The sequence below is a fragment of the Dunckerocampus dactyliophorus genome, chromosome 7 (assembly GCF_027744805.1).
Source record: "Dunckerocampus dactyliophorus isolate RoL2022-P2 chromosome 7, RoL_Ddac_1.1, whole genome shotgun sequence".
NCBI lineage: Eukaryota > Metazoa > Chordata > Actinopteri > Syngnathiformes > Syngnathidae > Dunckerocampus > Dunckerocampus dactyliophorus.
In genome coordinates, this window is record NC_072825.1 from 13150253 (window position 1) to 13261351 (window position 111099).

At 40.0% G+C, this 111099-nt stretch overlaps 1 protein-coding gene across 1 annotated transcript; it reads left to right on the forward strand.

Moving 5' to 3' along the window:
* The first annotated feature begins 41826 nt into the window (after window positions 1–41826).
* On the forward strand, window positions 41827–110421 carry rspo2 (R-spondin 2). The gene is made up of 6 exons (XM_054781863.1): window positions 41827–42158; window positions 42382–42687; window positions 73797–73985; window positions 85958–86101; window positions 86339–86527; window positions 108893–110421. The coding sequence occupies exons 2-6, from the start codon at window positions 42588–42590 to the stop codon at window positions 109006–109008; spliced, it is 738 nt and encodes a 245-aa protein (XP_054637838.1). The 5' UTR covers window positions 41827–42158; window positions 42382–42587; the 3' UTR covers window positions 109009–110421.
* Window positions 110422–111099: the final 678 nt, after the last annotated feature.

The following is a 111099-nucleotide window of genomic DNA, read 5'->3' on the forward strand; positions in this document are numbered from 1 at the left end:
TGGTTGTTTGTCTATATGTGCCCTGCGATTGGCTGGCGTCCAGTTGAGGGTGTGCCCCTCCTCTAGCCCGCAGTCAGCTGGGATAGGCTCCAGCATACCCGCGACCCTAGTGAGGATAAGCGGCATAGAAGATGGATGGATATTTTAAATACATATCTTCCTACATTTGGGGTGGAATAGTCAAGCATGCAAGCATGATGAACATTTGATTTTGAAACCGCATCCATTACTTACAGTCATGTGAAAAAATTAGGACACCCCACGGTGAAACTTTTCTCCTTCTGAACTGCTGCACACAAAAGGGTGAAAGTTTGGCAAACCATGCACCTCCACTGTGCTGCCTGTGCTCATATTTTTTTTCTCTGACAAATACCGCACATAGTGACGCTGTTATTAAACCACAAGGTTTGATCTCATCAAGAATCACCACAATATTTGGTACACACTTCTAGGGGAACAACAACTACGTCTGTAAAATTTAAGCAAAATTGTTTGTAAAACACATTGCCATCATGCAAAACATATTTGCAGGGGCACAAGTTTGGGCTTTTTGAGTAATTGCACATTTCCAATGTGTCTAATGAAAATACAACTTTGAGGATATCTGTATTATATGTATAGTAGCATGTGTTCCAAAGCATTTTGAGCACGGGGAGCTACAGAAAACAGTCCATACTCACAATATAATAATATAGTCATCAGAAAATGTACACATCACTAATGATCAAGTGCAAGTACAAAAGATTAGATTTGAATATCCTCTTCTTTAGCAGACTCACAGCTTTGGCAATTTGTGCCCTTGTCATTTGAAGTTTGTATATGGCAGTCAGCTGATGTGGTTTAATTTTTGGTGGAATTCCAAATTCTACAGTAATCACATGAAAGCATCAGTGGCCTTTGAGTTAAAAGGTTTCCCTTTTCATTGCCAAGGTGCCACTAAAGGTCAAGGGCCCAATCTGTAATAAACACTACAAAGCAGACCTCATGGTTTCAAGAGGATGTTAAAGTGCTCTGTTAACAAGTTGTCCATTATTTTAAAAATACAGCTGGATGTGGTGGAGGCGTTATAACAGAGCACCATTATATAAGACGCCTGTTTACACTGGAGCTGCAGAAATGTCACAATATGGAAGCTCAGGAGCAGCCATTTGAAAACCAAAATTGCGCTGCTTGACTGGTGCTTACGTAGGCTTCCACACTCTGGGGGCCACACAATATCACACACAGGACATGGGTATAGTATATTTACAGTATATTTTCCTTTGCAGTCTGTATGTATGAAAAGAAATATTCCAACAGAATCACTTCACAGACACAGTATTTTGATTTCTGACAAAAGCAATCAGAGTTGGCAATCTCTAAAGTGAACAGTTATAGACTAAAACTGCAGTACAGTTGAGGTGCTCTCAGTGGTTTTGAAATAGTTCCTTTTCCATCTAGATTTCGTTTTCATTGGTAATGTACAGTGAGTTGCAGAAAATGAAGACAGATGCAATTAGCAACCATGTTTGGGTGAAGCCCTCTGGAGCCAGCAGCATGGTGTTTACTTTGGAATCTGATTGGTCCCCTGTCTGACTGAGTAGCTTTCACTTCACCGCGAATAACTCTGTACAGATGACTTCAACACGCTTATGGACTCTCTCTATCGCACCTTTGACCTCTCCCATATCCTGAGTGAGAGGTCCCCGAGCAGGAATTAATGGCACATCACTGTTGGACTTCTTCACATTATTGCTTTTCTTGCTGCTACTTTGGTGCCAAGAACAATATTCAGATGTATGTCATCGTAGCTCCACATTGGTAATTACCACATGTTATGCATTGCTGCATAGGTTGCAGTGCCTCTTCCTCATTCATCATGAAAAGGTGTGGCCATTTAGAATTACAAAAGCTCCGTCTTATCATTTTCTTGTAGAGCATTGAACAAATCACATAATGCATTTCAGCCAAATGTTACATTGCTGTCATGCAGTCGCATTCAGTTTTTCTTGTGAGAGAGGCTCTTACAGCAATGTGACATTTTTGCAGAGCCAAATATTGATAATATTAAGTTGTATCTAAGACTCGCATTTTCTATGGGGTCAACTTGACAATGAAAAACTGTTGGCTTGTCGACATAATTTTCTTTTCTTCATTCATGGTGTGATTTTATTGTTAAACTCTACACATAGCTAAATAAATATTATAGCCCCGATCACAACTACAGCGGGACCTCGGTTTTCATTGGGGGAAACTGATCTTTGGCTGTAAAAATAAATAATAGGTTTAAATATGAAGACTAAATACATCCCTGTTGATTGAGAGCCTGTACCAAATCAACATGCAGTTTCTTTTCTATTCTGGCAAGACAATTCATGACCTCAGATTTGGAGATCATACTATTCTATCCAGACCGTCATTTGTCTTAGAAAATTACAGAAGACAAGTGAAAAGACGCAAACTTTGGATGAAAGTGAAGAATGCAAGCGGTCACATATCGATCAACTCTTCATTGCCTTTGAGTAGGCGGGATGTGTTTTGCACTGTCAAACTTTCTGCCAGTGGGTATTGAACCACCTCTTGGGCCAAAGGCAAGGTCTGTCATCTCCACCCCACTGACACTGAGTGGGACAGTGATGAATTCAGCACTGGGCTCTAAACCAGGAGTGTGGGCCACTGATTTATATCACGACACACACCAGGCGCAAGATGATGCATATTAAAAAGTTTACAAAATAACTTTGAAATCCATATGAGATTTTGATATTCAGATTAAAAGCAGAAATGTCTGGCTTTGCAAAATCCAGCACAAAGTCATTAGTCTTCAGAGCTTATTGATTTATATCTTTACAGATATTATAATGAAGCCAGTGGTGAGTGCATTTGGCTGTGTCATCCCCTCTTGCTCCGTTTGGATGCATTTGTTGACCAAGAAAGCTTTCAGGAAACTGGAGAAGTGTAGCCTTTGCATGAAAAGTAAGGTTGAGGTTTGGTTTCATGGAATATTGTCACTCCAGTGCCTTCTATATATATCTTATTAAGGCTCAGGAGTATTTTCAACAAGATAACATTTTCAAGACAACCTCCGAAACACAAACAATCGGTGTGAAGGGAGGAAATGTTTTCAGCTGTGTTCCTGTTGGTATTTCTGGTAAAATCTCTTTTCTCCCATTCCCACTTTTTTTTATTATTATTGACCAATCAAAGAAAGAAACCAATGATATCTGAATGATATCCAGCCAAAAGTGCAAAAGAGGGAATTGGAGTCATTTATTAAAACTTCAGGACAGTTTTGAATCGTGTTTTGGTAGGGATGACAGTCCACAGCAGGGGCCTGTTACACGAAAGTAGGATTCAGACATCCAGGATAAATGACTGAGCTGAGCTCAACCAACCCAAACCAAGAATGTCTATGCTTCATTGGTTGCACATAGCCCAAACCGGGATGAGTAGACACGGATTAATCAAGGTGAAACCAATCCCGGATCAGTGCGCGTATGCGGCTTCCTTAAATAGACCCCACTATTTATCACAGAGTCACCGATTCTCCAATGACAGCGGCGTACCTTCCCCCGACGGAAGCGGACATCCTCATAGAGGCTTACGAGGAGGCAAACGAGCAAATACAACAGAAAGGCAACACCGCCACAGTCATAAGACAAAGACAGAAAGCATGGCAGAGACGATCAATACTTTGTGCACAAGTTGTGCAAAAATACACACTCAATGCTCCACTGAAACCATCGTAATTAAAATCCAAATAGTTAATTAATGTTATATCGGTTGCTGGTTTAACAAATCAGGAACAGTACAGTAATATCTATGAAGTCTTTGTGTAGTGGGCAGAGGATCAATAAGATTAAAATAAGATAAGGTGTCACGCTTCGCAGGACAGGAGCGTGTACTTCCTGTCCTGCGCCATTATTCTGGCAAGCGATGCTTCCGGGGTGGCGGAAGGAACTGCCGCTCCACGCCTGGTGGCCGCACAGCTGCGGTCAATACTAATCAGTGACAGACCAGCGCCGTCGTATGCGCGGCGCTGGTTCATTGTTGTCATTTTCATCGTAGACTTTCCAGTGCTGTCATCTACCTGTTTATATTTTGTATTATTTTTTCCACAGAGTTTTTCCTCTGTCACTTTTACTTTTTTCTTGTCCTGTTACTTTTATTTTTGCACTTTGCCGCCTTCTCTCTGCACCCTGGGGGTCAACGTCCCGACAGCTTCAATGAATCGTGACATAAGGGATGAGATTAAATAGATCCTGGACCTTAGCCTGGTCTGGAGCTGGCTAACTACAGAGAATAAATCTCCATGGTAACTTATGTCAGAACATATCCCACTTTCCACTATCCCACTTTTGTGAAACCGGATTGAGGATAAGTTGAGCCAAGATATCCCAACTTAACCCTTATCCCAGGTTTGTGCAATGGACCCATAGATTCCCCTTGATTCACAAGTACCTTTATAAAAATGAGCTGGCTGAAATAGGAGAACACAAAGTGATTTGGCCTTCAAAATGCATGATTCATTCTTGATTTATTTTGTGTTATTGGCTCTATCTGAGAATACTTGCTGACTCTGCTTGTGCCAATGAAGTTTTCCTGTTGCATTCTAATACAAGATTCAAGATTCAAGAGAGTTTTATTGTCATGTGCATGGTAAAACAGCAGTAATACCATGCAATGAAAATCTTATTCTGTTCATTCTCCCAAATTCACTATGGAGTAATATCAACTATTATTGCCTTGACATTAATTTCAAGCAAGTAAATCAAGTTTAAAATTGCCAATTGGGCAAATGTTTATATGTACTGAACATGGAGGAATTACTGGGCTATGATCTGTATGCACTAGACCAGTAGATCTCAAACTTATCCCAGTGAAGTTCCCCCTGTGGAATATTCTTTTTAGCCAAGTAGCCCCTAACCAGAGAAAAGCCTGTTTCTTTGAACTAAAGATGTAAAACACAGCACTGTAGCATTAGTATTGTATTTATTATTGTCCAAAATAGTGGTCATCTGTAGCGCTGTTGTTGGAAACATTTGGAAAATACATATAAAAGAAATTACATTTTAAAATAAAAATACATATAAAAGAAATTACATTTTAAACAAGGAAATAACTAACTTAATTCCAAATAAGGCTTTATAGTTGTTGTAATTGTTGTCCTTAAATATGTAATTTTAACATTCTGTCTTCCTCTTCCTTGCCTAGAGTTTATAGTTCTGTGTATGACTTCCCAAATACACCTTCCAGTGTCAAAACCTTTTAGTAAAAGGCCATCTTTCTGAATAATAACAATAATAGTTTGTTTATGACTCATTTCTTCCTACTCTCCTGCAGCAGGGTAATAGCAGGTGAATGAGAAATCTGCAGCAATGTATAATAATTGTTTGAGGGTATATTTCATCTGATTTAATTTGATATATGACATACAAATAGGGTCGCTCAGTGGACCTCACGTTAGTCGGGATGTGAACGACAAATCGGTGCAACTGGATATCCGCTTTGAGGAGAGAACGATTCCGATTTGCCGGTAAAAGACTCCTGTATCGATAATACTCAGCCATAAATCTTTAGATTATGAGATTGTGGAGACATGCACCTGGTATCGTGAGAGAAGCAATTGGTTGACAGTGTCTCATAAACAACGCGAGAGCCTGGGCTGCCAGCAAAACGCACCGGCTAGCTACCTAGCTAGGGCCAGCGCGCCGGCCCTAGCTAGCTAGCCGTTGTGTGAACACCAAAGTTTGGAACGACTTTGAATTCATTTCAAGAAGGGTGCACAACTTGACCAGTCAGAACAAGACAGGCGAGTATGCTAGCTAGCTAGCCAGCGTTTGAACTCCGACGTTTGGAACATCTTTGGGTTAATTCCATGAAAGGTGCAAAACTTGACCAGCCAGAACAACAGAGGCGAGTATAGTAACTTACCTGCTTTGTAACTGGATTACTTTGAAATGTTACGCTTGGAGTGTTGAAAAACACTATGCTCAGTCTGTAATGTTGTATGATTACCATTGTTATGACTGAGTATGGGGTTGTTTACTTTTCTAAGCTAAAACAGTATTTTCATTGCACTCATGTAACAAATACTTCTATTTACTTATCTGTGCTTGGAAGAAATTAGTCATTATTTAAGGGGCTTTGCACTATTTATTTATTTTGTATTATTAATTGGACTGAAGGTTAACTGTTTTTTCATTATTATATTTTATATAGATAGATTGATGTTTATTGTCATTGCACACAGTATACAATGTAACTTAGTTTGGTGGTTCCACTTCCATTTCTAGCAACAGTAAGACATTTTAAAACACCAAATCCAACTTTAAAAGGTATAAAAATATAGATCTAAAATATAAAACGTAAAATATTGATTCCATCAAAGAAAACGATTTTTGCAAGTCTATTTTTTGTTTTTTGTCTCAACAATATAAACATTTGACATGATATTCTGTTGCCTTTATTTTTGCCGGTGCCTTACAGCATGCTTGGGGATACGATGTGCTCTTTTATACATTACAAAATACTGTAAGAACGCCACTTTCATATAATTGGCATCTTTATTTTATAATGTAAAATTAATATCTACATCAACAAACATTAACCGTAGAGTTGAATCGAATCGAATAGATTCGAATTGTATTGTATCGTTTGCACACTGCATCGAATCGAATCGAATCGTTCTGTTTTTAGAATATAGAGTTTTTGAATCGTTGTAACCTGTGTATCTGGTTCCAAATCGAATCGTCTATCACAAAGAGATTTACATCCCTAGTTGTTAGCATGTTGCCCTCACAGTGAGGAGATTGAGAGTTCAAATCTCTGTGTGGAGTTTGCATGCTCTCCCCGTGCGTGCATACAGCAGCTTCCTCCCACTTTTCCAAAAATAAGCATGTTCGTTTAACTGGAGGCTCTAAATTGTCCATACTGTAGGTGCAAGTGTGAATGGTTGTTTTTCTACATGAGCTCTGTGATTGGCTGGTGACGAGTCCAGGGTGTTCCCCACCTCTTGCCAGAAGTGAGCTGGGATAGGCTCCAGCTCACATGTGACCCTAATGAGAACAAGTGGTATAGAAAATGACATACTAATAATGAAACCTACTACTCAGGTGACCAGGGGAAAATACTGCTGACATGTATGTGTACATAATAACATTTCCAACACTATGACAAGTCAGATGGATAGCAAAAAAACATCAGGCTTGTTAGTGGGCGCTTGTAATTATATTTTCCCTTAACAGGTTCTACCTTCACAAAGAAGTTGTGCGTGCGTATATTAGAATTACTGTAGGTGTGTGGAGGAATGTTTGGAAATCCTCCTGGAACAAGTGAAGCAAAATAATAAAAATGGGCAAGAATACTGTGAAACACTGTTTTGCAACAGAGGGATGGATAATGGATCATTCTGTCATTAGCTATACTTATCCTAATACAACACATTCCCATTGTGGACAATGAAACCTGAAACAGTGAAAAACGTCTACAAATCTCCAAACCTCTAGCACACAATACATATTTGATTTAGTCATTATGCCTTGCCTTATATTATTGCATCATATTAGGACTTTCATTCATTCATTCCAAATGCCATTCAACTCTACAATACCTCACCTATCTGTAAAAGATAATCTTGTATTATTTATCATTCATTCACAACATTATTACTCTGTACTGGCTGTCATCCCTTGTATACAGTATATTGTCAATTTACTTGTATTTACTTATATCTTGACTCACTATTTGTAAATATGCAAACCTTGTTTCTTCTGCCGTTATGATGGCGTAGGAGATGGCGATGTACCGTCTGCACTGATTACCTGCCAATCACAGGGCTGATGTACAGTATAGAGACAGACAGCCATTCATATTTACGCTTACGGGCAATTTAAAACTATTTAAATCAATTTAACGTAGATGTACTCTAGAAGGAAGCCACAGGGAGCACCCACACAAGCACAAGGGGAACATGCAAACTCCACAGAAAGGCAATAGCTGACTCGAACCCAGAACGCTCTTGCTGTGAGGCAACAGTGCTAACCACCATGCTGCCGCCACCACCACATCTATCCACATTATGATGTTTCCATACCCCAATGACATAGCTGAGGCAAAGACAGTAAGTTATCACATCACAATGACTACCCGCAGTCTCAAGAAAAATGTGAAGAATTCCACCCGCATTGTAGACAAGTATAAGGAAGTACGGGAACAAAAAGATCTGACGAGAGTAAAGTGGATCACTGCAGTGCCTGCAAAAAGTGGTAAAATCAATCATGGGGTGAGGAAAACCCACTAATTGATTGTTAAAATATACCAGTGTGGTGATACGGTTGCCAAAAGTTCAAAACCCAAATGTAAAAAGGAATACATTAAAACATTATTTTAAAAATGAAAATAATACACATTAAGGGCTATATGGTTGTAGCATGTCAGCCTCCTAGTCACGAGATTGAGGGTTTGAATCTTTGTTGGATCATCCCTGTGTAGAGTTTGTATGTTCTCTCCATGTAGTGCATGGGTTTTGTCCGAGTATGCCGACATCCTCCCACATCCCATGCACATTTAGCACATTTGGAGACTCTAAATTGGCCGTAGGTGTGAATGTGAGTATAAATGGTAGGTAGAGAAGACACCTAGATCACAAACACTGTTTCAGTGAATGAAGGACAAGTGAGTGGGTTGCTCACATGTGTTGTACTGTATTACAGTACAGTACACACTTCCCCTTTGGGGAATGTCATGGACGATGAATTGCTCACGAATAGCGCTATCTGACGAACAACGAATGGAAACTAGAAAAGTATCGGCGCATTCAATACATTTTGAACACAAGGTTCGAAAGTGTCATGTATCAACTATAAAGGGAAAAACATTACCCAAACAAAAAAAAAAAACAAAACAGAATTGCTATGAGCTGGCCAACTTCAAACTTTGCCTGTCAAGCCAAGTCAATCACTTGAAGTTGTGGTCCCATAATGTTTGACTCATGCCAGCAACGACAGACATGTTTGCCATTAACTTTGGCTTGTTGTCACAGTCATGAAACACAGACAGCATGGCATTCGGACCGGTTTGAAAATATTGTTAGCAATTTATTCAATAAACTTGAAAGATGGAGAAATTATCTCAGCGGTCTTAAATGTCAAGACACTGCAATAACAATGCAAAAAACTAATGAATACTGAGAGGCTTGTAATTATTACATAATTAAAACACAAAGGATGAGTCTTTGCAGCAAAGTTTGATCTCAGTCTTGGAATACTGTCCAAAAACCTCTTATGTTTCCTATTAGGTGCTACATAAATGTAAAATGTTCAGGACTTCAGTGACACAAACTTTACCATGGATGTTTTTCAGGGGCACCTTGTGCCACAATGTGCCACAAAGCATTGCATTAGCCAGTGTGCATGTGATGATTCCATACACATGATTTGTCCCCAAGAATTAGAGGGGGCGGGCCAGCTGACAAAGACCAACACAGACACATGCTCATATGCAAGTGCAGAGTGGCTGAGTTATAGCACGGCTGTAATGCAATCAGTCTTTCCCAGTTATGATAGCCGCCACTTTTATAAAAGAAATTAATAGAAAGAGGCCAAAATAATCCTCACACCATGCTCGCTTACTCATGGCATGCCATCACGTAAATAAAATAACCAACATTAAGTTATTTATTTTGTTTAACAAAAGGCAGGGACCCCCGCCCCCACCAATATAACGGTAGAGGACATACTGACAAATATACAATAAAACAAAGGCAGATTTGGACATTGGCTTAATATACCAATGACATTGAATCGCTTGGGCTATAAACTTTATTTTACTGCATGTTTAGAGTTTACGGCTTTGTTACAGCTAATGGAAATCTATCTTTTTGCTGCAGTGGTGTCCAAACTTTTTTCACTGTGGGCCACATGCCGAAAAATTAAAGAATGCAAGGGCCACTTTGATATTTTGTAAATCAACACATGTAGATATGCTAACGAGTTACATATATTTCAAGAAGCACGTGCACCTCAGCGCTGTGATATAGGTGAAAAAAAACAATTATTAGTAGGAACTTTGGTCTTTGCTTTTTTTTCTCACATTTTTGCTGTTGTTTTTTTTTTTTATTTTCCAAATATTTCAACTTTCTTCTTAAATAAGTCTTGTAAATTTTATTTTTGTATTACAGTATTATGACTTTATTCCAGTAATATTTTGACTTTAGTCCCATAATATAAAACATTTTCCCCAACCTAATTTTCCAACAATTGCAACTTTATTTTGTTTTGTTTGTTTCTAATAATATTGTGACCTTTAAAAAAAATTATTTTATATGTCAACTTTATGCTACTAAAATTACATTATTTTTCCTCATAATATTCCAAGTTTATTCTCAGAAAGCTGTAACTTAGAATATGATTAGAATATGATTTTTTTGCTCTTAATATTTTGACTTTATTCTCGTAAAAATTGAGCATTTTTTTCCATTTCTGCTGTTTTTTCCAACTACTTTTTGTAAATTTTCTTCTTGTAGTTATGACTTTATGCTCCTAATATTTTTACTTTATTCTTGTAACATTATACTTTTCTGCAACCTAATGTTCCAAAAATTACAGCTTTATTGGTTGTTTTGTTTCTAATCATATTGCTACAAAAATATATTTTTTTCTTTTATAGTTTAACTTCATAAAAAAAAAAATCAGAATAATTACATTGGTTTTCCCCATTTCACAACGTTATTGTCGGAAAATTACAACTTTTTTGTCACTGAATTTTTCTCTTCATATTTTGACTTTATTCTTGTAAAATTAAGTTTTATTCTCGTAAAATTAAATTTTTGCTGCTGCTGGGTTTTCTTGTTAAATTATATTTTTAGAATGTACAGCCACGGGCCGCAACTTAACCGTATCTATCCATAAATGTCATCAAAAAAGACAAGAGGAACTAGAAGAGGAAATAGGTTGTAGTCCAGCAAAACCATCTGCAGTCTGACACAAGCCATCAAACAAATGTCTTAATAACCATAGACAACAAGGAGATGGAGTTTACCTTTTGATGATATGTTTTCCCTATTTGAATTACAAGCTCAACACAGTGTCCCTCTGTGATCTTATGAAGTCAATTTTTGATTGTAGAACTAACAAAACAATAATTTGAAACAGTAGACAGAAAAGCTGCATGACTGTGGCATTTCATAACTGAATAATAGAGTACAAATGTGCACTTTGTATGAAAATTTAATTTGTCTTTGGCCAGCTGCAAAATGCTCAACGACACTCATAAAAAGACACAGACACACAAAGTTGTGGCAAGACATTTATCTTGTCTGTATTAATTAATACTGTTTGAGTTGTTGATTGGGGTGAGAAACAGAGGCAGGAACATTCCTCTGCCAAATCGTATCTAGGTAAGGCTGTAGGTATAGTTTAGTTTTATGCTTTTATTTTGTTACCACCTGTTCTTGTGTTGTGTTTAGTTTCCACCCCTTGACTTCAGTAGGCCTAGCAGTGGAGCACAGCTGTGCGTAATCATTAATTTCTGGTACTTTAAAACACGGAGGTGGCAGCATGGGGTCGCCACTTCATTAGTTTACGTTTGGCTATTGCCAACTATGTTGATGGATCCTGTTGCAGCGCATCTAGTTGTTTCCTGGGTGTTTTCTCTTTTTCATGTGAGTTCTTGTTTCCACATCCCACGGGAAGTTTTTTTTAGTCATAGCTAGTCTTCCTTTCACTCTTCATTATTTTTGTACTTTCTGTTGTTGTGCATTGTCAGTTTAATTGCTTCTCATAGAGGCCTTTCCCAGCCAAAGAACCGGGAAGAAAGGCTAAAGAAAATACATGTCATTTCGCTCTGTCTGAGCTGCTCTTGTGTCAAATAAAGATTTTATTGAGCCTACCTGCCACCCAAGCTCTGCATCCGAGGGTCCAGTCCAAAACTGATTGTGACATATTGTCCCAAAAGAGTCAACATGTTTCCACAAAGCCCAAATGTGCCAAAAACTGTACACTCCCATATTGAAATAATAACATTTCAGATTACCTTAGTGGAGTGTTGTATCCATGTGTAGTTCATAGGCAGTGTTGAAATCAAGTTAAGGTACAACTGTGAGAAAACAGAACAATTTTCATTCTACTGTAATATCAATTGCGGAGCTAAGAAATTGGTATTCCCTCTGTTCCCGCTTCCTCATGGAAACTCAAATGTCATAAGCACCCCATCAAAGGAAATGTGATTCATTTACTGTATGTAAAGCTCTCAGCTCAGCAGAAGTGGGAAAATGTATCTGCATCATATAGAGGCAACAAACTGACTTATTTTACATGTAACACTTTTTTTTTCTCCACTGTTAAATGGTTGCTGTATGAATATTTGGCAGAAAAACCCGATGTAAGTTGGCCTGCTTTGCTGACTTCTCACTTCTTTACTGCTTTTCCCATGGCTCTTGTTTGACCTCATGGCTGTTTTATGGCCATGCACAGAAATGTCAGAATTACTTCCCAAAACCCTCAACTCATTTTCAGGATTTGTATGGCTTGCACAAATTCTGTGGACATTTACATTCTGTGGTGGATTGTTAAGAATAAACGCAGTAGTTGGGGACTCGTGAACAGAGCCGCAAGAATGCTGCTTGAGGTTCTACATTTATCTTGATATTTGACTTCTCACCCTTCCCTCTAATGGTTTCCTTTTACTCTAGTGTCTTGTAAACCTGTGCACTGTCCCCAATTTACTTTAAACCATGGGATGACTGGGCCAACTAAAAACCGTATGTTTAACTTTTTTTTTTATCATTTATTATTGCTTATTTCCAGGTTGACATTTGTGTAGTTGTTTACCTGCATTGGGTGCGTTTAAGCATGCCGATTGTTTCCCATGTTTACTGAATGTAAACACTAATAGTGTTGTCCCGATGAAAGACCCAGCCATCATCACACAGATTGTGTCTTCATGGACAAGCCTGTTGGATCCGCCGGCGTAGCACAGGCGACATTTTTTGCGTCTGCCATGTGACTGTTTTTGTCCCATAATCCTCAGAATCACATCCATCCATTATCTATGCAGCTTATCCTAATTAGGGTCACGGGGCTATGCTGAGTCTATCCCAGTTAACTTTCCTCAGAATCTTTTAAGAAATTTTCAATCACTGTCTTACTGCGTCCAACCAGCAATGGTGTGTTGCAAGAGGCCTTGCTTGTGTAGTTAAACTATCCTACCACGTTCAAAGACCCAAACCATTTTTGCATGTGCCATTGGGGGTCATGACTGTGTAAGGCCCTGTCCACACGGGAACGCTCCTGAGACTTTTTTTTTTGGCGGGTTGAAAAAAATGTGCGTCCACACTGCCGGATTAGTAAATAGTTGCATCCAGACGGGAATAGATCACTAAGTGAAAACGATGTAATACACAAGGCACACCTACATATGGCGTTGTGAACAAACACGCAGACGGAACTACGTGACACACCAAACCGTAGAAGAAGAAAAACTGCAAACGCTTAAGTCCGTCGTCTTCTGCATCCAGTGCTCAGCTAGACTTACGAGAAGTGGAATTACTTCTTCAAGTCATTATGGAGTATAAGACAACAAAATATCAGGAGGATGTCGATAGGGGTGAGTCATGTCGAAATATTCAGATATTATGTTGGCTTGTCGTCTGGTTACGTGACGCCGAAGGTGGCGGTGGGTCGGTGATGTCATCATTTTGTGTCGGCTGTCTACACAAAAACGACAAGCCGGCGATTCATATTTTCCCACTCTGGAAGCCATTTTCAAAAAATGCCGTTTCAGGGCACCCAGAATGCCGTTTCCGTGTGGATGTGAGGCTGAAAATATGAAAACTTTTTGACCTGAAAATGTTGTTTAAGTGGATAGTCCCCTAAATGACATGACAGAAAATGACATGAGCAGATTTTGTTACGCTCTGCGTGACATCCTGCCTGTTATCGTCTCTGTATATTCCTTATTTCCGTGCTCTTATTTTGTCATACTTTCAGTCTTGGTGTTTGTTTTGTATTGCACTTTTGCTTTCTGCCCATACGCACCTGGCTCTGATTTGTATTTGACCTTATTTAGTTCAGCTGGTTTTGTTTGCGGGTGTTGGTTCATTGTCCTTTCAAGCCTGTCATTTGTTGGTTCCTGGTTTCTGCTTTAAAGCCATCATTAAAAATATACTTTTACCTGCACTTGGGTCCTGTTCTCTGCATCTTGGAGTCGTCGCCACAACACCGCCATGCCAAGACATAATAGATTTAGACGTTTTAAGGCACTGGTCTTAAACTAGTAGTTTTTAGCTGTAGTGTAATTTTGATTTCAAACTCACAAATGCATTGTATCGTCATTGCTTTTATTTAATTAATTGATCTTGAGTAAATTAACATGTGAGTTGTAAATACGTCTTCGGTATTGAATGAGTCAAGCATAAAAATGGCTAAATGAACTACAATACAAATACAAGGTATTAAGAAGATGCATTCAAATAGTGAATGTAGTATTCTACATTGATCACTAGGTGTCAGTAATGTTACTTTGTTTGTTGAGACAAGAACAACAGGCTTTAATTTCAGGTTTGAATTATCTCACAACAGCTACAATAATAGCATAATAATTGTATAATCATAATAATAAAACAGCGTAATCCATACCAAGCTAAAACTCCACTCTGAACGCCTGACATCACTTCTTGTCCTTCACACATCTGGAACACATTTACTGCGACACACATGAGCACTTATTTGCTGTATGTCTTAAATGGTTTATTCTCTGTGATTATATCCACTTTTATGGGTAAAACAAGTGTAAAAGTGACTATATGGGTGTTATTTCATGTCTGGAGGGCTCTAATAATGTTAAAATATGTATTTAAAAGGTTGTACACAGGTTTTCTATACTCTAACTATGAAAATATTCCATTTATAAATAAGGCATCCTACTTCATGGAAATTCACTTATTACGCTCGGGGCTGGAAGCAATTAACCACAACAAACAAGGAATTACTGTACTCAGTACTTCACAGATTACCTCAAATTTGAAATATCATTAATATATGATGCCCATCTTCACAGGATGAAGGTGATGAAGACACAGGGATCATGAAGAAGGGATCCTGAAAGACCTGCAGAGGTAACATCTTAATGTAGCTGTCCTTCAATGAAAAATTTAAATGTAGACATCTAAGAATTCTGGTTGGATTCTGGTACAGACCTTTTAAGGACTGCATCAAAAGATGTTTGTTTGCTCCTAGACTATAGCCCCTGAGCAAGGTAACGAATCCATCCAGTCTCAGCTCTGTCACCATTTTGATTAAGTTAAGGGGGTCCAAGTCAATGGAAGTGGTGGAATATAATCACCTTATACATGCCTATGTTTCAGGTTTAGTTCACATTGTTATTTCCTGGCAATTTTATTACAAAAATTAAACATTCTTGTCGGAATACCACCAATAGTTGTGGTATACCACAGCAGGCAAATTCTATCACTTTTGTGTTGCTCTATTTGGCTAGCAACACCCTAAACCTGAGACCCCTTTAGAAACAAAACTGGAATTGGCTTGCTCTGTATTTTTCTTGCAGTCCAAACATTTCCAAGCATTGTTTATCTGAACTAAGTCACATCACAATAGTGATACTGCTGCTGTAATATTTCACATTTTTGTCAAGACTTGGATACATTCTAAATACATGGCAAGTTCCAGTATGAATGTAAGCAGCACTACCTCTACTTTGTCTGTGTGTCTTTTGTTTGCCAGTTTAATTCTTCAAAAGGCCAATGCTTGAGTAGGGAGGGAAAAGCACACTTAATTGTAATTGAATGTGAATGAAATGATCTTGCATCATTGCTTATTCACTTTCCTGCATGTTTGATACATTATAAGGAGAATGCTGCTCTTGGACATGAGGACCATTCACTGTGCCAAGTGATCTCTTAGGGACTGCATAATCCGTCTGTTTCTTTCACGGACCTCAGTGGGCAGATTATTGATTTGAATGCTGTGGCCCTAGAGAGTGCCTCATCATAACATCCGATGATGATGGTTCATCACAGACAGTCTCACTTCACTCTTTTACATTTAAGACATTTTGTTTTTATTTTTTGTATTAGTATTGCTCAATTAAATTGATATTGTGTTTTAGAAAATTTTTGTCTCTTTCTTTGTGAAGCCAAGGACTGTGGAGAGAAAGCACATAGCAGGCGCATTAGAATTGCGTGCAAAATGTATTCGATTGCAGGGATTCAAATCTTAAATGCTCGGGAAGTTTTTGATTAGAGCTTGAACCGGTAGTTTACAATACTGAACCTTTTGACAAATTCAGAAAAATTATGTCACTGAAATTGAGGTTTTTATTAGCTGTAAACTATGATGATCAAATAATTAAGAAATACATTCTTACAATAGATCACTCTTTGTATGGTGAATCTATTGAATATAAGTACAAATATAGTTTCACTTTTTCAAATGAGTTATTGAAATAAATTAGCTTTCAAAAATGTTGTTATTCATCTCAGATGAGAAAGTATATTTCCATCCATCCATCTATTTTCTATGCTTCATATTCTCATTAGGGTTGTGGAGGTATGCTGGAGCCTATCCCAGCTGACTTCGGGCGAGAGGCGGAGTAAACCCTGGGCTGGTCGCCAGCCAATCGCAGGGCACATACAGTATAGACAAACAACCATTCACACTCACATTCATATCTATGGACAATTTCGAATCGCCAATTAACCTAACATGCATGTTTTTGGAATGTGGGAGGAAACCGGAAAACTGAGAAAAGCCACGCACGCACGGGGAGAACATGCAAACTCCAAACAGAGATGCCCAACGGTAGTAGAGCTTCAAAATGCAAAATGGGAGTGAGACAAAAAAAAACTGAGTATGCAATTTATTGCAATGAAGCATTAAAATGAAATAAGATCCAACAGTGCAAAATGTAAATTCTTTCAATTTTTCAACTGGTCCTAAGATTTTGATCAGGAGTGTATATCAGCTTTATCCAAAAAGACATGTGATTTTAGGACATCACAAACTGAAAAGGTCCAAATATCAGCATTTTAAGTTTATAGATAATATCCCAGATATGTTTTATTTAACCCTGAAATTAGTAGACTTAAAATTTGAAGTTGGAGCCAGATCAGGCAGTCCAACAAGATAGGTTTTTATCTCAACATATCAAGATATGGTTCTATCTGAGACAATGCAAGAAGCTTTTAAAGAGGGAGTAAGAATGGTGGAAAAGGATTTCATTCGTGAGAGTTTCTACACTTCTCTCCCCCACCCCTCTGTTTGGTGTTTGGTGGACCTCCCATCCTCACAGTCCTCTTGTCTGTGTGTCACCCTCCCACATGGGAGAGGTGGGGCTCCATGAAGTCATTTAACGTGGGAAACCCAGTCAATTAAACAGAGGAAGGAAAATCCATGCCTCAGGTCTTGTTACGTGTGACCAAGGCCGAAAAGAGCATCTTAGTCATATCGTCACCTAATGCAAGGATTGGATGTTAAGAATAAAGATTAAGTATCTCAACGGATCCCCAGCACAGTAAATTTATTGTTGCTGGTCAGTCAGTGAAAATGTGCCCATTTCACAAACCAATGGAAGCTTAAGGTAACTGCTTGAAAAGCCAAGGTATTGAAACTTTTCTAGCGTGGCCACTAGTGAAAGCCACACTGTCTACGTGTAGAAAGCTGCCATGATGGCCTGGATGTATGCCAAATGTAGCAGGCAAGAACTTGGAACAAGTGGAAAAACAAAACATTGGAATAGATTAGAAAATACTCAACTTGTAAGAATGAGATGCTGGCGGTGGACTTGAGCATGACTAAGTCATTTTCTGTTCTTTCTTCAAATAATTCTGCCATTTTGTGTGGTTCCAGTGGAAAGCCGTTCTTTTTTGCATTTCCTCCACTTCCACATCTGTCATGTCTCACAGTGAACTACGGCGGCTGACTGATGGTCTATGGGGGTGTGTGGTCAGCATCTATGGTTCTCTGGTCGCTCAGCAGACACCCGCCTTTACTTCCTGCTAGACTCATGTCAGTGTGCCTGGAATTTAGTGTTATCATCAACTCCGATGGCAGCTTTCCCATGGGACCTTGGGGTGTAGTCCAATGTCCACTATAGTGATTGCCCTGCTGAACTTCAGAGACTTTCTCAACCTGTGTTTCATTACCTGACTCATTTTGTTTGTTTTGTCTGGCGTAGAAATAAGAAACAGTAGCCATCTAAAATGATTATCCTCAGTGGTGTGTATCTTGTTAGCAGAAGATCATATTTCAGCCTCATTACACTGGAACCACAACACAATGGCACAGATTATTGGATGGATATGAATGCAATTATCACCCCAATGAAAAGTGGATGAATTTGTCATCCTTGAAAACCAAATAATATACTATTATAATTGATCAAAGGGCACAACTGGCTAATTCAAAGTATTGGTCAATAGATTAAAGTATTTTCCCAGTCAAATAAACAGTCCCCAAAAGGGCATTAAGAAGCACATTCCAACATCATCAAAGTCGTAGATCATAAATGGAGTGGAAAATGTTTATTTGAGTTTAACAACATGTTTAACAATCTGGACTCCGTATCCTTCCTTATAGTATGGGTCATGAAAGGATTTCAGTAAATAAAAATGAATGGTGCCACTGAGCATTCATGATGTAAGATGCACACAAGTATGCTAACCCAAACCTTTTTCTAAAATACAGTCAAATCAGGGATTTCAAACGTCCCTGTTTTCATATGATTCTGTTTTCAATGCAAATTTTCACAACAATTTTGCCTTGGTTCTTGTACACTGTTATCACTGGTTATCGTACAATATTGCACATAACAAACTGTTGCATTTTACCCTTGGGTTCATTGAATCTTGTGGTATTGATAAAGGTACGGACGGACAATATTCCCAGTGTTGCTTGTTTATTTGTATATTTTGCTTGTTTATTTGTCCATATTGGACCATACACGCAACGATACTTAGTTTTTACTGTGCCTTACAGGACAGTCATTTGGCAAAGTCAAATGAGACTGTTACACAAACTAGTCTGTTTGCAGCATCAACAATAACTTCTATCCCGGCAAAGAAAGAAGAAACCAAGGAAGCCTTTGATACAATTAATCACAATATTTTAACAACAAAAGTAGAAAGGTACGAAATCAGAGGATTAGTCTTGAATTGGGTTAAAAGCTACCTAGCAAACAGGAAGCAATTTGTTAAGCTAGGCGAATATACATCTGGGAGTTTAAATACTACGTGTGGCGTACCGCAGGGGTCCATATTGGGACCAAAACTGTTTAATTTGTATATTAATTTGTAAAGTAACAAAGGACTAAAAGTTGGTATTATTTGCGGATGATACCACTGCCTTTTGTTCTGGGGAAACCGCACAAGAACTAATTAAAAAGGTCAAGGATGAAATGGTCATATTAAAGTCATGGTTTGACAGAAACAGATTATCCTTGAACTTAAGTAAAACTAAAATAACGCTATTTAGAAATGGCAAAGAAGATACGTACGATCAAATACAAATTCAAAAAACAACACAAGCAGTTGATGTTTGCTTAATACAAGGCAGAAGAGTCTTGATTATTACAATGATTGTACTGCTTGTACATGCTTCTTTTTTAATGTTATCATTTCTTATTACACTGATTATTATATAAAAATATGATATGGAAAGCAGGAAGTGAATAATATGTACTGTACAAGATGTAGAATAGATGGGGGGTAGGATTAAATAAGCTTTGCTTTTTCCTACTCCTTTTGGACATGTGGAACTGTGAAAGGATGATTCATGAGATGTATTCCATTGAAACCTTCATGTTCAAATAAACTAAACTAAACCAAGCCAAACCAAACCAATGTTGCCAAAAGGGTAAAGGCGTTCACAAAACAGATCACAAACAATAGAAGATGTTGAGAAGTTGTTTTTGGTGTGAAGTTGTTTTTGGCGTGGATTCCCTCCTTGCTGTCTTTGCCAAAAGAGTCTTTAGTAAAGGTAAAAGTGATGTTAAATGATAATATATCAATTTATTTGTACCCTTTTTTGTTTGAATATTTTTTTTCTTTCACTCAAATATTTGGCTAATTGGTTTTGCTGGTGTTTCTAAAATGGCTTCCGAAGTGTGTTTTTGAGTGGTATGTTTGTTTGCCAAGTTGAGGATGGGGCCATGTGTATCTTCCGTGGGAAATTTTATACACTGTGTTAAAATTTGCACACCACCGATATTTTTGATTCTTGGTGTTTTTACCCACTCCCCCATCTCTGACTGCAGGCTTGGATTATAGTACAGATGATTGGGCCCCAAAGACAGTATGACATGGGACCACATCACACTCAAATGTCTGGTGCTCAGAATTTAGTGAGTTTTTAAATGTATTGTGGATGATTAAAGATTTCCACAATAATTACTCATGAAATGCTCACTCAAACATCTGCGTATGGGTCGGTTACACATGATTGTGCGGTAGGATTGTGCGCTTTGCAGTTTCATAATCCGGAAACCTTGTGTTTTCTCCACTGAGTCTTGGCTTGGCTTGTGTTTCCCATCTATTGACCAATACTTCCTTTGGCTCCAGTCAGTGACCAGTGTTCGGCCCTGAAGCCAACTATTGACCTCCCTTATCCATGAAGTCAAATGCTGGCTAAGACCTTGTTTGTGTTGTAGATACGGCATACTGTAGTGCACGGCTGTGATTTAATGATTGTTTCATGCCATACTTCTGTGGTTTCCCCATTGCAACTTTAGGTAAAATAAATTTGAGCTCAATCACAATTTCTTAGCTGCATGTCTACATAGCATCTTCAGCCAATGACTGCATACACTAAATATAAGGTCCCACTGAGTGGAAAAGCATGTATATGCCACCCGGATATTTCACAGTGACTCATGCAATATTTCTGGGTTTTGGAGGTGTAAGCACAGAACTCTGTGGTCCAAGGGAGTGTGGCCACTACAAAGAGAGGGAAGCAAAGTATGCTTCTAAAACCAAGCTGATGATAGTTTGGCAGCCCACCGCTGTTTTTAGTTTTAGCATCAGAAGTGGCTCAGGTCTTCTGATCCCTTTAATTGTTTCAACTTATTAAAATGTTGTCAGTGCTACAAGTATTTCTTTGAGCACATGTTCTGCAAGACTACACTACAGAATGGCCTACTACACTTAGTCGATGTCAAATTTGCAGATTAGAGACTAATTCTGCAATGACCTTTTCTGATCTTGTTAAAGTTGGCTGATTGGCTCAGGAAATCAACTGGGTTTTTTCTTGCAAAATGCTGTCTCCAGAGCAGGCGTTGGTCCATATTCAGTCTATAACAGCGTCTTGTCACTTGTGTTCAGCTCTTAGCCAGTTGACCTGTGGTTGAAAAATCAGTCCCTGAAGTATTAGGTTTCAGCTACTGGGCAGGTCCCTGCTTACTGATCTATATCTTGTTGCCAGGTTTCCTTTTCTTCCATCTCATAAGACAATAATGAAAGAGACTTCTACATCCACCATATCCATCAGCGAGGCTCCTGACAGTGCATTTATCTAAGGCTTTCCTTCTAAATGTCAATAGCCCAATAATAGGCCACTGTTATGTTAAGTAACTGTTATATTATGTACTTAAAAAGATGGTATATTTTCTTACATCAGTCAAATAGACAACTTTCGTATCTGTCATGTTTGACATACAGACACTGTGCCTTGCAATAATTAACACGGCGGTTACCACAAATTAGAATCAGTGTATGTGTGGCAAAGTTCTGAGGGATGTGCTCAAGGTTATCCAGCAGGTATTTGGCCTTTCTTTTTAATAGTCTTAACAATGTGCACATAATTGTTTGGACTCTGCTTTTGACCAAAGAATGGAAGAATGGTCACAAATTGTCACAATTAAATAGGATTAGTCTGCTTCCTTAAAACAACTAGTGTCCCCATGTGGGAGACACTGACCCTTGCTGTTGTCTGCAGCTTGCTACACCTTTCTTTAGTGTGTGTCCAACTACATGAGTTTTTAAATGTGTAAATGTTTATATCAGAACTGTGTGTACAAAAGAATTGTCAAAAAATGTCATTCTTCTTCTAAGCATGGTGAAAGTAGTTTTAAAGTCTGCACTGTGAAGCGCCGTCCGTTCAGTTTTGTCACATTTGGCTGAATGTAAGCACATAATGTCACCCATTACACCTCATAATTAATTATCTGTCAGCAATCACAATCATTTGTTGAACATTGGTGAGTGCATTTCATAAGCAGCCATGCAGTGCATGCCGGTTCCATAACAATGCCTCCACCGTATGTGTGTTGAATCATGAACATTTCCTTTCCTCAACATTCTTTCATCATCATCATTATCACTTATACACGTTACCTTGGTTACATCTCTTAAAAAAATGTAATTCACGAACGTTAGAGGTTTTGTATGTTTCTTACAAGGGCTAATGTCCCTTTCCCTTTACTTGAATGTTAAAAGTAGTTTGCTCTTTCTTGTAAAACATCTGGATTTCCATCCAACTGGTATCTTCATTGTAGGTTTTGGTAATACAATGACATTCTCGAGAGAACCACAAAGGACACGCTGATCATCCTTAGTTGTCTTATTATGAGCTGCTGTGAAAAGACATTGAAGACATAAGGATAACAAATTGAATATTTTTTCAATGACCAAGTCAATGTAAAAGTATCTTTCAAAGATACAGTATTTAAAAAAAAAAACAAAATCATGACATATACCCACAACCTTTCATATACCTTTTAACTAAGACAAGAGAAACAGCTTCAAACACCAAGCTCGTTAACTACATTTTCGGGACCCTCTCTATAGCCTTGACCTTTCCGCATAGCATTTTGTTCCAACAGAGACATCCACCACGAGTACATCTCAGGTCATCCTCAAGTGCGTTTAATGTTTGTTTTATCGGAGCATATCCAGTAGGCACAAAAGCCCTTTTATTGCCCTTATTAACTTAACAAGGACATCTTGCAAGGTGGGTGGTTCCAAAAATATTTAACAGCACCTCTAATACATTACCTGTAATGGTCTGTAAAGATTTTCCCAAATTGTCCTATTTGAAGTAGAGGCATTTCTTTTCCTTTTCAAAATTCACGCACAAGCCTTTAAAAACATTGTGCAATCAGATGTAAAAGGATGTTTCACAGACCCTGGGACAGGCTCCTGCCTTGATGAACCATTGAGAAGAGTGGCACCCATCTATTTACTGATTACTGTAAGAGCAAGAATAATGTATTGTTTTCAAGTCTGCTGTCTTCAGTTCATGAAACCCTCCAAACATTTTTTTAACCAAATGCTTTTAAATGGGCAGTTTAAATGATAATGTTCCAGTGATATTCGTTCTCCCACCAAATCTAGAATTATTGTCAGATGTAAGAGGGCCACATGTCATTTGATGAAAAGTATAGGTCATATCAAGAGTAGATATTTCTGATTATGCATGAAAGGGTTTTTCCATCTCTTCTTGAATTGGTTTAAGTTTTGTGGTCTGAGTCCCAGCCAGATGACAGTAATTAGAGTAGCTGCTCAGAGTTTATCAGTCTTAGATAATCATTGTCATTGCTTGTATATGTGGTGCCTAATAGTGTCATGTAGTTGGGATTTATTCAAGCAGATAGCAGATTTTCCTACCTAAGCAAACACAGAACTGTTTATCTACAAACTTTTCAAGGTGTTCGTCTCTGATGTGAGAGGGCATTTACTGTAAGTTAAAAAGTGCACCAAGGACTCGGAATGGAAAAGCATCTAGCCCTGTGGTAATTCTGGGGCTGTTTTTTTTGTCAATTTTAGTGCTCAGTCTTTGTTTCATCAAACCAGACAATGTTGTTGCACACTTGAAGTTCTGTAGTCTGGTCTGGACTGAGGTAAAAAAAAAACATGGACACATTTAGGAATCTTCAAATTAAAGCCAGATCATAACTTCTGCACCAGCGCAAATTTATTGATGATGTCCATTTGGACATCTGTCCAGAATAAATTTCAAACTGTGACGAGTAGGACTATTTAAAAAAAACTCCATGAAGAGATGGCCACAACAGACTTCTAATGGACATTCGAGCAAATAAATGAATCAGTTCATCACAGGCGTCATACTGATGTCCCTTTTGACGGTTCCTGATTGGAGGCATAACACTTGTGACGTAATAATGTTGCTCCCGAAGAACATGGAAAATGAGTCAGTTTGCGGCCAGAGCCGTCTTTGAACTGTCTCGACTCCGCCTCAGACCGAACCCGTCACCAGCACTTAGTTCGCTATACTGGAAAAGCGATATTAAAACAGGTACCGTATGTTCTCGATCACCTCCCAGAACTACTCAGTTTAGCTTGGTAGCCACTTTTCGAACGGGTCTTGTTCTTTCAGGACAGCACAATTAGCCTTCAAGTCATTGTCAACTTCATTCTGTTAAGCAAAGTCACGAGTGTCCAACCAGAAGGTGTTTACAGTCACAGGTCTACTCATCACTAGTGTGCCAATACTTCATCACTACTACGTCTTTCTGCTTCACAATAATCTCGAATAAAAATCCCTAATAAAACCACAGGCTGCTGTTGCGGCGATAACCCACACCAAGATAAAACTCAACTCTGAACTTCCGACATCACTTCCTGTCTGCCCACCACTCCCTCCCTTAGGGAACCCATATATACAACACACGAGCTTGAGTCTCATGTGTGTCTTGAATAGCTTAGTCTTATCATGGTTACTATATTGGGTTATACGAGTGTGAAGGTGACTATAGAGGTGTTAGTTAATGTCTAGAGTGCTCTAATAATGTTACAAGCCATATTTACAAGGTCACAAACAGGTTTTCTATGCTCTAACTATACAAATATTAAATTTATAAATAAGTCGAAATGTAGAAATTTATTTATCATGGTTGGTTCTGGAACTAATTTTATTTGGATTTTATCAAATTTATACAGGGTAAAAACTATACATATGGGCTCCAATACTGTATATACTGTACTAGGGATGCTCCGATTAGGTTTTTATGCTGCCGATACCAATACTGATGCAAGAACAGCTTGATGGCGCTCTAGCAAGACCCCAAGCAGTCGCCAAACCTTGTTTCCTCCACCGCCGTCGACGGCCACCCATACAGTTTGATGAATCCAACCACTGTTCGGGCTACCATGGGCGCGTGTCCCGCGTTTTGGCTAATTAGCCGCTGCCCGACCGACCATCACGTGGCAAGCTGCGAAAACTCACCACACCCTGCCGAGTGCCCGCACCCCCAAATGCTGCACCAAACTAAAGAGTTTTAAGGCTTGTTTTGCAGTATGCAAAACTTATATCACTTTCACAACGACAGGAAGTCCCACACGACAGAGATGCTTGTTTTGGCTTTGTGAAGGGAAAGTGAGCAGGAGACGGTCACTACAGGCTGGCTGCTGCAATGGAGGCGGAGCAAGTATTAGGATATGCCGATACCGTACTTTTTCCACGGAAATCGGCTGATACTGATTGGTTGCCGATCAATCGGCGCGCCGCTTGTATATACATCAGCTACATTTTTCAGTCAGTTGGGTTTAATGTTCCAGAATCTCTTAACATGACAATACCAAAACCCATTACCTTCTCACTAGTGGTATGATTGCAGCTGGTAGTTTCGACAACACTCAATGGATCGACTAATACGCATAAAAATGGGGAAGTTCAAGGAATTCGGTGAAGATTTAAGAAAGTATTTTGTAGCTATTTCAACTACAGTATTTCAACAACTACAGATTCCAAGATCTGGTAAAAGAATTGTAAATCTGTACAAGAAGAAGACCCATATTATCACCCACATAAGAAAAGAAATTGGTTAGAATTTTCAGTAACAAAACAGGAAACCTCGTGGCTCATCTTGCTATGAGCTGGAAACTGTTGGAAAACCAGTGTCATTATCAAACTTGTACACCCATTGAAGATCCACAATTCAAATAAATACTTAATGGCCTTAAATTAATGCGGCATTTATTCGAATGATGAGTGTATGTAAGCTTCTGACTGTTCGACAAGCCAAGTTATGCGCATAATGGCTGAGTGTAGAAGAGAAATTTACATACTGTATCTTTTGAGTCGGTGTATTTTATTTAAAATGTTGTATATTTTTGTCATGTTACTAGTCAAATATTGATTCTGAACTGCTCCAGGTGATGTAGTGTACATGTTTGGAGTTGTCTTCACCTTTAATCACTAAGCTATTCCATATACGCTTGTTACATTTGGCCGTGCATCAATCACCTGTAGTAGTTACGAGCAGTCGTTATCTTATTATTGTCAATACAGTTTTGGTATCGCAGAAACCCAGACGTTGCTCAGTGTGTCAGAGTTCCCCCAATTCTAAGTGCCAGTGGCGCAGTGGTACTGTCACCTGCAGTTAACACGAGTGTCTGTGGTTTAAAATCTCGTCAAGGACAATTGTTACATTTTTAACATATTTTTTTTCAGTGATACTGGCCCTCACAGTATCTGCGGAAGACAATTCTGTCTGGTCCCCACTGAAGTACCAAATGCACTGCCCGCGACTGGCTATCCTCAGATCCAAGAACATATCCCAGAAGCCGATACGAGAACTTAAGGTTACGTTTTCTTTTTTTTGTTTTTTTTAAAGAATGCTTAGAATTTTACACAACAAAATTACTTTAAAGGTGGAGAGGATACATACTGTATAGATGCATGATTTTTGTTTTTACTTTTTTACAATTTTACACAGGTAAATACGACAGCTTCCTGAACAACTCAGATCAAGTAATGTACAACTCTAGACATCTCACTCCAGACACTGAGTAAGCAGTAAGTTTGTAAAGGTTTTGCCATTAGGGGCATTTTCTCCACAGATAAGGGTTTATTGGTCTTTTCACGTACAGCGCAATCCTGACCCTACACATCCCAAGGATTAGATATTAAGTTTAACTGCTTCCAGGTCCCGTCAGGTTGTGTTCCTCACTAAACTTTAAAGACGGGTTTTAGATGGCTTTAGATGTTACCAGCTGCTCAGCAGATAAGAACTTTTTAGCTCCTACAAGACAGGATTCTGCAGGTCTTCTATCTATCTATTCTACTGTATGGAACATACCTGAATATTTAATATAATAACATACATATAGGGGCCTAGTGGTTAGCATGTTGGCACACAGTCAAAAGATCTAGGAGATCTGGGTTCGTATCTCCGTTTGGACATCTCTGTGTAGAGTTTGCATGTTATCCCCATGTGTGAGTGGGTTTTCTCCGGGTACTCCGGCTTCCTCCCACATTCCAAAAATATGCATGCTTCTAAATTGTCCATAGGTATGAATTTAAGTGTGAATGGTTGTTTGTCTATATGTGCCCTGCGATGAGCAGGGTGTACCTGTAACTGGCGACCCTAGTGAGGACAAGCAGCATAGAAAATGAATGAATGAATAACTGAACATAAATATAGGTATTAGTACTTGCTGTTAAAATCCTTTTTTAGAAGTGTAAAGTTTATACACAGTATTTGACTTTGTCAGTGACAATATTGATATTTTATTAATTGACTGCTTGAATGCAAATATCAGTTTATATTAGACTGATCAAATTACTGATAATTTTTCCAAAATATCACAAGGAGTTTATGTTGGCATGCACAGGAATGAGTGAGCAATGTGTGAAGATTGTGAGGTTTGAGAGTCTGCAAAGTCCAGGTAGTGAGGGCTGCAAATATTAGCTGGTAATGATAGCTGCTATCTAGTTATCAAAAGTAAGGTTTTATTGATTATGTGTTTTATGTTACATAATTAGTATGAATTCTTAATAATAATTAATTTACAATATTAGCATTGCAGTGGTTTAGTTGTTTTTACACTTGGTATGGCCGTTGAAAATGTTTTTTTCCTGTACCGCTAATATGTGGACTGTGACAGAGTAATTCAATATCCTGTGGGTAAATGACTTTTTAAATTCAAACAGTGTGACTGATGTTTTTTTGAAGTTCCACTGTATGTAGTGTAAGTACAAAGATGTTTAAATTTGAAGCTTTTCAATTAGTCTTCGAAGCACTAACAAAATGATGTCTTTGACATGCACCATAATCCTTGTTTTTTGTTTTTTTTTTTAAATCATCTTCTTACTGGAAAGACATACTGTATTGCTTCTCTTGACCTAACCATGATTGTATTCACTGTTAATATCAAGTCATGGAGGACTACAGTCAAGGTTGAACTATGGAACATGATCAGGGACAGTCAAAATCTTCATCTGCAGATTGTATGGAATTGATTATTTGACTGGTTCTTTCTGGCACACTTACTGCAATTTGATCCATTTACTTGTTGAGGAACTCAAATGCTCATGGTAAACACTGTAAGAGGAAGTAAAGATACAGAAAAAAAAAGCATAGTAGAAATAATGAGATCACTGTTTTTTTGTATGTGTTATTACAATAGACAAATAGTTTTCGTTACACTGGTCCCTAACCAGAGTCCCCTATTTCCAAGAATGTACACTGATACATTTGATTGTTTTAATTAGGATATTTTTAACAGCTGCCAGCTTTTTTGCCTGCAGCTTGAGATACTGTAGACCAAAGGTTCACATGTAGTAATGAAGTTATTTTGTCCAGTAAAATACTACATCCACAAAGACTTTTGGTCTAGACGTTTCAGTTGCCACCATGTGTTTCAAATTTAACTTTGCATCCATATTTGATTTGTATCATTTACTCCTCCCATTATATACTGTATCTATATATCTATAAGTCCTTACATTGACCTCACTGCACACTTGTTGCCCATTTGACATTTAAAAAAGATGCTGACGATGTGATTTTTTTACCCAATTTACTTCCTTAGTTACTTGTATAAAAGAACTCACAGGCAGTTGAGAGGTTGTCTTTTGTATTTGGATGTAACTCTGAAGATCTTTCCACCTCTCAACCGAGTCATTAAAATGACCACATGATCATTTCAGTTTCCCCGAAAAATCAATTTTAACCCAAGCTGAAAGTGAGGTTGCTCCAAATGGCTTGGAGTACTCCGAACGATATCATATGTTAGTGTTTATCAATGCATTAATTTTAAGCCAGGCGTGTTGAGGGGGGATATTTTTTTGGGATATAGATGCTTCAAGTACCACTCTCCTTAAACAGAATTAGATCCCAATGCCTGGCCCGTTTTTCTTAGTGTGAGGTTGGTATGGCGACGCACTGGAGCTCAGGAGCCACATTGTTTAAGGGGTCGAAATGAAAATGATCTTCTCTCCCCTAAGGAAGAAGATCATGGTTTTGTAAAATAAAACCAGTCATGGAGGCTGTCTGCTTGGCTTAAGGGCAAATATGTCAATAGTGTAGTTTGTTTAATTCTTAACCATTCCGGACCTCCTCTGAGAAGTTGTTCCTTTTCATTCTTTATTTTTTTCTCCCCTTGTCTTAGTTTTCTTTTCAAGGTCTAAGTGTAAATATGGGCAGTTGCTATAGCCTTCTCGGAGACAATGCAATAAATTAACCCTGCTCTGATACGCAAATTCTCTTCCGGGGGTTTAAACATTGCCAGCCTTCTTTTATAAATTCGATTAGAGGAATTTGGTTTGTACAGGCTGACGCCCTGGGCACTTTTGGGCATTCTGTGTTCCTGTGTTATGATGGAGAGCTCATGTTTAGAGGGGTTAGGGGTTGCCTTGGACTCCCCAGTGAGGAAACCGGATCATGTTTGTTTTGATCATCAGGTTTGACCTGGACTTGACTGACATGTTCCCCCACTTTACTGAATTGCTAAACAAAACACCCAGTATCACTGCACAGCAATCACCCAATCACATGGCTTAAACTAGACCCAATAATAAATATTGTTCATATTTACCATAAATTACTTGATAGCAGTGCGTTTTTAAAAACTCATTGGGCCCGGTTTTTGATTTATTCTGTAGTTTTACACACTTGGAAAAATAATATAATCTCTCCATCATCTGACTATAATCAATATTGCTGTATTATAATAATTTAATAAATATTCAAAAATGAAAAAGAAATCAGTATTTGTATGCATTGTCTGTGATTTTATGTTGTAGCGTGAGGAGAAGGTACAACTTTGTACAGATGTATCTGTATCTGTATCTGTATCTGTATCTGTATCTGTATCTCTATCTGTATCTGTTCACCCATCTAAATGATCTGTAGCCGTAAAAGTGGCTAAGTGGGCATAAACCGGAAGTGGGAGTGGTCACAGAGTGAAACGTGAATACATAAGTAGTTAACCAATGAGGATTTTCCTTCATCACGATTACGGATAACGACGAGCTGTACTTGTTTCATGCTCGTACTCGGCAAAAATGCATTATCCGTAACGGATAGTCTTCTACAAAAGGAGTATCCGGCTCATGCCTTGAAGGATTCCTTATTTATAAATGGAATATTTTTATGCTAAGAACATAGAAAATCTATTTTTGACCTTCAAAATAGGGGTCTTAACACTATTAAAACCCTCTAGACATGAAATAAGACCCTTATAGCCCCCTTTACACTTGCATTACCCAATATAGTGGACATATTCAGAGAAAAAAGGACTCACAAACGTGAGCATTGGGAGCTCCTTGTTGTTGTTTCTTTTTTTTTTTACTTCCGGGACTTCTTGCGGTGGCTAATGTAATGTAGCATTCTTAGAGTCACACAAGTCTGACGTTCTTTTAAAGTTTTATTGCCCACCTTATTGCCAATAAGAGTGCTCAATTCCCACACAGTTCAGCTCACAAATTTGTTTCCTCCTCACTTTCTCTCCCACAACAACACTTCCTCCTTATCCACCAATAACGCTGACAGCGAGGTGCTATATGCTAGATGTCATATAATTGTATTTTACAGTCGTCCCTCACAATATCGCGGTTCAATTATCGCTTCCTTACTATATCGCGTTTTTTCAGAAATTAATTAATTAATAAATGATTGTTGTTTCTTGGTAAAATATGGTCTATTATTAGTCAACACATATTGAAATACATGTGATATGTAGTATTCTGGTCACAAGGCAGCAGTAATGACACAAAACATTGAGACATTACCTTACATTACAATACTTAGGGCGTGTCCGACATGATAAAGTGAAAAAAAGTTTTCCCATTCCGTGTGGAAGTGGTTGTTTTTTGGCTTCTTATGTTTAGAAGAAATAAATTTGAGCTTGTTAGTCAGCAGATGCCTCGAGTCCCGACGCCATAAGAGTTAACAACACATTGAACATTCAGTTAAATGACATTCAATCCTATATCGCAGGCAGGTCTGGAACCAATTGACTGCACTAAATGAGGTACGACTGCAGTTACAGTATTTAGTAATTTTTACGTTTGAAAATGCTTAAAAATACGTAAAATTTGCTTAAATATGTTGCCTAATTGCCTAATAATAGGCCGTAGTCAACCACAAAACAGGGATGATTTATCAATTAATATATTTTGTAAAACGGTGATAGAGTTAAGCTGCAAAATTTGAAGCGCGGTGTGGTGAGGGACGACTGTATATTAGAAAGTTAGACTTTTGCTTCTAACTATCCAAAGATTGACTGCTGTTTAACATGTGACCTCTGTGTGATGAGCATCAACTAGTCATCATTGAACAATTTAGAGTGGCAGCATCCCAAGACTGTCGAAAAACGTTGGCTAAAACATTCCCTAGTCTCCTTGGTGTTAATAGTGTCACTTTGCAATCATCTAACATGTGTTATCCATCACAACCTAAATTTTAATCACTTAACAGCCAACACGTTTTCCGTTCTTGTTAAGTCCCCAAAAATGAGCCGATGTAGCTATTTTCTTGTCATACATCAGTTTGCACATGTTTTGATGACCTGACATATAACCAGGTGTCGGGCAGCTGAGTGACATGTTTATCGGTCTCTAAGTGACTTATTGCCTTTGGGCTGCTTAGATACAAATGATTGTCATCATCATCCCACACGGTACAACCGCCCACAATAAATTATTTTTATTTACAAAGCTTATTAATTTGCTGTAGTTTGCAATAAACCAACATTTAATAGCTGAACACAACCAATATAATTAATAATTTGTAATAATTTTGAGTGCAACTCTATACAGTACAATTGGTTCCAGACTCAACCATGATCAGTGAATTTCTACGATGTAGGATTCCTTCTTTATAAATGGAATATTTCAGTCATATAAAACCTTCCAAAATACGGTTGTTAACATTATTAGAGCCCTATGCTAATCGAGGTGTACGTGAGCTGGCAGGTTGTTGACGCTATCGTCCTACAGAGAGGCAAGTTGCTGAGAAGTTGCTGAGAAACTTTTAAAACTAAAACAAATAAGGACTTTTACAACAAAGTAGAGTTTTTCAAGGAGAAGGATAGGCGCATGGGCTTTGTTCAGAAATTTGAAAATTAAAAAAATAATAATAAAATGTATCTGAAAACAATATCTATACCTAGAGTGAATTATTCACTTGTTTTTCTGTTCTGCCACCTGTATTAACATGGATTAGAAAACAAGAATTTAAAGTGTAAAAAAACCCCTCACTGCATGTCACTGGTTTGTAGTAGTAGTGTAGTCCAGCTCACTGACTAGCCTGCTTCATTAGAACGTAGTTTCGCCAGATGTGAACCAGGAAGAGATCATTAGCAGGGTGAATTGTTTTATTACAGGATATGTAACCCCTATTATTTTGTACAAACACAGGTAGGTAATGCACAATGACATGTTTGTACCTGTTGTATTTGTGATTTTTTTTTTCAGCGGTCCTGGAGTTGAGGTCTTGGTTTTGAGATGAGAGATAGGATTGCTGCAGTAATTGTGGGCAGTGCACAGTCTGGTCTGGGATATTTATTGGGGCCCTTATATGAAATGTGGTAGGCATGTAGGGTGGTGGGGGTCAGGGAGGAGGAAAGGGGGCAGGAAATGTGAGGGGAAAGGGGGGGGGGGGGTCTAGATGGGAATATTGAAGGCGTCTAGTTATTTTGAAAGCCACAAGGGAAGCCATCTGCATTAAAGAAAGCTTTAGATCAAAGTATTCCTGCTACCCTTACGCAGAACCTTCTTTCCCTGCGATCTGAGACATGAATATCCTTTCTTAACATTTGTCGTAAAATCCAACCTAAATACATTTTAGGTATTTGTGTTAACAGTGCGTGAAAACGATAGAAAGCAAAATGCTTGAGGTGTAATCTTAGACATAATGTATTTTTAATGCTAGCAGATGGACTGTAAGTAACTGCTGGTTGTGAGAATTAGGTAAATATGCTCAGCCAAAATATATACTTTATGAAATAAAAATATATTGAACATGTCTTTAACAGGCATATGTACACATACAATATCTCACAAAAGTGACACCCTTCACACGTTAGCAAGCATTTCATGACAGTGTATATTTGCAAGGGACAATACTACTGTATAGAAATGAGAAGCAGAAGGACCGTAACAATGCATAACAAGTAAGGCATTCTGCCCTGCCTTCAACAAGAAAATGTTTCATTTTCAGTTTTCAACGTTGTAGTCTTCCTGTTACCTGAAATTAGCTGGCTTACACTCCAGCATCCCCACGGCCCTGAACAGGATAATCGAATGGATGGATGGATTTCCTCTTTTAGATATCATCTGCTCACTCAGAAATAATATCACTACAACATACTGTATTTGCAGCTATAGACCATGAACTTCGATCTACAGATGTGTTAAATTCATCAAAACTCTTTCAACGTCTCTTTACTTTGCAATTTTTAAAAGAGACTGTGTGACGTTTATAATTTAAGGACATTTTTACAATTCTGTGTTGCCATGGTTGGTCCTTATGTCTTCATGTGGAATCTGCATTGTTTAGGATACACATCACAGTGGTTCTCTGTAATCAGCAAAACACAGTTAAGTCCTTTCACAATAACATAGAATTATCTAGATATGCCAGCAGTTGATGTGAATGGGACCTGTGCGGAAGACTGAGTCTACCAATGACAACAAAGGTATCAATCTGCAATTTGTTTATGTTCATAGGTTTTCATGTTAAAGATTGTACTATAGCAGGGGTCTCAAACCCGTGGGAGCACTATATTTTCTGTCCCCCTACTTGACATCATAGTTTAGTGTTAGTGTGTACCGTTCGTCCTGGGCATTTTATATACGACTACACTGTATACAGTAGTACACTGTGTTGAACTTGAGTACCACAAGAGATGGTCAGAGGCACTTGAGCATGTAGAATGTAATTGGGCAAGCAATAGTCAACACTAAACTTGCAGTAAGCTTGTCACACAGTGAAATAAACAGACAGGTCATTAGGCAGAATACTAGCTACAATCACATAGGGAACACATAAATGTCACGCAACATGTGACAGGTAAACACATACACAACACACAGGGCAACTACTACTACTATGGTGAATAACAACAACTACAAAACATAACTTTTGTAACTATTTATAAAACAGGTGCCGCAAGTGATGCTGTTGTGGAAGAGGAAGCCCTGCCAGGTCTCTGGCAGCAAGGAGTAGGCAAGATAAGCCTATGTTCTGAACAACCCTTTATGTTCTGAAGAGCCCGTTCATCTTCTGAAGAACCATCATGCTCTGATTGTGTTAATTAATTAAAGATTGAGAATGGGTCACTAGTACTTTTTTTTCATACTTGAAACCTTTTTTGTTGTGGAATACTTAATGCGGTCCTACCTCAGCCAGGTTTGAGTTTGAGATCCCTTATCTGTACCCTTACTAACAGGTGGTTAAGAAGAAGAGCTTCATGGCAACATGTTGGCCATGGACATGGAGAAACGCCTAAAGCAAAAACAACCAGCGACACACGTACACATGCATTCTACGCTCCTGGATTCCCATTTCTCAATGAAGGTAACCATTTATTCCCTAACCATTCAGATGGCTATGTCAACATGAACTCAGTTCAAAGACTCTTAAATGATGAGCTCAAAAGAACAAGGTTGAAGAAAGCTGATGAACCATCTCCAAAAGCTCTCTTTACGTCAAATAAGCTAGTAAGAGCTAGTTTAACAGAGCTCCCGCTTTCATCCCTCTGTTGCTCTTCAAAGACCTAATGACAAGGTAGACAAGTAACCATAAAACGAGGCCGAAGCACAGTGACTCAGCTCAGAAACGTAAATAAGGTGGACCCTCACGCTGGCTTTTGGTGAACATTACTCAAAGCCCACAGTTCCCTGCACTTAGGACTTGTTGCAGATGTGTGGCTCAGGGTGCAGTCATCCTGTTCAAGTGTGTTTTTGATGTTGACCTTGTGATTTCTCGTGGTATGTAGACTGTTCCAAGTACTACAACTATCCAGAATGTCATAATCATACACATACTCTGACCTGGAGATGTGAGTTGTTGCTTCACACAACTCCAACACTCCTTTAAAACAGTCATGTCTGTCAAGGTGGATTGATGGGTTGTTGCTTTAGCAGACAGCATCAAGGTCATGTAGTCTCAACAGACATCTTAAATGTTCAACTTTTAACTGTTCAGCTCTTAAGTGTCTTTCTTTTGATGTGCTCAATTACCCTCCTCCCTATTGTTTGAGTATTGCCGCACCCATAACCCTGCCCTGCATACAAAAACTAAGAACTGAAAAAAAAATATACCCCATTAGAGAGATTTTGTAATTAGGCAAAAGAGGATACAAACAACATCTAGTACATCATTATATCTTTCTATCCTCAAGGCAACAAATCACTTAAACACTGTATAGAAAGCATTTACTGCCTGCCATCTGGGGCAGCTACTCAAGGTCCCAGTCTGCTGACAGCCACCCAGCGTTTACCAGTAGAACACACACATGCACGCGCGAGCACACACACACACACATTACACACACAAGGAAAATGTCAGAACTAACTACTTGCACATTTGTTACTTCTTCACATTTCCCACGATCAACAACACAAACATTGTTTTGATCTCCAAATGGTCTAATTTGATGATTTGTTTTCTTCCAGACACTAAGTTAGGCAGGTCTGGAAACCAGAGTTTAGTTGCGTAAAGACAAATGCTTCCTAATCACTGTGCTGCAACTTCACATCAAAACTTGTCTTAAGTCACTTTTTCAGTTGAAGTGACCAACAAAGCCATTTTCACCAGTGATCGACTTATTACTGCACTTGTCAAGTCTGTGGTTGAGGTTTGAGTGGCCAGACAGTGCATCAGTAATACCTGATGAGATTTTAATGCACACAGGTTCATTCTGTCTTCTTATTGAATGAATGTTCAATTTCTTATAATCAAACTTGTTAAAAGGTATGTTGAGCGGATGCCTCGGAAGCACAGCTGATAAGCGCCACGTCACAGCGGGCAGCTGACCCTTCTGAAGAAGAGCGCAGATGACAGTCGAAACATGTTAAGGTAAAAATTTCCAAGTGTGGAAAACAGTAGTGAGTGAAATGAATCAGTATAAGGTACAGGGTTTTAAAGTAAACATTTTAAGGTATGTTACCTTAAACACACATATTGAGTCATTGAGTGGGCCCGTTCAGACTGACGGATAATTGATACAGTTTGTGAACATTGCAATGTCGAATAGCTGTTTGTTCTGTTGTTTTTATCGTATTTAAGCGGTCCCCTTCAGTGTGATGCCGGCTGAAGGGGGCACACAGAGGTGATGTGCAGTTAACAGCGGTCACACTCTCTGCCAGTCATTCTGCTCATCTGAGGGCATGAGGGAGCCATAAAGAACCATTAGCCAGACGGACACAATCTTTTTAATGTCCCACCCCAACACCCCTGCTTTCCCCTGCTTTCGACCTTCTCATAACTCAGTCTTGTGCTTTTCACTCCCTCTATCGTTATCACAATTGTCCTCAACTGGGCAATTGCTTCACATGCCTCCCTTTAATTTCCCTCCCCTTGCATGCAGTTTAAGCACTATACGAGGATTTTCAGTGAATTACACCTGCTTTACAACTCTAAATCAAAAGTCTGGAAATTGTAAATGGTTTGGTTGTTGAACTAAAAACAGACACAAATGTTAACCAAAGCCTGACAGGGTTCTTGCTTTTTATTGAAAAGACAGAACAGCCTAAGGTGTTCCGCTTCTGATCACATCCAAAGCAGCAAAGACCAGCTAGTCTGGAAAAAAAAAAAAAAAAAAAACATGAGCGCTGAATATAGCAGAGGTGAGCTATAACAAAACACTTTTCCGCTGGAAGTAAATTGCGCAATTTGTTTTCTCTTAAGACATTTGCAATAAACAAAGCCTGACAGCCACAGGAGAAATCACGACATTCTAACCACTGAAACTGAACAAAGCTTCCCGAAAGAGGGAAGTTCTACTGCACTGCTTCATTTCACTCACTACTGTTTTCCACACATGTGGCTATACACATCTAGTCAGGACTCACAGAGCATGAAGCTCCGGCCCTACATCACTCTTCAGCTTTCGTTACCATTTGTTGTGTTATCGCCTATAGTAAGTCATTTCTCCCTGCCAACTCCTGACTTTTATTGTGGTAAAGGCAGTTTGTCTGAATAGTGGCGTTCACTCATGCGTGTTTGAGAACTTTTACATTTGTGAATGGGAGCTGCTGGCTTTATTGAGGCGAAAAAAGTTATAATAATACCTCCAGTTGATTGCATGCAAAACCCTTTTTTTTTTCCCACATTGACTACTTTCTTGTTTTATACATCAAACTGTCTATAACATCCCAACATTACTATTGCAAATGATTATGATTAATGACTAATAATTAATTAACATATAGATTCATGACAATGGCATATTCATCCATCCATCCATCTTCTACCGCTTATCCGAGATCGGGTCGCGGGGGCAACAGCCTAAGCAGGGAGGCCCAGATTTTCCTCTCCCCGGCCACTTCGTCCAGCTCCTCCCGGCGGATCCCGAGGCGTTCCCAGGCCAGTTGGGAAACATAGTCTCTCCAACGTGTCCTGGGTCTTCCCCGAGGCCTTTTACCGGTCGGACTTGCCCTGAACACCTCCCCAGGGAGGCGTCCGGGAGGCATCCTGACCAGATGCCCAAGCCACCTCATCTGGCTCCTCTCAATGCGGAGGAGCAGCGGGTCTACTCCGAGTCTCTCCCGGATGACAGTGCTTCTCACCCTATCTCTAAGGGAGAGCCCAGCCACCCTACGGAGAAAACTCATTTCGGCCGCTTGTACCCGCGATCTTGTCCTTTCGGTCATTACCCAAAGCTCATGACCATGGTCATGGCATATTCATGATCTTCAAAACAGCAGAGAAAGCAAAAGCTCAACATAGCTCACACGTAGCACAGTGACCCATCCATTCATTTTCTATACCGTTTGTCCTAATTAGCGCCAGCTGACCTCAGGTGAGATGTTTGGGTACCCCCTGGGTCCATATGCATGTGGAGAACATGCAAACTCCGCACAGAGATACACCAATGGATGAGTCCAACCCTTGATCTCCTGCCTTTGACCACGAGGCCAGCACGCGGCTTCCTCATTAAAAAATTGTGTTTTGCCACTACAGTGGAACCTTGGTTTTCGTACGTCCGATTCGGATTCATAGGATAAAATTTCTGATGAAAATGATTGCCAAGAATATGTCTCGTTTTTCACACACTGTCTCGGTTATTGTACAGCCAACCAGTGACCGAACAAAGCATCCATGTGTTGGTGACTCGGTCTCTGTAGAATTGATAGTGGTTCTTTTAGAGTTGGGACAATACAGACAGATTGCAGCTAGGGACAACTTTAATCATCTTTATTATGTAAGTGGGTGGTTTATTTGTTCATTGAACGCACACAGAATGATGAACCACTCAGTTTCTGTCTCCTAATTGTTACGAACGGCCAAGGCCGTGATACAGGAATCCAAAATGCAGAGTCGAATATGTGAAACAGAAAAGGTCTTTAATACAAAAAGGGATAACAAAAAGGTACAAAAACAACACAAGAAACAAAGTACAACAAAAATACATCCGGACCTAGTCGCGGGAATTAGTAACAAAAAACACTGCTAGCAGGGAGAGCTGAGCAGGGAAAAATACAGACAAGTAACTAAAAGAGCTGCTAACAAAAAACTAGCAGGAGTACCAAAAATACAACTACTGCTGAGAACGTCAAGCAGGTAGATAGGTACTTACAAGTGAGCCGAGCGTGGGTCAGAAAGCCAAAACACAATGCACAAGAACAAGCTGGAAGGAGCTGAACAGGGTGTAGCAAAGGGACAATCTGGCACTGAACCTAGTATTGCACACAGCTTAAATAGCACTCCTTAATAAGGCACAGGTGAGGATGATCAGCTCATCAAGGTGCTCAGGAGTGTGCTGCAACAGAGAAACAGTAGAAGGCAGTACTGCAGCACACAATCCTGACACTAATAAGCAGGGCGCACACAGCGCGGATGTGGGGCTCAAGCATACTGCGTATTTCTGAGTGTTTTGGGCTTTTATTTATTTATTTTTTTATTACGGGTGCAAAGGAAGCCGCTATGACAGCAAAGAAAATTCGAAGTGCCAGAACTTTGATAAAGAAGCTAAGAAGCACTATTGAATTGAGAAAATCCAAAACGGAAGTTTCACTGTATTGTTTCTTTCAAACGTTTCCAATATCAGACGAAACTACGTTAATGGCAAATTTGAACTATATTTTCCACACATGTGACAACTTGTGCTAAAAAAAACAAACAAACAAAAAAAACCGTCCTGAATCATCTGACTCTGATCAAAAGTATACAGCAGCTCACCTCATTGCTGTTATGGCACTGAGGGCTCAGAGCCAGATTTTCCAAATGCTGACGTCACCTCCACTTCTCTGTGCACTGCAACGAGTGGGAGGGAGGTTGCAAAGCAAAGAAGAAGGGATGGGGAGAATAAAGTAATTGGTTTGCGGTCCTGCTTCTCAGTGACACATCATGAAAATAAAAAGTGCCCAAGGTTTAAATTATCACATTCACCTTAACAAAACACTCACAGATGTTATTTTAGTGAGGATTCCAAGCCACAATGTCCGTCACTGCTCTGGATAAATAAATAAAGTGAGGACAAAGGTCACTATAGGTTTTGGCAAGGAAACATCTACGAGTTGTATTTTTTCAGATATATTGTTTGAGGGTTTCACCTATGTTCTTTTTTATTACTCCCAATGATGAAATAGAAACCTGCACTTGTGTTTTATTGCCCAAAATATATGAATTGAGATCTTGATTCCCTGGTTTCCATGTTGTTTTACTTGCAGAACAATTTGAAGGTAACCTGAAAGGGATGTTGATGCTTTCTTATATAAATAATTTCTTGATGAATGATGTTTATGTGTCATGAAAGGCTGTGTAATAGCTTGACTGATGGTGTGGGGAGTACTGATAAAGTTTTTAATTCCTGAAACGCATTAAAGATTAAGTGCCACACCTAGTGGCTGAATTGGGTAGAGCATTCTCAACCTGTGTCCCCTTCAGTGTTGCAGGGTAAATGCGGGGCTAGATAAAACAGGATTACACGTTTGTGTCATCTGACTATTTCACCCATGTCAAGTGAAAAGCTTGGTCATTATGTCCCATTACACTCGTGTCACTGCAAGACTCTAAGATTCATAATTATTCCTTGAATGAGTTGCAAAGTTGACAAGCAGCCAGAGTTTGAATGTCACTGAGAAGTGGATGAGTGCCAGCCCTCGTGTCTTTCCCCTGCAAGGTGGCTCTAACTGAAGGAGAAGCTGACCAGCCCAGATTGTATCCATTGATGAGGTCACACGGGTCAACCTTAAAGGCTTGAACCTAAGAAAACCTTTAAATTACTGAATGATTTATCCACGGGCCCCAACTACAGCCTCTCTAACGATTAACATTAATTTCGGGGACCGGTGGCGGATTTAGTCCTTGGCGCGCAATAAAACGTCGTGGCGAGACCGGCAGGCTCATCTTATTACGCACATTAGGCACATCCTTTTTTTTTTTTTTTACCCCCAACTTCTAATTATTCAACTGGTCGCTCTTCAGTGGAGGAAAGCTTAGTCTGAAACATTGCATGTCATTATTTCACTTTTGATCCGGCTGAAGTTGGGAGTTTAGTGGAAAGCATTGGCTTGAAATACGGAGTGAGGAAGTGGGTTCTTCTTTGGGATATGGGTGATTATACAGGAGGAACTTAAATTACTCCTGTAGTCGTTATGCCAAATGCTCACCCAGAACTGTTTTTTGCCCTTACAACAGAGGTGTCCAAAGTGCAGCCGGGGGCACAAGGTAAAGAGAAAAAGCTGAAATGTTGACACTAAAAATTAAGTTAAGCGGGTTCTTTATTACAGGCAGGGCATGCTAATAACCCAAAGCTTTGTCTTTAAATAGGCTAATATAGAGATTTTTTTCTCCTCTACTTAAAAAAATTGATATTTGGACGCCCCTGCCTTATGCTGTTTTATATCAATGCACTCAACAAGCTATTTCATGTCCAGAGGCAACCTTGCGCCCACTAGCGCAGGGCTGTCTAAACGTTTTCTAGCGAGGGCCGCACACTGAAAAATCGAATGACGTGGGGGACATTATGGTATTTTTTTCATTTTGGAAACATCGTAAAACTAATCCAATATCCTAAAAAGGAAAGAAGAACAAGAAAAGGAGAAAAAAAAAAACACCCTGTATGTCAGCTTTGTGTTATTGGCATTCCAACTTATGCAGATGGTCTTGAGCAAAGTCAAATTGCGCATGTATGATATTTTTTCTAAAAAATATAATCATTTTGAGGTTCTGGTATGATAATTTGCCATTTCCCATCAGGCAACACTACTGCGTACCCCAAATGGCACCCCCGGCCGTACTTTGGTCACCATCGCACGTGCAAGACAAAGGATATGGGGGGAGGATGAAGGCGAACACACGACATGTCATCTCCAACATCATAAACAAGAAGAAATAGAAAAGTAGAAGTGTGCACATGTGACATCAGCAAGCTCTATATGAGGAAGGAAGCAGGAAGCATCAGGACCAATCTGGAGGCAGTCATCGCTCAACCTCAGCAGCGCGCAAAACGCACACGCAATGAGCGGCGCTCACCCAGTCTAAATATAACCAGACATGAGAGGTAGTGTCTTCTACTCAACAGGACAAACTTATTCGAGGAAACCAAAGTGAACGGATTGTAAGCTTGGGGGGATTTCAAACATTTGTTCACTCCTGCGCTGCCACGCTTTCCCTCCTTATCGGACCTCTGCTCTCTTGTTGGAACAGAAGTTTGTCACACAAGGAGTGATGCTGCGAGTTCCCAAGCTGCACTTGCACTCAAGGGAAACCTAAAAAGCCGAACCGGGGCGGAATAACATTTCATCCGATGCAAGGTACTTATCTCATCACGTTTATTTCACTTTTACGCACGTTTGCGCTCAAATCTGGAAGGGCGCTCTTTTCCTTTTTGTGTATTCAGGGTTGTCTCAACACGTTGACACACAAGCGAGCGGCTCTGTTGCTGTCTTTTAATCCACATGCTCATTGTTTAGGCTAGGTGTTGATTTTGTTACGCTTTAATCACACTAACCTCTTCTCTTGTCATTCTTCCCGCAGCGCACCGAGGAGAGAACTCAGTGGAGGGTCATCTCGCTCCATAAAATGATCCCAACTGGCGACCTGATACTATGTCGCATCTCATCTGATGTTTGACAAATTTGCCGCACGACTAAAAGGAAGTCCAGGAGAACATTTACAGACTGAGATATTTCATCCTAAGCACCTTTTTTTAACCGGAGTCCGGACAACTAATCGCCGTCCAGATGCAGTTTCGACTCTTCTCATTTGCGCTGATAGTGTTGAACTGTATGGAGTACAGCAACTGTCAGGCGCCGTCACAACGCTGGAGAAGAAGCAAAAGAGGTACAACCCTTAAATTCTACCACAGCATCTGCATCGCGGTGTTTAAATATCATTTTAATAGCGTTTCACATAATCGGTCACAGGAAATCAACCCAAAACTGACTTTATTATTGTTTCTGACAGCGCTCAGGTGCGATTATCCACAGACTTTAAGCCAGGAACATTCCAGAAATGTATGCCAAACGGCAAGTAAAATGAAGTCAAACCTCAAGTTTTCCAACATCTTGATATAACCTTGCAAAAGAAGGGTTTACGGGCTGTGTAACTTTTTTTCACTGCCAACAGATAATGCTTAAAACGTGCGTGTGCAGATCCAAAAAAATCTAATGAAAGTATTGTAATTGTGCTGGGGCTCAAAAAGCCAAACAAAATGCATCCTAATGCAGCCTGCTTTATTCAGGACTTTAAGTGAAACTATTTAAAAAGCTGCTGATGCGCATCGCTCCTATTGTGGGCGCTGTTTCATGAATGGCTGATTTATGAATTGCACATCTTCCCTTAAGCTACCTAAGCTGTTTTTAATTGATCTCATAACCACTTTGAACAGTTGGTAGGAAACCAGAATAACAATCGCTCAGCCAGGCGCATTTGAGGAGGGGGGGATCAGCCTCTTTGTAAACACTGCTCTCTCCTCTCAATGGCGGAGGAGACAGTGGGATTAGGAGAGGTCCTCTTTAGGCTTGTGACATAACTCGTTTCATTCAAAGCGTGTAGGTTGGACCTTGTTTTTGCACCATTTTAAGCCAAGCAGCCAACTTTGGGACAACCGTTCCCTGCTGTGTGTTGGTACACAGCAGAACCTATTCAGAATTGGGGAGGGGGTTGGGTCCTTGTAAATTGTATGGCAATCACAGATTTAATCATATGCACTGCGTGCCAGGGGGAACCTCCACACTCTGAAAGCCCTCCACTGCCCATCTGCAAATAATCAGTCAAGCACTGCGGGGTACTGGCACATACACGTTTTTTTAGCCGTTCTGTGTGTGTTTCTTTTTCGAGTAATTGTGTTAGTGTCTAGGAGTTATACACTGCCTGGGCAAAAAAAGGTCACACACTCTTACTGTTTTGTCGGTCCACCTTTACCTTTAATAATGGCACACATTCCCTCTTTCCACAAGTTTCTGTCCAGAGTTGCATTCATTTTTTGCCAAAGTCTTCTCCGGGCACATCCCAAACAATTTTTAGTGGTGTTCAAGTCTGGACTCTGTGTTAGCCAGTCCATTTTGGTTGATGAAGCTGACCTTATTCTTTTGGCACATACCATTGCTGAACCTAGACCTGACCAACTGCAGCAACCCCAACCCTGTTTGCTTAGTTAAATCCAGCTGGTGACCTTTTTTTGGCCGGGCAGTGTATTGGTCAAAAGTGGGAAGCAACAAACGCTTCACGTTTAGAATTGGTTTTATATAACTCGTGTGTGTTAGCGAGAGAAAGATGAAATCCATTGGCGATGAGCTCAAGAAAGTTTATCTTAAAAAAAACGTCTTTGAAACTATCATTGTTTTAAGAACTATTGTATATTACCATGAAGTACCCCATGCAAATACCCGGCAGAACAAGTTTGGTATTTTCCTCCTGTCTTTATTTACCACAGCAACACCAAGAAATGCATGTGTGAGAGATCACTGACCAATGGGTCTAAAAAGTCTTCATACTTTTCTCGCCCTCAAGGTTCTTTTGACAGCTTTATACACAGTCTGTCTGGCATGTACCAGGAGCTATCCAAATCGTTCAGCAGTGTTGAGTCCCAGACATGCTTGAAACTCAATTTGGCCACACTGTACTTGCCGAGCATAACTGTTTTATGTGTAACAATAACAACACTCATGCATTTTGGAACATGCATGGAAATGGTTTGCCGTTGATGTGATACATGCATGCATGCGCAGCATTACCAAGTGAGGCGTAAGAGGTGTGTTAAGCAATCGCGGGAGGATTTCGAGGAGAACAATTGGATGTGTACGACTGCTGAGGTCATTTAAATATTCAATATTGTGATTTTTATGGATTTGAATGAATCTAGTTCACATGCTGCATGACCCATTTCATCTGACTATGGCAGTGCTTCTCAAATAATGGGGCACGCTCTCTCTGGGGGGGCGTGGCGAAGTGTCAGGAGGGGCACAAGGGGCACGGGGGGACTTTTACTATCAGTGTTGTCCTGCTTTCGCTAACATTTGGTCTGTACTTGGTCGGTCATCAGACAGATAACAGGTTCTCAATAAAAACTCCAGTTCCATTTCAGAGCCGCCTTTACTTTGAAAACTGAATATACAGCAATAAAGCGTGTCAATTGTGGCTTATGGAAGATACAAATATTTTGGGCTGTCACGATACACTTTGCTTACAAGGTGAGAAGATACACGATATTGGGTTCACAAGAGAAAAATGAGACAATATTTTAACATTACATTTTAGAAAACTATGACAAAATATAGGACTGGACAAACAGACTTTTTAATGTAACTGAGTGCAATACAGTGCTGGTACATTTTGAAATGTTGTATCACTTTGCATACATGACATAAGCATAATGCTGTTAAGTGTTGAAATTCTCTCCACAAATTGACACAAAAATGAGAAATTGTAAAAGGTAAAATAATGACAACAGTTGTAGTTGCTACTACTAATGATTTATGTTGATGTGTAGTTTTGTAAAGAAACATATAAAATAGATTACCGTAGATTAGCTTGATGTTTACGCTAAACAACTACAGTTCTCCATGATGCGTAGAGTATGGTACCTGGAAGCAGGTCCGAAGTAGACACTACTATCACGTGTTTTTATAGAAGTCATATGCAGCATTTGTGTTTTGAGCTGACAAATCTTAAGTAACTTTGATCAAATGTAGAATAACTTGAGCTTCTGCTTGGACATTAATACGCGTGTATTATCATGCACAGTAGGGATGTCATGATTCACAGTCTAATAGACTTCTGGCTGTCCTCTCCCTCTTCTGTAAACAAGAAATATCATCATGTTTTAATCTTGTGACACCAGATACCGTGACACTCCTACAAAGTTAACTATAAAAGGGGGGTGGGGACTCTTAGCTTTTAATGCATCATGCTTGTGTAGGTGTCATCATGTCAATGTTTGTCTTGTAAAGTAGATGAATGTGTAAATGGTACTACTGCACAATAATTGTCCTGTTATCATATTGTTACTTTTTCTGTCTATTCTCTTGCTAACGATGCCACCTGCTGACTACATAAACTCACACTCACACTGCCACAAGCAACATAGATACCCGGATGTTTAAACAGGTAATGAATATGTACTAGCAGCCAGGGTGGTGAAAAGTCGCCATGTGATACTGTTAACCCCTTCACACCTCCAGCCCGAAATTTGAATTCCAAAATGTCTGCAGCTATCATTTTCTGGTCAGTCGAGAGTGATGTGTTAGTGAACTGCATGTCCAGATGTCTTAAAGGATGAACGTGTTTAGATGAAACAAGCGTGGCCTAGCAGGGTGGAGGGAGTGAAGTCAGAGACGCATGACATTTTGTACCGCTGATGACAGTCGGGAACAAGGTTTGCGGGATGTGTTTTAGGCCAAAATCCACAGAAAATAGTCATGACGTGTAGCTGATTATGTCCTTATTTCAACAAAGAATCAGAGCGGCAGACATTAGACAAACAATGTGTTCCATTTTGTGGTCCTTCCCAAATAAGAGCTGATAAGGAGAAGTTGTAGACATTGACAATTCAAATATAAATACTAACACAGACAGTTCCATCACCATCCAGGCCCTGAAAACCAGGCCTCTGTGTGCTGAAAGCTTACACAGTCCCCAGTTTGTGGTTGTGAGTGTTAATGTTGGAACCCGGCACTTGAGTGCAATATAATATGTTGATGAGAGTGAGAACGCTCCAAGTGGCTGCTTTAAAACCCGCCTTGCCTCTCTAGCCTTTGGAAAAAGAGATGACAACCCTGCAGATGGCATGTCTGTTGACATGACTCTCTCATATGATGCGCCTCTAATCCAGGTGATGTGAGCTCCGCGTCTGACCCTGTTGGGCCTGTCATCGTTTGTTGACTTTAAACTTGTGTGGCACCAGATCACTGACACATGGATGGCTTTGCCGAAAGGCTGAAAAGTGATCTGAGGTTTTGATGGGCTTTTCATCGTCCTTAGCGGTTGTACTGGCAAGAAGGGGTTGGGGCTTTTTCGGGGACGAGGAAGGCATATTTAAGCAGATCAGCTGGAACCAACTGAATGTGAACAGCATCACCTGAGAGGGATTACAGCGAGCCGAGTCTTGACCTGAGCCCGAGCTCCAACAACACAACTCTCTGTATTTTTTTCTCAGGCCCCGTCAGCCAAGCCTCAATAAGTACAAGTGTGTGTGTGCGTGTGCGTATGTGTGTGCGTGTGTGAGTGCAAGGGAAGACAGCACTAGCGGAAGAGCTGACAAATACAGGGTCATCGTGCAAGTGCATGTTCTTGGTGCTCTCATCAATGCATCAATCCCAGAACAATAACGCACACTCTTTCTGACAAGCACCCTATTGACCTGTCACCTCCTCACTCATTGGACAATTTACCACGGCCTGTCTCGTGGATTATCACAGCACCTGTAACAGACAATGAATCTCTTTAGTGCTGTATTGATAAATCACATTAGTCTGACCCTGCCTCCGAACTCAAAAGACTAGCTCCTTGTTTGACCTACTAACCCGCGCCTGTAACGTCAGCTTCTGCTCCGAGTCACAGCGTATCCGATGAACCTGCTGAAAGGCTCTTTAGTGTGCTCCTGCCATGCTACACTGCTGAAAGCCCCAACACAGGCCAATGCATGCAGTTGCATCAACTAGTTATTCTTTTAGGTCTTAAGTTTTTCTTTTCTTTCACATTTTGACAAACTATTTCCCTAGTGTCTCCTTGTCTCATGAATATGCTTATGTCTAATTCAATTAAATTAGACATACGGTAACACATGTGCACAGAGAAGGAACTGAAGTGGAGAATTTACCATATGTACGCATAGAAAGCAATATTATTTTTCTAAAGGTGTTGCTTCAGCTCTTATTTTGGATCTCATTGGTTTGCACAGGTACACCTCATGCTGTGTGCAGTGAGCGTATATGGAAAGCATATATAGTAGCTTCTTTTCTTTCCTTTTTGGACGGTGGACGAGGTACACAACGGGATCTTCTCTTCCACTCTCAATCATTGTCATGACAGGATCCCATATGCTGGCAAGGCTGAATGCCAAACAGATGTTTTTGTTTTAAGCGACATTTTACCACAGTGTAAAACCAAATTTTTCGGAAATCTGAAATGAAATGAACATATTATGCAAAAGCTCAGGCAGCCCACATTTCCATGGGGCCTTAGGAAACTCTTTAACTATGGACAAAAAGTGCAGTGTCTCTCAGAATACAAGCGAGATTAATTTGTTTCAAGCCTCACCTCCTGTATACTTGCTCCCCCGAGTGCACGCTCCCCAGAGGCAATTACACCTCACTATTGTTTCCTCATAAAGCTACTAAATATGAACAGCCAATTTGGTCCCAATGTCTCAAGTTTATTGGGCTGTAAAATTTGTAATGCGTGGATCATTATTAAGTGCACACATAAAACAACAACACAAAAGACTTTTTTTTAATGTTTTTATTACTTATGCAAGTGTGTCACAGGTAGGAGAGCTGCCTAGAACCCTCGGGCGTGGAGTGAAAGGCACTTCCAGATTACTTTTCCTCTCACATTACTAATGCAGACATCGAAAAGAATTTAGGGAAGAGGTGTGCAGAGGTAATGATGTGGATACAATAGGCAGCCATTGTGTTTTCCCTCATTTAATCTGATCATGGGATTTGCTTAAATAGTCCAATTTCCCAATGTTTACTGCATATACACCTGGATCAAACTAATAGCCAAAATACACTTGTTTTCTTGCCAAGACAATGGTGTGAGAAGCAGCTGTAGTCTGGCTTTAGTGCAAGGAAGGAACTACCATATATGGGCAATATTTCTATCAACAGTAATTGCAATCCATATTTTTAAGAGCTTGTATTGTGAGTAAAGCTTCTTTTCTGCTACTGATTTGTGTCTTTCCCCACATGTTCAATTGTTACCCTCTCTCTTGAAGAAGCCATCTGCTGAATGTTATCTGAAAGAGTGTGTCACTGTGGCTGAACTGTTCTGTTCAGTTCAGTTGATTTTCAAAAGACTGCTGTCTGAGTCTTGACTGACTGGCCTAGGAGCAGTGTATACACCGAATATACACCAAATGCATGTATTTTAATGAAATGCATATCATCATGTCCTTTTGATACATTCTGTGGGCAAGGCATGGCAATCCTTGAGAAAACCTCTTGAGAAGATCAACCAAGGTGTGCAGAAACAAGCACACACACACGCAGGCCTCACTTTGGCACTAGCATCAATAAAAAAGTGAGGAATAGCACGTGGGTTGCTCAACACTGTGACCACCCCCTCTAACAATTGACAGATGGACATGAGTCCATGACTCCCCCCCATCTCCCTACATTTATGGGACCTCTAATTATGCTTACACACCACATCAAAATACGGCTCAGCATGCAACGCTTTTGTTATTGACAGGAAGTAAGTTGGTTAGATGCAATAAAACATCTCTCTGCAGCGCAGTGCGCCTGTAATTTTACGCCCCAAATATGGCCATTAAGGTAAGGTAAGGGCGCTGTAGCCCCTGCTGCTGCCCACTCACTTCTCATGTAGTGGGGTTCTCTTGTGGAGCTGTGACAAATCTGTAGAATCATGATACAGTAGGAAGCACTTCAATCCAGAGTGACTTATAGTGATAATTAATTCAATATATCAAATAGATGAGAAATAGAGTAAGATGTTTTCCTGTTTCCTGGAGTAGGGGGTAGGGGGTGTGCAGGAGTAGGGGGTACATGGCTTCAGGTCAAATAGCTGACGGGGTGAACCAAGAACTACCAATATGAACCAAGAACTACAAGTGGCCTAGGTTTGAGCTGTAGTTGAGTTTAATATTGGTAACTGGGCACCTTTAGTAGTAAATAAAAGTTATCTGTGGAATTAGTGTTGGAATAGTTGGGACAGGCGCAATTAATGCAATTCATAGTTGTAGTGGGCATGCTCAAGGCTGACTCGTGCTCGTTTCTCCAAGCTATCAAGCCTTGTGGTATGGGAAGGCCTCATGGCAGCCTGCGGAGTGCAGAAGCGCCCGGCGTGTTTCTAATCAGGAACAAGGCTGGGAGTCATTACTGGGCCTTGATGCTGAGCTCATTGTCTCTGAGAGTAAGTGGCGTACGGGGTAACAGAAAGGGGAAATGTTGGGTGCATGTCAGATGTAAAGAGGTCTTGGAAGGTCGTCTGCTGCAGTTTTAAGTGGTCAGAATGAAAGGTGCACTGGGAAGGTAAGTGATAGGAAAAGGATGCAAACACTGCATCCGTGGATGTCATTTTATGAGATATGCGTCTGTCTGTTTAAGAGTAAAGCAGTAATACTGTTGGATCAATCATGTAATGGAAGCAAACAGTGTATTGTCACGCCAAAGCACTTCAAACTCGCACCTCGCTGTTTCACCCATCATGAAACGACATATGTGATTATTTGGAACAAGAAAGCTTTGTCTTTACACATCTGCTTGCTAACTGGCTGTCACTGTAAGCCTGTTACTCATGTCTTGCCTCTCATCTCTCCTCTGGCTTTCAATGTGGTGAATAAATTATGTGGTGCATATTAAACTGTCCTTTTTTTCTTTTACTGGATTTCCTCATCGTCACAGCTATGATTTCAGCTACACCTTGCAAGCCAAAACCAGCTGACTGCTTGTCAGAAAAGGGCCTTCCGTTAGCAGGAGATCAGATGACTGACTACATGTCATGAGAGTTGTCCCTCAAACTGACAGGATTGTCACCTAGCTCTGGCCCACTGTTTTGGCTCTGTCTGTTCTGCTTGTTATTAGCAGACGAAGTGGCAATTAACTCTCTGTCAGTTGGAAACCAAACAGCAACCAAAGATTACAGACATCTGGTGAACATAAAACAGGTGAGTGGAGTTGGGTCAGTATATTGGACCTAATATGCTTTGGTAGCCGAGGCAAAATAATGTCATATTTTTCCAAGGCTGTATATATCGCCTGGGAAAAACGGACCCCCACAAATCTGAGCTCAGGCTATTCTGCTATGTGTAGTAGGTGAAAGTAGTGGTCATTCAAATGCCAACATTTGCATGGTGGTGACAATTTAACAGAGTGATAAATCATCTCCTTGGGTCTTCTCATTGAGCACCTCACCTGGGTTTGGGAGTGTTCAGCATTGGCTTTCATCAAAAAAGCCACAGGCTCTCCAATAAGAACAGTGTTAATCCCCCCAGATGAGATGCACACATGGAGAAATGCTTTGATGTCGTTATTGAGGCTCATGTTGACTCAACCCGACAAAGACACTAAATGCTTGTTTCTCTTGAGGTTTGCGCATCTCTTCTCACTAATATACTCCATGATTGGCTCAGTTGATGCATGCTGTAGGCCTGTCACTATAATCAATAAATCAATTCAAATCCAACAAAAAAAAAAACGAACTTGATAATTTTGCTGGCCTCAATAAATTGACATGTGCATGAAAAAAAAATGTCGTTTGAGGTGCAGCGGAGCCTTCGTCCCGACAGTCGACGCTTACTGAGGCGTTTGGTCAGCAAAGTAAATACAGTATAAACAAAACAAAAAGTACGCGCCCACAGACAGTGTCGTTCGCTACATGTTAAGCCTTCCTGTTAAGTAAGAATACCCAATGTTCAGTATTTATTGAAGTGCAATTTTGTTTACAGAGACTTGATTATGGCGTGTGGTCTTTATTGGCCTGCTTTTTTTTCTTAGCAGAGACCGTCTATTTTTGATTGTGTTTGGTTATGATTTTTAGTGCAATTTTTGCTCAGAGACTGAGAGTCCATTTTATTTTCATTGTTTTTTTTATGCATTATGTTGTTTGTTTAATTTATTTTATTTAAAAGCTCTTGACATTCCAATTGTAATGTTAAATACTCGGAGGAAATTAAAATGTATTGCTTTTTATACAGTGTACTCGCATTATTATGCTATATAAAAACATTACATGAATGAAAAAAATGGTCTCAAAATAATGTTGACAATAATATCGGCAATATATTTAGCGGCAATAATTTGTAGGACAATTATCATCCAGCAAAATTTGTTGTCGTGACAGGCCTACATGCATGTGGCAGCGATGTCGTCCTTGTGACTTAATCCGATGTGTGCTTTTTGTAGGCCTGTGGAATATAAGCGCGAGGAAGACTGACTGAAAGGGAAATTTATATGGTGTAATGTAGGCAGTTCAAGGGGGCATGTCGATGATGTTTCTGTGTAGTGCTATAGACAAATGTTGGATAGGAAAATAAAACCATCAACATTTCTTAAATTCCTCTACTCTTCTCCCCACTATTTACACTTGTATTACATCTTGGCTGACTTCTCCTTAACTGGATATTGTTTTATTTGGATTGAGGCCAGCTTGCACAAGCGGCAGCCCTGGCTGTGTAAACAGCTGTCACCAGCAGGAGTCATAAGGTTTGGCTATCTGCAGAGAGACGTCACATTTTTTTCATAGTTTACATGTTTACTGCCCAATTGCTTTAAAGATGGGTACTGCTTTGTTGTGATAATGCGCAGTGGTGAAGTGCAGCTAACAATGTGGGGCTGGTTACCATCAGCAAGCACGAGTGCGTGCATACATATTCATGAGTAGCAAGCACTGTCTACTCTTTAGAATGATGATGTGAGAATAATCAACTGTGGTTTGTAGGCACAAGAGGGGCACGGTTCAGCATCCAGTGCTGTTAGATTTATGCATGTAAAATACACTGAGTCATCTCATGCAAGACATATTTCAATACAAAGTCTCGTCTCGTCCTTCCATCCATTATGTAGTCGGATATTTATACGTTGACTGTTTTAATTCATTGCTTCATCGTACATTTTAAATAAACTCAAATAAACAGCAAAGCAGTTCTTATGATTTAGGTAAACCGGGGCTACATTGTATCCGCAGTAACTAAGCACTGTATGAAACTCAGCCAGAAATGCAAACAATGTGCAGTCCTTTTTGTGTTGAAAGAATGACATTAATTGATTTAAATTTACAAAACAGTGTGTCTATGAGTGAAACCCCGCTCCATTCAACAGATTCACAGATTTAAAAAACAAAAAAAACAAATTTTCATTAATTTTTTAATATTTTTTCTTTGAAAATAGGCATTTTCTCATTCACCATAAGTCAGTAATAATTTATAAATAGTCTGTCAGTCAGTAAAATGTGGAGTCAATTGATGACACCTTGTCACAGGCTAAGCCTATCTATGCCAGCATGTGTGATCGCTCACGTTTCAACCTTATTCGACTTTCTGGCATTTTTGTTTACACATTTTGCCTGGCTCTCACTGCCTCTCTGGCGGCAGCTAGCTAGCTCATTTTTGTCCCACCGGCGAGCTACAAGTGGCTATCATGTTCATGTGGTACATGCTAACTTACGTTTTGAAGTGTCACTTAACAATCTTGCTCTCTTGTTGTCAATATGATGCTTAATTACTTACAATATATACTTATACTTCTAATGCTTGTTTTCAAAACACTAGTTGTGTGTCGAAGTTGTTCAACATAAACACACAGTGTGTCCAGCTTTAAGATAGTGACGCTATCACAGGGGTCTCCAACAGGTAGCTCGTCAGCTGATGTTGGCTAATTCACCAAAGAGTTTGCTCTCAGTTTGCTCTCAGCAACTTAACAGTTTTTCACTGTTCTCGGTTCATGTTCTGCTGGTTGTTGAAAAAAGGTAAATAAACAAGTTAATAAATAAATAAGTCCTAAAAATTGTTATTTTTCCTAATTAAAAAAAAAAAAATCACGGATGCAGCAGCAGCACGACACAGTGGCAGCAGTCCGCCGTCCCATGCAGCCCACAACCACAGCTTCAAAAAATGCTAGGGGAAACCCTGCCATGTTTGTGTATTATATTGCAGCATCTTGACAAAAATAGACCAATTTGCACTTAGTATAGTTCTTAACTTTCCAATAATTTGCTATTACATTCTCATGAGAACACATCGTCTCTACATGAATATGTAGTATAATGTCCGTCCATTATATTTTACAATAATTGCCGCTCAAATTGCATTCTATATTGTGGCAGCACTTAACATTTCCACACCCTGGATCACATGCAGTACTTTCCCTGAGAAGAAAATGTATTTTTGCACAGACATCATTGTTTTCATTTTGCTTGATGTGATCCATTTGGACTTTTTTGGACACTCTTACCTCATGGCATTCATCCCGAGATTTTATTTCCACATGGCACTGATGAAAAAAATAATAACACAGTCCTGAGGGCTGAGTGTAGGGGCGCCAACACAATTCGGTTACTGGTACAAAGGTGGTGCCAGCCATTCAGGAGTAGTTTTGTGGGGAAAGAACAGTGAGGCCAGATGCCTGAGGACCAGGCACCTGCTAGATGTCTGGATACAATTTATCTGTTTTTCAGAAGTGTGAAACACAGATGAACATCTCGCTTCAACATTTGTTTCTGTTGGTACAACTTAGAATGTGGCTGTAGTTGAGATTGGGTGTACTGCTCTACGATATATTGGGAATACATTTTTCGAAGGTTGACAAGAAGACAGTGCAGGGGTAGCACAGGAACACCCAACACCAGGAGAACATTTAGTGCCATAATGTACCATTAGGAAAACAAGCTCCTGTGAAAAACCTAACATAGAAATTAGATCCAGCCCCACTTTTGGGGAGAGAAATGAAGCTTTGATGTTTAGTTTTTTGTTGCAGGCACCATGTGTGAAAGTGAGACCAAGACTTTGCCCCCTGTGGTGCGCTCCACTTTTGACCCTTGGCGATCACCTCAGATCTCCCTGCTGGCCTTGGTGGGCAGGGCGGGGCGTTGTCTCTTGTTTAAAGGTTAATGATGTAGAACGTTGTAGCAGCAGTTTATATTAGGCCTTTTCCAGGGGTGCACCGATTACAATTTTCCGGCCAATCACCAATCTTTAAAAAGCCTGACCTGCCCATTTTGATTTTGGCCGATGCCAACGGACAGCATACAACTTCAATGTCACAATTACTTATTTAGCAAATACTTATTTACACAATTACTTACTGAACTTATTTTGTTGAAAAACATTGAACAATTCCCTGTGAAACAATACAAACGTGTTGTTTTAACTGGCCATGAGGGAATTCTCTCAAATATGCTGTCCAAACATAAATTATATCAGTTCCTTTAGTCTTGCATTTTTCACATTTTAAAAACAAACAAAACTTGCACAATAGGTTACACTGCAGACCTGGATCAAGCCTATTACCAAGAATAGAGTGCACAGCAACCGAAAATGGCTGCCATGAAGTGCCATGAACTTGATAAATTTCCTCGTGGTAGCTTTACTCCTGGCTCATTGCTCTGGCTAGCTTTAAGCTTTAGCCTTAGCTTGATTGCTAGGTGTCAGTCTGGCACAGCAAAAAGGGGATAGTGGCTGACTTTCAGACCTTCCCAGAGGTGGATAGTATTGGTGAATAAGATCCAGTTTCAGTATGTAAGGATCGGTGATCGGACGATCCTTTTCCACCTCCACAAAGGTCCAAAATTAAGGCAGTCGATCGACCGGCCGATCCGTCGGTACATGCTCAGCCTTGTCTGTGTGATGGAAGACAGTCACTCCAATAAGAATGTTTCCTGTTTTTCTTTTATTTTCAGTTTGTTGTTTAATATACAAAATGTTATCGTTTAATTCTATTAAAATCTACATTTAAAATATGGGGTGTTTCAGATCTAAGTGTTTTTTAAAGCCTTCCAACAGTAGTATTATATACTACACAGCTGGCTTTGGAAACAGCAGTCATCGGTCAGTCACATACTGTACATACTGCAGACATACTGGATACAAACAACAATTGAAATTCATATTCACCCCTTTAGGCAATTTTGAGTCTCCGGTTGACATAACATGCATGTTTTTGGAAAATCAGATGATTTTACAATTATGCGTCACTAACTAAGTACAGTGAAACATTGGTTGGCATCATTAGTGTGTTCCGGCGAAAGCCCGACTCTAACTGAAACAGACGTTAACCGAATCAAATTCTCCAATAATGTAAATCCAATTAATCCTTTCCAGAAAGCCAAAAATGTTAACACAAAACAGGTTTTTATAGTTTTACAATTATAGTTTTACATGCAGAAAACAATATGAAATGCACATAAATACATATAAATGATGAGTGAAAGAGAGAAATGAAGATTTAAGGTTACTTGTGTCTTCAATGAAGACGTGATTCTTGACAGGACTGAAAACAGGAAAGTGGTTGTGGTTGATTTCGCTGCAACATCGTGTCTTTGAACAGTCATGTCTCCATTTATTTATCCCTTTCGTCATTTATATGCACTTGAACTAAAACTATAATTGTAAATAGGCATGGGCTGGTTACCGGTCTCGAGGTATACCACTGTATAAAAGGATCACAGTTTCAAGACCTCCAAAATAGTCCGTCATACCGTCCTAGGAGAGAAAGTGGAGGTCCAGCCAGTCGTCCGGCCACTATGTGGAAATACTTTGTCATGTCCTGTGTTATTCCTCGCAGTTGGAACTGGGCTTCGATGTGCTGAAACCACGGGCATGAGATGTGTTGACAAAAGTCAGCAACTTAACGGCCGCGGCATAGTTAGCAGTGATGTTAGCTGACTTGTTAGCATCAAGCGGCGCCGGTGTGACAAGACCTGTGCCCTTGTAGAGTTTTGCATCCAGAAGTGCGTGGATTTGGTGTGTATTTCATATAGCTTTGCAGCTATCGAACTAATGTGAAAGCACATAACGCCATTTAAGTACACTTTCGACATGTTAACGTGAATATCATAACCTACGTAATATGCCCCAAATGTCATTGTTTAATCGTTTGTACTGTAAACAAACACGTATTGACACTACACATTGCAGCTTAAAATGTATAGTACGTGAATACACTAACATAGCATTATTAAGTGAAAACATTGCACTAAGTTCCTTCAAAGGGATGCGCATTTAGAAGATTTACTCCATTTATAACAGTTCCCTTGTGTCAGTGTTGCCAACGTGGCGATTTTGTCACTAAATCTGGCGACATTCCAAACCCTCTTGGCGACATGTTTTCTCAAAAGCGGCTAGCGACAAAACTAGCGACTTCTTCTGCCATCATTGGATAGTTTTCTGGTGTTTGGGACTTAAAAGTGAAAGCATGTGTTGTTCTGCAGTTTGTGTTCTCACTGAGCAGCAACAGGTGCTGCTGAGAGGCCCGCCCCGCCCCAAAGCAATCACAAGCAGTCAGCTCCCGTGACACACTGAGAGCATAGTGGGGCTCCACGCATTCATGAATCAATCATGCACGAGGCACGATGACACCGGGCAGGATCTCACCCTGTTTTACAGAGCGGGATTTAAAACGTAAATGTTTCTTGATCTTCATTAAAGTACTACTCATTGCACTCAAGCCTCACTCGGACTCGGTCACTTACTTGTCAGTGTGTCAGAACATGTGATGGAAGAGTGTTGTGAGATAAATGAAACATGTAGTCCTAAGTGCAAGATAAAGGTTGGAGGCTGGAGGTGAGGCCGGATGTAATTATTACACTGTCTAGGTTGTGAGAGGCCATGTCCGAGGTAAAACATTTAAAATGTTTTATTTTTGATGAAGTGATGGCCAATTTTAAATGAACAAACCAAGAATCAAGTTTATCTGTAGTTGTAAATGTAACTAAGGTGTTTTTACTCACTTTTTTGTCTCCCCTCCGAAGTTATGCTTTTTTTCCTATAGCATCTGTTACAACATCATATGCAAATAACATGCAAATTAGCCGACATCATCGAGCAACTTCTCGCCACATCTAGCACAGCCAATAGCTACTTCTCTAACAAAGCAATTGGCAACAGTGACAGAACTCGACGAATCCACATGTACCATCATTCCACCGGTACCGCCACGCTGTTGTCATCGTTGTCGGTCAACATATTATTACTTAAGCCGAGGGTCACCAAATATGACTCTACATTGACTAACAAAGGCGCCAATATGGGCTTCACAGGACGTTGCCGCTGCTGCCACGCGCTCCATTATGTGCGGGCGAAGCATCTCAGTCAAACACAACAACAATATCCTAATGCGAAAATTCTCACGGCATTCCTCCAAAATAATGGTTTGCTTATCAAAGTAATCCCACCAGCTAGAGGTCCGATCAGGTCTTGTCCAAACATGCTGCCGTTGGCGGGAATGTTGTAGCAGTGTGCGTCATTTGTTATGTATGCCTGTTGTGTGCTACACAACATACATAATGCTGTCATGGAGGTAAATCAACATAACAAGGACAATTAGCCAGACACACAGGATTGTTTCAGGGCTGACAGCATCACAGCAGAAGGAAAGAGCGTTAGAGTCTGAATGCCGTGGTCCATAAAATGAAATAGGGGAAATGTGCATTTTTGAAAATATCCGTGTTCATGTGGACAGAGCCTTAAAGTCAAAGTAACTGAATGTTTTGGTCACGTGTCGCCGTAGAAACAGTACATACAACACGAACATTGTTGCCATCCACTGAAACAGCGTGTCTCAAAAGTTTGTTTTTATGTCAAAAAAGGATTTTAACATTTAAAGATGCATGCTTCTCAGTGGGCAGTGACAATACGGTATACATTACTATTTACAGTACGTGCTGTTGTTGACTGTTGTTGCTATGAGGTAACAACATGTGTGACTGGCCAGCAAACTTTATCCTCCAGGAGCTCATTTTGAAGTCTTTGCAAGTGGACTGTAAGGGTTTTTTTTTTTTTTTTTTAGCAATTTGCTTCACTTTTAATTAGCCATTTAGCTACTCTTGTATAATTTTGTAAAGAAGTATTTCAAACATTACTTTTTCCTTCCAGTGATTTAATGGTCCATGAAACGATTTGTTCTTCAATGGTTTTGGCTACTTCTGCTGGCACTGTCAATCAGTAAGAAGCAATAAAACACTTATATGGTACTTCTATATATTCTTTTATGATTCACAACCTGGTTTTGTGAGGCACCTGGTCAAAAGACATATCTCCCATCTGGCTCTTATGTTTTTTGGCAAGTACGGGAAAGATCCACATCCAACACCTTTTGGTTCTCAGATGTGGGAGCTGGAAGTGGGGATGAGTTTTGTCAAGGTGATGACAAATGGTACAGATAAAGCGATCAACACTTTGGGTGAGAGAGACACAGCGAGGCTGCATGGAGTGCAAATATTCAGAGCATGCCCACACTGACATTACTGATCCTCTCCCGTGATGGACTTGTTGTTCATCCCACAGGCAAAGGCAAACTAACAGATAAGACATACTGGGCTGTTTGAATGAATGAGTGAATGAGTTACTAGACTCCCAGCATGTTCAGCTACAGGTGTGAAAATTAGGTGTGAGTTTTATGTGTTGTGAATTACCTACATGTGGTCTAATCAGAGCCACTCCACCCACCCTTTTCTTCTTTCTCCTCTGAAGGGAAACACATTTTTCTCACAGCTTGAGTGGATTTTCAGGAGCATACTGGATGTAATGAAATATTTAAACCTCCAAACTTTGCCTTTTTTCTTTTGTATCCTTTTTAGTTACCAGCACTGTTGATTAGTTACTAGATTAGAAACTGAGGCTGTACAATGATTAAAAATAGTAATCAGTTCAAACACAGTTTTCAAATTAATTAATCATGATTAATCAATTAAGTGGCCTAGTGGTTAGCATGTTGGCCTCACAGTTCGTATCCTCGTTCGAACATCTCTGTGTGGTTCGTTTGTATGTTTGCATATTCTCCTTGTGGGTTCTCTCCGGGTACTGCGGCTTCTTCCTACATTCCAAAAACATGCATGTTAGGTTAATTGGAGACTCTAAATTGTCCACAGGTGTGAATGTGAATGTGAGTGCAAATGTCGTTGTCTATATGTGACCCTGCGATTGGCTGGCGACCAGTTCAGGGTGTATCCTGCCTCTCGTCCGAAGACAGACAACTCCAGCATACCCGCAGCCCTACAGAGGTAAAGAAAACGGATGGATGGATGGATGGATGGATGGATGGATTGATGGATGGATAATCAGCGTGAATCACCAACTATGTCTGAAATATGGCCATGTTTACTGTATTTTATTAACAGAGTCCTCCGCCCAGTCACTGTTGTGTCCCTGGGCAAGACACTTCACCCACCTTGCTGTGCCTGCACTGCTCTATGAATGTGAATGAATGTTTGGTGGTGGTCAGAGAGTTCGTAGGCATGAATTGGCAGCCACGTTTCCGTCGGACTACCCCGGGCTACAGATGCAGATTACCACCGCCAGTGTGTGACTGAGGAGTGAATGAATAAAGGGTTCACTTTATTGTGAAGCGCTTTGGGTGCCTTAAAAAGCGCTATAAAATCATACCTACATACGTTTTACGTTATTCATGTATGCATATCTTGCAAACCGCAACTCTCTGTGATGACAGCAGACTGAGGAACAGTGTAGCGTCCCCACAGGGTCACACATGGTCAGATGCTGCTTTATAACTTTATTCTGATCAACAGCAGTGCAATTCCAACCATACCTGTATCTCCAACTTGCAAATGCATCTCTCATTTTCCACCATGTCCATTCACAGACACGCCAAACTGAGTTACTTTGAGTGTTAGTGATAAGAGTATCCATGTCCATTATTATTGTTTTTCTTTGTCATTCTTTGTATTTAGACCACACATGCAGGCATACAATGAAAAGTAAAACAAAGTAAAAACAGTAAGTAAAAAAAGTCAAATAAAAACGGTATAAAAGACCGCCAGACTCTGTTACTCTGTGGGGACGCTACACTGTACTTCTGTCTGCGGTCATAAGACGTGTAACTTGCCATGATGTGCATACGTTAATTATGTAAAAAAAAATAAACCTAATGAATGAAATCATTTAGTTGCTGTCGTTAACGCATGATTTTTGACAGCCCTATTTGTTATTGACATTGTGTCTTTTAAGCAAAGTATCACTTACTGTATCTTTCTCATGTGCCCTGTCCACCTAAAGGAAACACAATTTTCTACAGTTTACAAGGGGTACATGCTTTTAAAAAAGCAATATGTTCTGAAATCTGATGTAAAGACCTGCAAAAGCACAGAAAGGCTTGTTCAACGACTTCAAAGGTTTTATTTTAAAGTATGGTCCGTACAAGCAGAATATAAGGAAATATAAGGGATATAATATATAAGGAATATAAGGAAAGCATAATACGCCCGTTTGCTTTTTTTGTAAAAGTCTAAACATGAAAAACCGTACACCTCAAGCAGAGAGAGCGAACATTCCTGATTTACAATGTGTATCAAGTGTTAGGCAAGACTGCCTCATACCACCTGAACCTTGTTTCTTTAATTCTGACAATTCTGTGCTTCTACCTTTGTGGGAATTGCTTGGTGAAGTCCTTTTTCTGCTCCAACATGACTACACTACAGTGCAGAAGTCCCTCAAGACATGTTTGGATAGGTTTGGTAAGGAAGAACCTGACTGACTTTACTTTAACCCCATAATCTATATTCTATCTTGTGAATGAATGGACAACATTTCTCCAAGATAAAGTCTTAAATTTTCTTAGTAGCATTTCCCACTTCTAGGTCGCCTCCTCTTTGTCTGTAACCTCATGCACCATCATTTATGGACATGTAATGTAAATGATTGCACATCAAGTTCAATTTCCTGCCAAATGGAATGTATTTTGCAAACACCTACTACACCGCTGAACTAATAATTTCCAAATGGAGCTTTCATGATCTCACCTGAATATGTTTTGGACACATTTCCACATAGAGCCATTATATAGAATTTCACACAGCAATAACTTAGGTTTGAAATGTATCATATTTATTGAAGAAAATGTGTTTTCTGTGTTGACTCAATAGCTGATTTATAGTTCTTATGAGGTTTCAACTGGGGTAAATCATTGTAACATCTGCTTTTTTGTCTATACAAAAGATTGAATAAAGATGTAAGAGAGAGGAAGAGTTGGCAAGAAGCAAACCACATGTTTGCCTCTGCCCAAACAGAGATAGTCTGCCATTGTAAGTCATCAGACAACTCCTACTGTGCTTCAATTCTTCAGGGTCATAAAGTGCTCTTGCACCTGACCTGTCCAAATACAATAGATGGAGTGGATATCACCATTGCAAGGATGAAAGGCACATGCCGACTGATGACGTGTGCCTCTTGACGGGAAGATGTCTTTTTTGGTTGTTTTTTGGCCAAATTAATTGGAAGGTAGTTTTGTTTTTAACGGTTGGTGCAGGGTCTGAAATGTCCAGGGCTGTGATGGAAAAATGGCCAAAGGATACTGTGAGATTAGGTCACCTAGGTCACCTTCATTTCTAATTTCCCCCTAACAAGAATTATGAGATCTCGCGTCAGAAGACACAGATGCGGTTTGACCTCGGCCAGGGGATTATCAATCATAATCTATCATAAAACTAAAACAACGTGTGTGTGAGTGAACTTCAGGCCATCACTTTGAATTGGACAGTGTGTGCAGGGATGAGAGCCACATGAGTGGAGCTGGACAGCTGGGTAGAAGTTTCCAGATTGATGGTGACTCAGAAATGCAGTGAATGTCTGTTTGACAGCTGCAATCCGAGGCAATATGCACAGGTTAACATTTTGGGAATCTAAGATTTTGGTGGATGTCACCTTTTTAGCATCAAGAAGATGCCTTGGTTGATTCAACGTAAGGTGATTTAGAATTACAAGTGGTTTTTTTAAGGATTTTTCTGTAGGGGTTAAGCTCACTAGGCCGTCATCTCAGAAAGTAATAATTTATTCAATACCACAATTCTTCCATCCACTTTTTACTGCTCCACCTGTTCAGGGTCATGGGGACGCTGAAGGTGTGGTACACTCTCTACTGATCACCACTCAACCACAGAATAATTGCATAGAGGGCATTGAGTAGGAATTGATCCCGACAGAATGTTACGCAGTGGGTCCAACCACATCATAAAATATACTTTTCTTGTGCGTCCACCCAAATTTTAACACCTGCATGCGACTGGTAACAGCCAGCTAACTCCAGCCAATCGAATTTCCCCGAGCTTCTGTAAGAACGTGCCCTATAAATTGTAATTTGGCTTTCATTTTGCAGTTGTGTGCCTGTTGCAGCAATGACTGCCTGCTTTATCTCAAACCTCACCTGGTGAACAACAGGACACTTTTGGCCCGGCTAATATTTCTTACACCAACCGTGTTTGCTCAGTCTAATTCCGCAAAATTATTATTAGCAGGAGAGAAGTCCTGAATTATAAACATATGCTTACATCAGTTACAAGTGAACAGGAAGGAAAGCCGTAGACCATAGAAACTGACTGTTTCCAGCTGGAAAGGATTGAGGGGTCCAACATATTTTCAGCTAAATTGGAAAAGAAATGTGCCTTCATCACACAAGCCTCACTTCTGTAACTGCTTTTTCTCCTCCATTTTTCAGCTAAGTAACTTTCATCGGCTTGTATCTTTCCCACTTTCTGCATCTTTTCACAAGTCTGTACAATGTAGATGGTTTGGTTTGGTTCAATCCGTTCAATCCGGTCTCTTCTTGCCTCATTCTCTTTATCAATCGATCTCATTCTCCTCTAAAGTTGTGCAGCAGGAAAATTATATCATCATTCGAGGCGACAATAATTGACTCAAAGACTAATATTTTTCTGTTGGTGAATGTGGTGATTTCCCCATGAGGACATAAATCTTTTACCTGCTGCCTCTATGTTCCCCTAAAAGCTGAGGTCTGATGCTTCTATACGAGAGGATGCTTGAACAATGATGTTGAGAAAAGGTTATTAATGCTTTTGTTGTTGTGGGACTTGATTATATGAAACTTTCTGCAGTCCTGTACAGTACACATTTTTCCAAAACAATAAACAGCGTGCATGCTGGTTGGCTGTATTCACAGTCTATGTTATTAGATTTGCATTCCAGAGGCCCAAGTAAACTGTGGCAATAGGAACAGTTGTTTTTTTGTCTCAGGTTTACTGGAATTCACTGCTGCATTGTTATTGCCTTACATGTACTGCAACCTCGTCAGCCAAGTCAGAGGAGGAACACATTTTTTTTCACATTTATAATGAATTATACAGTCATCCCTCATTTATTGCAGTTAATTGGTTCCAGCCCGGACCACGATAGGTGAATTTCCGCAAAGTAGGATTTAATAAATAGAATATGTTCATAGTTAGAGCATAAAAAACGGTTAATGACCTTCTTAAAACAGTGTTTTTAATTATTAGAGCCCTGTAGACATTAAATAACACCCCTATAGTCACCTTTAAACTCGTACTACCTAATGTAGTAGACATGATAAGCAATAATAAGACATAATAACTCACCATTAGTTCCTTGTTGTTGTAGTATCTCGGACATAATGTGGGTCGATCACACGGCATAAAAAAAAAAAAATCAACATCAGCCGACATCATCCATCTTCACTGTGACGTTTGTCACTTGATTGATATACAGGACAGCCAAACATTAAGAGCTGTACACGCCGACAATACTGCTAGCTTTGTTTACCCTACATTACGCACCGCTTTTACGCTGGCTACGGGATCTCTGAAGGGGAACAAAAGATGACTGCCACTTTAACAATAACAATCTACCAAGCTAACTAGTTAGCCTCCAATTTATTTATTATAAATTTAAGAATAGGTTTTAAACTGAGTGGGGAAGAAGGACAAATTAAGAAGCAAAAAACTTACCACTGCCACAATAAATAGGAGGCAAACTTTTTTTCGCTATGTCATGTTAGACTCTTCAGCCATGGCTGACTTAATGGTAATGTCTCATCAATGTAACATTACTGACGTCTCGCAATGACCAGAATACTACTTATGCCTTTTCTTTCAATATTTTTTGATTAATAATAGGCCATAGTCAATCATGAAACAGCAATCATTTAGTAATTAATTTTGGAAAAACCGCGATAGGGTGAGGGAGCGATGTTTGAACCACAATGTAGGGATGAATGTAACTGATCAGTGATAAGATAAACTAGGTTTTAATAAAACATGTATCATATTTTATAACCTCTGTGAAATATATCAATGTACGGGTATTAAAGAATTATAGAAGTCATCACATCTATGTATTTTCCAGAGGTACCGTATAATGCAATAATAATAGAGGCGAGTACATGTTTTTTATTTTAAAGGACTATCCCCTTACACAATGTATTTTGTCACTGGAAACTGCAGTGAGCAGGTGAGAAAGAAGCATGTAAGCACTTACTGGTTTCACATAATCGCATTTTGCCTGCATGGAAAAATAGGAAACACATGGAAACCCTGAAAAAGCTATGAGGATATAGTAAATCATGATCGCACTTAGTCATATATTTCTAACACAATAACATTTTCAATTTTAATAAAATTGTTTGACTTGAAAGGCCAGGAAACAGTGGCAAATGTACCAGTTTCCAAGAGCTTTTAGCATGTTAAATAGCTTTACAAGCTGATGGAATCTTGTCAGGTCGATGTTGAATATAAGGATGTAAAAGAAAGCGCAGTTTGCCTTGTTAGGGTTTTGGGTTGCAGCAAGTTTGAATGTGTCAATGTAAATGATTTCATGGGTAACAGTAGGTGAGTGGAAAGCAGGAAACTAGCTGGCCGTGGGTGGAACTCCCTTTATGTGGAGAATTTTGGCAGCCCTGAGTCCAGTCAAGTCATGCTTCCTTTGCACTCATAAAAATGTACCTGAGAAGGAGTTTGGGTTTCTGCTGGTTTTCACTGCCGCCTTAATTGCTCTTGAGTGGTGTTCAGAGTAGGCCTGGAAGCTGTCTTTAGCTTGTAGACTGCAGCACTCCAAACATGCCGTCATGTTTTAAGTTGTGGGTCGGTTTTCATGAATGAAAGACCAAACATTCACCTGAACAACCTAACAGTGGTGATCAGTCCTCTTGCCCAACCCTCCAACTAATCCATGACACTGAACAGGAGAAGTGGTTGAGTGAATTGATGTACAAACTACAGAATTACCGTAATTTCCGAACTATAAGCCGCTACTTTTTTTACACACTTTGAATCCTGCTGCTTAAACAATGACGTGAAGCATCATTAGTCTCAATAGGGAAGCAGTCTCAATATGGAAGGCCGGACTTCCTGGTCACCGGCCACCTCTTCCAGATCCACCGGGGGGACACTGAGGCGTTCCCAGGCCAGCTGTGAGACATAGTACCTCCAACGTGTTCTGTGTCTACCCTACTCCCTACTCCCGGCTGGTCATGCTCGGAACAACTCACCAGGAGGTGTCGAGGAGGTAACCAGACTTGATGCCTGAGCGGCTCTAGCGGCTCTACTCTGAGCTCCTCACCCTAGGTTTGGCTGTGCCTCAAAATGCTGTATAATGAACAGAAACGGTGACAGGAGGATGCCTTGACGGACTAGGCACGACGAAGTACAGTAAGTCAGGCTCATTTATCATGGTCTTCACCCCCACCTGAGAATCAAGATTCAGCTGAACATGTTATCAGGACTCCAGGACCTCCAAAATATACCATGTTGATGACATGAAATCTTGTTTTGAACTGTTCTTGACTGAGTTACTTGAAACAGTAGTGGTTAAGTTGGCCAACTTGGACGGGAGATGGATTGGAAGGAGGTACCCCAGACAGAAGATTTATTTGATTGTGGCTGGTGTGGACAGATCCAGAAATGAATCTAACAGCAGTTTGTAGAAAATAGAGTCTGATCTGGCAAATCTTCGATCCGCCATGTCACTTTGACAGCCGTGCTACAAGGCCAGGCTGTCGTCAACAAGACAAACTGGCAATGTTTGGGATAATTACATTTATTCATAAATGAAATCTCTCCAGTTACTTTACACCAGGAAACAACAGCTGTTGCTTTCTGTGACTCGATTAAAATTGAAATGGTTTCAGAAAAAATGGACTTGGTAACTTCAACCCAAACTAGTCTGTGATTAACAGTATGTATGCATGTGTCAAAATAATCTAGAAATTGTTTTTTAGAACTTGAATTTAAGATGCATGATCTCAGATCAAGGAGATATACCGGCCATTGATAGCAAACAGAAGTTTAACAATTGTAATGTTGACAGTAACTTAAGCTGATTACAAAATCTAGCACAACAATTAGTGATAATGAAAATATGTATTATTACAAGTTTTATGATGGGTTTTAATGTGACGGTTATTTTTAACCGGGAACACAAAATAGTTTAACATGAAATGAACATAACATGAGGGTTAACCTCATATCCCAAGCCATGATAGTCCACAAATGCAACTACGAGTTCGAAACATGCTGGAGTCGTCTTTTCAAACATATTGTACACACTGAGTAAATTTGCCTTTGTAGTTCCAAAGTCAAACACAGTCTTTCTGTAGCACACCACATTAATTCAAACTCTAGCTGTCACAACAGATTGTTGATGGGTGAAGAAGAGGACATTTGAAAAGATTTTCATGTGGTTCCTGAAGACGACCAGTGGCCACGCTTCTCTGTTCTCTGCCACGCAGGCCTGTCACACAGAAGTATGTTTTAGGCCTTTTTGTTAATAAGTCCTCACTCTGGGTTCTTCACAGATGTTTACATGGACAATGTCTTTCATAAATACAATGCTTTAGGCTCAGTTGCATCTTCAGTTACAGTGTCAGAAGTGGGAATTGTGGACTTGTTTTGCTTCACATAATATGTATTCTGTGGTTGAAACCAAAAACGATCTGGTTTATCAAATGGTGGGAGTGGCTCCTCAAAAGGCCCTCTGCAGTTTTCAATGGTAAACCTCGAATACATAATCTCACAATGACCACTTTCTTCACGCATGTTCTGTACATGCGGGTCATTTCTTTTTCAACATGTCAAAGTGCAGATGAAAAGATGTTTGAAAAGATGTGCTTGAATGTTTCTGCATGTTTCCCCAAATTTTTGCTTGTGTGCCACTCGGCATGGGCCGGTATGAGATTCTGACGGTGTGATAGCCTTGGGCAAAAATATAACGGTTTGGCGGTTTCACGGCATTATAATTACAGCTTTTAAGTTTGTTATTTTGGAATATGTTTATTGAGTAAAATCAAAACAGTCATTTTTAAGCCATATAATATAACATATGTGGAACGTGGAAAGTGGAACATATGTATTTAAAATAAATAACAAAAAAATAACTGAATTCTTTGTAAATAAACAATAAATAAAAGTCAGTTCTCAACGCAGTCTACTGTGGCTAATTCTGTAACTCAAGTCACAGCACAAAAATATGTTCTCAGTTAAAAAAAGACAAAGCAAAATGCAAATAAATGTAATCAGCTACAGTCGTGCCTCGAAATATCGCGGTTTGATTATCGCTCCTTAGTTAAATCGTGTTTTTTTAAAAGTAATTAATTAATTAATGTGTTAATGTTTTGTGGTAGGCTGTGGTCTATTATTAGTCAAAGCATATTGAAATGCAAGTGATAGGTAGGATTCTGGCCACTCGGCAACAGCGGTAAGTGGTAAGTTTGTGTTTGCTTCTTACTTTGTTCTTTTTCCCCACTCTGTTTGAAACCTTTCGTAAATTTAGAAGAAAAAATAAATTGAGGCTAACTGGGTAGCTCACTAGCTTGCGGCCGACCAGAGCTTTTGTAGCATAACAGATTGGCAATCCGGTGTAAACAATGAATAATGGGAACGTAAAGGTGACTGTAGGGGTGTTATTTCATGTCTACAAGTCTCTAATAATGGCAAAAACTGTATTTAGAAAGTCATAAACAGGTTTTCTATGGTCTAACTATGAAAATATTCCATTTTTTAACATTGAATCCTATATCGTGGAAATTAATTTATCGCGGTCAGATCTGGAAGCAATTAACCAGAGGGACAACTGCATGCAGTAGTATCCTGTAGTTGTTTCATTGGTGTTTTAAAAACAATGTTGTCTCTAGTCAGAAGTTAAAGTGTGTGACTGTGGATTGAATGAGTAATGGGTTTGACTGTGAAGGACTTTGGGTATCTTGAGAGGCGCTACATAAACTCCAACCCATTATTATTATTTTATATTCTCTAAGTGTCCGCCTAATACTTTTTTGTGCAAAAAATTCTAGTGGAACCTCAGCACACGCCCTGGTTGGCATATTTTTGGTTTGCGGCTTATTTCCCTATTAGTGTACAATACGACACGCATCTTGTCGTGTTATTAATACACTTCTGAGTCCAACTGTGTGTGTGGTGTATTTGTACCGCAAAACGTCTCTGTTAGCAGCCTGCTGTTAGCATGGAAACTGGAAACGGAAAACATTGGTCCCCGGTCCTCTGTCTCCCGTCTATGATGTCATCAACGGTTGACTCTGTAGTTCTTGGCTAACACAGTTATACCAAAAGTCTCTGCTTTTCTTATTGATCACGGCTGCAAAATAACCCACAATAGAGCTAAATGCCAGCATTTTGATAAAGAAGGTGAGAAACAGTATAAAATTCAAGAAATAACTCATAGCAAAACACGGAGATGGTGTCCATGTGGATTTTGCTGCCTCATAGCTGTCTTCAGTTAAGGTAAAATTTACATAAAATGTTCATTCATCCCTTTCCTTTGGCATTTCTACATGTCAAACTATAATTGTACAATTTTTAAACGTTTTTTTGCGTTCACATTTTTGGGTTTCCGGAACGGTTTAATTGGATTTGCGTTATTTGTTATGGGGAAATTGATTCGGTTAGAGTACATTTGAGTCGGACCTTCTAGAAGGGATTATTGACGCTCACCGAGGTTCCACTGTATTGAGGACTGCAGAACAGTTCTCAGGTTATAATTTTACTTCAATTTCAGTTCAATCGCAGACATTAGATTCATATTTTAACTGAAACCTGCTAGCAGATTTATATCCACTAGCTGATATTGTTGGATACGCGTTGGACGGTGCAGCTCCAGACAGCCTCCTTTTTGACATACCTGTGGCCTGAACCTCCAAAACCGTTCCACAGACAAATACAAGTTAATGTCCTAAAATCAGCATCAGTTTGTCTCCACTCCATAGATCCATTCTCTCCCTTTGTTATCCCAGTCGCATGCTAAATCCAGGATGTGGCCGTTGCTGTATTCAAATGTCACAGTATTGTATGTGTTGTACAAAATCACAGTGCACTGCTAAGATTACCACCTGCCAAAACAAATGTTTAAGAACAAAAAGCGAAATGGATCTGTATGAAAAAAAAAGTTCAAGTGAGTTTAATTTCTTTGTTGACTGACCAGCCAGTGATCTAAAATGAGCGCAGGCTCAGATTTTATTTTTCTATTATTTCAGGGTTATTATTGTTAGCACACTGGTGATACTTATAGGGTTGAGCCTGCTCAAAGGAGTAGGAAAGTTAGCTTTCCAGCCGCACAGTTCATTACATTTGCCAAGCTGTCTTCCCTTGTCTGTCATTGTAGTTTTCAAGAATCAAGAGAAAAAAGTTGACTAGAATAAAAAGGAAGTCATACATATGAATATGATCTCCCGATTTTGAGACATACTAACCACTACGCCGCCACGCTGCTTGAGTTCTCGATGATCTGGGAACAATATTCATACCGATTGTGAGTTTTGCAGAAAAGGTCATGGCATAAGCATCCAGTTTTATTATCTATCTAGAACTAGAAAGTTATAAAAGGAACCATGTCAAACATAAGACTCACTCGTCACAGGATTATAGTAATTTAGTAATCCCAATATTTCCTTCCTTTTTGATTGAGACAGTCAGAGATGCTTCATTTAATCATACAATGCATTTATTATGGTATGTTATGGTATGGTATGGTTATGGCATGTCAACATTAAGATACTATAACTCATATTTAGGCCTGTCATTATAATGCATGAATCAATTAATTAATTACATAAAAACAAACTCGATCCATTTTGCCGGCCTCGATATATTGACATGCGCATGCTTGTTTGTTTTCCTCCTCTCTCGCCACCAAACAAGCTGAATGACAAGAGGTTTCATTAGTCATACATTTGTCTCAACACCTGGGAGAATTGGTTCCATAGCGAAATGAACAGAAGGAGTGAACCCTCTTGTCCGTCATTCAGTCTCTTTGTCCCAGTGGGTGGAGGTATTGTACGCTAACCAGAAAATGTATGCAAACCAAAGCAAAATTATGGCGTAAATTAACCGAAAAACACGCTAACCAAGGTTCCACTGTATAGGTAAAAGCAAACATTGTAAGAACTAATGCAGGTATTGTCCTATTTTTGTGATTGGTGATTTGAAGTATATTCAATATTTCATCATGTTTTCAGTTAACATCATCTGTGCTACACACAGGTAGTCGTGAGACATGGGTTGCTTTGGAACATCTTTGGCTGATTGACAGTTTAACATTCATTGAGACTTTATAAAGCCAGAAGTCATCATAATTTGGGGTTTTCACTCTGACTTCATTTCTTAGTGAGTGCTGACTGCAAATGAACAATCATCAGTTTGGTTGGGTGATGAACAGGCTTGGCCCTTTAGTGATCAATGGACTGTTGCTGTAGGCCTCATCCCCAAAGACTATCCAAGACACATTCTGATTTGCACTTATATTACTTCTATCCACCATGGCTGCAAGGAAATTAGTGTATATTGGCAAAGTAAGCATACATCCCTAAGACTTTCCTAGCACTCAGTAAAAATAAGTTAATACAAAAAGATGAGACCTTCACATCCACTGACTGACTTTCACATGATTACAAACCGCTGCTTGCATTGGGCCCTCTTCACGCTCACTTTCATCTGGGTGAATCTGTCCAGAGAAATGTAATATGCTGATATATGGCCAGTAAAACAGACATGCTCTGCTCTGTCTCTTAGGGTTTGTCCAGTTTCCTTGTGCAGTGTTTTATTAAGCATTGTGGTAGGTCGCCGAGTTGGATGGGCGCTGTTGCGTGGTCATAGCTTGTGATATTAAAGATTTGGCTCAGATCAACTGACATTTCTCTCATTTGAAGAGATTGGAATTGCCCAAGGACTTTTTCCGGTGAATGCAATGCGAAGGAGATTACATAGAAAGTCACATATTGTGGACTGTCTTTTTATTGGATTCTTTGTCTTCCGCAGGCAACTTGAGCCAAGACAAGAACCACTGTGGCTTTATGGGCTTTCAACGACTGTCTCAACACAATCGTTGTGGAAGCCAGCTCTGACCAGAATTAAAGCAATATTCACATTCATAAGTAATCAAAGTTTAGAGGGGGAACCAAGATTTGCATGAGTGACAAAATTGCTGAAGCTGACGTATTTTCATTGAATCTTACTGCAGTTTACTATATACAGCTAATACATGTTGTATCATTTCATCTTTTATCCTTTTTTCTATTCCCTTCATCATTCATTGGTCAACATAGGTTTGTGTATTCAAAATGCACTGAAATGTCAAACTTGACTACTATTACATTTGTGCAGCTGAAAGCAAAACTGTTCATGGAAAAACACACAGTAATGGGCGGCACACACGGGAGGCGACATTGCCTTGACTCCATTCATTCTCAATGAAACCTGCACGATAGGCCGATTATTATCGATATTATCACCATCCAGCCAAGCGACACGCGAAATTTGTGCGTGTGAAAGTTTGTGCTCGTGCGTGTCATGCGACGCTTGTCTTGCGACGCGATCCTATAGAGTTGAAACATTTTCAGCTTTTCCTCGCTGTCGCCCAGACGAGGACCAATCAGCGGGAGCTTCATTGATCGACCAATGGGCGGATAGGATGCTAATCAGTACGCCATACTTGCCATGTCAGATTTCAAGTCAGATTATTCTAAAAAATATAGAGATATAAAGAAAAAAGCAGTGGCTCGGGAACTCGTTGGCGCCAGAGTAAACATATCGGGTAAGTTTACATTAATTTACATGGACATGTAAGTTTATCTTAACACCAGCAAGATCCGATACTAGCAAGAGTCCTTGATCAACACTGGCCGCTTTTCCTCCTCTGAACTACTTTGATACCCCGAAATTCGCTCCACATCTGACAGCCAATCAAACCGTGGGAGACTCGTACAAATCGCTCGGGATGTGAATGCGTCACTCACCTGTGTAGCTGGTCACAATCGCTTGTCGCCTCCCATGTGCATGGTTTCATACGCGACAACGATAAATTTCGCCAATTGCGGTCGTTTGCATCCCATAAGGATGCTTAGTTTTAATCAGTGTCGAGCACTGCGTTTGGTACCTGGGCCTTCAGTGGGGACTTAACCAACTTAATCCACCTCTTAATACCACCACTATCACGTTGCAATTATATAAACCATTAATAATGTACAAAACCCCAATATTTCTAGGCGGGGCATTACAGACAGAGAGAGACATTTCACATATTGGTGTTGAACACCATTATTACTAAAGCACCAAACCCAGTTAACATTTTGTCTTCCAATCCATTGTCACACATACACCAGAGTTACATTTCTGCGAGTAACTTTCAGCATTACATACCAGCAATCACTGGTGGAAGCTGCCTGTAAATTTTACATTTGTTACATTTGGCCTAATGTAACAAACATCAGATAACTCCAAATCTCTACACTACAACATCATCTGGAGCAGTTCATAATCAACATTTTTATAATAATATCACATAAACATGAAAACTCACCAGAGTATGCTCCTTAGAGGCTGTAAGCCAGTTGTAATAAACACACGAAGTAGCAAACCCTTTCCTTAGGCAAGCCAGCTAGCTTGGCAGTTGGTTGACTTCTCCTTACAATGTTTAGTTTTTCTGGAAAATTCCACCTTGAAATTGATTTTAAAGAAAGTCTGACACCATTTCAGTTTCTCCTCCTCCACCGTTAGCCATTGTGGGCATTATTGTGTGCAAATTGATAGACTGTGCAGCTTCTGGTCAACCAATCAGAGGATGGAAAAATGCTGATGTCATTATGGGCCAGTTAGCTGGCCCTGTGAGGGTAAAGTTGAAATTTGATTGGTTAAACAAACAGCCCCCTTACTAATCGTATTTAAGTGATATCCGCCAGCACTACTGATTCTGAAGGTCCTGGGTAGATTAGAGTGACATGACAACACATATTGTTATTTTGTTTACTCATTTCCCCTCCTTTGCTGATACTTCTGTCTATGTCTTGCAGCTAGCTATGGAGCATATCCCGTCTGTAAAGGCTGCTCTGTGTGCTCTCGAGATAATGGCTGTGTAAACTGCCAGCCCAAACTCTTCCTGTTTCTGCGGAGAGAGAGGATGAGGCAGTACGGCGAGTGTCTTCATGACTGTCCAGCTGGATACTATGGCATGCGCAGCCCCGAACTCAACATGTGCTCCAGTAAGTCATCTACTCAGCAGTTTACCCTCCTACTTTCTCCACACCACCCCATTTCTTTGAGACATAGACTCTCAGCATATAGCATATGCATATAATTCAGCATATAATTTATCCTCGTTGGTGCATTGAATGGTTGCAGTTCTGCATTTTTCTTTACACTTGCATTATAAATTACCTTTAATGACACAGGTTTTTGAGGCTTTGTACATTATTTTAAAATACATATTGGTACATAAAGAATAAAAAGCAGCCTCAGCCATGACACTGAATATAATTTGAGCTATGAAGATGATAGCATATTAGCATTAAAGCACAGAGCTGATGTCTTTTGGCAATTGTTTGTGCGAGCTTGTGGATTGGAGACTTTCACCACACAGTGTAGCTTGTTGGCAAGTCATTTTTGACTTTGAACATGCAGCTGAATTTTCCAGATTCCACACCCCGAAAAGTATTTTGATTGGATTTTGATAATACATAAAAGACTATCAAGAACAAGAAAACCAAGCATTCAACTTTAAGAGGAATAAAGTTCAAATGTGAAACTGCAGTATATAATGAACATCCTGATGTAACACAGCGTAAACTATTATGTCACCATATGTTTCTTAAGATCACCATTATGATGAAAAATGTATCTTCTGTCATTGTTTTGTTCCATGAAAAATATTTTCCTCCAAACCTTAATAGACGATACATTTTCACATGCAGCATTATGTTTTGCTTTTATAAAACATGGACGAAAACAGAGTACATTGTTAAAGTTCTAGTGATGCTTGTTAAAGAATAACTTAATTAATGAAATGTCTCCCTCACCTCCTCATATAGCACTCTGTTCTCATAACATTTTTAACATGAGAAAGAGAGAAGGGAGAGGGACAGAGAGCCTTTATAGGTTTACATGGGGCCAGAGGTGTTGGCTGAGTATTTCATATGAAAACAAAGAGGAACTTCAACTCACGGTTCTCTGAGCCAAACTCCTCACAGACACGCGACAGTGAAGCCCCAGAGTAAGGTGTTCAGACATTTAGGCTCAATAATGAACATGGAGCAAGCAGGGGAAGACAAACTAAAACGCGTTCACCCGCACGTGCTGACTTCAGTACAAACACTGGAGGGTATGATACTGAGAGCTATGCTTCATGAGCACAAGTTACTTTGTTGCTGATGAACACGATGTCAGTGTGCCTAATAATACATCTAGAATATTTTTTTTGTCAGAATAGAACAGACTTTATTGTCACTGCCCCAGATAAATTAAAAGCAGTTTAGCAGCTCTCTCTTTAGCGGCGCATTGTATGAAAGTACATATGTACACCAAACTATATTGGTGTAAAAAGTGTGTATTGATATTACCGTGTTTTTTATTTTTTAAGTCGCACTTTTTTTCATGGTTTGGCTGGTCCTGCGACTTATACTCCAGAGCGACTTACTGTATATGTGTTTTTTCACACTGACAGCCACGAGAGGGCACTCTGGGCTTGTGTTCCAATATCTGCTACTCCCATCAGTCCTGTACCACGGAAAATTTACAATGTAAACATCAATTTATTAAGACAACTGAGAAAGACGGAATATAAATGCCCCCAAAAAGAAAATCATATTCTGCAGATTACAAGATCCAAGTAAACTAGTGATGTAATGTTGTTTAGGCTATAGTTATCTGAATAACTGTTAATATGTTATGTTCGCATTCACGTTATGTTAACAAATGCTTATTTAGTCTGTCGTTCTCCATTTTATTGTTATTACTATAACAAGATAACAAGACTATCAAGATGAAATGTCTGAACTTACAGTCAAGTGCGTCTTTAATATGTTTTTGTTATCTTCATTCTGCATTTTTAGCTCATACTTATTGACTTATTGTCTGGAAAATATATTAATGAGCATTGCATGAGTTCTAAATAGACATACATGTTTTCCGAGTTTACCATTCTCATCGTAAGACCAGTTGAAAAATTGCAAGAATTTACATTTGGATCTGAAGCAGGTTCTAAGTAGAGCTTCAGAATGCAAAAAGAAGAAATGGGAGTGAGACAAAAAAAACGACTAAGCAATTTATTGCAAACAAGCATTAACATGAAATAAACTTTTGATCAGCCAAAGTCCATAGCTAAAATAAAACTCTGAAAATGCCCTAAAATAGAAATGAAATGTTCAAAAAAGGTCTCGATAATGAGTAGCTGTGCCAGTCTTGTTAATCACCTGAAAAATTGCTATGGGCATGTTTGATACCAGTGTTTCCAGGAGGCTAGTGGGCATGTTGCTCCAGGTGGTGAAGATGCCTTCACGAAGGTCATCTACTATCCGGAACTCATGTACATTTTTGTGAACTTTCCTTGCCATCTATCCATCCCCAAATGTTCTCAATTTGATTTAGATCAAGGGAACACGCAGGATGGTCCAAAAGTGAGGTTATTCCTCTGGAACAAGTTTTTTGTGAGGGGGCATTGTGAATTGCACTATTGTCCTGAAAAACCCAATCATTACCATTAGACAAGGGCCTTCAGTCATGAGGGATGCCCCCTGCAACATCTCCACATAGCCAGTTGCCGTTTGTCGCCCCTGCACAACCTGAAGCGCCATTGTTCCGTTGAAGGAAAAAGCACCCCAGATCATGATGGCGCCCCCTCGACTGTGCTGTGTGGAAAACATCTCAGGTGTGATCTCCTTGTCATGCCAGTAACATTGGAAGCCACCAGGACCATCAAGATTACATTTTCTTCTCGTCAGAGAATAAAACTTTCTTCCACCTTTCAATGTCCAATGTTTGGTGCTCTCGTGCAAATTATGTGGCATTGAAGGAGACGAGGCGTTTGAAGACATTTTTTGTTCTTAAAACCCTTCTCTCACAAATGCCGTCTGATGATTATTGGACTGCTCTTTGCAGCAGTAACAACCTTCATTTGGGCCGAGGATGGTCCCATGTCTCGACGGACAGCCAATGGCATCATCCAGCCCAGGGCCAGTGACATTTTTTTGCGTCTATCGGTTGACTTTTTTGTTCCATAACCCTCAGGATCTTTGAAGAAGTTTCAAATGGCTGTCTTACTGTGTCCAACCTCAGCAGCAATGGCGCCCCGCGAGAGGCCTTGCTTACAGCTCAACAAGCCGATCGCGTTCAAAGAGAAAAAGCTTTTTTCCTTTGCCATCAAGTGATCATTACAGTGTGGGTACCTGACAGAAATGACATTGAATCCACGATTTTGGCTTTAAAGGCTTCGCTCTTAAACTTTTGATCAGCTGATGAACAGCCTATTTCACTTTCATGCTAGTTTGCAATAAATTGCTTACTCAAAATGTTTTTTTTGGTCTATTTTAAAGCTCTGCTTAGAACCTCCTTAAGATCCAACAGTTAAAAAAGGACATTTTTGCCATTTTTCAGCTGGTCTTAAGATTTTGATCAGGAGTGTATAGCTGTTCAGTGCAACGGCCCATCCTCCTAACAGGTGGGGGCACGGTTTTGCCAGTGACATTGATTTATTTAAAGGTAAAACTCCATTATGAGCTAAACTATACGTGGTCCGTGGTTATGTTTTACTGTAGCCGATGGTCCTTTGCAACGTCAAATCGGGTATAGTACAATAATTTGTTGTTTCCCAAATGGCAACACTGTTCAATGCACAATGCATGAGTTGTCCAGTGACCAGAAGAAGAGTGCTCCTAGTTTCAAAGAGGAACGCGGCGTTATGTCTCTGTTATCATGAGCTTTTTAAACACTGGCTCTGAACTCACTACAGCTGCTTATTATTATGCCAGAGTTTTACTGCGTGATCTTATCTCATTGTGGATTGCCTAGATAAAGGAAAACAAGAGCTATACAAGAAAGTGGCTTATACACTTACAGTTTTTTGTAGAGATGCCACAGGCATGTGTGCAGAGAGAAGGGATATCCTTTTCATAAATGACAGCATGATGGATTATGAGGTTAGTTAAAAAGCAAAACTCCTAGTTTGAAACGTCACCAATGACTTACTGGCAACTCCATATTGACTAAATCGGAGTCACCTTGTTAACCGAAGCCTGGACATGAAGCTTTACTTTATGAGTAAGTTGAGGACGCTGACAAGTTAGTTACCAGAAGTTTCGAGAGTAGATTGCCTCAATTTAAGTGGCTGACTTATTTAAACCAGCATTGTCTTCGACTGGGTCCTCTTGAATTATGAGGACACAGGTTTATGCGTATACATGCGGTCCTTGTTTTAAGACATTTCGGGAACGAGGTTTTGTGGTTACGACGCAGCGGAAGAATACGCAGGCTGAAGAAAAGTATGCGTGCCTTAGGTGTTAATTTAAGCATGATTTAGGTATAAATTCTGACTTACACTAAAAGTCGACTTCCTTGTCACAATACCATATGTTTCAGTTGACTCAAGTAAGATGACTGATATTAAAAAATAGCTATATAAATATTGTTACTGTGATTTTTTTATATGTGAGAGGGTTGTTCTTTATGCTGTGATTCTGAGTGCTGAGAATCACACCCCGAAATGAAACCATCTTCAACTAATCACCATGTCTACATTGACATTCTTCCAAAATGAGTGCTATTGTTTAAACTTAACGTTGCTTTTATTAATGTTGAATCTGAAGCATGCAGCTTGGAAGACTTTTTATGACGCTTTAGAGAAAAAAAGTATGATAACCAGAGCCAAAAACAATTATATACTGTATATATTCCATTACATTAACAGCTATAGTTGGTTTTTATTTGAAAGAGGTCCCAAAACATGCTCCTTTTTAAATTATTTTTTGTGCGTAATATATTTATGCATGCAGGAGCATCTTTGCAGCGACAAGTTAGGTCACGGATGGTATCGTGGTACCCCATAGCTTGCTTTCGTGCAGCCAATGTGGGATACTCTCGGTGACTGTTGCTGTGAATTGTTGTCAGTCTCCACATTATTTGACCTGCGATTGACTGGCCTCCAACACAGGGTGTAGTTCGCCTTTACCACACAGTCAGCCTGGATAGGCCCAACTTTCCTGTGACCCTGAACAGGATAAGTGGTCGAAAATGTATGTAAGGGATGGCTTGGTATGTGCCATAAAACAAATGTACGGTACTAATGCTAGTCTTAGTCACAGGGGCTCGTATCAGCCCCACAGCGTTGTCAGTGGGTGTTAATACACTGATCCCCAGGAAATATTTGTAGAAATGGTCACACAGTGGGCTGCCATATGTGCAACCAAATTTGTATGAATGCAGCATACTCTTGCTATAGTCACAATATCTCGGTTTTGCATACAGCATACTTGCAAGTATTTGCCACCATCTTAAAAGACCTCACGGGCTGAAAGAATTATAAATGGAAAGGCAACTATGAGATCATTTTTTGCAAGTCAGAATGCGTTGAAAGGGTCAGCATGAGTGCAAAAATACCTCCTGGATGTGCATCACTAATCCGGCACTATACCACATACTTGTATACATGGTGTAGCCACCAGTCTTGTCACTCTTACCCTTATACAGTGCCACACCTCACAAAAACCTCAGATATTGGCACTCTCACGTTCACACCTGTGTACAATAGAGAGTCTCCAATTAACCTAGTGTATATGTTTTTGGGGTGTGGGTTGTCGAGGGGGGTCGTGTACCATGAACCTCGGTGAAATGAGTACCGAAGCTCCATCGGATTGATTGTCGGCTTTAATTGGTAGCATCGGCAGTGCTCTTTCTCATTCAAGCCGTCTTTTTAGCAGTTGAATTTTGAAGCTTGCGGGTATTTTCACTGCACAGCATAACCAACGAAAGATCAGTCGCTTTTGGCCTCTTTGCTTTACCTCGGGACGTTTAGTCATCACAGCTTTACGAACCGCACTTTCAGATTTGGCAGACATTACAATGGTCCCCCCCAACCTAAGCCCTGGTCCCAGAACATAATAACGAGATGAAGAGTTGCATGTTCTTTGAAACATTAAGAATGAATGCTGTTGTGTGACTATAAAAATGCTGCATGTGCTTGACTCTGTCTGTATCTCAGCCTTGTGTGCGTGGTGGTGCAGCTGGTTCTCCAGATACTGAAGTAGAGCTGGTATATCACTGACTGTATTTCTTAGAGTGAAGAAACCCGCAGAGCCAATGAAATATCTGCTATTGTGTTTCCCTCTCGCAGACATTGTGATTGACAGGAACACCATCTCTGCTTCACCTAGGTCGACAATGGCGTGCATAGGTGCACCCATGTGGAAAAAAACAGAATGGAAATAGTTGGGAGGAACATGGCAGCTCTGGCCTTTGTCGTGAACTCCTGCCATCCACTGCGCTGCATGTCATGGCTGAGTGGCATTGAGCAAGCTGAAGCTTCCATGTCAGCCAAACCCCAGGCCTAGAGAGTAGGTCAGAGCTGTTCTGCTCAGCTTGGAGGCAAAGAATGGAAAAAATAGGGCTTGTTTTCCCCTTTGCTTTGCCAGGCCTTTTAGGAAATGGACACTCCTGCTGTGCAACATCAAGTCTGGTTGGCTTTCTGGAAGAGTCTGAGACAAACCATATCCTCATCAGATCATGTAAAAGGCCCAGTTTCAAACCCAATAGATTAATCAAGTCTTTTCCAAAATGTTTTAGCACCCTCTCTCCGAGCAGTGAATATTCATATAAATAAACAGCATGATTACACTTGACACTGTTGGCCTGCAGAGGAACACAATGTGACTAAAGCTGACATGTGGTTTGTGTCCTTGATAAAAATCGGTGCGATTCCTTCACCGACCCAGGCATCTGTGTGGCAAGTGACTCTTGATGACTCATGTGTCAACTTCAAATGCATCTGAACAGGAAAGTCATGCAGCACCCATCTCAATAATCGCATTGCCCTCTAGACTTCTGAAATTCCTCTGACAACATCCTGCCTTCATGATATAACGCACAGCCAGAACCAGGGTGAGAGATAACGATGATAATACATTTAAGTCCCAGGAACACCGGCATTCAGTGAGATCTGATGACCTCATTATTTCTCATTAGTTTCCCGGAGGCACCTAGATGAAGCCTTTAAAGGTGGTCCAGAGGTTAATCCTGCTGGGAGAATGAACCCGCTCCCCTGTATCTGTTTCTGGAGCTGCTGAACAATCTGCTGACTTGGCCAGCTGACTTGCTGGTGGTCAGTGTGGGAGCTTCTCCAGTGTCATCGTTAGCTTACACTATCCAAGCATTTTGCCTGATAACTGGACAGCGGCATGGATGTCTGTCGTAATGATCCTTTCCCTACTCATTCCATTCTCTGATGACCTCTGACCCTCCAGCTTTACCTCCCTGAATTCTAACTCCCATGGAGCCACATTGATGTGCCATCCACCTCATCCATCTCACAGAGGACATCTTTACTTATCTTTTATTTGGAAAACAAGCTTCCCAATCTTTTTTTTTTGCATGACTGAACCACAGGAACTAAAAACGATGTGTAGGTGTGATATTGTTTAATCTTGTTAACGACTGGTCCTTCTGCTTGTATTTACCTTCGATAACTGAGGATTGCACAACAGACTGTGAGTGCTGGAGAGTGCTGCCAGATGTTCTCCCCTTTATTATTCTTTTTTTTGGTTTTGGGAGCTGAAAGTCTCTCAGGTGATGACAGGCCAGGGAAGTGCAAAGAGTAAAAGACAGTGTTGTGCTTTCTAATTTGCTTTGTGATTTATTAGCTTCCCAAATGGCCTCTGAATCATGCTCACTTTGTATCAAACCTTCCTGAGTGATTTCGTTTAATTTAGACAGAAGTTGACGAATAGCAGAGCAGAGTACACTACATACAATACATTAGAATTTGTATTCTTTCCTGCTTTAGTTTCACGCAAAATCTGGCTTACTTTGCGTTCACATAAGCTTGCATATTGCTCAATATAATATCCATATATATATGTGGAATTATTTCATATTATATTTTTAATACTAGGGCCTGACTCGTGATTTTTTTAGGCTGATGCTGATTTCGATATTAGGATTAAAAATATTTGAAAGCTGATATCAGACAATTACATATTTTTAAATTTTTTAATAAAATAAAAAAGAAATACCTGACTTAATTATGTTCTAAACACTTGTTACAAAGATATAAATTGAAAGGACAATATTTTATGATTTTCATATACTTTTATTGTCATAAATTGTGTGGAACAAGCAGCATATGAACAATTTGAACATAACATAAATCCAAAATATAATGTGCAAACGGGCAGTAAACCTCTGGGAAATAAAATGCAAAGTCTTATATGAATGAAGACATTTACTTTCACATGCCCCCACCAGAGATCTTCTTATTGTCACCAATTTAACAGAGTTAGGCTATAATGCAAAAACCTTTTTAGAAAACATCCATCCTCTTAACAGCTACAATCGGCCGGGTGATTCATCAGTTGGGCCCTATTATTCATTTCTAAGAAAAACACCATATTACCTGCATTTTCTTAGTGAAAAATAAGTGTTAACATTGGTGAGTAGAGTTAGGCATAATTTGAATTTGAACGATTCCAGTTCTGATTCCTATTCCTCCTTTCTATTCTGGTTCCTGGGCTTTTAAGAGTAAGGGCCATAAAACTTTGCATGTTTTAAATGAGGGCGCTATGCACAATTATTTTTGGATGAAATGTCTGAACTTCTCCATGAATTGTTTAATAATGTGAACTTTTTTTAAAATCAACTTTACTATGAATTTCTCACAGGGCTATTTTCAACCAGTATATAAATAGCAAACCATTCAACTTGAATATAAATGTTATGTTTCTTTCACATATGCTGTTGTTTATGTGTTAGTGAGTGTGTGATGGTGCAACCACTTAAACATGCACAAACTTGTAGAATATTGAAGAATAATAAATACGAGTATACTTTGTTTGCTGCCTCAATGTTGGCGTAAGCTATCTTTTATGACACCTTTATTTTGTTGTAAGTAAATAGGATGTAGCCAACGGAGCGCTTATTTTGAAGGCCGGAAGTGTGTTGTTTGGGTTGCGAAGGTGTCTGCACTGTTGCTAAACTAGTTGTGCGCATGGACAAACTTACCCCTCGAGCAGTAGCTTCCGTTCTTTATTTACACTGAAATTCCACAACGTAAAACCCTCGACTACCTTGGCATGAGACAGTCGTCATTTATTGTTTGACTTCCCTGATTCTGACTGATCCGAGGAAATCGGATATAGCGCATCAAAGACAAGGTTTTTGTTGTTGCTACACCATGAATCTGGAGGTGTTTAATCATGTTGACTCTCCTTTGCATGATATTGTGTTGCATATGTTGCACTGACCCGACCTCTGTTTTTTTTTTTTATGATGGTAAACCAAACTTTTAGCTGCTTCATTTTCGTGGGTGATCGCCGACTTCTTCGTTGGTGTTGGCGGCTATTTGTGAAGCGAGCATCGAAACTAAGACTCGAAATTAAAAAATGTCAACGATTCCGTGAGAATCGCAATACTAGTCCTGGTTCCCATCGATGCTCGATACTTGATGCCCAATCCTATTGGCGAGTTTGTTTTGACTGTTTGGGAAAGCGTGAGACCAGGGTGAGTGGGTTGAAGCTACACTTTAGGGTTCAAAGTAACGCAGGGAGGAGCCCCCTCGTTTTGGAGGAATGCCGAGGAGGAAGCCTGATGGTTAGGTGGTGATGGTGTAATTAAGGGGTGTGACTGTGAGAGCCTTCACTTGCCAGAGCCCTGTAAGGGTCATAGATTTAAAAAAAAAATAGCCCTCTGCCTCTGTCATTCTCTGGCACATATGGAAAATCACAGTAACAATGTTTAAGATCAAAAACATTATGAGAATAGTTGCTTCCAAGACATATTCGGTAAACCAGACTTGGCATGTAGAATGGTTGCAGTGCCGGACCAGCAGTACAGTCCAGTTCAGTATAATACAGAATCGCTTTGTCTCTCACTGTCAAAACCAACCACAGTAGTGTAGTATGTAGTATCTTAAGGTTGGAGCTAAACACTGCAGTCCATTGGTTGGCTGACAAACAGTATTTTGTCTAACAACATGAATTAAACATGAAGAACAAATAATGCGGCATAAAAATTATACATCGGTTTTTGACAGAACGACAAGCAAGATTTTTTTTGTTTACAGATGACAGCATCTAGTGGAAGACCTTTGAGCAAACAGATCTTGTGGGTTGTCATAATGCAGAGATCTGGAAGGCACCTTCTATTTAGAAGGGCTGGTGTGGTTGTTGTGATTTTGCCTAGCCTGATGTGCTATTTGCAGATAAAGACTTCACCAATAGAAACACAAATGCATTCACTTGAACTTTCTGTTAAGCTTAGTTTAAATCAAGCAGCACAGTTTGGTTCAGTTCTGTTAAATTAATTTTTTTTCAGTTTCCATTGTCAAAAGTTGGCACCTGTACCAAAAAAACTGATTCTGCATCATAACAATTTGGTACCTTTCCCTTTACTTCTCAATCAAGGTTGTATGGTAACAAAGCGGTACAATTAAGCCTAGTTTACACTTGCATGCATTTTGTCCCCGCAGTGGTACACAATTTTGTATGCAAATGACGTGCCAATGAGTAAATTGCTCATAAACAGACGTGAAGTATGTGTAAACTGTGCTGGGCTGTGTGCCAGTGCGCAAGGAAAATTTAGAAATGTTCAAAATTTGTGGCACCCATGATTTCTGTGAACTTGGCGTGAATGCAACATGAACGCACCGCGAACGCACCTATGTGCAAACACTGCGGGCGGTGCGGTGTCTCATTTACATGAATTTTCCACCACCTCTTGGAGCAAGTCGAGGCAAATTCTCAAGCAATTTCAGTAGCCTCTTGGATCATCCTTGTCAATTTCTGTTATTAACTGATCTTAATGCCCAAAGCGATGTCTACTAGTCAGCAATTCCCTCTCCCACACTGTCCGTGCCTTCTTTTTTCTGGTTTATGCCTTCTTCCTGCTCTTTCCACATTCTCTTTATGCAGCTGCGAGAAAATATAGACTTACCTTACTTTTCTGCAATGAGAGATTCTTGTCAGTAGGTCCCGTGCAAATAGAGGAATTAATGAAGCTAGGGGTGATGCCTGCTGTTATGTGGCGTCACACGGGACAAAGCGGGACGAAATAATGAGGCCTCTCATCCGTGCTGAAGTTCAGTGCACGTTCCCTACCCTGGCATGATATGATTGAATGCACGCACTTGCACGTGCATAACGTAGCTGGGTAATAGAATTACTGAAATGAGATGAATGAATGATAATCTGCAAAAAAAGAGAAATAAATCTTGCAAATTAAGTTCAGTTTTATTTACATCCGAAATTGCAGTAATACAACAATGTAGAAGTGATGGCACAAGCAACCGCGCTGGAGCACCAATGCTCAGTGTGAGTGCAGGCCAGTAGGGGCCAGGAGAGGGAGAATGAGAAAAGGAGGAGGAAAGTCTAACGCAGTATGAATTGGGTTAGTGGGAGTACACCTTTAGACACACTCCAGTCTTTTTGATAACAGGAAGGAAATGGGAAAAACACAAAACACGGTTTTACACATGCAAACCTTGGCTTTTGCTGTCCTTAGTCTACCTTCTTGTCGAACGGTAGGTGACACACTGGTGTGTTGGAATGATGTCATACTATTTACGGAGCTAACACAGCTACACCATATGGATCACACATCCCACAATGACAATGCATGCCAGATCGACGCTCCAAATTGTACTGTACTGCTTGTTTGGCACGTAGGTTTAATGTGCAGAGTTAGATGTCGGTACAGTCTTCCGATGTAGGTCAGTGTGACTTGTACATAATTTCTGTCATTTCTGCTATCTCTAAATTATTAGTTTGGGCTCTCAAAAGCAGAAAAGATTCACAGTGCATTGGTGGGAAATGATTCACAGGGCAGGGCAGTGGTAGTTTTTTTTTTTTTTTTTTTTGCGGCTTAGACTGTATAATCCTTTCACGACCCCCCCCCCCTCCCCAAACCCCAAACCTCAAAGCTCTCGATCAACTCCAGATGAGAAGGCTGATCAGATGGACCCTGATGTGTCTCCTTTCTCCAGGGTGCAGGATAGAGAACTGTGAGTCCTGCTTCAGTAAAGACTTCTGCACCAAATGCAAGTTAGGTTTTTACCTACACAAAGGGCGATGCTTTGACAAGTGCCCCGAGGGCTTTGCCCCCCTGGAGGACACCATGGAGTGTGGAGGTAACAACACAACACAAATATGCAAAACATGGAAATGTTCACAGTGTTAAATCATGTTAACACATTTCCTTAGTGTCTTCTCATGCATCCTAACAAACAAGCAGACCCCACACATGAAGCATATAGTATCCTAGTAAAGTTCCTTCACCCCTGTATTAAAGCTTGACCTGGGGTCTGCGGGTTGCTTCGAAATGACATTCTGCAGTGGTTTCACTGCACATCACTGTGTGTCCACAGAAGGCTGTGAGGTGGGCCAGTGGAGCGAATGGGGAGCCTGCACCAGAAGAAACAAAACCTGCGGTTATAAGTGGGGTCTGGAGACCCGGACGCGGCACATTGTAAAGAAACCACCCAAGGACACAATACTGTGTCCCACCATTGCTGAGTCCCGGATGTGCAAAATGGCCATGAGGCACTGCAGAAGAGGTATGGATGTCACATTGCAATGCCGAAGTGCTTTGTAGAGATAATTTGTTGGTTTTGACTCAGTTACCTCAAAAGGTACACCGTGAATACAACAGAAAATAGCTCTCTTCCAGTCTCACAGACCTCTTCCAACCCCTCTCAGTTCCACCTGTCTCATGTAACCGCTACACGCCAACCTTGTTTTTTCATCGTCTGTGCTTTTGAGGCTCACTGTGGCGTTTCCGTGCATGAAATATCAGTTATTTTCCATTGTGGGTTTGTTCAAGGCACTTCTAGCTCTGAGGTATATTTTTCCCCCTGCTCTCCCACCTCCCTTCTTAAAGAATGATCTGCAGGTTACCTCAATGGTCGTCTCTGTTTCCTCCTGTCATTTTGAGAGATATTTGTGGTGCACAAAGTATGTGTGTCAGGTCATTAGATGAGGAGTCAAATCTGGAATTTCTCTCAGCGTGAATAAAGGAAATATTTTTGTCCAAAAAGTAAACCATTTTTCAGACTGCTCAACACACCATTTGGGGTGATTGCCTCCATTGGCAGCGCTTTAAAAATAAATGTCCTCTGCCTTAATGTACTCTCTTGTAAACTTTGCATTGGGATAGGCCAAGTATACATATTTAATTCACCAAATAAGGAATCAATTATAGTGGCAGATATTGTTTAGACTGTCAAGGAAGGAAAACAAAGTAACGGAAATAGGAAAGTACTTAGGCACATTGAATGGGAGCATGATTAAGTGAAGTGTTGAAAGAGTTAATAAACTTCAATAAACTCTGTTGGTTTCTCATATTTCAATGATACAGAAGCTGCTGCTGCTGCTCTCTAGATTGGAAACTGTGATTCCACTGCACATTTATTTCATAAAGCCTGTCTTGTTTGTCAGGGAAATTCTTCCCCAGCCCCCATCCACCTCGCCATGCTCTCGACTTGCTTGTTTGACCTTTTAAAGAAACTTTACTACCATCTTTAATTAGAATTTGGTTTTGTATGCATGGTTACTGCAGTCAATTATCTCTGACATAAATAGACTGATGAAAGTTATTGTAAAGTCTGAATTGCAGAACTACTTTATTCGGTACTTAGAAACAAGCTGCAGACTCCCCGTGTTCATCTCCCTCAAAGCTACTGTTCCCACTAATGTGGTCACTGTAAATCTCTCAGTACAATTCCTTTCTGAGTAACATCTCTGTTGTATGGCTTTAAAACTGCATGTAAGAGGCGCTGTATGTACATCTTAGCTAGTTCCTAGAGTTGTGACACGCTTTTAACAGAGGTACATTTCAGATTTTGGCATGTGTTATTAATTCCCCACTGCTTAACAGTTTGTGAAAAATCCCCACTTGGCAAAATCCAGTGAAACGCAACACTCCTACGTTTGAACAAATATAATGTAAAAAATGTAGGCTGCTAAATTTGAGCAGGGTGGTAAGGACAAATTGGCCAAAAAAAACTGACTTGAAATTGTAATCACACTGTGTGTCATACAGTATGTACAGTGAAACCTCAGTTATCGTACGCCCTGGTTTCGGGCAAAGTCGAAAATTTATGGCAAAATTTTGCCTCAGTTTGCGTAAATTGTCTGGTTAGCAAACATGGCACTCGTCTTGTGTTATTAATACATTGCGTGAGTCCAACTGTGTTCTTAATGTATTTTTATCACAAAACGTTACCCACTTATTAGCTTGTTACTACATGGAAACAGGAACCGGAAGGTCAGCTCTGTCTATGATGTTATCAGCAGCTGACTCTGTAGTTCTTTGCTAACTAACACAGTTACGCCAAAATTCTCAAAAATGTTAACACAAAACACGTTTTTTGTAGTTTTCCAATTTTAGTTTTAAATGCATAAAACAATTCTAAAAACACATAAATTACAAATCAAAGGGCTAAATAAACATTGAAGGTACCTTCACTGAAGATGTGATTGTTGACAAAGACATAATGCGGCATCGAGATCAACACGGACGCCGCATTTGTGTTTTGTTATAAGTTTCTTCAATTGAGTAATGTTTCACACCTTCTTTAACAAACGCTGGCACTTGCAACTTTTTGGGGTTGATTTTGGGTTATTTTGCAGCCCCGAGCAAAAGTAAAGCAGAGAATTGAGGTGAGAAACACTACTGAATTCAAGAAATAACTATTGGCAAAACACGTCAATCAGAATTTATATGCATTTCTAATTGTTTTCTGTGTGCAAAACTAAATTGTAAAACTATATAAACGTGTTTTGCCTTAACATGTTTGGCTTTCTGAAAGTGATTAATTGGATTTACATGATTTCTTATGGAAAAAATTGATTCAGTTGGAGTCAGACTTTCTACAACGGATTAATGTGGCTAGCCAAAGTTCCACTGTAGTTGTATTGAAGGAGACTTTCTGAAATGCAGGCGATAAAAATAAAAAATCAATTACTCCCCTATTTGCTACTTGAGGTAGAAGCTTTGTAATATACAGTATAAGGCTTTCTAGCGACAACATGCTGAAAATGTTCTAAAAATGAAACATTTTATCTGTGTCCCTCCTTAGACACTAAACTCGAACGTGTTGGTTAAGCACAGGATTATATAACAGTGACCTGTATGGATTCCGTGGATTAAACCGAGGCAGGAATTAAAACAAAGCAGCAGAGGTAGGTATATATTATTTATGGGAATGCTTATCGGATCGCCCAAGCTTGCATTTCTAAGCAGCTGCATTACACAGGACATTATTGATGGATCCCTGTGTTCAAGCTTGGTCGAGACGCTCAGGAACGATGCCGCTGATCATATTATTTTCCTTCTGTGTCTGGAATGAGCTAATCCCTCTGAGAAACGACACACTAGCAAGGAAACTAAAGCCGAGATCATGTCAAGAGGCAACTCTTTTTTTTTTTACAGCAAACATGAAGAGTAAACCGTGTCTGATGTGTTCCATCTAAGTTGCAGATGAGCGTAAACAACATATATAGCTCGCACTTCTGGGATTCATTTGCTGTTCTCAGTTGGTGTTGCCACAATAACAGCGTCTTGATACTTTAAAGAAAGGGGTTCATCCTTTTGTGAAGGATGTATAAAATATGTAGTGGTATCATTGCATCTTGTTTTCATCCAACTGTCAAGCTACATTCAAATAAACTTTTGAAGTTTGGCAAAGCAGTGTTTAAAACATTTTATTGCGTTTCCACCAGATGTATTGTATACCATTAAATTGATATCTAGCATGTAGTCAGTTAGGATTGTAACTTTCTACCTGTAGGACAACGTCTAATTCATGTCACTGAGCATGTGGCGTAGGGCATCGGCCATTCTATTGCTGAGATATCTCAAGGGGTGTTTCTTAAGGCACTTTATTAATAGCTATTCATATTGACCGACTGTCCCTTACCACTCTTAGTGTGCTGTGTGCTAATGGGAAATAGAAGAGGAAAGGTGAGAAGAGTGATAGCGCTCCTCCATATTGATGTCATTAAGGTATTCCCTGCAGAGATTTCCCAGCAATCATTGTCATCAGAGTCACTGGTTTACTGAAATTTGTGGAAAGTTCAGTTTCACTTTTTCCTCTGTCCATCAGTCGGCTTCCCTTGGGCTCCACTGACATTAGGTGTTAAAGTTTTAGAAAATACATTTTCCATTCATTATTTGGTATGTAAGTAAAGTCTAAAGCATAATATGCGCTAATCCATGTAACTGTGTTTGTTACTGAGTCAACAGATGATAACGTTCTAGAGGGGCGACACAGCTGTCGGAGAATAATTTCCGGGTGGGAGTTGAGGACATGCTAACAGGCAGGTTTTGCAATTCGCGTTATGAACACAGTTGGACTCACACAGTGTATTAATAACACGACAACACTGAGTTACTAACATGTGGGATTCAATGTTCAGGCACTCGATTCGAGGGCAAACAGACTAGATTGCTAGGTGTAATGTTTGGCCGTATCATAACCGAGACTGTGTACGAAAACTCAAGACGTATTTTTGTCAATGATTTTCGGCGAAATCCTACAAAAACCAAGGAAACACTGTGCTATATAATCACATTTATACAAAATATTGTTAAATTAATCTGTATCTGACAGTGTCAATCCAAACTGAACATATTGGAAACAAAATGTATGAGGCGGGCTACACTGCCCAGAGTACTGACAGAGTCATGCCAAGAAATTAGATGTGAAGGATGGAAGATATAATTAGGTTTCCCCAATATATTAGATACCTGTACCTGAGCATCGGGCTCTTATGAGGGATTTGATTTCTAATATGTGTAACCAGAGATACTCTTCTTGCTGTGGCGCTCAAAGGAGGCCAAGCGCACCACATTGAATCATCTGTCATTTGATGCTGCCACCACAAATACGTCCTGTCATACATCGCATGTGTGTTAATAGACATGATGATGATAACTACCTCTTCAGTCATAAAGATCATCACTTTCACTCAGCCACAGTTTTCCTACACACTCTAGGGTAGCACTGTAGAAGAGTGTAGAGTCTGCCAGATTTGAATTGCTACCTCATCACTCCTCCAGAGGGCAACGTAGAAAAACATCTCTAACCATGTTGAATCCCACTGGACGTGACAGAGAAAGGGGCAGTTGTTTATTGACTTTTGTCCTTGCACTAGTCTGGTGCAAGGACTAAAGTGAGTCCAGATCCAGACCCTGTAAAGATTTGTTTGACTGGTAGGATCCATGCCAGCTTCTGTCTGAAGTCAGTCTGTTCCTGGGGTGAATCTGCCGTGCTGTGGACCCCCTGGTTGCCGCCGCCTGTGGACCATCTGCTTCAAAATATCTGCTTCTGTAAAACAATGCACAGACCAATGCAGATCTGACCAAATATGCTCTGAGGAACACCTTGTCTGAAGGACCCTCTGCTCAAAACACAAAATGCTCTGCTATTTGGGAGTTTTTGTTTTTCCGGGTGTTGTTTGGAAAGCCTACACATTTTTGAGACAACTTTGGTGTATAAAGTTGCTGAGCTGGGAGGTTTAATCCTGAGCTGTATCTCTCACTCCAGACATTTTTTTTGCTCCAGATTCAATATGATCACATCTAAGTCCAGGCCTATGTTTAGCATGGAAACCACTCATTGAAACTTATTGGTGGATATGTTTTCACCTTCTACCAGAATGCCAGCCTTTTTTTAAAAAAAAAAAACAACTCACACTTTCAGTGTGAGACTAATTAATGGAGCATGTTTGCCTAGTCTCAGTAAAAAAGCTCATGGTGAAATGTGTCCAAGTCAAACTTCTTAGTACTCACACAACCACTGTTCAAGAATGAACTGTTTTTACTTGTCATAATATTCCAATTAATAATGTCCTTGGATCTGCGCTACAGAAAGATGATATACTTGGATGGAAGGGCTAGTACATGAATGACATGCCCTGCTCTGATTTCTGCCACACTGGAATGATGGATGGTGATTAATTGTGATCTCTGCCTTGGCTAATATCATGGACAATCTGGATCGGTTCTTCCTGACAGCGGGAGCCCAGTGAGAAGTGCTTTCCCAGGACAGCAAAAGAGCACTAATTGGCAGTCGCCCTGTCATAGTGATTAAGCCGTGGCTCACATTGTGGCCTGTTGTGACTGGGGGAGCCACGACTTAATCTTCATTTAATAAGGCCGCTCCATAGGGGCTGACACCATGGGGGATGACACAGGAGTTGGTTAGAAGACCTCAGAAGTATCTTGCTTCATCAGGATAGTTTGGATCTGGAAACATGGCTCAGGTTAGCATCCCAGTGTGACTCCATGCCCCGGGCCCTTTTTATCACCACCCACCTTGCAAGTCTTGCAAGGATGATTAATTCTATTAAATGTCCATTAAAGTCCTCATGCTGCGCATAAAGAAGAGATTACAAGATTATTGTAGTTTCATTGGATTGCAGCGAATAACATAAGATCATACAAACCCGAATGAAGTATTTTTTTTCCCTAGAAAACAGTTTATACGTACAAACCAACAGGCTGAGCGTTCTGTCACACACACAGAAGCAGAGAGCGGAGCAGAGAGACAGCACCACGGACGCACTTGTCATGTATATTTGGAGTTTCTATTGTATTGTATTGTATGTACTTTATTGATCCCACAGCGGGGAAATTTACTTGTTACTTGTTACTTGTTGTTGGACATCTACATGCTCACTGCTGTAATGTTAAAGCAGATCCATGCCTTTGGCCCGTGTAGCATTCATGGCTGTGTGAATGCTTGCTGGCCATTGATTGACATTGACATTGAAAGTACATTTTAGAAGCTTTATCTGAGATCTGAGCCGCCAAAAGTATATTTAAAAAATAATAATAATAATATTCTAATTATATATATATATATTTGTCAAACTCCCATGTATTCTTTATATATATATATATATATATATATATATATATATATATATATATATATATATATATATATATATATACACACACACACATACAGGTATATATGTATATATGTACAGTATGTATGTGTATATATGTCTATATATATACACACATATACACACATATATATGTGTATATATATATATATATATATATATATATATATATATATATATATATATATATATATATATATATATATTCACATAACAGTGTTCATTAACCTAAAATTCTCTGCACTTTTGGAGGAGGGGTGTCTTGAAGGACCCCTGATTAACTTCCCACTCAGTGCCCCTACTTTTTGACCAAAATAAATATGGGGATTCTGTCATTTTGTCATCAGATGTCTTTAGAAAAGCAATATATGAAACACCCAGTTATCCTGCTGGTTTTATATGGAGCATTCATCGTCATACCACAGGCATGAGCCATAAACATGTGGAGACCTTTCAAAGAATTGGGGTAAGAGGGATGGGAGGTGGGAGGTGAACGAGGAGGGGTCAGCAATGCCCTCGGGGACTCCATACTCCACATTATTGTTGTCTGGTCGTTTCCATGCAGGAGGAAAAAGGAGGGGTGGTTCTGCTAAACTACCTTTTTAGACACATGTAAACACATTAAATATGACCAGGTTTTCAGTTGTTTGACTTTGCCATAATATCTGCATTGGTAATGTAACCCCTGTGGACAGAAGCTTTTTGATGAACACAAATAATTTATCCTGATTACACTGGACAACCATACATCACCTCTGAGTTTTAGGATGCCAATTTCAGCTTATATTTTATTCATTGTGTTTGCTGTGGGGCTACCATTGTTGTCCTACAGCTGAGGAAATGAGGCTCGATATCAACACCCTTATCTAATGCAGGCATACCCAAACAAACAAATGGCAACAAACTGGAGGAGAGGGTGAGAACAAGGAATCGGCCAGTGAGGAATACTGTGAAGACGTGGAATGTTCTCATGAACCCATGCTCCACAAATGGGAGCTATTTCCCCCTGCTGAGCAGTATATGGGCTGATATTACCCATGACACGTTTAAGGCTGTGAAGCGGACCTCGGAGAGTATTCCACTTGATGGGCAGTTTGTGCTGATATTTACACCCTGTGACACATACGTCAAACTCAAGGCCCCCGTGGCAAATCCTGCCCATCACAGAAACCTTGAAGAAAATCTGACTTTTTTGAAAATACACTTCAGTGCCACTTATGACAGGGACCATAAACTACATATTCCACAGTGCATCTCAATGTTGTGATTTTCAAGATGATGACATTTAGCCACAGCCTCAGCTTTTGAGGAGTCCTGTGGTGTTGGAGAAAATAAATGGAATAGTCCTACTGTAGCCAACAAGAAAATAAATAGGTCCAGGAATTAAAAATATATTACTTTAATTGCTAACATTTGTTATTTGAAATGCCAGAATGTCTCTCATTTATGCACTTAACAGTTTAGCTGTTTGAACTCACTTATCATTTATCTAGTTTTCTATGTACGTAAATATAAAATAAACAATACATATACCATTCTGCACCATTTTTCATCTATTTTTTTTTTTTTTTTACTTTTGAACAATAATAATTATTAGTCTGCCTAATTATTTGTCTGATAACTCTTCGCACATTTCTCAACTGATTCACACCGATCCAAAGTCAAAATGTTCAGCTCATTTAGGACACATTGGCTATCTATCAGGAATTCACAAATTGACTGTATTTTAATATTTTCTGTGCCAATTTTCCCTTTGAAAATGAATGGGCAATTAAGTTGGTGCCCACTACTGGTGGAAATCATGTTACATTTTCCATTACTGTAATATTCAGCTAATTCTAGTCAATGGGTGGTTAAATGGTGGCCCCCTAGTGGTGAAAAATATAAAAAAATGTTCCATTACTGTAACGTTGCACTTTTTCTACAAGGTGGAAAAAGGTGGCAGATTGGTCGTCACCCAACCCGATATTTTCTGGTTCAGTCTTCAGTTCACATGTAATCATTAAACGTAAACATCACAACAGTCATTCTCCATTTTTACATTCCAGCATCTCAAATTCTGCTGTTTTTCCGCTAACTGCTCCCACATTTCTCAACCCCTTAAAATTAGTGCAACATCCAAAGGTTCAGTTCATTCAGGTCATGCAGATATCTGTCAGGAGTTTTCTAAAAAGTCACACATATTCCATATTTCAATATTTTCTGTGACATTTTCCCCTTTGAACATGAATGGATGGTTTCGATGTCGCCCCCCCCCCTCTTGGTGGCAATTAATTTGACATTTTACATTCTGCTTATTCACTCCGCAGTCGGTGAACAGATTTCAACACATGTCTAGGATATTTCAACATTCACATTTCAGTTCAGCTTCAGCATTTTAGCATCCCCACGCAATTTCTACTGAAAGCCATCCAGTTATTATTGTCAGCAGAAGTAGAAACATCATTAGAATACATTTTGCTCAAATGTATTCCTACTTTGAAGGCAATGGGCTTGAGATACTATAATTGACCTAAGACAAATCATATAATTAGATGTTAATTTAACACTTCAAGTATGGTAATTAGCAAAACTATGAACGTCGTTTGTTACTTAAAAAAAATATTACAGTTGTCTTGCAAACATCTGCTTTCTGCTTTGGTTATGTCAGGAAACTTAAGTATCCACAGACTGGTGACAAATTAAAAGAAAAACCTGAATAAATGAGTACAGAAATAAATGCAGATGGTTTCAAACAGAAGAGAGAGTGTTTAATGGTTTGAATGGGCAATTGAAACCATTTGAACTCAATATAATTGGGACATTTTGGATCAACTTTTAGGACAGCACTCTCTACCACCAAATAAGGGAATATCTTTGGAAGAATGGTTTTCTATTCCTCTGGGGGAGTTCCAGAAACTTGTCGAAGCATACTGAAGCTGTTCTGGCTGCTTGTGTCTAATTTGTCACCCGTCTCTATATCGATCTAACACTTGTTTGAAGGAGGCCCTCGTGTCAGGCGTTCTCACCTCATATTTAGATAACCCAAGGTGGCCAGAGTCTGCCAGACCTCCACTCCAGCGCTGCTGCCAACTCTCAAGTCGGCCACAAAGCTTTCATCATATCCCACACCATGCACCATGCATACGAGGAATCATACGCATACATTCTCATACAGTCTGTGAGGAACAAGTAAACGTCACTGAACAACAGTAAAACAGACCTCACAGGCAGAACAAGTCACCACACTATCAGCTCTTTTTCTTGGTCCTGTTTGCACTCTTTTCCGGGCTTGGATTGGAATGACACTTGCTTGCTCGTTACATTTCACTCAGCGAGGCTGCCTGAGGAACAGTGTGCATGTCATAGAGGAGGATGTGGTGCACATACTTGAGAGCAGCCCTGCATGCTGTCTGCTTCCATGGATCTGAGTTGAGGAGAAAAGAAGGAACAAGGGTGCCTGAAAACATCTGGCACACAGTTGTAGCGACTCAGACTCATCCACCAGAAGCTCCTTCTCCACTCCCCGTTTTTCCACCCTGCTTCCCTGTCCATCACTATATCTGGAAGACATTTTTATAGAGACATTACAGCTTTTAATTACATCTAGTGATTCAGAGCGAGACTTGGGCTTCTAACCCACTCTTGTCCATGAGCAAGGTCCCAGGGTGGAGACTCTGAGACACAACAAAGCAACAAGTATAGACCCGCTCTCTGTGTGCACATCTTTGTGATTTCCGTGCATGTGCGTATGTGTGTGTTAAATACACCGTGACAAATACAGGGGGGACAACTAAAAGTAGAACCTTTATGGTGCTAAGTAGAGGCCAGGCAGATCCCTGCATTGCACTCCCATCATCAGAGAAACGCTGAACACTGAGGTGATGTCACACGTTAGCAATTTCAGCTTAAAAGAGTGACTTTAACAGGTTTTTTGATTACATAAAACGCAAGCACCACCATACTTACACAAGCATGTTGGCGGTGATCAACTTTTTCTGTTTGACTTGGAAGGAAAGTCTTGTTTGGTGCCAGTCACCCCAAAAAGGAGATTGTTACACTCTGAACTGGAGGCATTTTCAGAGAGCACAGACAGCCAATGTAAAAAATGTATGTAGACTTGTTTTCTTGACAAACATAACCTTGGGAAAATAAATAGTAATCAACCTGTATTCATCAAGGAAAGGAGATGCTGTATACACAACCTTAAACAAATGATATATTGCCCAACTATTAAATGTAAACTTGTGTTGTTTTTTGCGAAACTCAAATTAGGTTCCCTGCTGCTGTACCTTTGAAGTTAGTTGAAAGACTGGTGGTCCATAGAAGTACATAGCTGAGTGATAAGCAAAACCCACAACATGATTGGGTGGTTACTGTCAAGTAACGACACTCCTCGCTACCATATCAGATCTCTTTTTACATAAATATTCTTTCTCGCTGGGTGGCAAGATTCAGGTCCGTGATCTCAATAGGCCTTGGAAATTTCTTCTGGATTAGTGGGATCTTAGGTTCCACTTTTAATTTGATGCCTTTGCCCTTCCTGTGCTGTATCTCGGACAGATTATGCTGCCTTCGGGGTGCACAAACCTCAGCGAGGTGAGACCCTGAAATGACCGTTGAAATTGCACTGTAATCATACACATCTAAAAGCAACAAGAAAATGTCTGCCATATGCCCTGAGGCCAGTTGTTTGTGTTTGACTAAGACGAAAGGGGGATTATTGACAAGGGTTGGGAGAGCCATGCCTGGATCGACGTGTTGAACATGTCTGTGATCAGATCTGTCACAGCCACTCAGCTGTCCGTCTGCCTGGTGTTTGACAAATGTTTGATGCAACGCAGGCCTTAAAGAGGATCAGGCCCTTCCTGGATTGGCTTTTCCTTTCTCCCTGTGTAGCGGCAGCCCTGCTAATACATCAAACACACGCCCCCCTCTCTTCCACAACTCAGTGAACTAAAGAGCTATTTTTATCGAACAATATGTTCAATCAATGAGATGACCAAAAAAGACTGAACAGCGCCTTCCAGAGTTAGCACAACAATCAAAGAAAACAAAAAGCACCAGCCTGACTTTATTCCCTCATCACCAGCTATTGCACGGGGATTGCTGCATGATCCTGATGGCCCCCATCTCTGTTTTAGTTTCTAAGCCCATCTGACTTAGCATGGCTCCTCTCTCGTTAGGGTCTGTTTTGGGACAGTTGTGCTCATGTCCAAACATGTGAAGGATTTCCTCCTGAAGTTTCCCAGTAGAGAAAGGAAGGGATGAAAGGCCTTGTGCAGAAAATCATGCCAGGCAATTTCCTGCTTCACTCCTTTACAGTCCAACAGAGACCAGAAGGATGCAGTCCACGTGGAATTAGGGAATCATCATGCACACGCTGAAATGTTGTGTTGGTGGGAACATCCATAATCACTGTGTTATGTCTCACTATTGCTATAAGTAAATTGATTTACGCTTGCAATTGCGCGGTAAAGGTTGGGGGCGGAAACTGCCGCTGATGAAATTTGACTGAGGCGAGTAAATTCCCCGGCCCGAGGTTGACCCCCTGCTTACTTAAAGGCCTGGCTACACATTCTGAGGGCTGCCTTCTAAGATGAATATTTGTTGCAAATGGCAAAGTGTTCTTTTCCGATCTGTACATATCGTCACATCTGGGGTACAGTCAAACTAGCCAATAGAAAAGGTGAGAACAAACGCCCTGCAGTGAGTGTTGGATGATATTGTACTGTAGTTAGATCATGTTTCTCACCGTGTTAGACAGCATTCATTTTTCTTTTACTTCCTAATGAACGGATGATGAATTCTTTAGTTGCAGCTGCAGATACTGTTACATCACTGTGATGTCAAGAAAAAAGATTACATTCATTTCAGTCAACTGTAATCAAAAGATCTGAGAGAGCAAATAAATCCTAACTGGATCTTGTTCCTGTTGAAAATGACTAATGTAATAAGCTGAATGCAATATACAGTACAAATTGGAAACTTAGATGAATGGCCCAAACTCTGCAATACATTTCCTGCATGATATCATAGCATCTGTGTATAATGAGATGATCAAAGCCGCTTTTCTCATATTGTTATCGAAGAAATTCAAATGCAGCGCCGTAGCTCACTCTGTGCATTTGAGTAACGACAGCATTCACATCTGTCGGAACTTTCTAGGGAGAATGATCAATTTGCTACCGTGTATCCCAGCGTGTTTCCAATCCTTAAATCTGCGGTCACATTGTAACCACTCCCTCATGTGCTGTAGCTAAGTTAAGATCACTTTGCTTTGCCTCCATCCATACAACAAATTCAAAACTAACAGAGCCAAAAAGAGCAGCAGCACGCCCTCAGGAGCACCACCGTGCTCCCTTTGATAAGTGCTGAGCGTTATATTTTGCTCATCCGAAATGAAACACAACATTAAACTATTCATTAAAGTCAACTAAAGCTAATTATCCCTCATTTGCCCAAGTGCCCGTGTATACTTAAGCCCAGATGTGTCGATGAGTCAGTCGGTAGATAGCAAACCGCAGCGGGGGCTGCACTAGCCTCTGAGTCCTGTAGTTTGCAGGCGCATCAGGCTCAGCAGGCCTGTCGTTAATGCCTGTTTGCTGCCTGGCTGCTTACCCTCGTGACACCATTGGTTGTGACAAACCACCGCATTTAGTAGAGTGACAAACATGAAAACAGAAACAAGGAGATTCATGCAGATTGAGCCAGAAAAATTACAAATATTGATTTAGGTAAGTCTGCCTTGCATTAGCACCTTAACTTTTGCACTTCAAGAGAGTGGAAAACTCATTGTCTTAGGATAGAACTTTTCACACGTTCTCTTTTGGTGTCTGATATTGCACCCCAGCACAGGATGATAATCCCAGTTGAATTACCACATTCTGATTTTTTTTATGAAAAGGTATATTTTTCCATCTACATCTTGCAGAGTGTAGCTTTAAACTAATAAACCATTGCATGGGATGTAAGAAACCATCTGGTCCTGTGTGGGGCCCGTTTTAACTTCCTCCAACTGAGTAAGAACGGCAATGGGTGACAACACATGGTGCAGCTGAACTCAATATACTTTTCTTTTTCAACGTCACTTTCAACTGGCAAAATGAAAGACCCCTAGGCATTCATCATATCAGTCAACACGATCGATCGTTTGTTTGTTGTTGTTAAGACCATGCCATGTCAGGAAACAAGACATTCATTTCCAAGTGGGATGTTGGAAACGTGTCCTGCGACTGTATAGATGCTTATTATCTAGCATTTAAACACGCTCCAGTCGGTGAGCACCAGTGACTTAACTTTGTGTGTGTTTGTACATTTTATACCGTTTTAAAACCTTTTATATATATTTTTATACATGTACCAGAAGTGTCATCAGAGGGGCTCAAAATCAGGTATTGTTTGTTGTCATGTTTAGGGAGAGCGTTTAATGGTTAATGATTTATGCTCATGGGTCACATGGAGTCAACAGTGTTGAGCTAGCCATTGATTGTCAGTAACCTGAGCTGTGTTAGGTTTGGTCCTATTCTTGGTTCTTCCCAGACTTGTCAACGTGTCATCGAAGAACAGTACTGAACAGTACCACTGCGACATGCGCCCGAACAAAGGGGCACTGAGAGGTTTGTTCGTGTTGAATCTTTTGGGAGACTTTCCAATGGAACTGCAGCAAATACGAAGCATACCAATCTGAATGCTTAGGGGAATATCATAAAAATGTAAATAAATGTGATGAGTTTAATTTGACTACGTTTTCAGACAAATGTACTGTATGCCTACAGTGTGGCTCCGTGGTTCTACTAACTAGATGCAGTTTTAGAGTTACAATATCAGAGTTACATGCTCCAAAGTGCATGTTGGAATCACAAGAAAGCACGTCCTCGTCCAGGGGTCTCAAACTCAATTTACTTGTGGAAGTACAGCTTCCACGCCACAAAAAAAAAATATTTAAAGTATTCCTAAAAACAGTGCAACTGATTCAATCTTCTCAGTCTTTATTAATAACAGTTCATAACATGTAAGGTTCTCAGAGCATGAACGGGTTCATCGGAACATAAACTTTGTCTCAAAGTGTGCGCGAAATGGTTCTTTTTCTCGTTTTTGTGTTTGCACTGTGATTGTAGTCAGCGTTCTGCCTACTGTAGTGACCCCACTGCTGATTTCACCGTGTGACGAGCTCATTGTGAGTTCAGTGTTTGCTATCGCTTGCCCAGTTAAAGAGTCTCTTCTTTTAAGCAAGTGGAAATGCCTTTGATAATCTCTTGCAGGATTCAAGTTTGCCTCAATATTTATAATATTAATATAAAACGCCCAGCACGCACACTGATGCTAAACTTTGATGTCAAATAAGGGCCACAAAATTTCACAAGTTTGAGACCCCTGTCCTCGCGTTTCTACTGTTTCCTGGATTGATGATCCAACCAACCAAATTATTGAATAACAACTTTTCCTTGTACACTCGGAAGCAATAAATCCCTCAGATTCACAGTACTAGAATCAAAGTGAAGTCTCAGAGAAGGAACCCTGAAATGCCAGAACATAATTTGAGTAATTTGGAAATTAGCCTAATGTAACATTATGGAAGGTTTTTCCACCATACATACCTTTGAACACTCGAGTCAGAGGTGGTAACCTAAATACCACAAGGGAACGTTAACATAAAGTTAAATGCAGTGGAACGTCACTTTTAACTCTGAGCAGTGTGATGGACAGCTTTAATGTGCAAGGTCATCTTCTGTTCTTTGGCCTTCTTGGACCAGTCGCGGCTGATTCTCTCTCTCGAGAGGGGGAACAACAGGCTGTCCGCACTGACTATTTGCCATATTAATCACCTTCTCATTCATGCATGTTTAACCGGGACTTTTCCGCTTAGAGATGTTAATCTCCAAGTCGGTTTTCACTTTAACTTATTGTCAGTAAAAGAAAGCATCAAAAAGCAGAGGGGTGAGCTAACCTGTATTTTAATCCCTTCGCATAATCGCCACCAGGATAAGACAATAATAAACCCCACTAATCCCAACATTAGCTTTTTGAATTTGAATGTGTGTGTTTTGAATCATTTTGGCCCAGCAGAACATGGGTGAGAAAAGGGAAGGACAAAGTGAGAGAGCGAATAAAAGAGTGTGACACAGAGTAACCTTGTTAGTGCTAAGCGACATTGTGCAGAGAGCTACTTGTCCGTTGCAAGATGAGCACCTTGTAAATATTTGCTTCTTCTGTCAAAAGGCTCATTTATTTTTTCCAGCAGCTGTTTACTGCTGTATATCCAAAATATTGTAATTTTTCTTTGTATTTGTAAATATTCTGTAGCGAAGATTTGAAGCAAAACTTTTAACCTTATTTGAGCCATCGTGTAAGCGCACCTGACGTTATCCCGCTGTGGGGCACTTATGAATCTTAGTCGCCATTTAGAGAAGTGTCAGTGTATGTAACCTTTTTCCCAGACAGTTACCGGTATGTAAGTAAAGAGAACGCTGCCTGGCTACGTCTCCTTTTCCCTTCACAACATTACAAATGTATGTGTGAGGAGGCCCTTAATAGCTGCTAATCCAATTCCTGCCACTGAAATCAAATCTCACTGGCGCCAGCAGTTCTCTTTTTCCCTCACAAATGATAGCCTCCGCTACGGCCTGTTTATGGAAGAGATGAGCTGCTGAAAAAATATGACTTTACCTTTGCGCAGTCCGCCACTTCAAATTTATTTGGATTTATCTCATGTCAACCCTTCCTTTTGTCCTCGGAAGGTTATTAATTGGCTGACTGCGCCAAGTGGATCGCTAGGGTAACATGAGAACGGGGGAGAGTTTACAGCAGTAGAGGATCCCATTTACCGTATGTCCTAATGCCTTCTCGAGGTCAGCCATCGATTTTTCTCAAACCACACGCAATGGAGATAAGATTATGCCTTCGATTCTTGCAATGCTGCCATTGCTGTTAAAGGATGAATCATTTCGGTTGCTCCTATAATCAGTTCTTTGCCATTTTTTCGCTGGTCGCAACCTTTGTGATTTCAGTTAGCCACATGTTTTACGATAATATAGTGGAACCTCAGGTTCCGTCATTAATCGGTACCAAAAGGTCAGACGAAAACCGAAACGTACCAAAACCGAAGCCATTTTTTCCATAGGAAATAATGTAAATCCAATTAATCAGTTTGATACCCAGAAATTAAAAAAATATATATATATTTTATGGAAAATAATTATAGTTTTACTGCGATTGGATGGCGACCAGTCCATGGTGTACCCCACCTCTCGCCCGAAGTTCGCTGGGATAGGCTGCGGGTTACGCGTAACAGCAATGAGGACAAGTATAGAAAATAGATGTTTTACATGAATAAAACAATGTAAATGCATATAAATGCCAAAATAAATGGATAAATGAACATTTAACATGACTTTTACCTTTATTGAAGACTAGCAAACACAGAGATGGGGAGGAGAAAGGGGAGGGGACATCCTTTTAAGCATTACCGGAACATCCTTCCTGGGTGCGTTGATTTCACATAGCAACATAGAAACAAACGCGTATACCTAGCACCAGGTTTTGGCACTTACAGCTTTGTTTGGAGTCACGGTGGGTTATTTTGCAATCAAAAAACAAAAGCACACCGAACACTCAGAAATACACAGTTTGCTTGAAGACTCATCAGCGCAGGGGCGCAGTGGTAAGAGGAAGAAAGGAGACAGAAATAGAGTTGTTCATTGTTCTGTCACTGTTCCAAGAACAAATAAACCTAATAAACATAAACATAATAAAGACGATTAAATGATTCCCTGACCGGGATCTGTCAATATGGTCCCAACTCTAAAAGAACCACTATGTGTCTATCCATCCATCCATTCCTCCATTCCATCCATTATGAGTGTATCCAATGGTTTAGATATTACAGTCTAACAGTTTAACTGCATATCACGACAATATGAAAACTGAAGTTTCACTGCATCGCATAAATCACAAACTGGAAAGCACTGTATTATGTACAATTTTTCAGCAAAGTAAGGCACACAGTGCCAGCAAAAGACCGATGCACGTGCTCGTTGTATTGTGCCATAATATTGAAGGGCGTGTTCTCCTAACACTTACAAATGAACCCCCAAATGCATTTGCTTTCTTGTGTACTCAGCATAATCTCCTATGTTTTGTGAGCACAGAGCAACATGGCAACATGCCGCACAATCCAAACTTCCCTACATGTACTGTAAGACTATGCAAGACACATTGAGTTTTATCTCAAAGATATTAGCAGTGACACTGATGCCTTTCAATGCCATGGATATTCATATAACTGATTACCTTCAAGTGCCTCCGTCTGACATGCAGCCCTTGTGCTGTTCTGCAAGGATCTATTAATCAGTACAGCATAGCATTAATATGATACTTCAGTAACGTTGGATCTTTGCCATGCATTTGTCTCGATTATCGCAGAGCGACTCAAATAGCATCGCTGAGGCATACAGACTGAAAAAAAGAAGGACAATGATGCGCAGAAGCGGAAAAGCTGTCCTGTAAAATGCTGATTGTCTTCACGTGTTTTTTAGGGAATCTCCAACACATTGCGTGTAGAGAAGTCATGCAGTTTCTAGAAATTATGATACATTTTTGTGTGTTGGTTTGCCAGCAGAAATGTTTGCAAAACATATTTCTCAAGTTCATGATATAGGAGCTTAGAAACTGTGGTGTACAGGCATTATGTTCATGTTACACAAACACACACACACACACACACACACACAGTCAAACGAACATAAAAGAATTCCACAAAACGTCATTTTTGACAGCAATAAACAAACGTCATACCACAAGCTCTGCTTCTGATTTTTAATACAAAACATTTTGATTTGCACTTTTTGTTTATTTGTTTGATTCATACATCCGTTTCCAACTCAAACTCAAATGTCAAGCTTGCAGAAAAAAGATTGTATCTGTAAAGGAAAACTGAACATTGATGAAATAGTCTTCTGCTGTGGTGATAGTAAATGCAGCCAGAACGGAAAGACGTAGCATCCAGGGGATTTTACTTTTCTTACAAAAGACATTCGCTTTTGATTCCATTCTTTATGTTCCACTTACATTGTAAAAACAAAGATTGCAAATGCTTTGATGCTTTCCATAAGATTCATGAATGTGTTCTTAGTTTTGAAAGCACCTCATCATTTCTTTCCAGGTAAATGAAACAACTTCCTCCATGAACTCCGGTAATCAGATTAAGTGATTACATCAGTCTTAAATATAAGATGATGAAAGTGTACAGAATGCTTGGTGCCCTCAGGGGGGAAAAAAACTAAATGAAAGTTCGTAGACAGATATGCTAGATCATCTCTGTGACTGTATCAGAAGCAGGAGGAAGGGGTTTATGTGGAGATTGGTTGCCCTCTAGCTGCCAGCACTAAAAACTTTGAGTAATGACATGCGGTCTGTAATTGCTGTGTGGGGGTAGTGTCATCAGTTACTTTGCAGAGTTTGGGCCAAATGTCTCAATACACGACACGGATAATGCTCATATTCCGACTGGTGGTATTAATCTCGTACAAATAATGGCAAGGTTAAGTGAAGCTGCCAGCCACAGTGGATATTGTCAAATTCCTTTCAATATCTTTAAAAGCCCCAGTCTGATTTGTAGCATTATTATTTACAAGTGATGACTGGAAAGCATCAGGGATCCGATCATGGGGTGTATTGGTATTGTGTAATTGCTTCCATAACTTCCTCTTCTACTTACCAGAATGTTTTATATTCCATGTGCAAGATGCCAGTTTTACTTGTACATCGCAATGGCTCTGTCAACAACATTGTTTTAGACTGATATTCCTTAATGGATGAGTCATGAAACAGAGTAACACAGTCCAGAAAACAAACATTTTAAGCTGAGAAATCGTGCAGTTCATTGATGTTGTTTATTCTGCACTAAAGCTGCAACAATTGATCGATAATTAATCTATTATCCAATTAATCAACAACCTTTTTGGTGTCATGCTGTTTTCTGGTTTAGGCCTATTAGAAAAAAAATGCATATTTTTTGCCTAAATTAAGCAGTTTCAAGCATAAAGATGTCAAAATTAACTAAAATACAAAATAAAGCCGTGAAAAAGACGTATTTAAATTGTGAATGTAGTGTTCTACAGTGGTCACTAGGTGTCAGTAATTGTTTGGTGAAACAAGCACCAGACTTGAGTTGAACTCAAGTTGAACTTATCTCACAACAGCACAGTCATATCCATCCATCCATCTTCTATCCTTCTTATCCTCACTAGGGTCGCAGGTATGCTGGATCCTATCCCAACTGACTTCGGGCGAGAGGCGGGGTACCCCCTGGACTGGTCGCCAGCCAATCGCAGGGCACAATAATAATAACATCATGATCATAAAAACAACACAGGCTACTCCATAACCCAAGCTAAAACTCAACTCTGTACCCTCGACGTCGCTTGTGCTCCCCTACTAGCACTGGAACACCTCTACTGTGACACATACAAGCAGAAGTTTGATTTATGTCTTATGTTTCTGATTATATCTGCTATGCCGAGTAATACAAATGTAAAGGTGACGATAGTGGGCTCTAATAATGTTAACGAAAACATATTTAGAAGATTGTAAACAGGATTTCTGTGCCATGACTTGATGAAAATATTCCATTTAGAAAAAAGGACTTCTACTTTGCAGAAATTCATTAATCACGGTCGGGTCTGGAACCAGTTAACCGCGATAAACAACAGATTTCTGTTTTTCTTTATTTCCTTAGTCATCCATGAAAGTAGACCTATTATGTTTGTGTTTTAGGCAAAACATGATATTCACGCACATCAGCTTTGACTTTGCAAAGCAGTGATCTACATTTTTGCCTCTTTTCTGGTATGGCACCAAACCACTAACTGTTTGTGTTTGCTTCATATTCATTTAATCCGATTACTCGATTAATCAAAACAACAAGCTTCAGATTTATCAACTAAGAAATTAATCGTTAGTTGCAGCCATAATCTGCACTTAATACTTCTGGAAGTCGGAAGCTTGATGAGGATATTAAACAACATCCAACTCTTAATTGTAGTCCTGAACAGGAGAACTCATTTTTATTTACATTTCTATCGGTTACCGTGAATGAAATCATGTTTCCAAGGAAATGAGCTTTTCGTGTTCGAGAACGAGTTTAATGGTGCACCAGTTTCTTTATAGCTGTCAAATGTAATTGACGTTCAGTTGAATCACTGAAAGTGTTGTTTACCAGGCACCTAGCAACACTGTTTTGAATGAAAATTGTCTTTTTAAATGGCTAGGAAAATTCCGGTGGAAGCCAAATGCCTTTCAGGTCCAGGTTTGCTTTAACAAACATTCTCGTGCTGTAAGCCATGCTAAAAATCTAAAGTGGCATCAGTTAAGCAAGTTTACAAAGTTTTCCGCTCACATTCTTCCCTGTCAGGGCATACGATTTTGATGTGAATGTTGTTCTCACAGGCTAAGCTGTGTGTGAGAAGCTTTACAGCCATGGCTCAAATTGGCAATGTGACTCCAAATAACCAATTGAGATTAATTGCAGGAAATAGCTCTGAGATGGTTTGATGTTTGCATGCATCTGTATTATTCATTGCGTGTCAGCTTAAACAAGTGCAAATTTTACTCCAGGAATGGGCACTCGGCGTATTCTCGGGGTGCTTAAAAGGCCAAGTGTAAGCACATATGAGGCAGCAATTAGAGATAATGCCATTTTACACACGGTTACCTATTTTTTCGTGAGAAAGGGCTTGAACAAGTGCAATAATGAGACCCAGAATAAGCCAGTGAAAGCCTTCCCAAGACCTATTTTGTCCACCATTTCCTTTCGCTTCCCCACTAAATGACCCGTGACATGCCCTGTTTCTGTGTTCTACATCAACACCCAGTTTGGGTCTCATCATCCAAGTCTCACTCTACTTTCCCCGACCCATTAGATTTTATTTTACCTTAAATTACCTCACACTGACGCTGTCTTGCATAAATCTTCCTCACACACACACACAAACACACCTACTTATCTTGGTTGTGGCCTTGGCAGACATATTGCAGCCTTGTGGTTCGATAGCCAACATTTTTCTTGTTTACATACACCACACATGCTTCCATGAGAGTAGATTTCAGTTCCCAGCATGTCTTGTCCCAGTGGGGAAACCTGGAAGGATTAACCCCGGGCAGGGGGACTAACTGGGGAAGAGTGCTACACAAGTTCTGTACTTATCTCCACTCTCTGTTCCTTTGGCAGTTAAATGTGCTAACAACATACAGGGCGGACTCTTAATGCTGTATATATGTTTGACATCTTATATCAGAGAGTGAAGGAACAATAACTTCTTACTAGCCGTTCCAAACTTTGGGCATCTTCATCATTTTGGATGGCCAGCTTTGGATAGTGATTGGCAGTTCTCATTTTGCCGTATTCACCCTTTCTCGGATGGGATCTTACCGTTTTTTGGACTTTCATTATCTGTTAGACAGATGGACGGTTCTTGCTCGTGTTCTTCTTTTTTAGCTGGCATGATGAAACGAAGGGTGATAATAATCCAAAATAATACTATTCCAAAATAGTAGTGCTCAAAATGAGCCAAGTGGACCGTCCAGGTGCTACGACTGTTGTGAGGCGATGGGCGGAGTTTGGCCTTTTATAGTACGCAAACTGGATGTTGATAGACGTAGTTCGTACATTCGTACATGTTCGTACTTTCGTATATTTTCACTCGTTAAGTCAGGCGTTCAATTTTCCGTAAGCTGGGCTAAATGAAGACGTCATTCATACCTACGCAGACATTTCTCAGACGTATTTGGACATTACACATCCTGTTCTGTCTATCATCAATGGCCAAAAATATTTGAATTTGCCGCCTTCTGACTCCGTCGAATGTACATATTTAGATGGAGGCAGAGGGACTCATTAAAACTATACCTGCATCTCCAAATATAAACACACTGTTCAGTGAATACCTCTAAGACAGTGTCAGTCAAAACTGAGCATTAACAACAGGAGTTGATGAGCTAACACTTTCTGATCTTTTTTTTCCCAGGAGGCTCGGGGAAGCACCGACCCAAAGAACCAAAGAAGAAGAACAAGCAGAGGCTGCGGTTTCGCGCCCAGAACCAACACAGCGACCACTTGGCCTCTGCACGCTCCACCCAGTGAGGGTTAAAACGAGGGACTCAACATTGAACAAAGAACCAACGCGAAGCTGCTAGCTGCGACCATGCTCTGACCGACAAATATCACCAACACCGACAACCTCTCCTGCCTCCACCAAAATCCCACCCACTCGCCTACCTGAATGTCGTCATGGCTCGAAAATCTGCCACTGCGAAAATGTGTGTCCAATATACAATATCAGTACCAACCCACTAAACACATACTTCATACACCCCTGCCTCCTGCTGCTTCCCCTTGGCTGCGGTGTTCAGCCGGGTGACTTCATTCCTGCAACCCCACCCTACACCTTGCCTTGTGGACCTTTACAGTTGACATTAGTGAACTCATTTCCCGTCATTAACAATGTCATTAACTGTCCAGGGTATGGAAGACGGAGGGGCAAGCAAAGACTGCAAGGGTGGGTGAGCCAAATAGAAGGAGGTGGAAAGGAAACGTAGGGAGAGAGTTGGCAAGCTATATGCTTCAGGGCGGAGTAGGTAAAGGGGTTCAGTGAACACCCCTGACAGAGGAGAGAAAACTAGGGAGGAGGAAGAGGTTTGAGATTGGGCTGAGGAAAGTGAGGCTGACAGCCAAGAAGACGGATCTTGAGGTGAAAGAGACTGTATTTTGTTCCTATATTTATGTAAAAGCTACCCTCACCTTTCCGTCTAAATGGAAATGGAGTGCTCCCATGTGTGGCCTTTATGTTCTGTACATTTGTGAGAGTAATATTAAAGAAATTACCATGCATAGTTGCAAAGTATTTTATTCTCAGCACAAACTGTTTACGTTCAGGCCGCTGTATGCTCTAACTGTATAGTGTGGATAAGAAAAACTATGAAATTTAGTTCTTAGCATGGCAAGAGATGCAGGTGTACATAGTTTATCTAATAATGAAAGCTTCTTACTGTATTTTCAGTATTGACTCGTTCACCATTCTAAATGTTGTAGAGATGAAAGGCTGTAATACCAACCTGCAGATTAAAATGATTAAAAACAAATAATAAACATAGCCGTCACCTAGCTATTTCATTTATATAGTCTATATTTGATTTATTTATTAATTCTGTTTTTTACTTTTTTTGTCCAATGACATTTTTTTTTTGCCTCATACTGTTACTCTAATATGATTCAATATTCTATGAGTTTGTCATAATGTTGCATATCTGCAAAACCTTTTTCTTCTGATGTTAGTGTTGTATTCCATCCATTCGATCACATCTACTGATTTCACTGTTTCAAAGACGAAGCAAAAACGACGTATACAACTCTCCTTTGATATATTCTGAGTTTAATAATTAGATGCCAGCAAATATATGGTCATAGGACTGCATATGTGTACATTGTGTTTTATTAAACATCTCATGTGACTGTATGATGATGACTTTTTGTTATTGTCTGTCTCTAATATACGGTATGTGGCTAAACGATGAAGTGTTTCCTTGTCTTACTTTGTTGCACTATTGATGTGACTGATGCGAATTCAGAAACATTTGTGAAATCCATCTTCCAGCCAAAGGGTTTGACGCGGGGTTTTTAATTACGGCTGTCAAAAATAACACATTAACGACAACTCATTTATTTAATTCATTGGATTAATTTCTTTTCTCCCTAATTAAAGCATGTGCATCATGGCAAGCCACACCTCTCCATTGTGACAAGTGGACAAGTGCCTCCCCACAAATATATGACAGTACGGCACTCTTTTTTAACTTTATTCCTACCTTCACACATCAACAGCAGTGCTCAGTTCCAACACCATATATGTATCTTAAATTAGCAATTTAATCTACTTTTAATCCACGTTTATCCTCCTTCGTTCTCCACACCACTACCGCGGGGTGCATTCATGGACACTCCAAACATCAAGGTCCATTGGATGTCCGTCAGTAACAACAACTACCGTATTTTCACGACCATAAAGCGCGCCGTATTCAAAGGCGCAATCTCAGTTACCGGTGCTATTTTTGTATTTAACAGATACACAAGGTGCACCTTGTTATAGGGCGCAGGTATGCACGGTAGGTATCGTGTCGCTCAGAAGTCAGTGAGGAAGCGACAACGCTTTATTTCTTTAGATAAATTAAGAGCAGA

Excerpts from the sequence above, each read along its gene's own strand:
- rspo2 (XM_054781863.1), top strand. The coding sequence starts at position 42,588 with ATGCAGTTTCGACTCTTCTCATTTGCGCTGATAGTGTTGAACTGTATG. Across the intron at positions 73,986-85,957 it reads CGAACTCAACATGTGCTCCA|GGTGCAGGATAGAGAACTGT; the intron begins GTAAGTCATCTA and ends TCCTTTCTCCAG. Across the intron at positions 86,528-108,892 it reads CATGAGGCACTGCAGAAGAG|GAGGCTCGGGGAAGCACCGA; the intron begins GTATGGATGTCA and ends TTTTTTTCCCAG.